We start from the raw sequence: 144,179 nt of genomic DNA, 5'->3' as shown, positions 1-144,179 counted from the left end.
GTTTTATAACACTAGTTTAGCCGTTTAAATCTTTCATTTTAACCCGGGTATTATACAATGTCAAACTTATCTTTCATTTGTTGTTAAAATAAGAAATAATAATTTGTAAAATATTTAATTCACTGGACTGTAAATAAAAATTATAATAATTAAATTATTTAATATATATAAACAATTATTTTTCCCTATTGTATTTCCAGGGGGGGGGGGGATCTATAATATATACAGTACTGTTCTAAAGTTTGGGGTAAAGTTTTAAAAGTAGTATCTTATGATTTTTCTAATTTGATTGAAAATACAGTAATACTGTGAAATATTATTACATTCTAAAATAACTGTTTTCTATTTTAATATATTTTAAAATGTAATTTATTCCTATGTTAGCAAAGCTGAATTTTTAGTCTTCAGTGTCACATGAACCTTCAGAAATTATTCTTCTGTTTAATTATTTTGTCCTTGCTGAAATCAAATTCGTATTGATCCAAAATATCTGAATGGTAAAATTAACAAAATGCAAATACACCATGATAAGATTTTGGTCATACAGCCCATCCCGAACTGGGTGTATTAGTTATAGACATGAGTATCCAAAAGGGGGCATAAGGTAGCTCTTTTAGCAGTAGCATTCCATAAGCAGAGGAAGATCAAGTGACTGACTGCAGCTGGGGTGGAATTGCAAAGCTGCTCACAGTGCACACACAGTCTGAAACCGTCTCTCTGTCCTATGCTTACAGAATGAGTATCTCAAGACCTGCGTGGCCTTCCGGATTCATTACAAGTGGGAGAGTGTACAGATGACTCTGATTTAAATAACATAACATATGACATAGAATAAGAACCCAGCATGGGGTCTTATTTTAGTTCTGTTGCTACTGACTTCATACTAATTAAAATTCAAATACATTCCTTCACAAGCAAAATATAAGATATTGATGCTTTTTAAAACATGCTTTCAACTCCTAAAATCAATCAACAAGTGCCTCTCCTAAGAAAAAGGTACCTGATCTATGGGCGGAACACAGATTTCACAATCACAGTCCTCTGGGTACTCTTCATCTTCAGATACATCACTGTCGTCATAAGAATCACTCTGTTCACTTGACCTTTTTTGGTCAGACTTAAAAAATGTGTCTTGTTCAGGTGCCTCACTTCTAGCAACTTGATGTATAAGTTCCTCTAATTTTTCATTTTGCTTGTTCTCCTCAGGCAGATCATCTGTTCCAGGAGGATGAAGGAGCCCAGAGGTGTCTTTTGTCTTGGTATGGGCCTCTTGCTGACCATCTGATAAACAAAAAGAGTCTGTCTCTGTTTTTGACTGTTCCTCAAAGGCACAAGAGAGCAGTTGATCCGCAGTTGGTGTCTCTTTACCTTTGTCACTTTCCTCAGAACATCTCACAAGATCTTCAAAATTAAACAGGGCTGTTTCTTCATCTTCAGTTGTTTCAATCTCTCCACAACAAGGTCCATGATCCCCCTCATTTTCAAAGTCAGTGTGCGTCTCTTCATTTTCATCAATTTCAACCACAGAACTGAGATCTTGTTTGATTTCCTTGTTCTCAGAGCTGTAGATCCCAGTTAAATTCTGACTGTCCTCATTTTCCAACAATTCTTCTTCAGGAGATTCTGAAGGATCAACTTCTTGAAATGTGTTCTTTACAGCACAGGACCCTGTGACATCTCCAGATATATTGTTGAAAGCATTTTCAACCACTTCTTCCAGTTCATAACCTTCAACGGCTGCAACACAGGACACTTGTACATGCATATCAACATGGGGTTCAGCGACCTCTCCATTTATGTCGCAAAGATCATTGCCCTTGCCCTCAGAATACAATGTGAGACTCTCGTCAATAAAATCAGGCCCATAAGCATCAGTTCCACAGACCTCATCTGGTTTGGCACATTCATGGATTTGAACTGGATCAACAGGGAGTCCAACAGCTAATGCTTCAGCATATGTTTTACTGCTTTCCTTTCCTGTCACTTGTCGCACAGAATCAATCTCACACGCTTCTTCACAAGCATCTACATTTTCCTGTGTATACATGTTAAAGTTCTTATTACCTTCTTCATGGTACTCATCTGGCTGTAGTATATGAATTGAGGACTCATCATCCTCTGCAAGAAGGTTTTCCTTATCACATGCTTGATCTGAGAAGATTTCAAATGATTCAGACTCATCAACAAAACTTTTGAATGATTCATCCGTTTCAGAGCTACTTTGACTTTTAGCATCCATGTAGTCGCAGTACTCCTCTTCGCTTGATTCATCTGAAGAACCTGATCCTGTGGTCACTGCATCGAGGGAGTTGTCCACATTTGAGTGTAGTTCAAAAGTTGTCTCCTCATCATCACCACCAAGTTGAAAAGGTTGAAGAGTTTCATCATTACAACATTTCCCTTTCTCCAGCTCTTCACACTTTCTACAGAGCTTCCTACAGTTATCTAAAGCTTGAACTTCAGGTTTAGGATCTACAACTTCAGGTTTTTCTACCTCTCCATTTGCCTCACTAATTTCAGCAGCAATACTTGAAGTCTCCTTATTATGCCTCAAAAGATCAGTAAGAAATTGAGAAAGCCAGCGAGCCTCAAAAGTTTCCATTGATCCAGAAAACATGGCATCGCACTCAGATGGTTTCCTACCCTCAGTTCTGCTGCTATGATTAGGCAAATTCTCTTTGGTTTTTGCTTCAGGTTTGTGAAAGACAGAGTCGTGTGTTCCTGACAACTTTGGGCAACTTTCTGCAAGTCTGCTTTGATATGGGCCCTCAGAATGATCAGTGGGCACAGAGGGAGTGCATTGTTCAAGGATGTCACATTTTTCAAAGTGCATTCCACAGCTTGTGCATTGTTCTAAAGCCTTAAAAGATACAGAGGATTCGCTGTGCTCAAAGAGTTGGTTACAGTCTTGATATCCTTCAGTCGAGGAGGTCAGGCTACAATTAAAAGTCTCCGACAAACAAGTGCAATCATCTAGACCGTTTAGCAGAAATCTGTCATCAGAGGTGTCCATTTGCCCAGTAAGCTGTGTGTGCTCAAGGGACAAACAGTGGTCAGATGGCTTACTTTCTTTAGAGTCTTGACACAGTTCAGGGGATTTAAAATGTGTGGCATGGTATTCATTAAGCTTGTTTTGATTGTTAGGCTCGGACTGTTTAGATGTCTCGCAGTCTTCAGAATCTAGTTCAACTACATCATTTTGATCAGATAAGTTATCTTCAGAACTGCTGTTTTCACACTTGCTGTACTGTTCCTGATATTCTGCGCCACATTCAGAAAGCATTTCATAATCTAAGAGATCAAATTGTGAGGATTCAACATCAACTTGTGTAAAAGAACCACAAAGATCTACCTCTAAAGATCTACTAGTTAACTGTTCTGCATCATCTTGCTGAAAAGACTCAGAATCATCTAGGCTCATCTCGGGTGAAATGATTTCTTCTGCATCATCTTGTTGAAAAGACTCACAAAGATCTGGGCTCATCTTAAATGAGTTTAACTGTTCTGCCTCATGTTGTTCAAAAGAGTCATAATCATCTTGTTGAGAAGACTCACAAAGATCTGGGCTCATCTCAAATGAGTTGAACTGTTCTGCCTCATGTTGTTCAAAAGACTCATAATCATCTTGTTGAGAAGACTCACAAAGATCTGGGCTCATCTCAAATGAGTTTAACTGTTCTGCCTCATGTTGTTCAAAAGACTCATAATCATCTTCTTGAGAAGACTCACAAAGATCTGGGCTCATCTCAAATGAGTTTAACTTTTCTGCATCATGTTGTTCAAAAGAGTCACAATCATCTAATTTCATCTCAGTTAAAATTATCTGTACTGCATCGTCTTGCTGAAAAGACTCACAATCTTCTAGGCTCATCTCAGACAAAGTTAACTGTTCTGCATCGTGTTCAGAAAACTCACTTTGATCACTTGGCACAAATGCAATACAAAGTTCATCATTTTGGCATATTTCAACCAAGTCAACTGAAGAACTGCTTGTTTCAAAACACTCACTGTGCTCAGAGCAGCTGTCCAACAAAGAGCTATATCCAGACGAACCAGACTGATCTGAAAATTCACCATTGATTTGACTATTTTCAATGCAAAGTCTATTTGCTTCATTCAGTTCGATGGCGTTTTGGCCAATAGATGTTTCTCGTTCTGTGCACAATTGTGCAGAATGTTCCAAAGACTGATTTTCCTTTTTAGGATCTCCTTGTCCAGAGACCTCCGAATGGCCAAAGCACAGTTCAGCAGGCATGTTTACTTCTGTGTGCTCACTTTTAAAAAAGGAAGATGATTCCAAGTATTTGGTAATGTTGCTTTCGACAAAAGACATCCGTTCTCCAAAACACTGGCAAAGCTCAGAAGAAGGGAAACACTTCAGACATTCTCCCATATGTTTGCTTTCTCCAGAAAGCCTGCAAGAACAGTCAGAGATCTTCGTTTGCAAAGGGGGCTTACAAGGCTGAAGGGATTCGTTGAGCCCACAGCCTGCCTGAGACACCAGCAGCAATGTGCACGTTGACATGACAGAGGGGTTGAGACTCCACTGAACCCTGCACTCAGCCCGCCTTCAGGACACCTACCGATTTATTTTGGTGCTTCAGAGACGTGACAAATAACCCCTGGTGTATCAAATCACTATAAAAAGCTGAAGTAAGGCATAAATCTGAACCTGACACCTACAGCGTCTTGACACCCGATCTGCTCGTAGTTGTTCGCGGCCATGTTTTTTTCTTCTTCCCTGACTAATTAGTTTAATGAAATCATGAGTGGAAAATGTTTTGACATCTCTTCATATCACCTTTCAATTAGTTGGGAATTTTAAGGACAGATAGCTTTTCTTTTTAGTAAATAAACTAACAGCATTCATTTAGGGGATTTAGGGTCTCTACATGAATGCAAATTAGATAAATTCTTATTATGGTACATTCAACTATGAGAGCCTCCTCGTAAACAGGAAAAGAATTGCGCAAAAGCTAACATGAGGTTTTGGTTTCCTCACTATCACAGCTGATCATGTGGCTCTCGCCTGTGTTAACCACGGGCTGGCCAGTATTCAGAAAACGCTAGAGAGTACAGGGTGGGGATGCAGAGGGACGTCAAAATAAGAAGTTGTAGAAGAAAATAACAAAACTGAAATAAACTCTTACTTTTGAGATGGTTCCATTCTCTTCCACCAGCAGCGGGGCGTTGTTATTGACGGGCACGTGATCCGTTTCGTCATGACAAAGGCAGCAGAAGAGACTGTGGAAAATGCCACGACTGCGGTGTTTCTTCGTTGAGGATGCAGCATGTGGAGGGGTACCTGGGAAACGAGAAGCACATCATATCATACCAACAGTTACCCTGCTGTTCACCATCATATATCTTTGCATACATGATACACTTCCGACAGCTTATGCTCGTTATAAGATGAATGTACTCAAATGCACATATAAATGACCAGTAATGACTGGTCTTAAATAACATATCTAAACAGCTGATTGCCAGCATCAGAATTTAACAACAAAACAAAAGGAAACCTTGAAACAAAAACTGTGAGGGCACAGAAACACTGAGTTCTTAACCTTGAAATTAAATTACCAATGATGCATCTTAGTAATTTGACAGAAAATAGACTCTACCCTGCATTAAGGCCAAATCCAAAGCATATGCCAAAAGTCACATGTTAAAATATTGATTAAGACAAGCAGGATACTTACATTGTAGTAAAATGTTTCACTGAAAGCCTTAGCATATTTGGTGTTTTAACTGTATAGAATGAAACGGCGTCTATGAATTTCTAAAAGGGTGGAGTGAAGGTTTTATTAATAGGAAACACATGGATGTCCCACCCATGAGTTCCCCGAAACTTACTCCATACCCTGAGCTTCAACATACGACATACAACAACAATGCTTTTTAGTCTGGCATGGTTTGAGGAAAAACTGGGGGGGAAAGGATGTCAAACTGCTTTTTGCATACTTGTTCAGCACCACTAATAAAAATATTACTATTAAAAAAAGACTATTAACTCTATAGTTAACTGTAAAACTGCTCTGGCACAAAATGTTTTGTAAAAAGTTAAGTAAAAAGATTTTTGGAATAGAAAAAAAAGAAGAGCATTTCAAAAAGAAAATCCTTTGCAAAGGAGATCATGATATTCAGGGTCCTCTGGCATCAAATAGTTTAAAATTCAGTGTTAAGAGTACTCAAAAAACGAAATTATTCTAAATCCCCATGTCTACTGTTTGCTAATAAGCAAGATATTTGTCACCAAATACAGCAGACAGAGACATAGTATCCATGAATAGTGACACATTACAGGGAATCCACGTGATTATGGATCTATGTTGGGCTCTGGGCAAGAGCACAGCCCTGGGCAACTTACAAGAGCGAACAACAGCGACGAAAGCTGGACTTTGCGAGACAAAATCTTTGACAAATTAGGCTGTGGCCAAGACGGCCGAGGCAGCTGTCAACAGGGAGGATAAGCATGCCGTTCAAAATTCAAACTTAAATCTCATGTATCAAACGAAGCCATTATAAACAAGTTAGTTGGATATTGTACTTTCATTCAGTTACTTTAATAGCATTATTGTAATGGTAAAGGAAAGTAATCAGAAACTGAAGGTTTTGTATTAAATTTAGATTAGCCTATTAGATTTATTTCCATTCTGATGTGTCCTTCAACATAAAAGTTGCCCTTCAAACCAAACTTAACCCAAAGAATATATATATATATATCCCATGAGCTGCCGACCCATCATCAGGACATAAAATACGTCTCTTGACCTTCAAACATAAAATGTACATTGACTTGTCAATTGTAGCTCACACGCTAACCGTGCATATGACCCTTTTGAAATATCCAGACAATCTGACAGGTCGTAATAGTGAAACATTGCTAAGTGAGCACACCTGCATCCCGGCACAGGACACGAGTGTGGCGGCGGGTCTACAAATGTGAGGAAAAGGGCCGGTGAAAGGGACTGTGAAGAAAACCACATCCATCTCTTCATGTTGACTCCTCTGATATTACACGGGCAGCTGTTGACAGTGGTTAGAGATGGCATTCTACATACATACAAAACTTTGTTGTGTTCCCGGAGCGGGACAGGAGGGAATGGCTCAGCCATATGTTTATCTCATGCCGTACATATGATACCTTGATGGACACCATGATGAAAGGCAGAAAAGCTGTAACCTATTAGCTTGGAGCAACAAACTTGAACTTGTAAACAGAAAAAGATCAAACAGAGACTAGCTAGCAGAGACAATTCTAAGGAAAACTTGACTCCTTGGCATTCTGTAATGAGCCAGAGGGCTGAATACATTTGAAATCTCAAGAGCTGATAATAGGGCTACAGCTTTTTTACTCTACCCATATCAGTTGCTACCCACATACTTAAGGGTGGATTATCTAGGTCTCTTTTAAAGAGGGTCTTCATGTTATTCCAATCCCGACGGACAGAGGCCACTCAGCGACTGACTTTACAACCGTGACATGTGATCCTACGTTACAATCTCCCAACTTGTTACACATCACCCCTTATAGGAGAAGGACAGCGGATTTGGGTGACATTGCACATATTTTACACAAGTATAATGAAGAGCTCTAGACTAACTTATGAAAGTGTAATATATTGGTGCCACCAATTACTACAAATTGTACAGGGAGGTAGTAGGGCTGCACGATTTCTGCTTCTCTCGAGTAATTCAAAATAAATCACAATATTTTCCCCGCTGATTATTTGTCCTGAAAAAGCCTTTATCTTGCATTGGTAACAAGCCAATTGTTTTACCCCTTTTTTGCTTAAAATGTACAGCATAAGTAACGTATATACATTCACTATATTTTTTTTCATAGGTTTAATATTACACATTGTTTGGAGGACAGCCTTGGGCAGAATGTGAAATAATTCGGGGGGGGGGGGGTGATAATCTGCAGATTAATCGATTGTCTTTTGTAACAAATCGTCACTTTTGATTTATTTAATGCATTCTTGCTGAATATATAAATATATACACAGTATCTAACGAAAGTGAGTACACCCCTCACATTTCAGCAAACATTTTAGTATATCTTCAAGGGACAATACTATAGAAATGAAACTTATATCCAAGTTATATATTTTAGAGAAGTCAATTGTATAGCAGTATATATTTACTGTCCTCTGAAAATAACTCAACATACAGCCATTATTGTCAAAATAGCTGGCAACAAAAGTGAGTACACCCTAAGTAATAATAGCCATGCGTCGTTTAACCATGCAAAGCCACATGTCCTATTCATAATTTTCATGTTTTTGTCTGCTTGACAGGACCATACAAATTTGTGTATCTTATATTAGAGCAGTTACAATGTGTGGTTTGAGTACAATTCTCTCATACTGACCACTGGATGTTCAACATGGCACCTCATGGCAAAAAACTCTCTAAGGATTTGAGAATTAGAATTGTTGCTCTCCACAAAGGTGGCCTAGGCTATAAGAAGATTGGTAACACCCTGAAACTGAGTTACAGTACAGTGGCCAGGGTCATACAGAGGTTTTCCAAGACGGGTTCCACTTGGAACAGGTCTCGCAAGGGTCAATCAAAGAAGTTGAGTCCTCATGCTGTGCATCAGGTGCAGAAGCTGGCTTCAAAAAACAGACGCATGAGTGCTGCCAGCATTGCTTTAGAGGTCGCAGAAGCGGAAGGTCAGCTTGTCAGTAGTACTCAGACGATACACCCCACACTGCAACAAGTCGCTTTGCATGGCCGGCCGGCGTCCCAGAAGGAAGCCTTTCTGAAGCTGGCTCACAAAAAAGCCCGCAAACAGTTTGAAGAAAGCAACCTGTCCAAGAGCATGAATTGCTGTAACCATGTCCTGTGGTCTGATGAGACTAAGATAAACTTGTGTGGCTCAGATGGTGTCCAGCATGTGTGGTGACGCCGTGGTAAGGAGTACCAAGAAAATTGTGTCTTGCCTACAGTCAAACATGGTGGTGATAGCATCATGGTCTGGGGCTGCATGAGTGCTGCTGGCACTGGGGAGCTGCGCTTCACTGAGGGAAACATGGATTCCAAAATGTACTCCAACATTCTGAAGCAGAACATGATGCCGTCCCTTCAGAAACTGGGCCGTACGGCATGAAAACGACCCCAAACACACCGCCAAGATGACAATTGCCTTGCAGAGGAAGCTGAAGGTGATGGAGTGGCCAAGTATGTCTCCAAACCTGAACCCTATTGAGCACCTGTGGGGCGTCCTCAAGCGGAAGGTGGAGAAGCGCCATGTGTCTAACATCCAGCAGCTCCGTGATGTCATTATGGAGGAGTGGAAGAGGATCCCAGCAACAACCTGTGCAGCTCTGGTGCAGACTGATCTCATGAAATGGCGTATGTATGACACGCCAATTCGTATTTCCATTTTTGGCGTGCTATCAACACGCATAATCGCTTTTCAGCGTGTTTATCAACGCCTTTGACTTCACGTTATATTACTGTATTGTGTATATATAAATATATGACCTACCCCAACCCCGTCCCTAAACCTACCCGTCACTGGGGTTAATACCATTTATGAGTCTTCTCCTACCATCCTAGGAAAAGAAATATCGCTCCACAGATGTAGATATAGATTTTGCTTCGTTTCGCTCTGACATTTAACAGCGTACACATACACGCGGAATCACTCGGACATTTAATGGCGTAGACATACACGCAAAAGATTTCGGCGTGGACATACACGCGGATAGCTCAAAATGCGTATAGATAACACGCCACTTGAATTGAAAGTGGCGTGTATGTTTACGCAAAGTCATGATGTCATGTTGTCTGGTGAATGCCATGCCTAGGAGGATCAAGGCAGTGCTAGATAATAATGGTGCTTACACAAAATATTGACACTTTTGACACAGTTTTGACATGTTCACTTAGGGTGTACGCACTTTTGTTGCCAGCTATTTTGACAATAATGGCTGTATGTTGAGTTATTTTCAGAGGACACTAACATATACGGCTATACACGCAGCAGATTGACTACTCTAAAATCTATCCAAGTTTCATTTCTATAGTATTGTCCCTTGAGAAGATATACTAAAATGTTTGCTGAAGTGTGAGGGGTGTACTCACTTTTGTGAGATACTGTATAGCAGAGTTTCCGCTAGAAAAAAATGGTGCCGGTCAAAGTGACCAGCAGAGGTTTCGTTTAACGGACATTTTGATGATATGCCGGTCAAATATCGCCTCTTAATTAGTCAAGTTGAGGAAAACTGGAGGCAGGCTATGTAACTTAAAAAATGACATAATCAGGCCTTATAGAATGCAACATGTTATTATTAGCCTAACTTTCAAATAGACGGAAAAAAACATGAACGTCCGATTGGCGTCAATCAACACCAATTGTTTTTTACTATGGTTTCACTTCACACACATTCACTTTTTGAAACATTGAGGCACGGATGTAGCCTACCTAATACAAATAAATAAAACATCTCCAGTTAACTAGCAGATCATTCATTTAGTTCGCTATTAAATAAGAGGTCTAGCGCTAAAATCAGTTGTTTTTGAAATCAAGCCTGGCGCTCGTGTCCGCTGCTATCAGTTGCATGGACGACGCGCTGCGCGAATTGCGCAATCTTCACTCGGACGCGCGTTTCAATCTATCGCCGTTGCGGAGACTCTACACAGGCGAAGCACTGCTATTGGGCGCAGAGATATCACGCAACACCTGAAATAAAGCTTGCCACAAAGAACCGGCGAAAGTAATGATTATGCATGAAACATTTGAATTGTTGATAAATTGATAAAGTTGACGATGCAGACTCGCCATCTTCGCAGTAGTGAACGCGCCTAGAGAGAGAAATGCACACTTCATATTGTCCACTATATTTGCTGCTTATTTATTAATCCAGGCAAATTTGTTGATGAAACATTGATTAAAATGAAGATACAATTTATACAAAACGAAATAAACTTTAAAGAAAGGCTTTCTACAAAACAAAACTAAATAAGTGGTCAAAATCTGACCCATTCCAAATGTTTTCCAATATATTGGTCATCTTATGATCCTATCTTACTCATCTCATGTGGTTCCCTTTTCATATAATCAACATAGATGAAATAAAAAAATAATAACATTATATTATTTATAAATATGAAACGTATATTTAAGTTTTTTAACTTATAATAAGCGTCACACCGCTCCGCTTTGCTCACATGCTCTGGTGTGTAGTCTAATGCATGTGTGCGTGCATGTGGTGGAGGGGTGCGATTTTCGAATAATAATCAACCCAGCGAACTTCGAATATTATTTTTGCTTGAAAATTTCGTTTTGTATAAATTGTATCTTAATTTTAATCAATGTTTCATCAACAAATTTGCCTGGATTAATAAATAAGAAGCAAATATAGGCCTAGTGGACAATATAATCAGGACACGGAGGCGCCGGCGCGTGCACACTTCTCTCTATAGGCGCGCGCGTTCACTACTGCGAAGATGGCGAGTCTGCATCGTCAACTTGATCAATTTATCAACTTTATCAATAATTCAAATGTTTCATGCATAATCATTACTTTCGCCGGTTATTTGTGGCAAGCTTTATTTCAGGTGTTGCGTGCTATCTCTGCGCCCAAGTAGCAGTGCTTCGCCTGTGCTTCCAAAAATGCATTTGCCCACCTATCTAAATGTAGGGGAGACTAACCCCAATTAAAAAAAAATAAAACCGTTGGAGTGTTCCTTTAAGGCTAGCCTGCCTGGGCCTGGCCATATCTGAAACGTCTCACTCAATCGTTCGTTGTTTAGGTCTATATTACAGCCGTTCTAGGCGTGCGCTTTATTTGAAATGCAGCATGCGATGTTGTTTAATAACTTTCAAACAGTAGAGCCTGTTCCTTTATAACATAGCCAAAGGTCGGTGTATTTTTGCTTTATAAATTTTAGGCTTATTCTCAAATTCATATTGTGTTAGGGGGGCGGGATTATTACGCAATTTTAATCGGACAATTTGACCGGAGAGATTTATTTTTGTCGGACATTTCATTTTTTCCCGGCCAATGTCCGGTAATTACCGGACAACGGAAACCCTGCTGTATATATATATATATATATATATATATAGATTCATGAATATATATCCTAATATGTACATATATGTATAATATGCATTCTTTAATATATCTGTTGCAATCACAAATTTTTTTTTTTTTTTACATAAACTAGTTAAATCTCAGTTTCAACAAATCCAAATGTTGCTAAAAGCGGTCAAACCCACCCACCGCCTAATGACACAAAGTGGCCAGTACCAGAAAGGAAACACAAGACAAACAGAGCAGATCGTAAAATGACAGTCTTGCCGCTTGGATTAAACTCAGAGCATGAGAATCCCTCTGGAGGCCCCAATGAACTCGCTCTCCCTCCCCGTCTTTCTCCCTCTCGCACAACCTCCCTGGAATGCAGCCATATGTCTGGCCCATAACTCTGCTGCACTGTGCCCCGGCCAAACCAAAATAGGAACAGGAAGTGTGAGGAAGTGAAGTAAGAGCCGCCACAAGGCAATGGAAGGCACACACTGAGTCTTCATTGTGTCCCGCCTCAGCCAGATCATGTTTCACGTGCAAACAAAACAGGTACAGAATGGCAAAGGCCTGGGAACACCACGCCGAGATAATCCACAATGCCGCGCAGACAGGGAGGGATTCCGATTACTGACCACATCCACTGACCCACTTCTCTTAGGCCAGAACACCTTCCAACACAGGAATTAACAAAAAAGGATATTTTGAAATATTAGGAATATTTGGCAAATGCATGCAGACTTGCCAACGCAGCCTTGGCCACTGTCAATCCCAAACATGGAGAAACGACTAGGGCACAGCTTTGAAGCTCTGCCTTTCTAAAAATACAGTATACTATAACAAAGTGGGGAACAGGTGTTCCGTCTCGATGCCGAAAATGTATCCAATAGTCCTGGACAATGTCTTGGCCCACTTTCCACAGGGACACACTAAGAGCTAAGCCTCGGTAAACAACATTATCCAGTAACATATCTTCTATGTCGGCGCATTCATCAGCATACCTAAATTAATCCAGGTACTAAAATGTTCCTTAGCTCAAAGACCAAGCCATTAAGAAGACGATTACTGAATTACGCAAGCAGTCTGGGTGTTTGTGTGGCCAGATACACGTTAAAGGGGTCATCGGATGCCCATTTTCCACAAGTTGGTATGATTCTTTAGGGTCTTCATGTAAAGTTTGTAACATACTTTGGTTAAAATTCCTCAATGGTTGTGTAAAACAACACCCTTTTTACCTCCTCAAAAACAGCTCTGTTCACAGCGACTCGTTTCGGTGCATGTCTCTTTAAATGATAATGAGCAACTGCTCACCCCACCCCTCTTTTCTATGGGGGGTGACACACAAGGGCAGTATACAAATGGCTGAGGAGGAAATATGCTAATACGGGACAGTCCGTCAGTGGTCGTGGGCGGAGCATGAGCAATATGACATCATATTGCTCAGAAAATCCAAACGGCTTGATTGTTGAGTGTTTAGGCTTTTTGAGGATTAAAAAAAAAAAGGAGTGAATGGATTTTTTTCATTGTATGGTGGTTGTGTCCACACACTGCAAAGACATATATATGCAAACACCATATAAAAGTGAATTTTGCATCCGATGATGACCCCTTTAAGAGTTTAGGCAATAACTCCAGTATCCAGGAAGAAAAAGTCACTCAAGCGCTGATTTAATCTCGTAAATTGTCGTGTATTGATGGTGTGCTAAGCTAACATGCTAGCTAGCCCTAGGTGCACCTGCCACCTAGCTGTTATTTTTATGAATTCTTCTAAATAGGACTGCTTACTGAAATGTTTCTTTTTTCAAGAAGGTCATTTGATACAGTTTCAGATGTGAAGTGAGAGCTTTGATAAAAGAAATTAGGGATTGAAACAGCCAGCGTGAATAGCCAGTCGTTAGTAATTATAATGCAGACAAAAGAAAAGCATATTTAGAGCCATAACAGGTCGAAGAGGTGTGAATGTGTGCAGGGGAGACTGAAACTGAATGGGGCTTGTTTGCACCACAAAACAATAGAGACAATAGACATCAATAGAATAGATGCTTAGAAGATGACAATAAACATCAGTTTGCATTTTAGAGTCTAATCAAAATAAAGTCATATGACATGATCTTGAAAAACATTTAACTAAATAAAGTTTTAGACTTGTCATCTTCAGATTTTAAATATAACATGGTCAGACATGTGGCTTTAGCTGCAGTGCATTTCTAGATTGATACAATGCCAACTTCAATTTTATTTTCATGAAGATGTTTCATAAAAATAAAATTTCTAAATAACTTTACAAAGCTTTGAAGCGATTTATAACAATTTTTTTCATAATGACAATAATTACTTCTACATTTACAATAAACTGCCCGGTGTCAGCTTTCAAATGATATCACACTTGTGCTTTTAGTACAAAGGGTTCATGAACTGTATCTGTTTTAGTTTGGGTATGCCATTTCTGGGGATTTTCAAAAGTGGGGTTGCAGCCTAACAGGTTAAAGGGATCCTACACGAGTACACGGGTTCAGACTACACGATATCAGCCTGATTTTGGCACAATCCGTCTGATGTAGGGTGTCGTGGTGATTCGTAAATGACAATGAATGACAAAGAATCAATCGTTTCATCTCATATAGCGTGTCATTGTGGACGCCAAACGAAGCCGCGTCTGCGATACTTCACAATGTCACGACTCACGACAGAAAGACTAGCATGTTTAATTTTTTCCGGTCCTCCAGGACGGGATCTGTCACATACAGTATGTGATTTTGACCAATAGGAGCCCAGAAGCTCTTCTGTACACAGCTTTCAAATATGGCGAAACAAAAGAGATATTGGTGGTATTGGTGCTGCTAGGTGTAATTAATGTAATGGAGGAAAGGTTCGTGGAGCTATGGCAACTATTCGTAAAGAATATTTTGTAGTAGGGATCCTGATCCTATTCCTAAATGCCGGGTTCAGACTTCAGACTACACGATATCAGCCTAATTTTGGCACAATCCGTTTGATGTAGGGTGTCGTGGTGATTCGTAAATGACAATGAGCTTCAAAATGACAAGCTTTCACTTCATCTCATATAGTGTAACACAGTGGACGACAACCGATGCCGCATCTACGGCGCTTCACGATGTCACTACAGAAAGACTAGCAGGTTTCATTTTTTCCGGTCCTCCATGACGGGTTCGCTCACATCTGTGATTTTGACCAATAGGAGCACAGAATCTCTTCCACAACAGGCTGTACTGGATTATATGGTTACCAGTAAAATGAAAAAATAAAGTTTAATATACATACAAAACAGGGCTCAACAGTAAGGATCATCCAGTTGACCCCGGGTCGGAGTGAGCCAGTTTTGAGCCAGATGCACAAGATTAGTGAATAGGGATGGGACGGTATGAAAATTTCATATCACGATTATAGTGTCGGAATGGTGGAACATTTTGCCTTCCGCCATTCCTTCTCGAGTCAAAACAAAACAAAACATTGCGCGCTGCGCCTGCGTCAGACTGTTGCCGGCTGGGCTGGATTCATAGTGAGTTATTAAAATCGCGATAATCAAACACGGTTTTAATGATAATTAAATGTTAAACGATAATACTAACCGTCAGTACATTTTATCGTGGTTTATCGTGAAACCGGTAATCGTCCCATCCCTATTAGTGAAAGTATGATGTATGTAATTTATGTTTTGGCATCTGGCTCAAAACTTGCTCACTCCGGCCCGAGTGAGCAATGTTTTATCTTTTTATGCCATAAAAATACAGACATTTGGACTTTGGTTACAGACTGGACATTGTTGGTGCAAAGTTGCAAACTGCACTGATTTAAACTGGTCAACAAATTAAGGTATCTAGTCAGCTAGCTTAGATGAGGTTTTGACCAAATTGCCAAATTAATTTATAATCCACACCAGCGTTTTGCCAGTTTGGATACTTTTCACAAAATTTACATGGTCCTGTAAATTTTTCCTGGTCCTACATGGTTTCATGAATATCTGACCATGCAATATATCAAAAGAAAGAAAATAGCCTCTGCTTTTAAACAACAACAACAAAACCTTTTTATTCTAGCTTTAAGCAGTCCTTTTTTTTAACAACACGTGAATGTGGATAAATGGATAAAAGCAGCATTTTGAACAAAAATCTGAGAAAATCGCTTTTTTGTCAAAGACTTCGACCCGATGGGATTCAGAACGATGACCAAAACTGGAGTAGATCGAGTCCATCAACACCCCCAAAGCTTCACAGTCGTTTCCTCTTCATGCATCGACATTTCATTCTGTAACTTTAGGCAGTTTTGATTTATATGCTGTTGAATGTTCGATGATCACGTTAGCTTACATGTGCATAAGCAATGCTTCTTTCGCTTCTTTGACATTTTTGGATGCAGAGATTCTGTTAGGCCCACCCTTTCACAAAATGCGTAATAGCACCCCCTACGGTTTAACAATGAAAACATGGATTCAATGGCGGGAAGAGTTAAAGCACTAGTAAGATGGGCTGAAAATTGTAAACCGATCAGTCATTTTTTGCACTATGCCATTATTTTGGAAAAAGCAAAAACAAAAAATTATTAAATCAAATGAAAATATTGGCAGGGCAAGTCAAAATTTGCAATAGTACGAACAAATCCTTACTGTTGAGCTTTACAAACTAAACTGCACTGTCAGCATTATAACTTACTATGAATAACCTCAATTTCCACCATGATCCTTCAACACCGACACACCCCAAACTCAAAAGTCAAAGAAAATCCAGAGTTTCCTACTGGTAATTATGTTTATGTAGCAGCATTCAGGAGTTCTTAACTTGTAAACAGAACACAAACATTACAACATGACCTGAAAGTAGTAATAGTGCCTGCTAAATGAGTACAGACATCAAGACAAGAAAATCCTGGGATTCCTCTTAAGCATCAGGGCATGTAGAAACAGGCCACACATGAAGAACTGAACACACACATGACGCGACGGCTATCATGTTTACAGACGTGACAGAGCACTAATTGAGTTACTCTGATGTGGTTCAACTTTAAGAAGAAACATGTAGTGCAAATCATATTTAGAAATGAATGTGTAAAAAGATCTCACAGATAGCCTTTGCCTCGAAGACCACAAAATACTAATTTGAATCTTATACAACTCAAGCTACTGCTCTGTCTTCCCACGATTCATGAGACAGCAGTTTTGATAGACAGGCCAAGAAAGGGACCCAATGTATGTATGAAGCAAGCACACTCAAAAAAGTTTAATCCATGACAAAATCCACACATCAACCATGCAATCTGATCACAAACTACAAGCACTGCTGGTAAAAAATAAAAATGTCATTCTATTTTGTGAAGGAATCAATTAAAAAAATATTTTAAACTGCTAAAATTATTATTAGATTCAAAATATATACAACTTATTTACATTTTAAATATTAAAATATATACAACTTGTTAAAATTACTAGTAAAACATTAAATAAAAAAATTATGCAGGTGAAGGTTTTGTATATAAATTCCAGCAGTTCAGCATTAAAAAAGAGAATGATTATCAATAAACAAATCAAACTCAGCGAATTAGGATGCAAGCAATTTCTGACATGGTTTTTTATGCAACCTCATTTTTCTATATGCATGTACTCGCATTTAAATTAACCTCTTCATCTTGACTACCTTCAACTATATTATCTCATAAGAGACAGATCAGCCATGTTTCCATCCACCTATTTTTATGGGATATTGCATTAAAAAAAAGCTGAATGGAAACACCAAGATGAGCATAAATTCTAAAAAAAGTAAACGTTGTGTTCAATTGAGTCGGATCATTTTTTACCGATTAGACTACATGCACATAAACTACGATGGAAACACATTTACCAAATAAATCCCCCAAAACAAAAAAGCTCACGTGACTTTGCCTCAACTGAGGATGTGATTGGATAACTGGACTAACCAGCGGGTCGGTTTCATTGCACAGGAAGTGACATTTCTTTCTCTTGGACACATGGGATAGAAACTACGGTATACTGGATATGCAAATGTTTTATGCGATTTTCCAATTTTGTGCACAAGTTAAAAATCGCAACTTTGGATGGAAACATATCTAGTGTCTGTGTCTTCACACTCATTGGGAATCTTCACATGAATCATTTGCATAAGGTAACATTTTTTGCAGCTTTTTTCCAAATTCCTTATATTGCCCAAAATTATTATTAAAACCTTCAGGGCAGTTTATTGCCGCAAGTCATTTTAAGTCAAATACTGCTAAAAACACTCCTCGGAAAAGAAACTGGTTTTGTGAAGGATGTTCAGAGTATAAAGACTCACTGTGAAACTTAATATCACACATGGCTGTACAGTCAGTAAACGCTCCTGATTCCTTTTCAACTACGTCATACATTGCCTAACAAAACAATCTTTTTACATTCATAGGGGCAAGCGGAGATGTAAATACCCAGTTTGGAAACATTCTCTAGGCACATCGCAAAGGCATGTGTTTTTTGTGTTTTTTTTTTTTTTTAAACCACAATACATCTTCCTATATATATATATATTAGTGCATGAATATGTGATTTAGTTTCGATTTGAGCTGAAATAATATATAAAAATTAAGTTGCATTTCTAGGTAAATGATCTGTGCGATGTACTACTGAACCTGCTACAGGGAGTATTTTTCTTCAAATCTCTAACAAAAACACAGGCCTGTAAACCATCTCCATCTCTGTGTGCGCAAGAGGGGAAAAAGGAGCGCTGGTGAAAAACACAGCGGTCGGAAAAACAAGCAGCGAGGCAGACTGCTATGGCTTTACCCGTAGCGGATCCTCGCCAGGCTCTCACTGTAGTCGGCATCATGCAGAAAACACGGTTGTGTCCATTAAGTTCATTAAACACTAAGCTTTTAATTGTGGGTCAGGAAATTAGCACAATTTAAGCAAATGCACTACTTAAAAAGCCATTGCTGTCTCAGAAAAACATCTAAGACGGAATGAAGTTTTTGGCAGAATATGGGAAGATGTGTGTGTGGAGTCACAATGAAACACGAGTTGCATGGTGATACTCCAGAGCAGTGTCTTTGAAAATTTGATGAGAAATATAGTAATAAATGCATGTGTACCACAGAGAAGCATGGAGGAAGAGGTGTCGATAGGGAGCCTTTTTAGCTGCTGGTACTGGTGAGCTACTTCACTGTGAAAAGTCATTTAATGCTTCGGAGTACTGGGGAATATTGCAGAATGGGTTTCTTCCCACAATTGAAATGGAACTATCAGATTGTATTTTTCAACAAGACAATGCTCCTGATCAAATAGCAAAGAAAATCAATAAGTGGCTTGAGAACAATTCCATCAGGCTCAGGTTTTGGCCTTCTTCAGTCTAAATTTAAAGCCAAGTGAATATTTGGTCTCACATTAAACTCAAATTAACTGGGAGGCAATTTTCACCTACTCATGATCTGTTTGAAACCACCAACACTGACTGTAAAAAGCTGTCTGCAAATTTACCCACACGGCTTAAACATTTTAAGAAAACAAAGGGAGAGCTATTCTGTGCCAAGTTACTTTATCTACAATATTTGTGCAATTCATGCTAATTTCCTGACCAGTGATTTGTGATTAAAATGGTTAAGACCATTAAAAGACCACTAAATATTTTGCCATTTTTGACTTGGCCTTTTGCCCAGGAGTGTATATCATTCGTCATATTCATCACTGACCAAACAAAAAAAGACAGATGAGACACACATTTTGTTTACACCACAGAGAGTCGAAATATTTTGTCTAAAATACAAAAAAAAAAAAAATCAGAAATGAGAAGCAAAACACCTCTGTTTCCCTTATGAAGTTGTAGCCATAATGTTTTCCTGAGAAGTCCAAAAATTGATTAAAGGGTCACTTTTCATCTAACCTTTGACCTGCAAACAGTGGCCTATCTTGTTTACTGTGACATTATGACTTACGACCTTTCAATAATTCTACCAGTCAAAAGTTTGGACACTTTGCTGATTATTTATTGACAGATCGATTGATTGCATGATCTTTAAAACAATCTAAAGTCTTTAATACTTGAACCATTAAATTACACCACTTCCAGTTTTATTTCATAATTTTGATGAGTTTATGATTATTCTAAAATGTAAAAAAACACCATCAATAAAGAATACGCAGGTTTGTCCAAACATGTACAATGGAAATACTAACAATGTGCATCTTTTGCACGTTCACGCATACTACACCAGTTTAGTACAATAAACAACGATTCTTGTACATTCATGCATTGACAGTCACCATTGCAAAAAGACAATCTAAACATCAGAGATGAGATATGGGAGTTAAGGAATCTTGTCTCATGATAACCTGTCACCTGAGGAGGGATTCAAAGTCGTTTATTATGGGATATATGCATACATAAACATATGACTCAGACAGGTTAGCTGATGTAGGCTACTACAACACACTACAGGTAAACAAGACCTACAGCCTTCCCTCAAACGTCAGTGAAGACTGTCATCATGGACACGCCCCCTCAACGCATTCATTTATATATATAAAAATAAAAGTTGTTTTGAAATAAATCTCGAGTTTATGGCACGCACATGAAGCTAACTGTATGTGATGGGTCTCCACTGTATTATTATTATAAATGGACTTCATGGATCCACATTCAAGACGCATCAACTTTGGAAAGTGGAAATAACACGTTTTTGTAGTGTTTTGGTGAGCGGAAATGTTTGATTTAACACTGGGTTTCCAATAAAGTCCAGTCAATGCTACACTTTGACAGAATGTAGCTGTGTATGAAGCGTCCGCCGCGCGCCAAACATTCATCAAAGGAGTTTGACATGTGCCGACACAAAACTTTCTCTCAACTCACCTCTGTCCCGTAAAGGAGCACTCGCTTCTTCATCCCTGCTCACTTGCGTGATGATCGAGGCGGACGGGTGGTCCATGAGATCCGTAGAACAAGTAAAATCGCAACTTAAAAAGGGTTTCCGTATTAAAATCTTTCCGCTGGCTACGATTGAATTGAAAAAAAAGAAAAGACTCCCTGCAAATGCACCCAAAACTCCAAAAGACTTTTACCACTTAAGAACATTCATAATGCGAAACCATATTAGGCTGAATGCAGTATCTATGTTTTATAAGTTATACGACATAAAGAAAATTAAATAAAAATAATAATAAAAAGTTAAGTTCCTGGATGATAACTTTTCACAACATGGAGTTCGGCTCTGCTCTCAATTTCAACATAAAAACATGGAACTCGGCGGTTTCAAGGCACCCTTCGCCTTAAAGGGGCAACGACACTCAGGCAAGACAGAACTATGCAAACCACTTCGAAGGTTCAAAGTTTATGGATTTGAAAAATATTACGAATCAGAAGAAAAGCGAGCGCATTTACCAGTATGCTACCTGTGAACATCTCTTTTTTTAGTACCAGTTCAAATACAACATATTTAATTCTCAATTGGAACTTAGGTGGCCCCACAAACCAAGACAGCTCAGCACAATTAAAGTTTAGCTATTTTTTTGTTGTTGTTCCACACAGCAATCCTATATATTACCGGTATGTAAAATGTAATGTGCATGTAAAAAGTTAATCAATAATTGTTATTTTAATGGTTTTATTATTTAAGTATCACACAGTATGTAAATAAATACATGAATATAATACCATACACGCAATATTATAGGCAAAATTTAAATCTTAATACTCCGTTTTTTAAGAAAAAAATGTTTGTATATTCAAGAGGAACATTTCACATTTGTAAGATTTTCTGAAAATTAATTTTAGATTTTTGGTGGGGTCCACTTAACTTACAGCATTTTTTTATAGAACAATTTCGTTCAAACCATAACATATTTATACAAAGTAAGTATTCTCGTGGGTTTCTTTTTCTTCTTCTTTCACTGGAACTGGATAATATTAATAAATCTGACTTTGGAACAAAGTGTCCTAATCGCTTTGGCTCGGGCTTGATTAATACGCGTTGCCCCTTTAAAATTTACAAAATCCAATACGCAAACAAAGTTTAAAAGATCTCTTGGCCTCGGCGTAACTGAATGCTCAGTTCGAAGTTAAAACAGCTTTTTCTATCTTCCGACAGGTAATATATATCATAAGTAGTCAGACCCGAATGATTTCAAACGAACGCGTGTGCATTTTACGCTTTTTAAGAAGCGAGACAACTTTCTTGTGAACTTTTTTGGCAGGAGCTGCGAGCGCGGGGGGCTTGAGACCGTCTTTAGAATGGAGGATAGGGAGAGTCCTGAAAGTTCGCGCACTCCGTCATGTTGATTACAGAGTTTACATCATTGGTATTCATCACACACTACACTTAACAGTCTACAGTCATTCAAAGAAAGCATCAGCAAGTCCCTCCGGATTATGAGTTTGAAGTTTTTTGTCACATCACAAGTTCTTTCAAAAAAAAAAATATCATACAGTTTTTGCTTAATTTTTAGCACTATTGCATGAACCAGATCAAGGATGTAACCATATATCACGGGGACAAAATATTTTTTGTGAATTGATAAATGATCGACCACGTCATGTTTTTTTTTGTTTTTTACTTTATAACATTTCTTCAAGGCATGGTGTGCAACAGGTTTTTCAGCAAAGTTTTGATCATGTTGATAATAGGCTACAAATTTGCATATCAAATACATGTAGGTTTTATATAGCCTAGTTAAAGAGGTCTTCAGCAAGCCATTTATTTTAGTATAGTGACATGCTGTAGAGGCATCAATCCATTGAAGACAAAGGACATTATTTGAAATAAATAAACCACACAAGAGAGAAGAGGACCTGTGTCTCTAACTGCTCAGAGGTCATCATACTTCCCTGAATCTGCTGGCTAAGTGTATTTGATGGTCAGGAAAGTAGCTGTATCTCGCTGAAAGAGAGGTTACAGGGAAAAATACAACCAATTAGGTCAATAAGAGACGTTAAAGTCAGCATGAAATGCAAGTTGCGTCTTTTCCTCCCAATTGTGACATATATCTGAGTGAAACAGCTTCTCAAAGAAGACAAAAATGTAGGGTGGGACTTGCTTTTGTTCATCGGGAACTGATTGGATGGTTGTGGTTTGCTATTGGTCGATGTCATGTGAGTGACAGGTTGTCCCGCCCTCGTGCCAGTAAACACATCATCAGAGAAGAGAAGAGATGATCTCGTTGCAAGAGGGAGGGAAGTCATTTTGATTAAAGGTTATGAGGGCATGTGAATAAAAAAAAAAGAAGATATGCACGGATAAATCATTTATAATAAATATGGTAAAAACAAGAATTTTCCATTTTGATTTCATGGTGACTTGAGTTTGCATATAGATGAACATATCTCTGACTAGGTCATCCAAGATGGCTTCACATGACCAGGGCCACAACATCAGGATCCTCAAAAACATATTTGTTCTTGGTCAGCTGTTTCCTATCCTTTGACATGAGCATGAAGGGGTCTGGAAAGACACTGCACTGAACTCCAGCAGAACCACATTTTTCAGTTCCTGAAGACACATTGGAGGGCCTTTTTTGTTGCAGCTCTTTCCTTGATTTAAACAGACAATGGTACACATTCATGCAGACGACAAATCAAAGGTCAGCTGTTACATGCAGCTGAGCCACACAGCATTAAATAGAGCTCTGTCTATATCCGATTGTGACTCACCAATGCTCTCGCTATGAAGCTTGGATGTGGATTGTTGCTTCTTAGCTTTGAGGGTCATTCATGTCTAAAGGGCATCCTGGAAGTGCTGCTGCTGCTGGACTGATGGATTTGACTGGGGAAATCTTGAAAATTAAACTGCAAACTGTTTCATCTATGTCAAAATGTTTATGACATACTGGAAAAGGATCTGATCGTGGGGTTTTGATAGTGTGTGAGATTGTAATGATGATTTACTAACACAACAAGTTAGCCATAGCAGTCAATTAGCTTTAAATGATTACAAAAGAAGATTTCTAAATTCGGTTTTAAACATATATTTCAGAGTTTTGGGTCAGTAGGACTTCTTTTTTTGGGAAAGAAATTAATAAATGCTATTCAGCTAGCATGCATTAAATTGATCCAAAGTGAGAGTAAATAAATTTATAATGTTACAAAAGATTTCTATTTAAAATAAATGCTGTTCTTTTTGATCTTTCTATCTTGAAAAAAATGTCACGTTCTCCACAAAAATATTAAGCAGCACAACTGTTATCAACATTAATAATAAGAACAAATGTTTCTTGAGTGTATTAGAATGATTTCTGAACTATCATGTGACACTGGTGGCTTGATGATAGCTCTGTCAAACAGGGTGTGCTCTTTGACACCAATCTTTCATTTGAAAGTCACGCTTCTAGTATCTGTAAAACCGCATTCTTCCATCTTAAAAATATATCTAAATTATGTCATATGCTCTCAATGACAAATGCGGAAACAATTAGTTCATGCGTTCATGACCTCAAGGCTAGATTATTGTAATGCTCTTATGGGTATTAAGAACCAGGAAGTATGATGACCATATTAGCCCGGTTCTATCAACACTGCATTGGCTCTCCCATCGTATACATTTTAAAATATTGCTGATTACTTACAAAGCACTAAATGGTTTAGCTCCCCAGTACTTGAGCGAGCTTTTAACGCATTATAGTCCATGTCTATTGCGATCTCAAAATTCCGGCCAGTTGATAATACCTAGAATATCAAAATCGACTGCTGGCGGTAGATCCTTTTCCTATTTAGCACCAAAACTCTGGAACGGTCTTCCTAACATTGTCCGGGAAGCAGACACTCTGTCAGTTCAAATCTAGACTAAAAACACATCTCTTTGACCAAGCATACACATAACATATTATAAACTTCTATAATTCAATGTTAGGCTGCATAGATTATGTCAGCCGGAACCGGGAACAATTCCCATAAATCCTGATGTACTCGTTACATCATAAGAAGAATGGCGTCTACGCTAATATTAGTCTCTCTGTTTATCCCGAGGTTTACCGCAGTCCCCCGGATCCAGGCCGTATCCAGATCTAATGAAGGACCAGCGCCTGGACACGACGACAACGCAGTCCTGAAGTGTCAACTAGTCTCTCCCTTGCGAAGGCCTCCTTCCCTTTACCTCTGTACAGATATAGAACGTTGTCAAAATAGTTCCGGTTCACATGGCTACTCGGAAGCAATAAATAATTCTGTATTATACATTTTTAAGGCCAGAAAAGTGGCCTCAATTTGTAAAGAAAGACTACGTGCCTGCGCACATATTCAAATGTGCATACCTTTGGACTGAACACGTAATACGCATGTGCACGCCGTCAGCGTTTTCACAGGTTTACATTTTTAAAGCTTGCGGAGATATATATATAATATATGTATTAAAAAAATAAAAAAATTGATATAAGGCTTGCACCTTGGAACCTATTTCATGTTAGCGACCCCTAAGTTAATAACTAATGATCTTTGCAACGGAAGTGAACAAACTTTAGCTGCACAATAACTTTATTCTAGAGCTGTTGTAAGGCCAAAGCAATCTCTGTTACTTTAATTTCCTATTATCACTGTAAAGCTGCTTTGTATTTTAGATCACATAAATTCAGTATTGGTTAGCATAAGAGACTTCTTGCTCAAATTCTTAGCTCAAACTTTTGAACGGTAAGTGTGTATTAAACTTATTGTTATTTAAAAAGCTTTATGTGTTGCTAATGGCATCAGTTTTAAAAGACAATAGTTTTTTACTTTATAACGTTTTTTAAGTTCTAAGAAAAAAGTATTTTCCTGATACATTTAGATGGAGGATAAAGCAAGGTTAAGTGTTAAAACAACAGGCAACAGAGCGAATAGCATTAAGTACAATGATAAATGATTAGGATATGACAGTTATAATCATAAATAGTCTACTGCTGAACAAAATCAACTAATACTCAACCTGAAGTTTCTTGACCTTTACTTCTACTCAGGAGCCAACAAATGTGCAGAATTGTGCCTGAGTTTTATAAATACAGTTCCATTGAGAGTACTTAAGTTTGAGACTACATTTGCCTGCCTGTGTATCTTTATCTTAGAGATGACATACTGATGTTGATAAAAGATCAACAAGTGTTCTAGAGTAAGCAGTTGTGCTGTATATAGTCAACCTGTAATGAACAAACCCCTAAGGCTAAGAGCATTACACTGTGAGCTGATAGTGTCAGATGTGAAACATCAATGGTCCAAAATAAAATAGCGCACATGTAAAAAGCCTGAGTCCTTACATTTGGATTGGCTTCACTTGAACACATGAATGTAGTGTGAGTTAATGGCCCGTTTATGTAGTCTAACTACATCTGGTTGAATTATTATTGTTCTAAAGTGTCTCATAATGACATTTAGACCATTTCCACTTTGTAATATGCACTTAGAGACACTGAAATGACTGGAATAATAATAATAAATTAATGTAGTCTGTTGAGTATTGCTGACAGCTGATTTTATTCATGAAAAGTCATGGTTTCGACATATACACACTTCATTCTACTGTAAAACATTCATATTATCTCCACATTGTCACTGTTTTAGTGCAACATAATTCATTCCAGAAAAGCTTGATTTAGTTTCACATTAAAGGGTTGCTCGGCATGACTGAAAGAGTAGTAAACACACACACACAAATGAAATAATATAAAACCTTATTCACAACAACACATTGAGTCTGAATTCTTTCTTCTTTATTGTGTTTCCATTTTTTCTCTGTTTTAGATTTAGTTTTCGCACCATAATATCTTTGAAACTAGAAGCTTGAACAATTTGAATAACCCAAGTTAAAATAAATAATAAACAAATTGGATAGAAGAAAAACCCCAATGTTAGCGTTTATGCAAAGTGATGGAAAACAGAAGAGGATTTGCACTGAATTAGTACTGCAATAAAAACTAAGCAAACAGCTATTTATTGTATAATCCAAGCCAATATGTATGTATGTGATAGAAGGTCAAAGGTGTTCACTTGCTGACAGATGAGGTCACGATAGGACTGTGCTAAAAACAATGAGAACATTCCCATAGCTTTTGACCAATGGATTTCCATGTCTTTTCCTGTTGTCTGTGATCACTGGATAAGGAGTTCTAAAATTACTTTATGGAAATTTTACCACAAAGAGCATTTTCTAGCCAATGAAATATTTCCAAGTTGAGCATAACAGGTCAAATTCATATTCAGTTTTTTTTTTCATGAATGTGGGACCCTGATGCTATTTTCATTTCTTTCACTTTGTTTCGCAAGTTGTAGGTTTGTTTGCTGTAAATGTGAATATGATTTTTTTTTTGTGGATGTGTGAATCACTCATTTGTCCATTAGATAAATTAACAACTAAACAAAACAAACAAATAAAAAAAAAATCAAGCACTGATTCTGTGACTATGTTCACCAAACAGGATGCAAACTGTTCAAAAATAAATCCAAATAATACAAACTATGTAAATCAAATCAAGATAAACACCCGTTCATAGTCTTCAAATAAAATAAAATAATTTTTAGACATATATCTCCATGTGTAAATTTGAAGAATACATGTTCTGCTTTTGATCGTTCATTAAAAGTCATTAAAAAAATGTTTTGTGGACAATACATTTAATATATTTGATATCTTAATATAGTTTAGATATTTTGTATGATTTGGATCAAAACAAGATATTTTTCAAATGACCAAAGATAGTGATAATCATTCAACCATAAAGTTACTCTCATTCATGGGTATAAGCGAATCTTTCAGCAAAAACTTTCAAAATAATATACTATAGATTCTCATAAACATTCAAAAGAGCAGCTAATGTATGTTTAATAACATATTCTAGTCCCCTCAGGAAAAAAAATGGCACTTCTCTGAGACATCTCCATTCCACCCATGCATAACAAGATCACTAGTTTCCAGGCACATCTTGAATCAGCCGATCTCTACATAAACAACTTTGGCCGTTATACCATCCTTTGCATTCACAAGGACTGAGTTTTCTCTGGAAACCGATGGTGCTGCCGATACGCTATGAAGAGGAATTTGTACCGATGCATGCTGTATGCTACTGTATGCACTGAAATCTGCGATATATAATACATTCCTGGTGTTGAACGCAAAGACTTCAACATATCAAAAGTTTAATCCGTTAAGTGTCAGTGAAAACCAAACCGTGTGTGCTTTACTGAACTGGGAATTCTTGCAAAAATGTCACTCCCTAAAGCTGTGAGGCCTTTCAATATTACAATAAAGTCAATCCACTTTAGATTAGATCAAAACACATTAGTAAAAGATAAAAAGCATCTTGTTTGAGACCATGTTTTCAGTCAATAGTTTTCATATATACTGATATTCACTACAGTATAACAACTGGCAGTAATAAAAGTATTACTTATGCCATAAAAACTAGTTCAAAAAAAGACATACACCATTTTCCACAAATCTCAAGGCCCTGGTTCACAATTGGAAGACACCACGAAAAATACACATTAACATGACATTTTTTTTGCGTCGAGTGATCTTCTTGATTGAGTTTCGTGTATGAAATAGTCACTCTTCTCAACCAGGATGGGTCCTAGTTCCTGACTACTTGCCAGAGATGCAATGCTGAGAACTGCTAAAATAGGTTTGTCAAAAAGTCATAGCAAAGAAGTGTAAGACGGGAGGAGCTTAAAGTAAGGACGACGTCCTGAACAATAAACACAACTGCACTGTGCATGCTGGCCACAGCTAACGGAGGGTAATGCACTGAAATCCATTACGCTTTTGGACGTCAGATTTGTGTGTGTGTGTGTGTGTGTGTGTGTTTCAGGTGGTGTAAACTCTGTAGCGAGGCCAGAAGATTCTGTGCTTTATCTGCGTACACACACCGCACATTTAGCGGCCCCCTAAGGGCCCACCAAGGGCTGGGATGTCCTGAGGCTGTGTCTCTCTCTGTCCTTATCCTGGAGAACCCCGGAGCCGTCTTGTCATCCCTCTGGAGGACGTCCGGTGGTGGAGCTCACTGAGAGATGGGTGCTGCAGGGGTGGATGGGGATTGTGGAGTGCTCTGGTAGGAACGCAGAAGGACTTTGTGCTTTGTTACCACCTCTGCCCTGACCTGCTGCTGCTGCTCCAGGAACTCCTTGAGGCGTGTGGTGGTAAATGTGAGAGTCTGTCTCCGCAGTCTCATTAGATAAGCGTCCTGCAGCCAGGAGTTGTTAAAGCAGTCCTTAATGGTAGGACGGGCCCTGAAACACAGACAAAAACAGGAATCAGTCAACATCAAAGACACATAGCCTGGCCTATCCTGAAAGCTAGAGCTGTGTCCCAAATGACGCAATATACACCATGCACTTATACACTATGTACTCAACCGTGTAGTGTATGAACTTTATACATTTATTTTGTCTTTCAACATCGGAGTCTGATAGCCCATCCAAAGCTGCGACAGTTGAGTGCATGAAGTGTCCAACGTTCCACACTTTGTTTTTTCGGTTAAATAAGTGCATCATTAAAGTGCACTTTTTCTTTTTAGAATTTTCTGTGTGAACGCACTACTCGCACTATTTATACTACAAAATGGCGTAGAATAGTGCATAAGTACGCGATTTGGGACGCACCTAGGTGATGTGCCACAAACATCACACCAAAACGAATTGCAAAAAATTATAATTTCAAAAATAATACATTTCAAAACATAATTATAATGCAAAAATATCATTAAAAGAAATATTCTTAAAATAATTGAGAAATTACCATAATTCTCAATGGTGATTCTAATTAGATCCTCATTGCTGTTGTAAAATTATTTCTCACATTATTCAATCAAAAATACAGACATTTAAAAAATAAAAGCAGTTTTAAAAAAGCAGCAACACTACTATGATGTATAAATACTTTAAATTTTAAATAATATCTATTTTTGTGCATTATAAATTTGATTGTTTTGGTATTTTACAACAGCAATGAGTACCTATTTGAGTACCTATTTTCTAAATAATTGATATATATATATATATACAGTATATATATATATCAATTATTATATATGTATATTATTATATAATATAATAAAATAAATTATTATATTATAATATATAATATATTTTATACATATATACTGTACGTAACATACAGTATATACATATATTATATGTATATATATATATATATATATATATATATATATTGATATATATATATTATACATACACACACACACACACATATATATATATACTATATGCTATATATATAAATATAAAATATACAGTGATAGTTTTTTATTAAAATCTTAACATAAAATATATTATGTATATTAAATTATATATGAATATTCAAATATTAATAGTATAATAATTTAAAATGTATAAGTCTCAATGATTTTCAATGGTGATTCTAATTAGATCCTCACTGTTAAAATGTATTTGACATTTTTACAGTAATTAGAATTGCGAAGAAAAATGTGTTTAATTGTCATGAGTTTAATGCCTAAAGAGGCCTCATTTCACTAAGCAAAATAAAACGTTTTCCTTTTGATTTTGGGTGAAATTTGACACGGACATGGTCTTGACAGGTTTCTTGATATTCACACATACAGCCCAGATGCTTTTTTAAAGGCACTGTTTTACTCACCAAGGGTAGCTGCACAGGATCTTTTTGAGGAACAGAGAGGCACTTTGGGACACATTTTGGTAGAGCTTACTGAGGTCAAACTTGGCTGCCTGGATTCTGGCCTCTGTCTCAGCAGGGTCATTCTCTGTAAACGGCAGTCTCCCACTGAGCCTGAATGGTGTACAGCATGACAAAAGCTTCGAGTTACACACTAGAATAGCATTTATGTCAAACATAATCACAGACACTGACAGCTCACAAGCTCCAGAGAGCTTCTGGAATGTGAAATTGCAACGATTCAAATGCTCCCGCTGACATAAGATTGCTAACTAAATTGGAGGTAACACAGAAAGCACCACACAGCAAACCTGGACATTTAAAGTCAACATAAAATCAAAATAGACTTTGTTTACTTTCCAAGACAGAGTTGCAGTGGACAGCACTCACATGATATAAGTCAATATGCCAATGCTCCAGATGTCAGCTGGTGGACCCACCACATCTCCTTTCAACATCTCAGGGGCTTTCAGTAACCAGCAGAGATTAAAAACACATTAGAAAATGTACAGAAATGCACAATTACTTAAACGAGAAGGAATGGGATACCATGGGAATATCTAACATACGATATTTTAAAAGGATTACGAATATGATGCAAATAAATAATGTTTGTCGACTGTTGAAAGTGTTCTGAGTGGTTGCTAGAGGAGGAGTAGTTAACTAGTGACTCTGATTTTTTTTATATTAGCAAGAGAATATTGAAATATATCAAACAGAAATGTTGTCTTACACATATAGTCTAGTGTTCCAATGGGTGGGCTGAACTGCTTCAGGAACAGCGGATTGAAGGTCTGCGCACTACCAAAATCAATAATCTTAACCACATTCATGTAAGTGACAATGATATTCTCTGGTTTGATATCCAGATGCAGGATTCTCCGGCTGTGCAGGTAGTCCAGACCCTGAAGTATCTGTACGATATACGCCACCACATCATCCTCTGAGTATCGGAACCTAGGAAGGGAGATAAACAAAGTGTTTCACAATTTCAAGTACTTTTTATAACTCTGACGACAACCCCCATACAACTACCCCGTACGCCATCAAATCAAGTGTTTGTGTAGTAGCATGAGGTCCGACATGAGAGCCTAAAGAAGCACGCAGCAGTCTCTGACCTGTCAATCAGACTGTAGAGCAGCTCTTTCCCTGAGCAGCACTCAGAGATGAGCACCAGGTAGCGTGGGGTGACGTAGGCCTCATGCAGAGCCATGACCTTCTCGTGGTGGAGGGACTTCAGTATGTCATACTCCTGTAACACGGCCTGCTTGCTCTCAGGCTCATACGGCACAATCTTGGCCATGTACAGGTTTCCGGTGGCGTTTTCCCGACACTCTCTGATCACGCCAAAACGACCTCTGTGGTGAAGAAAATGCATGATGATCAATGGCTGTCATGTGTCTTATAATAATAAACGTATTTTTGCAAAAAAAAAAAAAAAAAATGTTGCTTGAAAAAGGTGTTTATATTTTTTGTAAAATAAATGCTATTTGGTTTGATAATCTGTAATATAGTGCAAAACATATATACATCTTGTCCAAGTGTCCAAATATTTGTTGGGGTCACTGTACAAAAGAACTATGAATTAGTCACAAAAATACAGACAGACCGTCAGAAAGGATATATATTCTATTTAATAATAATGAATTATATATATATATATATAAAATATAAAATAATATATTTATAATATAAAATAATATATGTATATAATATATATGCATATATAATAGAATACATATTAATTATTATAAGAAATATTTTATATATATAAAATGAAATGAACACTGAACTCCAAAATTTGAAACAACAATTACATCAAAAGCTGATTTGCATGATGATCTTGAATGTTAGCTATGAAGTAGTTAACTATTAGGTGTAGGTATAGGCTAATTATCATTTGGTCATGTCTTATCTCACTTAGGGAAGCCTAGGATTATAAAAAATAAAAATAAAAAAAAATTAATTAATTAAAAATTAAAAAATAAATAAATAAATAAATAAAATAAGCATTTCTGAAAACACTGAACAGAAATAGAACTCTAAACGACTCCAAAATGTGGAAACAGCAGTTAAAGCTGAGGCTAAGGCTGACTTATGATGACAGACAGAAGCCAATTATTTATAATGTATTCTAGTACAGCATTTATCATGCTATTCTATCATATGGATTACTCACAGCTACTTTTGTATTTGATGTTGCAAAAAAAAGCTATTGTGAGACACTTTATTTATTTATAAGGTAATATAAAAGTGATCAGTCATTGCACTTTACCTTGCTTTCTCATCCATGAATGTGTACGGCTTCTGGGGGACACCCTGCCTTAGGGTCAAGTCTCCAGGTTTTCCTATAGGGGTCCTGCGCCCAGTAGGAGTGATGCGTCCGGATGGAGTGGCTCGTCCACTTGGGGTCATACGATTGGGTGTGCCAGTACCCTCCCCTACGGGACTCAGACTTGTAACTAACACCACGGGTGGTGACAGGGCGGGAGAAGGCGTGTTTGGGATGACTGGGGTCACATGTGCTGTGGTGGCGGCCGGGGCATACATGGGCAATGAGGAGATAGGCTTGCCGATAGCAGGCGGAGGGGACAGTAGTGGAGGTGGGGACATTGGAGGAGTTTGAGATGGAGGAGACACCACATTGACAGGAGTCTGAGGTTTGGGCAGAACGACAGGCGGTGAGGGTTTGGCAGGAGGAGGCTGAGCTGGGGAGGGTTTGGACACAGTGATGTTCAGAGTGGTCTTCGCTTTGGCAGGAGTAGGAGTACCAAGGGGTGGAGCTCGGACATCAGGCGCAGTACGATGACTCGGGGGAAGGGCAGCGGGGGAAGGTGTAGTAGCTGACGCAGGAGGAGACACAGGCTGTACCGGCTGGGCTGTAGAGGGCGCTGAAGTAGTCAGTTTTGCTGCAGCAGGCTTCATTGCAGGTAAAGACATGGTAGATGTTACTACAGCTGGTGCAGGAGCCGGAGCTGACGAAAGCGTTTTGACAATAACTGTTCCACTGGACTTTTGAGGTGCTGTTGAAAAGACTTTGAATTTGAATAACGAAGAAGCATAGATGCATATGTCCCATTCAAAATGATATTATATTACACTACTGTACTGATCAAAAGTTTGAAGTGAGTTCGATTTTTGAGTACAAAGTCTCTTTATGCTCACTTATGTGACACTTGGTGATCAAAAACAGTAATATAGTGAAAATATTGTCACAATTTAAAAGAACTGTTTTATATTTGAATATATTTTACAATATAGCTGAATTTTCAGCATCAATACTCTTCTAGTTTTCAGTCACAAATTTTGAAACCAGTTGCTCCTTAATGTTTTTGTGGAAACCATGATATTTGTTTCAGGATTGTTTGATGAATATAGCAATGTAAAAGTCTTTACTGTCAATTTAAAATCAATTGAATGCATCCTAGCTGAGAAAGTATTCATTTCTTTTAAATAATAAAACACAGTAGTGTATATAATGTTATATTATCATTTAAATAGGAGGAGAAAACATTTTGTAGTCGACATCAAAGCCATCAATCTAATTAAACTACAATATTTTGGTTCAAATTCATTGTCATGTGGTAGAAGCTAGACAAATTTGGTAGTTTTTGTGACATCTCTATCTTTTCTCTCTCTTAAAATGGTAAAAGAAAATACAACCCAAAATACATTGAATATGGGTTCACTTGCAATGAATATGAACATTGTGTTTTTTGGTGAATTATTAGCTCCTGACAGCATTAAACAGTTGGAAATCACTGATCTAGACAAAACTTTTGTGCACCTGTTGAGTCCAGGACCACTTTTTCAGACAAGTTGCTGTAAGGGCCCTGGCCAGCCTTGTTCACACAGGCAACTCTGAACCTGTATGTGGCACCAGTTGGAAGGTCCATGACGTTGTAGTAACAGTCAGCCACACCTGTGGCTACTATCAGCCAGTTAGTCTCACCTGTAGGAAAATAAATATTGTAAAGAAGAATTGGTTGCAATACCCATCCTTTCCAAAAGAGGGCAGTAGAAGCAAAGATAACTGTCTTTCCTCTACATTCACCACCATTTTTTATTTAAAATTTACATATGAAATAAACTAATAGTAAAAAAATTTGAATAATTTGGGAAATCAAGATGGAGGGTGGATTTTAAGAGTGGAGCAAAACAGTTAGCATTATGAACCATTAAAATTTTGCATTTAAAATAATAAGGAATGCAGCTGACAATATTTATAAAGAGTTTACTGTACTTTACAAATCCCACTCTAAATCATCAATCAAAGCAAGATGAATAAAGAAAGATGTCCACTAACCCTCTTTCTTCCTCTCCAGAGAGTAGGTGCATGGTGCCGTGGTGTCTGAGGGTCTCCACACAACCAGGGCGGTGTTTTTATATTTCTGAGGAACCTCAGGGGTCCCAGGTCTATTAGGCAGACCTACAGAATAATATTCAGTTTTTACTACTAGAAATTCTTATTTGGTTGACCTGTCTTGACAAATATTTACTACCATCCAAAATGTTGTTGTCAGTAAGTCGTTTTTGTAATCCTTAAATTCAGTAAGAACATATTAAATTGATCAAAAGTGACAGTAAATATATTTACAATGTTACAAAACATGTATATATATTTTTAAATGCTGTTCTTTTGATATTAATCAAATAACCCTGATTTTTTTTTTTTTTACCATGGTTTCCACAATTAAGAAGAACAACTGTTTTTTCAACATTGATAATAATAATAAATGTTTCTTCAGTTTAGCATATTAGAATGATTTCTTAAGTATCATGTGACACTGAAGACTGGAGTAATGATGCTGGAAATCCAGCTTTGCATCATAGTAATAAATTACATTTTAAAATATTAAAAAAGAAAAGTTATTTTATATATTAATATTATTTCACTATAATAAATCTTTCACTGCTTTGACCAAATAAATGCAGCCTTGGTGAACTTCTTTCAACAATATTTTAAAAATCTTACAGACCCCAAACTTTTGAACGGTAAGTGTGTATTACTGACTACGTGAAGTTTTATACACTGGACTCATAAACAATCATATAACTATATAAATTCCCAACATTTGAACAATTTCCACTATTTTCCTTGATCGTGGGAACCCTGCGGAAAATGGGATATTATCATAATAGCCACATTTCATGCACTAAACACAAAAAAACTGTGTCCGGTGAAGCAACTACATGATATTTGCCCCTCTGCTAGCAAGTCACCTCTCCATATTAATCAGCTCTGAAGCACAAAAAGGAGTGAATAATTTATGACCTGCTGTTAGGAGAAAATGTCTTTGCAAAATAAGCAGTGCTTTAGTCTGCTCGTGATTTTAGAAAGCCAATGGCATTTCTGTTCTCAAGGCTAAAAGAACTCCTTCCTGAGTCTAGCTGTGAGCTATGCACTAACTATTAAAAAATAAATGAATCTGTTCTTTCACTGTGTCCCACTTTCATCTCTGTTCTAGCCTTTACTTTTCTGAGAAATTCTGGAACGTTGCGCTGTGGTACTTCTCTTCTTATTCCTTAAGGGTTTTTCACACTGACAGAGTTATTGTGTCCCTAACTTTGCATTTTTCCTTCTCTGTTGTATTTTCTCAATCTATTCTCCCTCCTTAATCAGCTGGACTTTCACTTTCGCACTTGCTGCTTTGTCTATTTCTTGTCTTAAACTTACGAGCAAGGGACACAACGCATGAGCTGGTGACAGAGGCCAGTGCGTTTGAAGCCACACATTCATAAAGGCCTGCATCTTTCTTGGTGGTCTTCATTATCATCAGCAGCTGTCTCCCATCAGGGCAGGATATCATGTTCATCCTTGGGTCAATCTCAAGTGGTTTCTTATCTGAGAATACACAAAGTTGAAAAGCAAAAAAGTTTAGTTGGGAACTTTAACTTTTTCCAAAATCATAATCTTAAAGCTACAAGCTGGTGTTCTTTAATGCTTATGTTGACATTTTAGACTTTGACTTTGGTGGTGTTACTTTGAGATGGAAAGACATCCTTCTATATTCAGCCAAAAACTAAACAGGTTTGGTTATGTCAGCACAAGGACTATTAAGGCATCTAGGATCCGTGGTTTTGCACAGCACAGATCCTGATTAAATGCGTACTGTATATTTCTTAGTATACTGTTCTTAATTGTTTTATAGTTATTGTTTCATATATATATATAAAACAATTAAGAATAGTATACCAAGAAATATACTGTATGCATTTAATCATCTTTTAGTATGAAATGAAAGACTGAAAGACAATATGCTAACATAGTGAACAAAATCTTTAAAGAAGTGAGATACACTTACAATATTGTACTCAGTTTAGGTCAGATTCTATTTACTATTTATCTATCTTTAGTCCCATCAAAGCTAATATTATAATTTGAATCAGACCTTTCATCCATGAGATGTGTGGGTGAGGGCTGCCAGCAGGGAGGCAGCTGAGAGTGACAGGATCTCCCTCCAAGAGAACGTGGTCCCTCAATTTGATATGGAACACAGGAGGGAAATCTAATTGTTGGGAGAATAAGTGAAAAAGTAAGTAAGACAGGCACTATAATTTATCTTCCACAGCTGTGCCAAAGCAAGTCCATATGCATAATTGATTCATTGATGATATATGTAAATGTTTATGACAAAGCAGGAAGTTATCAAACAGATGTCACTTTTTGCGCAGACGTTACAGTGAAATACGCAAATAAAACAAACAATACCAGATGTTAGACGTGTGTACTGGCGAGAGCGGAGAGAGCCATTTTCCCTAGCAATGGAAGCTGGTATGTCTGGTTGTGAAACTGTCTTGTCTTTTTTTCCCCTTGTCAAGCCCCAGCGGTCCCACCGTGATCTACGCTCAATATCTGCACCTGGGAAAGAAAAATGACGGTCTTTAAAGTTAGGAGAATTGACAACAACATGATAGAGTTAATGTAATAAGAACATTAACCCGGAAAAACTGGCATACTTTTAACAGCTGATTCTGATTGGATGCTTGACATGGAATCGAGAGATTCTGATGAGGTCCCTTTCCCTGACTGGGCAGCCAGTTGGTTCTGTGGGACACCCATCCTCTTCAGACTGCCCCCCTCGGAGGTGGAACGGCGCATTTTGGTGAATATAGGTGTCCTCTTGAGCTCCATCTTGCCTTCATTGTCGTCTTTCCTGTCCTCAGAGTGGCTCCTAATCCTTGTGGATAAGCTTGCCATGGTACTGCCAATCTTCTTGCGTATCGCAAGGATAGGTGACTCCGAAGGTGCTTTGGACTCAGGCTCTGGGGGAGGCTCTGGACCTCCATCCAACCTCACCATTTCAATCTCCTTCTTTTCTTGGGATCCCCTCCGTCCCAGTGCCCAGGACAGACGTCGCCTGGGTGCTGAAGCCTCCTCCTCCTTGAGCTTCTCCTCCTGCCTCTCCACTGATGGGGTTCTTTTCAAGCGCATGGAGAGTCTCCTCATGAATCCAGGGTCCTTCTCTGCCTCACGGAGATCCTGAACTGATTTAGACTTCTCCTCTAACCTCCTTGGCACAAACTCTAAAGGAGCACCAATTGGCCCTGGTCGATACATATCTTCTGCAGTTTCAGGAGCAACAGTGGTGGGCTTTTCTTCAGTCTTCTGAAAAGAGAAACGTTTGAGACTACGAGTGAGAGAGGACTCGCGCTTTTTGAAGCGAGCTTCAAAGACCTCCTCAGATGCAAGGTCCTGGATGTTGCTTCCAGGAGACGGCTCGCGCTTAGGGGAAGCACGAGTGGGAGTCTTAGGAGGACTTGGCTCTTTGGGAGGGTGTTCTGTTGAGGCAACCCGAGAAAAGACTGCCGCATGTTCAGTGGTTTGGTGAAGATCTGATTTGGATGAAGAAGCTGATAAAAGTGTTGGTTCAGAGATGTGTCTGGAAATGGGTGCATAGACTGGAACTGATGATGGGGTGGACATTGGTGAAGGTGTGGGGACAGGATCAGGTTGGCTAGAGGCCTGGACCGATGGTACCATGATGGTCTGCATGATACTGGCATATGCAGACATCCTACCATCTGGGAGCACTGTACGTGCGGGGGGAGATGGGGTCACATAAGTTGAGACGACACTGTGGGGGCTGGGAGCTGGGGCAGCTGTTGGGGTCACCATGATTGAGCTGGTGGAAATGATCTCTGGAGATTTTGTTGATGCCTTTACATCATCCTCAACTTCTTTAACCTCAATCTCTGGAGCAGGAGGCTCCATTTCTTTCTCTGGCTCTTTATCCTCTCTTTCTTTATCTTCCTCTTCTTCGATTGTTTCCTCTGCTACGGGGGTCTTCTGCTTAATTTCAGCAACTTTTTCAGACTCTTCACTGGGTTCCTCTAACTTGCTCTGGCCCTTCTCTTGTGCATCAGTCTCCCAAGATGTCTGATCAACACTTCTGACTTCATCTGCATTAGTCTTTGACACAACAATGACTTCTTCGGATTTACTGTCCTTGTAGACTACTGGCTCTTTTTCCTCAATTTTCTCCATCTCATGTCTCTCTGGTTCTGGCGTATGAATTTTTGGGGTGACGGGGCGAGAATCCTTGACTGGCTCTGTGAGAGCAGACATAGATATAGCTTGCTGCAGCCGCCTCTCCTCTATTTGTGCCAGTGGGATCTCTAGAGGTGCTCCAATCCGTCTGTGCAATGGCATGGGCTCTGAATCACCCTGGCTGAAGGAAGCACTTTTGCGGAGTATCTTGGTCTTTGGGGTGTCATCTCTAGGTGACTCACTGGATGCTGCTCTAACAAGTGGAGGGTTACCTAGGCGAGACCCCCTCACAAAACGCTTCTCATCCCCCATACCTAATGTCTCCAGCAATGGGCCTCTTAATCCGCTCATCTTGTTGTCAACAGAGCCACCCCTGAGAAGTCTCTGCCTCATCAGTTCTAATTTCAGGGCATAGTCTTCCTGGCTCAGCTTTGCAGCTCCTGGGCTTGGGCTCCTCCTTGGAATCTCCATAGATACTGACTTTTGTAGAATTCTACTTCCATCGGCTGGGCTTTCTTCAGTGCCCTCCTCTGGTTTAATGTGGAGCTGTAGGGCACTGTCAGCTGAGCTCCCTCTGCGCAACTCTCCTCTGCGACGTGCTCCCTCTGGCTCATCTGACTCCATGCTTGAACCTCTGCGCATCGGTCTCTTGGCCTGTTCTGCCCTTTTTGCCAGTTCTGCTGGTTCTTCATCAGATGATCCTTTTTCATCTTCTTGCGTTGACCTCTTTCTGGCTCTACCCCTAGCGACTGCATCTCCACCCTCTCTCTCTGACGTCTCCACTTCCATCGGCTCTGACTTCAGATGGATTGAAGCAGGCCTCTCAGCATTTCCGTTTGGTTTACCTGTCATTTCATCATCCCCTACAATTTCAGTCAGTGACATTCTAGATCCTGAGAATTCCATGTTGAGGGGCATTGGGATAAAAGGCAGCTCATCAATTTCTTCATCCGAATCTGAAGATGATGAAGGTGGTGGTGAGCTTTGTTTCAGATGTCGTGGAACAGCAATGGAAATATGGCTGGAGGAGTCATCCAGTAACTCGGGTATAGACCTCATCACCATCTTAGATTTATAGCTGATAAGAGATCGCTAAAAAGAGTTGTGAACATTGTTACAACGACATATGGAAAGAATCTATAATGTTCTAAGTGCTGAAAAGTCACTAATGTTATCTTACCTGCCATTTTCTTCTAGACAAAAACTTTTTAAGGTGCTCTGTGCTGATGCTCTTACCCTTATTCAGGGTCTAAAAGAAAGAAATATGTATTTAAAAATGACAAAGTAAACAACTGTTTCCATAAGAGTTATAGAGAGGAAATCTTTGGTCCTAAAATGTTCACAACTTAAATTAACTTCAAGTGGCATATATGTTGTACTAATTTAAATAACGCATTTGGATAGCTATGGGTTTCTGTTGTTACCTTGAACCAGGGGTGCCGAAGACATTCATTAGCATCGGGTCTCCTGCAGATAAAACAACATTAAACAAATTGGCAGTTAACACAAAGTGCTCTTAGCAGTGGAAACAATTTTCTTGACAATACATTTTCAACAGGAGCATGGTGCAGCAGATAAGCCCTGTAGATTCCACTTACAATCTATCAGCCACCAGCAGTTTGATGACGAATCCCTTGGCTTCATGGCAGAGGTCGGTAAACATGCTTTCTTCAAAAGCCACGTTATAGTTTCTGATGTTGAGAACAGAGCTGCGGTCATTTTCTCCAGCAAAAGGAGAAACTCCAGTGAGACTGCAAAACAAACTTCTTTGATGAAGTCTAGCTGAAGACACTGGTATTAGTGATGAATATTCTAGGTAAATATATAATATAATCATTTAAAATGATATAAATCATTTTATTATAGAGATATTTGACATAACCCTACCACAAGTATGTTAGAACTCCAATAGGCCTGTAAGAAAAAAAAAAAAAAAAAAAGTCAAATTGTGAGAAAGACACTTATGTATTCATGACACTTTAGAGGCTGCATACAGATTTGTTCAAGAGCTGTTTTGTGAAAGAGGGACCAGGTGCGTTACCAGATGTCCGTTGCCTTGGAGACGGGTGTCTGGTTAACAATCTCTGGGGCGACAAATTCTGGAGTGCCATATTTGCAGTACTGTGCCTCATCAGGCGTGAACTTTACAGCATTTCCAAAATCACATATGCGGATCTGATCACTAGTAGGGTCTGCCATAAGGATGTTATCAGGCTGAGCGGAAACATAGAGGATTCTAGTCAACACATTGGTTCCTTACTGTGATTATTGCTTACTTATAGAAGGAAATGGTGATGACAGCAAATTACATAATGCTTACCTTGATGTCTAGATGAACTATGTCAAGCTGATGAAGATAGCCAAGACCCTCCAACAGCTGCCTCACGCTGGATCGGATCTGCAGTAAACAATTCAGAGAATTTCTATAGGGTCAGATCAATGTGACGAGTGTGCCTAAACTGTCTGAGTAAATCTAAAGCTTCTTTCATCTGTGAAATAAAGTAATATATTCCTTATCATCAAGATAACTAGAGGATGCAAAGATAAATTACCCAGGACAAACCAAATGTGACAAACTGTAACAGAATAGTCTGTTCACACATTTGTAACTTTTATGGTCACTTTGAAAGATCAAATTGGTTCACTCACCTCTGACTCCATTACTGTTGATTTCTTTGTAAGCCTTTCGAGAAGCTCCTCATGGCATCTTTACACATTGTCAAAGACAACAGAGTGATGGGGAAAAGCTTGTAGACAAATCATCATCCTTACACCATTGGTGATTGATGGGTGTACAACAAGTGTGATTGTGCAAGACTGGATGTGAGAAAGTACATAAAGTGTGGTCCAGAAATTCACTAGTGAAAACGCTTCTATTTTACATACCATTTAATACATTTAATCATAAATTATATTAAATTCATAATAATTTAAGTTCAGTGTTAAACTGAAAAATTGACAATTCTTTTGTGACCAAGAAATAGTGCAGAATCTTAAATATTTCTTTAAATATATGTTTACATGCTTTTGCAACACATTCTCACTACCAACTCGTCACATATTGACACTTGGTCAGGACCCCTTGGCGTCATATGTATATATAAAATTAACTTAAAGTTAAACATGCTTTTATTGCCAGTGATCCCCAAAGCTCTCAGAGATGATAACAAGGATACAGCTCTGTAATGATGATAACAGCATTCTTCTTCTCGAAGGCATCGTGAAAGTAGAGGATCCTCTCATGGTCTAGATGAGACAGGATGTTCAGCTCTCTCAGAGTGGAGTCCTTCCGTTTAGCACGAGCGGAAATAAACTTGGCTGCATATTCAATCTTTCCTGCCTTCTGTATCACCCGCTTCACATATGAGAACGCCCCTCTAAGGAAAGAACATTTCTCCTCAAATCGTAGAAAATAAGAACATTTAAGAATAAGAATAATAAGGTTTATTCATTGTTTTAACAGGTGGTAACAGCAAACTAACTGATAATCAGCTGAGCAACAGCTTGATTCAGCCAGTGAAAAGATAGTGACAAAGCAAATATCTTTACCTCTATTTTTGTCTTTCTGCTGATGAATTATATTTGTTTATATTTACCAAATGTAATAATTTGTAAAAGATTTGGGCACAAATTGTACAAAAACTTTGTACAATTGTACAAAAAAAAAAGAAGTACGCTGTTTTTTTCGTTGAAAGAAATGAAAACTTTAATTCAGCAAAGACGCATTAAATTAATCAACAATGACAGAAATGTATTTATGTCATTAGTACTGCCATGTACTGTATTTCTTACGGTTTCCACAAAAATATTAAGCAGTAGTTCTTAATTTCGATGATAACAAAAATGTTTCAAATCAGCATATTAGAATAATTTCTGAAGGATCATGTGACACTCAAGAGTGAAGACTGGTGTTATAACGATGAAAATTCAGCTTTGCCATCACATGAACAAAATACAGAAAAGAGTTATTTTGAAATTGTAATTGTTTTAGTGTATTATGGATCAAATGAATGCAGTCTTGGTTAAAAAAGACTTCTTTCAAAAACATAAAAAAATTGATGAACATTTTAATGACCCCAAACTTTTGAAAGGTAGTGTATGTACAAACAAATATTGTGTGAAATACTCAAGTTTTGTTAGATTAAACATTTTCCGCAATACTTTTCAGTGAATGCTTAAAATCTATATTTATTATGAACATTTATGTACACCATCTGAGGTCAATGTTGCCAAAAGGTCTACAAAGAGCACTCCTACGATGCCTTAACATCCTTTTAGAGCAGAAAGCTCATAGGTTTTGGAAGAGAGTGTGTAGCGCGGTAGCATGTGTCTGTTTGCAGCGGGTGCAGGTCTTAATAGAACGGTGGCAGTCGGCCATGAAGATTATAATTAAAGCACAGAGAAAGCAACAGCATGCAGAGCAGAGATACTGCGCCACAAAGGCTGCACTCCTCTCCGCCCAGTCGAGCGCTCAGTGTACCATTGTGTCAAACAAATAACCCTCTCTTTAAAATGTGGCTTTGACCATATTATACTGAACCATTTCAAAGACGCAAATCTTACCTAGATTTTTGCATGATATATTGATTAATTAATAGCATATAATAAACATTTTGAAAAACTCATTTAAATATTCAAATATGTTGTGGAAGAAGAGTAAATCCCTGAATAGATCTAACAAAAAGTGGCATTAGAAGCTAATTTATTTATGTCCACTTTATTGAACGCATCGCTTTAAACTGACAGCCCTAATATTTATATTAAGGTATTCTGGGTAGTTACTCAATACATACTCTCAGCCTCAGACGTCATGCCCACGGACCGTTGGCTGACCGTCTGATGCATATGGCACACAAAATTGGAAACACTTCAGGAGTTTCGAAGTTGTCATCTGATTGGTTGAATTCTACAGGTTTTCCGGGAGACGTGTGTGTTGCGTTTTTTAATGGTACGAAAACAAAGATGCAATGACGACAAACCCCCTCATGGAAAAACATACACGCGTAACATATATCGCGTTTACAACTGTGACAATGAGCGCTTCTCAGGATCAACTAAATGCTGGATTTTCAAAAGAATGTGGAATATGTAAAGTTCACGGCATAGACCCTTTAAAATACGTTTACTTCAGTTTTACACACTGGTCTGTTATTGTAGGGACATCAACGTTACATTTTGACGCGGAACAAAACAAACTGTGATTGGTTGCTTTACATGTCAGTCAGACGGCCTCTGGGCGGTCCTTGGCCAATGAAAGCTGCTAAGCGAGACTACTCAATACAGAACCTGTACAAACCTTATTAAGAAGTGCAAGGATCCCATATTTTAACAACATGAGAAATTTCAAGGGTCTTTTGGCCTCTTCTGATGTGGCTGAATCATCCTTTGATTGTGGAGCATGAAATTGCATACTTCCAGACCAAAAGTGTATTTTTAATAATGTGCCAACCAACCCTTTATCCGGCTGAATCTTTATTAAACCTTAGACGTCTGTGATGAGTCAGAAGACCTGAGATATGTCATCAGCGAGAGCTGATGGAGTCGGCTCTTTGAATTTCTAGGCCGACAGAGGAAATCATTAGAGATAAATGGTGTGTGTCCAAGTGAGGCTCTGGGCGGATGACTCACCTCCCAATTTCCTTGTGCACGTCATAGTAATCAGTGAGTCCCCGCATCTTCCTTAGGATGGACGCCTCATCCTCCATCGGGTCATCTTTCTCCACCTTGACTACACACACAGAAAGTCAAGAGTAAAAACAAATCACAAAGACAATTTCTGAAAGCCAATAAAATGAATTGCCAAGCACAGGCTGCACATGCTCAAATGTTGCTTATTCTCACATTTTATTTTTATATTTTAATATTTCAACACATTCACTAACATAAATATATATATTTATTATATCATATTTCATATATATTCTTGAAAATATGCATACAGTATGTTAATTGTCTGAAAACTTAGTGGTATCTCTTGTTGTGCTTTGTTAACATTATTTTCTATTTATTGTGAAAAAATGTTAAACAATTTTATTTAATATTAACTGAAAATGGTTATTTAATATTGGGTAAATAACAAAACCTATTTGAAATTAATGAATTAATACAAATAAATTCAAGATACATCTGAATATTTCCAGATAATATTTTTAATGTACTATATTTGAATGCTTAGAAATAGAAATACAACTTCCTTCATTAATGGCAAAGTGCTCACCGGTGTGGACGGTCAGCTCAGCCTTGCAGGACACAGAACCGGCCAGATTCTTAGCAGTGCAGGTGTACACCCCTGAGTCATCTGCTTGAGTGTTAAGCACCACTAGAGAACATTCATTGTCATCGTACACAAATGTGAAATGGCTGCTTTCGGACAGCAGGGTGTCTCCCTGAAAATCAGAGGAAAACAAGTGGAAAAGATTGACTAAGCAGCCATCCCACTGTTGCGATTTGAATTTGAAATGCATTTGTGTGGGTTTGAGGTGAACAGGGTAGTGAGGAATTACAGAAGGCAAAGCCCTGAGGCAGGATATGGAATATCCAAAAGTATTATTCAAAGCATAAATTAGCATGATTTACAGGACATGATGCTGCTCCCAGGAAGGTGATATGGCTAAAGGAAATATCAGACAGGCAGCATTAGTGAGAGATCAGCAGGTGGGAAACAGGCTGACGTGGTTTGACTTCAAGATCAGGATGAAAGTCAGAACTCTCAGCTAAACCGACTGCAACTGATACGAGAACAAACGTCTACCACAGCATGAGAATCATGGAACGGCAAGAACTTTTGGTTTCAAAACACTCAACACAAGAATGTCTCAGCTACGTGATAAACAATAGAAATGTTCTCTTGTTGGCAGTATCGGTGAACAGAGAACGTGTTTTTCCATTCCACTGCCCTACTTTTCCATTGCTTTTCTATGTTTCTCGACGGACGTTTGACAGTTGTACTCGCGTCTCGCGCTGAAAACGCCATTCTCGACACCTTGCGTTTTCCACTGCCTACGCCACGTGTTTTTAGATGTAAAGACAGTGTGTGTGAATGGTCAGAAAATGGGAGAAAAACGGAGGCCCGTTTACATACTGTAGAGCGTGTTTACATAGAAAACAATGGAAAAGCAGCGCAGTGGAATCAAAAATGCATTTTGTGGAAATGGCCCATACTGTTTATCATGTTTTTTTGTTGCCGGAGTATCTGAGGCATAAAACTGTAAAGGCACAGCCCTTATCTGGAAAGGGGGAGGGGAACAGCATCTCATTTGCATTTAAAGATACACACACGAAAATATTGTGTTTTTGCTTCTACCCAAAAAGGGGAGCTGAAACTTCACAGACACATTCTGGGGGAACCTACGACTTATATTACATCTTGTAAAAACAGACATAATAAGTCCCCTTTAAATGGGCTGTTTTTTTTCTGCTATTTACATGCCTAGTTCGCAAACCGAGAGTTTGCTGAATATAGATTTTCACTGCCCCAAATCTTGATTTATTGAAAGAAAATTTTTTTTAATAGAATATAAATCATAAAAAAACTATGTTCTAATTAAATAGTGCATGCACTACAACAAAAGCACACACCTTGTACCAAAGGATGTCTGGGACAGGCTTTCCTTCAACCACCACCGCAAAACGAGGAGTCTCGCCTACATTCACATCCAGGTCTTCCATGATGGACTCAAAAGTTGGTGCCACTAGAGGCAGAGAAATCAATGAGACTGAATATGTGCAATAACACAGATACTCATACAGTTTGTATTCTGAAAAAGGCAACGTACCTGCCATTTCCAGGGTTAGGATGCAGGAGTCGCTGCCATACTTGTTGCTGGCGACGCAAGTGATCTGACCAGCATCACTGCTCTTTACCTTGTACAGCTTCAGTGTATGCTGGTCATCATCAGGCATGCTCAACTCAAACAGACCCGGTCTGTTAGACAATGTCACTCCCCCTCTGAAAATATAATGCCACAATAACTACTTGTTTTGTTCAGGTCAACAACATTTACATGTCCTTGCAAATGCAAAAGAATGGTATCAATATTTTAGGTTATATGGCTATTAAATAGATGCAAGAAATAAAAGATCAATCAGAATTCAGTATGCAAATAGGTGTAAGATTGAAGACTAATCAGAATTGAATATGCAAATGTAGAACGCTCCATCAATGTCATTAACGTTTACTCACACAGCTCTTACTAGCTGGCCTCAGTTACACAAACATTCAGTTCTTAAAATGTATAATGTTAAAATGATGAAATACTAAGTGTTAGAGATTTTGAACAAACCCTAATTAAAATATTGAAGGAATACTAATACAGTGCTGTCTTAATTATAGCATCAAAGAATGATTAGCATAGGAAAAACTTGAACTGCATGTCTGTATATAACAATTATTTAATATCTTTGTGTACTGTAACTGTATAGATACAGAGGATTTGCAGCAATGCAAACAAGTCATATGTATTACTCTTGTGGTACTTTTATGCCTATTTTAAAGCTTGCAAGTTTAAATTCCTAGTTTTGATGCATGTAAAAGAGTAACTCGAGCATTCTGCTAAATATCTCCTTTTGTATTACAAGGAAGAAACGACATAAGGAAGAGCAAATGAGTAAATAATGACAATTTTCTTTTTTGAGTGATTCATCCCTTTCGATTTTGTATTTATCAACAGTTTCTTAAAGGTGGGGTATGTGATTTTCTTTTTTGACCATTTTTTCAAAATCACTTGAAATCCTATTCCTAACCCACTTACTGCCACTGAGTTAGAAGCACTGAAATGAAAATTAAGCAATTTAATCATCTGTGGAACGGGCAGGACTCGAAAAACTCCAGCCAATCATTTCCAAGACCACCTAGAATCATTGGACAGTAAGTGCGTCAATCAAACGGTCGTACCATACCCCCCTCCCCATCGCGCGCGTGTGTCCCCTTCGTGCGCATACTCAAAGCTTGTGACCCAGTCAAAGTAAGTGCAAGTCGCCCCGGTACAGAGAGAGAGAGAGTAAGTGCAAGTTGCTTTCGCTCGTACATGATTGCGCGTCCATGTTCTTCGAATGGGTGGAGTCAGGGCCAGCGTTGGAGGAAAGAAGGTAGGACCTTTTGAGTTGTGTATTTTCAAAATCTGCCGGCCGTTTTTAGCCTGGGAAAACCCAGACAACTTCCGGCAAATTTAGATTTGCTCTGAAAGTTAATCTGGCAAAGAGCTCATTCAAGCTCATTTCCAATCCGCCAAAATCGAGGCACCAATCAGAAATATTGGGGCGGGCTTTACACGATGACGACAGCGCTGGGATTTTGAAGCAGATTTTGTAGCCTACATTACAAAGATGGATGCCACCGTCGAAAACATCATTCATTCGAATCAGCTATCGCGTCTGTTTTAAGCGATTTGAACTTTTTCTTTTGTTAAAAACCGAGCAAAGAACAACACTCGGAGATGTTTCTGCCGCTCTGCATACGTCATCTCCTTCATCACTCTGATTGGTTTTAGGTCTATCCGTGACGTCCATTGGTGACGCCCCTCTGGAAATGATTTGTCTATGACGCTTTACCAGACCATAACTCAGTTACAACTGAGAATGGTCTGGTTTTAACCAGACTAGGCCGTTTTGCAAATCCCATACCCTACCTTTAAGTTATTAATAAGTATTAGGCAGAACAAAAAAAGAATAAGTTCCATAATTGATTCAGTGCAATCAAATTTAATAAGTAGCTATCCTGTGTATCATGATTTGAAAGAGTGGAAAGGCAAGACTTTCTTAATCTATTTTAAAGCTTGCAAGTACATATTCCCATTAACTTTTGTTGTATGAAAAAGAGCAGCTCAGACATTCTGCTAAACATCCCCTTTTATGTTTGATGGAAGAAACAACATGATGGTGAGTAAATGATGACAGAAATTAATTTTTTCAATGATTTATCCCTTTAGAATGTAGTATTTTTCAACAGTTTCATAACTTATGGATAATAATCAGGCATAGCAAAAAAGCATCAGTTGCAAAATGATTCAGTGCTAATCAAAATGAAAAATACCTCTTCCATGTGACCGATGCATTGACATGGTTGAGAGTGACTGTGATGCTTAAGGGCTGCTTTTCCACCATATACACAATGTCCGGCTTGTCAATGATTACAGGAGCCTCCTGGATGTACGGACCTGCAGACAGAGAGATAAAAGCCAGGCTCCTGCAGTAACTCATACATCTCATTGACCCGTCTGACTGCGGCTGTCCTTGTTTGCTGAGGCATACCTCTATCTAGCAGCTGCACTGGCTCGGTAGCAGGCGACGGCTTGCTAAAGGCCTTGCTGGTGATTGATAGCACCCTGAAGGTGTAGCGGACACTTTTAGACAGATTGGTGATAGTATAGGTAGTCTGTTTCAGGCAAGAGGCGATGATGGTCCACTGGATCGACCCCAGGGCCTGCTGCTGAACAGCATACATCAGGGAGCTAGGATCTGGAAATATAAATCAATCCTTTTGTGTTAAGTTTTAAATCTACAACCAAAAAAGGAAATCTGATTATTTATGGATCTAACTTTCCGATCCATTTTTCAATTACACTGCAAGGAGAGGAAACCGTTTTTGACAGTATGGAACAAGGACACTAAAATTTTAGGGCTTGGACAGTCAATGCAGCATTAAATCTGCGATTGTTTCCAACAACACCACCAAGTCATAGCACGTCTGTTGGAAAGCAATAAATAAAATGTTACTGTATAACAGAGCTACAAAACTATATTCAACAGGTGCCCATACTTGGAAATGTGTAAAGGAAACAAGAGCAGGTTAGGTCAACCATTCGTGCTGCTATCCAACCAGCATCACTACACTGTTCTTCTATCAATATTTATGCTACATTTAGTTTAATGAGAAGTTGCCAATAGACAGTGAGCACAAATGAGATCTCTCTAATGGAAGAGTTGGTGCTTTTGAATCATTTTTGAAAGTTTGTTTCTATTCATTGTAATGGCATCGAAAACAGATACCATTAAATGTTGTACATGTATATCATATAAAACTTCTCCATTGGTGTGAAAACGTCTTATAGGTTTGAAACGACAAATTACAACAGAAATTTCGGTAACGCTTTAGATTACAGCCCGGAAAGTACTGTGTAATTAGGAGGAATTTACAGTGTAACTTTCTGTAATTATAGTGTACACATATAAAGTACTTACATGTAAGTATAAGGGAACAATATGTAAAGTTTGGGGAATAAAGGGGTAACAACCAGGAGAATTAAAAAAATATTTATACTGTAAGTATTATATAACTAAGGGGTACTTATTCTACTATTACGATACAACAATCTTTACATTTGGGAGCAATTTAGTGAGAAGTTGAACATACTTTGCAAAGTACCTTTTTGTAATAATTGTGTACCAATACATACTGTATAGGCTTTTAAAAAAATGACAGGGTACATATCTATGCATTTATAAAAAAAAAGAATTTTTTTGATAGCAAAAGTGCTGATGTTTAAGTTTGGGCAATTACTGCAATTTTTTAAATATACTGGGAAATACACTCACCGGCCACTTTATTAGGTACACCTGTCCAACTGCTCGTTAACACTTAATTTCTAAGCAGCCAATCACATGGCGGCAACTCAGTGCATTTAGGCATGTAGACATGGTCAAGACAATCTCCTGCAGTTCAAACCGAGCATCAGTATGGGGAAGAAAGTTGATTTGAGTGACTTTGAACGTGGCATGATTGTTGGTGCCAGAAGGGCTGGTCTGAGTATTTCAGAAACTGCTAATCTACTGGGATTTTCACGCACAACCATCTCTAGGGTTTACAGAGAATGGTCCGAAAAAGAAAAAACATCCAGTGAGCGGCAGTTCTGTGGGCGGAAATGCCTTGTTGATGCCAGAGGTCAGAGGAGAATGGCCAGACTGGTTCGAGCTGATAGAAGGGCAACAGTGACTGAAATAACCACTCGTTACAACCGAGGTATGCAGCAAAGCATTTGTGAAGCCACAACACGCACAACCTTGAGGCGGATGGGCTACAACAGCAGAAGACTCCACCGGGTACCACTCATCTCCACTACAAATAGGAAAAAGAGGCTACAATTTGCAAGAGCTCACCAAAATTGAACAGTTGAAGACTGGAAAAATGTTGCCTGGTCTGATGAGTCTCGATTTCTGTTGAGACATTCAGATGTTAGAGTCAGAATTTGGCGTAAACAGAATGAGAACATGGAACCATCATGCCTTGTTACCACTGTGCAGGCTGGTGGTGGTGGTGTAATGGTGTGGGGGATGTTTTCCTGGCACACTTTAGGCCCCTTAGTGCCAATTGGGCATCGTTTAAATGCCACGGCCTACCTGAGCATTGTTTCTGACCATGTCCATCCCTTTATGGCCACCATGTACCCATCCTCTGATGGCTACTTCCACCATGTCACAAAGCTCTAATCATTTCAAATTGGTTTCTTGAACATGACAATGAGTTCACTGTACAAAAATGGCCTCCACAGTCACCAGATCTCAACCCAATAGAGCATCTTTGGGATGTGGTGGAACGGGAGATTCGCATCATGGATGTGCAGCCGACAAATCTGCGGCAACTGTGTGATGCCATCATGTCAATATGGACCAAACTCCCTGAGGAATGCTTCCAGCACCTTGTTGAATCTATGCCACGAAGAATTGAGGCAGTTCTGAAGGCAAAAGGGGGTCCAACCCGTTACTAGCATGGGGTACCTAATAAAGTGGCCGGTGAGTGTATATCTGGTTTCATGTGGTTACAGGGTAAGTGGTGCTTGTTTAATAAATAAAGGTTTCCTAGTCAGTGATATTTGTGTGTATGCATTTTTATTGTACTTACCCTGTAACTACATGAAACAAGAGGGTAAAAAGCACCACATGAAACAAGAGTATCTTGAGTAGAGTATCTTTATAAATGCATAGATATGTACCCTGTAATTTTTAAAAAGCCTATACAGTATGTACTGGTTCACCATTATTTCAAAAAGGTATGTTCTTGCTAAATTGCTCCCAAATGTAAGATTGTTATATCATAATAGTAGAATAAGTACCCCTTAGTTCAATAATACTTACAGTATAAATAATTTTTTAATTATCCTGGTTGTTACCCCTTTATTCCCCAAACTTAAAATATTGTTCCCTTATACTTATATTGTAAGTACGTTATAGGTACACTATAATTACCGAAGGTTACGCTGTAAAATCGCTTTAATTACGCAGTACTTTCCGGGCTGTAATCTAAAGCGTTACCGAAATTTCCTTTATGGGCAAACTAATCCTTTAATATCTCTATTTCTCTAAGACCACAAGAAGATTAGGCAGAGAGCAAATAGAGACTTTTGTTTAAAAGTGAAGTGCAATATTTCTGCAGCACTAATGGCACAAAAAATAAAAGAATTGTAAATTTGAATAATAATTCTTCCGTCTTCCATTGGTCACAAAACAGGTAGCACAAATTACAAACTAACACTTTTGGTTGAACCTAATTAGGCTGCCCAAACAAACAGATTGCAATTATGTTGCCACTAGTGGTGCAGAAATCACACATATTTTTTTTTTAAGCCTTGCTTCACCGATTTTGCTCTTAAACCCCCCCAGTAATCTCGATTTTGTCTTTAGAGTTTCAGAAGTGATCTCAAACTCAGATTTGCCAAGATACCAAAGTCTGCAATAAAAAGACAGAGACTATAATGACAACTCATGAGCATTTCTCATCAAATGATTTCATAAACAAATGATCCCAAATCATAGTATAGCTCTGTACTCTTCCTGTATATCAAAAAGTCTCTATTTTTTTCCCCTTAAGTATTTTAGGAAACATCTGAGACACAGTGGATATTTAGATGAATCTTAACTGAGAACTCCATTATCCTACAGCTATGAAAGAGCAACCACTGACCAATTAAAATAGTCCTTTGGAGAACTTCAAACCTTTAAATGAGACAAGTTACAGTACAAGAACAGTTTCTAAATTAAATAAATAAATACATAAATAACATGCATAATTATACCAATGGACGAATCCAGTCTTCTGGGTTTCTTCCAGCTTAGCGTGATAGTCTTGCCAGTGATGGACTCAATGACTGGGGCCCCATCTGGTGGGTCAGGAAGGATGTCTAAAACAGCAAAAGTGTCAAGTTAGAATATTTATTTGGTGCCAGAGGAGTCTCTCACCACTTCTTACACATGCATGCATATGCTTCAGACTTAAAATAAATTGTAGTATTATTTCAAACAGTCTGAGATGTGGGTCGTAGTGTTATTTTGAACAGTCTGGGATATGGAAAAGATCTTAAATAAGCTGTGGTTATCTGATGCCAATCTGGCTGCTAACTTGGGAGTGCCTAACTAATGTTCAAGTTGTCATGCACATCTAGCAGAAGCCATGAAGATATTAAACTCACCTGTCACATAAAGATGAGCATAGCATGTTGCCTTGCCCACCTTATTGGATATGACACACTTGTAAACTCCTCCGTGTGCATGACAAACAGAGCGGACCACCAGGCTGTGAACATCTCTGACTGCAGAAAAGACAACAAAAAGAACAACGTTATATTCCTGTTATTCCCACCACTCACACAATCATTTCCATTGGGACTGCTTTCTGGAAAGGCTCAGTAGATTGTAAGATAATTGAATTATGGTATCAACTAACTTACACTGTGTCATTTTTCTGTCCTCAGTGCTATCAATTCTCTTGCCATTGTGAAACCAGATTATGGTCGGGTACGGCAAGCCAGCCACTTTGCACCTGAGCACAGCCTCTCTGCCCTCGACTACATCCAGATCATAGAGCGGCTTGACAAAATCAGGCATGGTGAAACGTTCCACCTCATTCTCAGGCACTTCGGGCTCCTCGGGAATGGAGGGCATTTTTTCCAGCTTTGCTCTGGTAAAGATAAACCAAAATGTATCATAAAAAGATATTATATTGTAATGCAAAACATTTTTGACATTTTTTTTGATTTAAGGAACACTTCACCCAAATATGAAAATTGTCAACTTGAACCTGTCAAAAATCCTTGTAAAAAGCAATATATTGGTTTCAGAAGACTCGGAATATGGTGCACAAGTCCTATGGATGACATTATGGTGCTTTTATGGTGTATTTTGTCCTATTTGGAGCTCGACAGCCACTATGAACTGTCCTTATATGGAACGTTACATGGACAAAATAACAGCTTACAGGTTTGGAACTAAATGCGAGTAAATAATAAGAGAATTTGGGTGAAATAACCTTTTAAAGTGGTTCTGAGTAAAATGTAAGTAAAAGGTCATACATTTGAGAGGATATTGCCGGTCTGGGCTCCTGCACATACAGCTCCGCTGCGCATTCTGCCTCCCCATATGAGTTATGCGCTACTACTGTATAGAGGCCCTCATCTTCGTTACTAACATGAGAGATGATTAACGAGTGCCGTCCTCCTTCTTTCAAGATCCGAATGTCATCGCTTTCCTCCAGAGAATGATCTGTTGAAGACATGACACACAAATGACCCAACCATCTTGTTGTTATTTTACAGGGACTGACACTGGGAGGCACTCATAGGAAATAGACTCATACCAAAGTGGCTCCAGGTGACCTGAGGAGGTGGCGTCCCGCTGACCTTACAGTCAAATCGAGCATTACGACCCTCGATAACTTCCAGTACATCCAGCTGTCGGGTGAAGAGGGGCTCTATGGATGCTATAACCTTTAGCTTGGCACTAGAGGTCAGCTCCTCTATAAATTACATGATATATGAAATAAAACAGACAGGTTAATAAGGGTCAAGCCACTCTGGCTCTTTTTTGTGTACAGCATAAATTACTTGCGCCTCAGAATGCACAGATGAAATGCTGGCATGTTATCTTGTGTTTGGAGGCGGATGCCTGGTGTTTGGGAAGGCAACCATGCAAGACAGTTCCGGGAGGTCATTATACCAAATCATAGTGATGACAGACATTGGCTCAGGCATTTCAGAATGACCAAACCAACATTTGAGATGCACATCCTCTTTTGAGGCAAAGTCATTGAGGGATTTATTCGGTAAGTGTCTTTCCATTGTAGTTTATGCACGTTTTCTTATTGGATCATTTTTTGTATCTGCGTCAAGTTCTTTATGCGCATTTTTAGAAATGTATGCGCATCTTGGCATTTCCATCCAGTGCTTTTTATGCCATATCCCAAAATTTCACAAAAATATGCCGATGGAAACATAGCTAATGATGTGTTGATATCAAAGTGTATATAAAACCTATACCAAGCTGCTCACCTTTTGCTGTGCTCAGTTTGCAGGTGTACGTTCCACTGTCATCTTCATGTACAGAGTTAAGCAGCAGCCTGCACCTTTTCCCGTCAAAGTGCATCTTACAGTTCAACAGAGCTGGCTGGATAAGTTTCCCATCTGACAGCCAATCAACATCTGTGTCCTGCGGGCCGATCACATGACACTCGAACAGGGCAGTCTCTCCTGCCTTCACCATTACATCCCTCACTGGCCGAATGATGGCCAAGCCTGGCTCTACTGGACGAGCTGGAGTAAAAACGATAAAGATCAACCAAAGAGAAGTGTGGAAAAAAATCCTTTTGAGGAAATCCGGAGAAGCTTAAAGTGCACAGAGTCTTTGAATGTGTTTAATCTGCAGATGCTGCAGACGTAGCCGCTTAATAGCTTGTGTTGTACAGCAGAGCAGAAATATTAGATGAATACGCTAATACATTGTCTGTCAGCATAATCCGTTCACGGCTCAGTACGGATCAGCTCAAAATTATACCCAGAACTCAACATTGCCAGATATAAGACTCTGTATTTTGGCTTTTTCAGACTTCTTAAAATGATCAGTATACCAAGGCTAATGTATATTATAACAAGGTTGCATTTATCTGATCAAAAATACAATAAAAATAGTAATATTGTGTAATGTTATGACAATTTAAAATAACCTATTTTAATGTATTATTTCTGTTTTTAGTGTTGGCAAAGCTAAATTTTCAGCAGCCATTACTCCAGTCGTCAGTGTCACATGATCCTTTAGAAATCATTCTAATATGCAGATTTTGTTTAGATGAAAGTTTGAATATCTTTTTTTAAATTATTGACCCCAAACTTTTGAATGCTAGTTCACTAAATTAACTGCAAATCTTGTTAATCATGCAAGGTTGCAAAAAATGCATTAAACAGCAAGACTGTTAAATTGTTTTATTTAGTGCATATAAATCATTGTACAAGAATAAAATTGTACAACAACTGAAAAAAAAAATATTCGTATTAAACCAAGGCATGCAACAATCTCTTCTGTAATCATGAATGCACTTCTCATGTAAAAACTATTCACACCATGCAAAATGACCCAGAAAAGATTCATGTGTAATATGGCCAGACAATTTCTGGCTGACACAAACCTCACATTATGCATTCAAACACATTCACTGACTAACCATCAAACACTGAAATCATCTTGCTGCATTAATCATTTGGAAAATCCTATTTATTAAATATTAAAAAGGTGATAATTTGCATTGGGGAAGCTACTTTGCAAAGCTACAAACTGCTCATAATGTAAAGTACCTCAACTACAGTGATTTTCAGGGTAATGAATTATGAATGGCTTATCTATGCATATTAAGCTGGGAAAGAAGAAAGCATTTCAAGAAAAATTGCACACATCATCTTTAAGCAAGCAGAGATATCAACACTTGGTCTCTATGGTTTATCATGCTTATGATTCCCAAATGAACACAAACCATGCATGACTACTGCAGCTGAAGCCCTTACCTTTCACCTCCAGTTTGCCCTCACACTGCTTAGTTCCATACTCGTTGATGATCTTGCAGGTGTAAACTCCAGTGTCTGACTTCTGTGCTGATTTAATTATCATCTCAAAGTTGCCCTCCTCTGTCTCATGGACGATATGCCGTGGACCCGTTTTAATGGTCACTCTGTCTCTCAGCCTGATACGAGGGAAAATAAAAGTTGTCATGTCACAGTCCATAAAGAAATGAATTGTTTAAATCTATATTATGAATTGTTTAGGTAATACTTTATTTCGATAGTCCACTTTAGACTTTCTACTAACTGTACGTAATTTTGTAACTACATGTCAACTAGCAGACATTAGAACATTAGTAGTCTGTCTGTTTAATATCTGCTAACTCTTTTAGATGGTTCCCCAAAAGACATTCCACTGACTATGAGTAACTTTGCAAGTACATGTCCACTTATTCTATTAACCCTATAACAGTCAATGAGAGTTAGCTGACATGTAGTTGCAAAGTCACTTATAGTTATTAGAATGTCTAAAGTGGACTATCGAAATAAAGTGTAACCATTGTTCAGTCTAGACAAATAAAGGTAAAGTTTTGAAGTGTGGAACGCACCAATAAAGCATGGGTTTTGGCTGTCCACTCACTCGAACAGACATGGTCACCTCTTGACCCTCTATAACTGTTTGCTCTCCAATAACAACCTGTTACGTTGGTAAACACACAGAGGCTCATTTTTACTTTGTAAAGATTAACTAACTAAAAATGTCAAACGGCAATGAGCAGTTAATAGCAAATTTTACGTGCGTAAAAATATCCAGAAAAAGAATCAGCATCTCCAGATTTTCCAAAATAGAATAGCAGAAGAATTGTCACGTTTTAGTTTATTCGGAATATGTCCACATGATAACGTGCACATGAATATTCCAATCGCTATTGAGCATCTAAACGCCTTTTCCAGAATAAAGGCTTAAAAACTACATGGGTTTTACATGAAGTGCGTACAAGCGGTGCATGTAAAAGTCAATTCTGACATAATATTTTAAAATCTCTGTCTCATTCTCTGATACCTGAAAGGCTGGAGGCTCCTTGAATCGAGTGTCCACGATCTTTCTAGGTTCAGGTCCCCTGTAGGAGGAGAAATCCATCCCCTCCTCAAGAGGACTGAGATACTCCTCATCAGATGTGATGGGACTGCTGACGTCCATGGGCACACCAAGGTTCCCACGCTGGTCCTGACTGGGCTCTGTGAGAAACACCAATGAGATTGGAATGGATTTTACAAGCAGTACTTTCAGATTTGCATTTGCACATGTCCACACTTGAGAAGATTTTCAATGAATATTAATTTATCTAAATAACACTATACAAAAAAATCTGCAGAACAATATGTTCTTGGGGGTTTTTTTGTTCAGAAAACAACATCACAGATGTGAAATTCACAGAGAATTACTTTTTGCCTTTGGCTCTGACAGAGAGAAATGGATTAGAAAGGTGAAGGGTAAAAGACATGGGCCGAATAAAAACCAGCATCCCTGAAGAGAAAGGATACTGTAATTCCAAATCCAATTTCATAAAAGTCCAATGACAATGGGAATGCCAGTTTAAGAGACAGATTGCTTTCAAAAACCATCACAAAAACAGAGGACGAAGAATATATACTCAGAAGAGTGTCCAACAACAAATTGAAATTTGTTAAACTATAGGACATTTTTTAAAGGATTTTCTGTGCAGATGATCAGAAGAGATGAATTTGAAGCGGTAACTAACACTTTACAATAATAGTACATGCATAATCATGTACTAATACCTGAATTAATAATTACTTTACTATGAACTAATGATGAGTTAAGACAAGTACTAATGAGGAACTAACCTTAACTACGACATGAGTCATATGAATTCCTGCATGAATATACCATCTTAACTACACATTAGTACATGGTTGTTAATTAACATTTCGGGGTAAACAAAATCAAACATGTTCTAGATCAGAAGAAAGATGTACTAAAAGGGCACAATGTAAAATTGTTCATAAATTTGACACCAGCAACTGTCACAAACATCAGTGAATGACATTAGATGTCTTGCAATGTTTACATTTAACCTTACTCATTGAACACACAATAATGCATTCATCATTAAAAACAATTTAATCTCATTCTGTTTTAAGTGATTCCACTGCTGCCATCAAGAGTGAAATACTAACATATTCATTAACAGATGCAATTTTCAAAATTAAAATCAGTGTTAGCACAGATGATGCTTATTTATGTGGTTATTTCATGGGTTGGTTTCCTGTCTTTATATCATAATGCAGTTGGATGTTAGTCAGTTAGGGTTCTTGCTCTTCTTTTGGGCCACAAAATGTGTCCATTTTCTATAGAGCAAGTTTGATTTAGTTTACCCCGAAATGTTAATTAATAAATACATTAATTAACAAGCATGTACTAACGTGTAGTTAAGATGGTATATTCATGCAGGAATTCATATGACTCATGTCAGGTTAGTTCCTCATTAGTACATGTCTTAACTCATCATTAGTTCATAGTAAAGTAATTATTAATTCAGGTATTAGTACATGATTATTCATGTACTATCATTGTAAAGTGTTACCTTTGAAGCTGTATGCATTACACTCTACAATTTACAAAAGAAAAAAATACAAATCAAACCTGTAAGACTGGCTTCTGGACAACAACAAATTTGAGTGATTGCTATGACCTTGCATTAATTTCTTTCAAATTTTAATTAAAAAATCATTTTAAATGGTTTGATTGTCAAATTTACACTTATGTTTAACTTTAATTAATCTAGACATATCACATTAAAACAAAACACCTTATGAAAACAAAATATGCTTGTGTACACCTACAAGTTGACAAAATGTTGACAAATATTTCAGTAGATCATCTCTTTCAGAATTCACATTCTTTCTTTTACAGCAAAACTGACAAAAATTATTGATGACTCTTGTTTTAATACCACCTGCCAAGTACGATGTAGGTTCATTATGAAGTAAACGGGCTATTTTACCCTGTACCCCTTCTGTAAGTCCCATTTCAACTTCCTGTTTCAACAAACAGGAAAGAAAAAGTGCTTGCCAAGCCATTTCATAGTGTCTTTAAGTTGTATCCATTCAATCTAAAACTAAACTGCTGATTTTGATTTACAAATGGACATACAGAAATAAGCTACAGTACGGAGAGTCATTCCTTAAGCAAGATACACGTGTAAACACTTGAAACCGTTTGCCGTGAGAGGCCTGAAGCAAAGCTGTGCAGCGAGACTCGGCCATGCATGTACCAGAAGAAAAAATAGACACCGTGGCTCTTCTTACAACAGCTTAGAACATACATATACATTACCATGAACTCGGGTATGATTCTAATTTCAAAGCGGTAACATTTTTAAGAACTCCAACGGCTTAAAGACAGTGATTCATTTCACTTTACTCCAAAGAAAAAAAAGAATAAAACTTTTAAACAAACAGGGTATCCAAAAGTAGCTTAAAAAATAGGAAAGGATGGTCAAACTCTGTAATATTGTCCTATTCTCTGGAAATCCACCATACAAATTCTGGTAGCACTTTATCTTACAGTCCTGTTTCCCATGTACATACTATAATAAGTACTTATTATAGATATTACAATAACTGGGTAAGAGAACTAGGTACTAACCCTGAACCTACCCCTAAACCTAACCTTAACCCATGTAGTTACCTTATATTAACTCTTTAGGCGCCAAGGTTTTTTTTGAAGAAATGCTGGATTTTGACATCAACATTTCAAAAGCTTGTGGCTTGAAAGGGTTTAAAGATAGAGATCTACTGTAAATTAGAAAAATGTTGGGGATGACTGAAAGTTTATGTGGGGTGTAAATATACTCATCTAATTTGCATATTATGACGCCATAAGGGGGCGGCCCACTTGAATTTCATAATATTCAGGAAATAGTAGATATTGAACTGATGTTTGAACTTATTTGCATGTTTTATTTTTTTTTATCCTCATTCCAAATGATGAGAAAAGAGGAAACCAACAATAACAGGAGAAAGTACTAAAGTATTACTATACTATATAGTAGTAAAATGCATATGAACAGTAGCCTACTTTTTGATCAGTTCATCAGTAATATTCAGGAAATAGTAGATATTGAATTGATGTTGGAATTTATTTACATGCTTTTTTTATTTTCTTTTTTATCCTCATTCCAAATGTTTGGAAAAGAGGAAACCAACAATAAAATAGGAGAAAGTACTAAATTATTACTATATTACAATACATTAGTAGTAAAACACATGTGAACAGTAGCCTAATTTTTGATCAGTTCATCAGTAATATTCAGGAAAAGATCACGTCCACCCCTGCCACCCCTATCCCCGTTGGGCAAATGGTCAAAATGATCTGTTTGTGCTTCGTGAACACTCGCCTTGCACGGCAAAGATGTTCCGCGAGAAGCGCGCGCGGCACCATTGCGCTTCAAAGATCTACCGGGAGAAGCACGCGGCACCATTGCGCGTCAAAGATGTACAGAGAGAAGCGCGCACGGCACCATTGCGCGTCAAAGATGTACCAGGAGAAGCGCGCGCGGCAAAGTTGTACCGGGAGAGGCGCGGGCGGCACCATTGCACGGCAAAGATGTACCGGGAGAAGCGCGATCATTAGACGGCCGATCGTCATTTACAAAAGGCAAATATTCCCCTTCAGAGTCAGAATCGGCGAATAACATTTGCAACACATCCTCACGGTACAAGTTTTTATTAGCCATTTGACGATTTTCTCTCACAAATATCACAATTTACTCAGACGCTCTGAACTGAACTGCTTCCGCATCAATGACACGATCGCTCACTTGCTCTGCTGTTTTCTCCAACACTTTGAATAGGAACATGACGTCATTTTGATCTTGAATCGAAGTATTACATGTCTGCCATCTAGTGGTAGGGAATACAAATTAGATATTACACCATATTAGGATCTACAGCCTGTTTTATTAAGTATGACGTCTTGTCGCAATTTTGCGACTTTGGCGCTTAAAGGGTTAACCAGTACTTTCCTAGGTAAGTACAAATAAGTGCACGTACTGTAAAATAAAGTGCGACCCAAATTCTTGAACACAAACCTACCTGGCCCTGGTCCTTCAGCCAGACCTCAGCCATGTACTAAGCCGACACCGAGGGCACCAGCACATGTTCAGTCCTGACAGTATTTGTGTTAATATGTCAGCACCTTAGATTTGCACCATAGTGAATGCCCTCAGATTTCAACTGGTAATCTGGTGTAGACACTATGTCTTTCGTACCCTCCCATGCTCTTTCTCTCTGGCTCTCTCGCTTTCAATAAGACACTACCTCTCACATTCACATCAGAGCAAACAGATGCAGATGTCCTCCCTTTTTTCCATTCAAGTCAAAGGAACTGCCATAAAATACTTCTCATAGCAACCATCCTATTTATATGCCTCTTACAAACTCTCTCACTTCTGCTGTAGCTCAGCAAACCTATGGTTTCATGAACTATAAAGAAAATGACTTTTATGCAGGTCTTTCATCTGTTGATAAAAGCCTTCTTTATTTCTCAGGAACAACTGTCTAGCTGTCGTGTTATTGTGGAAAATAAAGGCTTACTTGGCTAATGGCAGGTTTAACAACAAGCTGTCAATGAAGTAATACAAGGATCCACTATATATGAGATTATTAAGTGATCGTTTCATGGAGGAAGGAGTGCTAAAAATACCCCTGGTATTCACCGCCCTAATAAGGTAAAGCTTCTCTTTCTAACCGTTAGATCAAACAAGGGTGCTCTGGAAGAATATTAGAATATGTACTCAGACATCTCCATCAGACAAATGTTTTTGTTTTGTTTTTAAAAAAAGAACTGTATCTTCGGCTTCACCATGCAATTTAAAAAACACAACAACAACAACATAAAAACAGTAAAAAAAAAAAATCATAAAAACAAATGTAAACATTAAGCTTACTGTACACTTCAACATACACAAACATAAATTAATTCTTAAATGTAGATATAAAATAAAACACTAAAGAAATAATAATAATGATAATAATAATAACAATAATAATGCAATTCCATACTTTCTTTTTAACACCAGCAAATGAAAGCTACTTGCCAATTTTTGTTAAACAAAGCAACTGAAGAAAGTGAGTAGTGACTAACTATGACTAACATTTCCAATTTGTCCAGTCTCATCAACGTATGTGCTTCCATCTTTTTTTTACCACTCATTATGAGGCCAGCACGCAGTTAAACAATTCATATGTCAATTTAACCTCTGGGTTGCCATGGTAACTATCCAGCCAGAACCATAGTGGGAGAACAAGGGAGATCTCAAGGAGAGAAGGAGGAAGCAAAGAAGCACAAAGAAAATAATAGGGGAGGCAAAACAGAAGCACTGTGCAACCAAACAGAGTGATCAAAACAGAGCTGTCGGTGAGGAAAATGTTTTATGGTTAATTTAATGATTATTTTGCTTTAAGGGTGATTTAAACACCAACACAAAGATGCAAACCCTGCAGGGCTGCATGTTGACGGAGTGACTCACCGCCTTTGATCCTACATGGATATCTGAAGGTACTGAAATTCACTCCTCTAAAATCCCATACGTTACCCTTTAAACTCCCACATCCTCAACTCAGGTTGGAAACACAATATGCTCATCCTTGCTGCTCAAAAGTATATGCTCAAAAAATTTACTTGGAACCTTTCTCTGCATGGTTTAAAACCAAATATCTAGCTTAAGGCAAGTAATATGTTTAAAATGACCTGATGCTTCTGATTTGATACTAGACATACAAATTAGGAAACCTAATAGCTGTCTTCTAAAAAGATGAAGGGGCGTTCGTGCACATAGCGATATGCTGTGACGAAGAAACCTGAATTCCTTAATTTTCATTGAGATTTGCAGCGACGTGAGTGACGGCAACCATTGGCGTTTGCCACAATCCTTAGCAAAGTTCAGCTCTTTGCTAATAAAAACGAATGCGATGAACAATAGGAGTGATCTGTCACCTGATACAGCGGTTGAGTAGGAATGCCAACTAGCAACCAACAGCAGAGCAACATTCCGCCAGTGTGAAGGAACAGCTTCACCGTATACCCCTCACCTGATTTGATGAAAAGAGTAGCGCTGCTGGACACCTCGCCCACCTCGTTGGTAGCGGTAACTGTATATGTTCCTGCATCACTTGGCTTTGTCCATTTGATGAGCAACGAGTGCCTTTCTCCCTCTACCTTTACAACATGGGTTGGGCTGTTCTTGATCTCAATGTTGTCTCTCTTCCATCTCACTGTATATAAGATAAACGTCTTTGTTATCTCCAGTAAAAATAGTAAAACAGCTATACAAGATGCTAAAGTTTCTGTTTGAAGTTATTAGAGCAGCAATAAAGTACTTACCTTCGGGGAGAGGAGTGCCACTGATGATGCATTTTAAAAGGACCTCTGTTCCAGTGGAAGCCACAGTGTCCTGAAGTGGAAACTCAAACACAGGAGCCTCTAAAGGATCCTCTCCTGCAGACACATACGAGTCGTCCGAAGATTCTGTAATAGCAAAAGAGATATGTCAGAACCAATAGATGTGATATTCCTCAAGTGTAATATCCAACTTGGATATTACAAAGTCAAAGATTTGCATCCCACTGGATATGCCTTAACTTACCTAATTCAGGGGACATTGGTCTTTGTCTGCGTCCTCTTCCTCTGCTTCTTTGGGGTCTTTCCTCTTTACCAGTGCCACTTTTCACAGCCTTTTCATTCTTTTCTGGAGGTGTATCCGTCTCCATTGGCTCCTCTTCGATAATAATTTTTGGTATGGTGAGCTTTGGTGCCAATGGAAGAGGAGTCACATCCAGCTCCATCTTTTCCTCAGATGAGGAAACTCTTGGAGGTTTGGGGGGAGCTTGAACAGGGCATTCTTGAATGGCTACAGTTTCTCCTTGCACCAGAGGACTTTCAGGCCTTCTTTCCAGTTTTCTCAGTGTGACTTCTATTGGTGTCTTCCTATGCATGGACTCATTGTCTGGTTGAGGAACTTCCTGAACACGAACAACACGTTTTACCAGTGGACTTGCAGGTCTTGGTTCCAATTTGCGTAATGTCATCTCCAAGACATTTCTGGATGGAGATTCAGCTCTTCCTCGAGAGCGCTCTTCAGCCATGGCAGTTATCTCTACAGTTGGAGACCTTCGAGGACTATCTCTACTTGGGCTTGGGCCACGAAGTCTTGGAGATCTTTGTCCGGGTAAATCCGAAAGTGACATGGCCTCTGGAGGGGATGGTTCATGCCCAAATGTGCTTACCATCTTGGTAGATGGGACAAGCAGATCACTTTCAACTTTTTCCAGTGGTTGTTGGGCCAGTGGATCTTTTCGTCTGCGAGACGGTGATTTCGGAGGTGATCTTTCTTTGGCTTGCTCTCTCTCTCTCATCTCTTGCTCTCGCTGAGCACGCTCTCTATCCTGCAGTTTTTGAAGAACCTGAGGTGGGATGGGCTCTACCTTCTCTATAGGCTGCCTGCTCCTGTGAAAAGTAGAGAGCTGGTCTGTTGAGAAGGATTTCTTCATATGTGGTTTACCGACAAGTTTTTTGATGCGCTGGAGCTCCTCTGTGAACTTGTTCTCAATGTCCTGCACCTTCTGGGAGTAACGGGGTCTGTCCTCCAGGGAAGTAGCCCGCTGTTTGAACATAGTCCTTCTCTGGGCTGCATCTGCCTTCAGAGCCTCCCGTAGGTCTTCTTTGGAGCTCTCCCTCGAGATCCCCAACCGGCTCCCTCCTTCATCAGAGTCAATAGACGAGGCTCTATTAAATCCAGCCCAAGAACGTCCGGATATAGACCCCTCTGGGTTATCAATACTTCTTCTGCGCTCTTCAAAGACTCGCACCTTCTCAAAGATCTTGGAGCTAGCTCTCGTCAGTTTTGGTGAGGGCCGAGGTGTAAGTTCCTTGCGGGAATACTCGCTGACGGGGGTTTGTGGTCGAGAGTCTTGAGCACTACTCTGAGACATGCCTGAGGATTTGGGTTGCTTAATCTTCTCCTCAAACTCTCCTGGTACTGTGTCTTGGTATTCAGTTGGTATGACAACTTTCTTGCGTGGGGCTAGGGGTGTGGCAGGGGCCGAACCAGAACGGCTGAGCAAAGGAGAGGCAGTAGAGCGGCCAATTTTGGGGGAAGGGGGTGGTAGGACTTGAGGGGGAGATTCCCTCGAAACTTCTTCAGATGGGCTCCTAAAAGAAGGTGTTTGAGGGAAATGTTCTGTTAGAGTATGGGGTTATGCAAGGGGTGAGCCCAACTGTTTGGATGAGGACTTTGGAAGAGGGGCCAGAGAGGCTAATTTCTCTGATGTGGGATCTTAAATGGGACTGTCTGCATGTGTTTGTGCGCAAGTTAATTCAAGTCTACTTCTGCGAATGTCTTAATTTGAGAAATAATTTTTTTAATAAGAGTGATGCGAACCTTCATAATTTTCAAATTTCAGGAGAGATAAATAAAATCAAAAATGATTATGAGCTTCTGCTAACTGATAAACTGAAATATAAAAATAATGTGAGGAGATTCATGAAGGAGAGCATGAATAAAACATATTCCATTAATCTCGGAGTGACAGTCAAGACCAGATTTAAATGTAAAATTATACTCTACCTATAAGACTAAGAAATCTGAATTCTACCTTAAAACAAATTGTAAATTTATTTGTCTTATAGTTTACTACACAACTGAATGCGCAAAAAGAATGTAATATTAGCACATGGCAGATTAATTTATGCCTACTAGCCTATACCTTCCAAAATCACTGGGCTAGACCACCACACATCACTGGATATCTACAGGAATAAGTCAAGATTCACTTGCCAGTGCTAGGAAGGAAGAGGAAAACAAGAATTAGAGCGGGCACATAACTATTACATGTTGAATCATCAAGAATACTGTTAAAAGGGGTCTAATTCAAAATGGCTGTGCACTAGAAAATATCTGAAGAGCAGTAAAACAAAAATCTTTCTTTCTTTTTCTTGTTTACACAGCACAGACCAAACTGCAATAATACAGTACTGTGAATCCAATCAGTGTAGCTTCCTTCCCATCCGGCAGTTTGACAAACTTATTCTTGTATTGTATATCCAGTGCACTATGTGTAAACATCTCCCATGCAGCATCAAAATCATGCGAAAACAAAGCACAAATTTGGTTAAAACAGAGGGATGATCCTTAGAAAATGTGTGATGTTAGTAAAGTATGACAAAACCAGCAACTGGCAGTAGCAGTTCTAGATGGTTCACTATAATATTCAAGATAAATAATTTACAAATTTATCTACACATGAATATACAGTCTGTTGTATTTTTTTACTTTACTTGAATAATACTCAACACATCACAGTGTTTTAGACTGCACTTTATTTGAGATCATTACCATTAAAACAATGATGTTTAAAGTTTGCAAAAAATGACCATTTCTTTTTGTACAGAGCATCTCAATCTGAGAGTTCTTACAAGATCTATGCCCTCCTATCTTTGCGAGTCACTCAAGGCATCATGTGCATGCATACAAGAACTCATGCTATGCAGTTCACCGAAAACAGCATGCACAAAAAACCAGGGGGAAACCGAAGGGGTCGATGATACCTAACACAAAAGTGATGCAAGCATGTTTAATGCAAACTTTGTTCAGCTTCAATTTTGCATCGATTGCTGTGCGAGTAGAAAACTAAAAGAATTTGCATATGGATAATGGGGGTCAAAGGAAAGTATGAACTAAATGAAAATAAATCTAGATGAGGAATGAAAAGGCAATAACAGTGTGTGAGGGAGGTGCTGTATTATGCTTAACTAAATTCAAACCTTTTTTGTCTCAACCTATCAATATTTTGAGCTACACATTATTAGTTTATTTTTAGTAGACAGAAATTCAAAGTTCTTTAAGAGAGTAATGCTAGGTATAACTTTGTCAGCTTAAACCTTAATTTTACCATTACTTTTATTATGATGCAAAGTAAAATGGTAATGTTTTAGTGACATTAAAACAGAATGAGTGTACAGGCAATGGAAGATGCATCACCTTAAGCTTACTCAGCAATTACTATTTTGGAGTTTAAATGCTTTGTCTTCAGATTTAACGGTTTGGCCTACAGCAGCACTTCTACAGAAAGTCTATTCTTAGACTCCTTGAGCAGCTCCCAAAAAATCTTGACCTGCACAAAAGGTCATTGTGCTCTCAGCATCTCAGTTTGTACATGATGTGACACAGATCTGACAGAGTATAAGTTGGCTGCTTTAAATGCCAGGTCATTACCTGACAGTGCCCTGCGCCTGCCCTCTCTTAGACAGAGCCATGCCTTTCTTTAAGGTTAGGCACAAAAAGGAACAGCCCGTCATTACCAATATATCTCTGTTTAACACATTCATGATACAAATGAGCAGCAAATCAAAAGCAGAACTAAACAACAGGGTGGAAAACAGAAACTAAAGTATAACAGCGGGTTTGAAAATATGCAAAGCTTGGTGTTGTTCAATGCTAAACAGAGTGGAATGAAATTTGAAAATTTGGTTTATAATTGACTAAGAAAACTAACATTTGAAGGAGAGTTTGAGTTATGTTTGGTGTTAAGAGTGTTACAGTCAACCCTGGCTCAAACATGGGTGAAGAAGAGTGCTTCGTAGGGATGAATGACACGGAAGATACAATAAGTCACCCTCTTTTCTTTTTTTAACAATATCTACACTTACACTTCATAGTCAGCACCTAAAACAAAACTCGTCAAACATCAGATACTGGCTTTTGTCCAATAACTAACAACACAAAACACGGTTTAAATTTAATTGTAAGAATGAAATAAGTGACACAAGCAATTCAAATCCAAGACATACAACCAACTACATAGGAAAACACCCGTCACGGCTCACACATCTTCAACTTTTACAACTAGAAGTTAATCTTGAATGACTTATCGTTTTTTTCTCCCCAGAATGTTGAATATTCCTTGCATTAAGCCACCAAAATCAAAATATGAATACAGATTATGACTCCAGATTGGCTCATCTGGAGTAACAAATCATCTGTGCTGTTTGTCACCAATATGCAGTGGAAAAACGGCAAAACAAATTCAGCAACAGTTTTGTAATAAAAATAATCAGGAGTATTTTCAACCCTTTTCAAACCACCACAGCAAAAAAAAAAAAAAACTTGATCATGAAATCAAATCTCTGAGATTAACATAATTTAAAAGTTATATCTACTGTATGACAATATGAAATTAATATGAGCATCCACTGAAGTTGTTTAGTGTCATTTTAATTAAGCTCTCCAAAAATGAAATACACGTATAAAAAAAAAACTTTTGCTGTGCTGCACTTGCAAATGAATGAGTCACATATAACTGTAAGGCTTTTGGCAGCTCACACAGCCCGTACACTCTGTGGGCTGAGCTGAACCTCATCCAAACACAGAGAGCCCACTCACTGGATCTTCTGTCATTCCTGTGGTGATGTAAGCTGCCTCATGGGGCCACCAAAATGCACGGCTCAGATACCAAGAGAGACAGAGGAGGAATTACAGCCTGGGTCTTGTTCTCAGTCCCCTCCCATCTTTAGCACTTACAGGGGACACCATGTTAGAGCAAGGGTCTCTTGTGACTCTGTGATGGGGTTTGTGGTTGTTTATCTATTGATGAGGGATCTTTTTATATCTGTGTTTTGGTCTGCTTATTGTGGGCTGTGGCTAATTGCTATTTATTTTAGCTTGGGAAGGTTTACTTACAGGGGTACAGAAAAAGTCCTTCCTCTATAAAGACTGAACGTGCTACCATAGTAATCGCTAGCTAAAGACACACTTTCCTCAGACCCCCAACCCGGTCGGGATAGATTGGCGCGTGACGCTCGAATCAGAGGCTCGACCCCTAGGTGCCTGATCTGGGTGCCCGTCGGCTCCCGGCTGTTGGCTTGCCTGGCTGATTGCGGCCCCGGAGCTCTTGATCCCAGGGCTAGAGCTTCTTTCTCCAACACTGTGGTCTCACCAGCGGCCCAGCGATCGCTCGCATCCGGGGCGACATCCATCATTCTCTCACCTGCGGGAGAGCCGAAATGGGAACAAACAGAGTAAATTCAATTTAATGCAGGATGCTCGACGTACTAGCGTTCACAAGTCATGGGCGTATTCATCCACATAACCAAAAAATGCAAACAACAGAAATTATTTGCTTCCAGTTACACTTTTTTTCCCTTTTGCTAACATTTTCTTTAAACTACATAAAATGCACCAAAAAGCAAATATTTATTAAACTGGTCATATCATGAGAAAAACTAAATGTTCCATGATCTTTAGATATTATATAGTTTATTATTGTACTAAAAAACAAAACTAAAAAACACTACAACTTTAAAAACCAAAATGTGCTTTGCAAACTAAAAAGACTATTTATCGAAACAAAGCTGGAAAAATTATCATTTTAAAATTCTGCAATTTCTGATGTCAAAAACCAAAACTGTTTAAATCTATATTAGACTCGACACACAGCAAACTCATGTGCGAATGATTTTTCACATTTTTTACATGCAAAGTGGGCATTTACATAAAAGTCTTAAAAGAACAGTAGCAAAAAAAACAAAAACTAATTATAATTATAAGAGAGAGTGGAGAATGGTTGTGAAAAGGAAAACTATGACCATTTTGGTGACTATAACTGGACCTCAGATATAGGACCTCAGACCTACAACCTCAGAACGAGAGACAGAACGAGAGATTGATACAACGATAGAATGATAGATAGAACAATAGATAGATAGAACGAGAGATTTATAGAACGATAGAATGATAGATAAAACCCTAGATAGACTGAAAGATAGAACGCTAAATAGATTGATAGAATGCTAGATATATAGAATGCTAGAAAGAACGAGAAAACGACAGATAGAACGATGGATAATGTAAGTGAGTTACATGAGCATGCATTCAGAGGTGTGATGAATAAAGCCCAGGTGATGCTTTTCAGCTGCAAGCTGTGTTGAAGCAAAGTCCCAGCTGATGCCTTCAGAGCCCATGTAATTCACAGTGACTGAATGGATTAGACTGCAGTCAGGAAGCATCCATCAAAATCAATGACAATGGGCCTCCGCCCACCTCCCTACGCCTACCATAACAGATCAAATCAATCACTTACACCACTACGGAAATCATACGCTCCACCAAATCCTGACACATTTATTCCTCCAGTATCTCTTTGTTGGTAAAAATTGTTGACTTTCATTTTGTAGAAAGTCTTTGGATCTTACAACTGTATGTCATGCGTTGTGAAGACAAGAGCATCATTCATATCAGCGCTAATGACAAACCAAGAATTTACAGTGCAATTCAAGCTCCATTGCTTGTGGTGCACTTTTCTAAAAATCTATCTTTGTTGAAAGCTGCGTTGTACACAAGATAAATGAATTTCAATGTTAGACGCTGAGATCAAAACGGATATTTATATACAGGGCATACTGTTCTCAAACCTTTCATTTCTAAACTGAAATCGAATAAATATCACTCTATTCTTCTCTTCTAATTTCTCTCTGTCACGATGATGAAAGAAATGGAAATATTGTTCACCCAGCCTGTAAGTGTCTCAAATACACTCCCAACCACTTTCCCCACGGGATAACGGGAAGGCTTTTGTCATAATACATACTGACAACTGAGAGTTCAATTGCCTATACTCCGCAAAGGGACTAAATAGAATCAAGAGAACAGGCCTCAGAATATTATCTTTGTAAACACATCCATGCTTCTCCTCTGTTTTAAGACAATTTATATTCATGAATATCATCAAAAGTTTTTCTTAGACACAAAAATAGAAAAAAGGTGTAATGAGGCAAAATATACAAGCTCACATGCAAAAATCAACCACGTTTGACCTCCAACCAAGAATATTTTTGTGTAATACATTACATCAGATGACATGCATACATTATATTGTGATCTCATTAGTATTCATAGGTTTTCATACTTAAAGTGTGCACACATACTTTTTCGTACATTTGGATAGCCACTATAAGGGCCAGATTTACTAACAGCTTCCACCAGCAAAGTATCTTTTGATGTTAAAAAACTACTGTCAAGATTTACTAAACACACGCAGTGAAAAATTAGCGCTGAAAAGGCGTGGACAGTTGTTTTTGCGGCTGACCTTATTGCAAATGCATTTGCAGGAGTTTCCCTTTCAGATGCAAAATTTATGGGAGGAGAGTATTTAAATGAATCACGCAAGGTGATTTACTAAGGTTTGTGCTAGTCATTTTACTGGTATTTGCACCATTATGTAATGCCCAAAAAAAGCATGTCTTAAACCAGATGCTAATTTGCACTGCTCTAGGTACATTGCGTTGGTCATTATGGAAATGATCCGGGTGCATCTGTGTTCTTTCATTTGCACGTCGCCAGTAGATCACGCGCAGAATTTTCCACTCCTATCCTCTGTGCTTTTAAGGCGGGCATACACTGTGCGATTTCAGCAAGGTTCTGACTCAATCTGCATGCGATGTAAAGCCAAGCTTCACAATTCATGTGCTCACACTATACGGTCCGATCGTCGAGCTGCGACTTGACTGCTCACACTATACTTGTGAAATATGTGCGATAAACCCATGCAGGGTTGCGCAGATAGCTAGATGATACCCAGAGATATCGTCCAAAGCATTAGCTATCAATATCAAGAGTATTTAGCATTTCCAATTTATGTATTAAATTATTATTGGGGGGCCGAGAGCCGTGAGAGAACGGCGGGAGGCCGGTTGCGTGACTGATAAGGAGCGTCACCTCGGCTGAACCGGTCTCATATATGTCACAGAGGAGTTTCGGAAGCATAAAAGGAGGAGCGACGACAGTGAAGGACCAGGCCTGGAAAATTTTACATTATGTTTTGTTTATGTGTGTGCGCGGCAGTCATTTGTGGCTTGCTGTTGATGTGTGAGCTTCTGTTTGCTGTTACCTCTTTATTTATACTCCTCTGGTCTTAGATGTGTGATAAGAAATGCCTAGAGATTTACCATAATGTGTGATTTATATCTGAGTGATCTGCAAAAAACATCTTAAATAAGCATAATGTGTGATTTAAGTCACCTTAATGTCAACTAAGGATATTGCAGTAACATTTTACATCAAATATCACAGATAAACAAGAATTTATGTAACATGAAGCATGAATATTTCACGTCTCATGTCTTTCCAAACCCGAATGCTGTATGCAATTCCATTCATTGGCAGTTGATTGTGACCAAGCATGTTATGATTCAAAATAAACAAAATTAAATAAATAAAGCCACAAAAGAACTGTATATAAAAAAAGCCTTTTGACTCTAGATTCCAAGTCTTCTGAAGCCATACGAAAGTTTTGTGTGAGGATCAGACTGAAATCTAGCTCATTATTCACTGAAAAGGTCATGTTCACAGATGAGAAACAATGTTTTGTGTGGTCAACTTGCCATTTTTAAATCAAAACTATCGTATGGCTATAGAGGGCCCGGAATCTATCGCACAAGTTGTATAGACTACTTACTTTTGTTATGCTTTCATGCTGTTGCTGTTTTTTAATGGGGTTTTTTGAAGCTTGACAGCTGCTATGAACTGCCATTGTATGGAAAAGATTGTCCTTTTTGTGTGCCACAAAAAAATAACAGAATAAAGGTTTGAAACAACTCCCTTGTCCTCCCTCCAGGATGTCATCATCCCTAGGGTGAGGACAAGGGCAAAAAAACTAAAATCACAAAACCCACACACTCATGACACAAAGTCTTTTTACTTCGGTACAGACCTCTGGGCACCTGAACATCCAGGAAGAAGAAATTCGCATCTCCATCAATAACAGTTAATGGCCACTACTGTGTGCTCTATTACTTTTTGCTGTTCAATATTATATCAGGCATTATGCAATAAAAATTTACATTAGGTAATATTTATATAGTTACACTGTTGAAACACGATGCACACATCTATTAATATTTCTGTTTACTCAATCTAAATGCTTATTCTCTTGCACTGTATCTTGTATTTAATATATGTAAGTGCTCAGAGTTCCTGTAAACCATTTCATTTTCATTTTATTGGGAAAACTATTCCTTTAATGGCTAAGGGGTTTGTACAGTACAGCACTACCATTCAAAAGTTTCAGGGCGGTAAGATTTTTTTATGTTTTTGAAAGAAGTCTCTTATGCTCACCAAGGCTGCATTTATTTTTATCAAAAAACACTAAATTAATATATTAGTAAAGGTAACAGTAATACTGTGAAATTTAATTACAATTTAAAATAACTTTTAATATTAATATATTTTAAAATTTAATTTATTCCAATCATGGCAAAACAGAATTTTCAGTTATAATCAGTGTCACGTGATCATTCAGAAATCCTTTTAATATGATGATTTGGTATGGCCAGCCATTTTAACATTTAATCCTTAAAACGAACGATACTAGAACTTATTCATTAAACACTAGTCCGTATTCCAATTGTGTCTAGTATTTAATTATACTTAAGAAAAATGTGAACTAGTACTACTTACTATCATACTACTCTCTAATGAATAAGTACTAGTATCTTTTAAAAGGGTACTAGTACCTAAAGTTTAAACTTACTGACCCCAAACTTTCAAATGGTTGTGTATCTGTTATAAAGTAAATATTAATAAGCTCTGCTGTAATATACATCTAAAAGGGTTAAAAGGATACATCTAAATGTTTGAAATTCTTTCTTCTGCTGAACACAAAAGAAGATATTTTGTAGAGGAACAGCTGATGGGCCCCATTGACTTTCATGGTATGGAAAAAAAACCTAGGCCCATCAACATTCTTCAAAATATCTTCTTTTGTGTTCAACAAGTAAATGAAAACAGAATTTTCCTTTTTGGGTGAACTATCCTTTTAAGACAGAACTGTATTTGAAAGGTTAACTGTTGACATAGTAGTTCATTTGAAAGTGTAATTTACCTGCATGCACTCGTTGGCCCTCATCCTGAAAACCTCTGGCTCCTTCTTTAGCTTCCAGGGGTATTTGTGGCTCAGCGGCTTCGTCTTCTGTAGTCTCAGAGTCTACCACAAAGAAACAAAGCATTAAGTCAAAAAACACCACCTGTAATGATAACGGACATCAAACCAAGCAAATAAAATCATATTATGACCTTTTGAGTAAACTATTTTACTTTCTTTGAGGAAAAGTGTATCACTTGAGTAAAAAAAAAAAGCAATCGCCACATAGTGATAAGTGATATTAATAAATAGAAATGTGTTTGAATTAGAAGCATCGTGGGGAACAAGGGGATGAACCACTTCATTGAGCCCAAAGATGAAAACAAACATTACCATAACTTTGCTTCCGACAGGAGCGGAAAACTTCGCTTCCATAGTGGCAGAGGAAAGAAGCAGACAAGACATCACCATTACTATAGAGACGAATCCCATCCCAGTAGACAGATAAGACATGCAGCAACAAACTACTGAATGGACACATTTGCACCGTTTACTGGTCCTGGTTGACTAGTACTTGCTGCTCAACATCACTGCCATCTGCTTTTGCTTTGTTTTCTGCGTATAAAACACTTGAGCTTGTAAGGATGGTCAAACAGGCCAATCAAAATACAAATTACTTACTTAAAGTCTGCACATTAAATTAAATAATTAAATGTTCAATTATGTTGGATTATTTGCAGATCAAACCCTGTGGGCTCAATCCTGCCAGTACAAATTTGTGAAAGGAGCAGCAAATTCCTGAAGTTGCAAATCAAATATTTGATTTCAGACAAGATAAAGGGTTTTGAGCCTTTAAATGCATATTTTTCAATAATGAATGCATTACATTGTTAAGCCAGTTCATTTTGAATTATCATCCATTTTAAATGAGATCAAAGCTAATTTAGTTGCACAGATGGTACTGTGGTGCTATGTATTTCTAAACATTAAGGATTATCAGAAACATTTGAATCCATGAGGTTCATGTAAAAGAAAAAGGAAATACGAAAATGTTTTAATAGAGCCTGATCTTAAATGGAGAATGCAATCAAGAGTGTAATCCACATTAATTCTGCCTGTCTAATTAATTTTTAAAGCATAGTTTCAATTTAAAGATGTTTTATAGGGAGCCATGTCTAAAATCTCATCACATCGGTGCAAAAGTGTCAGCAGTTCGTATAAATTGCTTCAATGATAAGCACTGCTAAGCTTTTTGCATTATTAATGCTGAGATTATAGTGTCTTTGTACATAAGGTGAACAGATTTATTGTCAGGCTCCTCTTTATCAGAGCGAGCAGACACAATTCCAGAAAAACTGTCTAGCATGACTTCTCAAATCCAAGCACACAAACACGACACTGAATGATAACTGGGGTTCGCAAACATATTACTCCTATTTTAATGTCTCTTGGTTGCCTCTTAAACTGGTTGCCTAATGTCTCTTAAAATATTGTTGTTTGTTTTCAAATACTTAAATGGTCTTGCACCCTCTTACCTATCTGAACTTTTAACTTTAAACGTGCCCGGTATATGTCTACGGTCCACAAGCGGTCCTTTTGACAGGGCATTTTACTAAATTTCAATTAAGGTTTTATTACATTATGTGTTAATGGTTTATTTTGCTTCTTCTTTCATGTTTCCTGGACTTTTACCTTGTAAAGCACAGTGGCCAACTTCTGTTGTGTTTATTTGTGCTATATAAATGAAATGAAATGAATGGCATCTTCACTAATAATCAAAAACACAATGATTTATTACAAATCACAACAGGAACACAAATTTTAACAACATTGACGATTCCTAAAGATGTATAGTCAGTACTTAAAACTGAGGATGCATTACGTATAGGCTATCGGCAGCATTGGGGAGATGTTTTCAGAGTGTGCAGGCTGATATAAAGCAGACTAAATTATTTTATAATTATCATGAATATGAATGATATCCCCATTAGCAGTAATTTATAACAAACACTTATCTGATAGGTAATGGGAGCAGTGCAGCAGCAGAGGTACTTTATTCTCAATTTAGGGCACACAATTTAGATCATATTTGTCTGAACTGAGCACTTCCTCTGATGTAGGCCCTCAAGGTGTCTCTGAAGAGGGCCTTGATCCAGAGATTGATTACAATTACATATTCAAAAGGATGACTTTTTGGGCTTACCTCAGAGTATCAAGTGATAGGAATCCTAAATCTTAATGATTTATCATCAATCTCAGAAGCCACAGAGACTTAGACTTTGTTATTTGTATGGTACTTCTAAGTTAGAAACACATTTTGCAAGTACTCAATGCAGACGCAAATTCTTAAAATACAATTCATAGAAGGCCAAATTAAATCTGTTGGATGAAAATGGACTAAACCGCTCAATTGATATGGATTAATTTAACGATCTCTTCATGGATTTTTTTGAAGCGTCAAAGTGGTAGTTGCATAGACTGTCAATGGAGGGACAGAAATCTCTCAGATTTTATGAAAAATATTTTCATTTGCGCTTGAACGAAAGTCTTACGGGTTTGGAACGACATGAAGGGGAGTATTTAATGACAGAATTTTCATGTTTGGGTGAATTAACCCTTTAACTAAAACTTCAACGAAAATTAGAAATGTTGGCTTGGCAAATAACTCAAAGTACTAAAACTTTTAAAACTTTTTTTTTTACTTTTGAATTTTTTTGAATTGCAATTCAGTAAAGTCCTCTTCATATCATTCCAATCAAATTTCCAATTTAACTTTTTGTGTGGCACCACCAGTTCAACTTGAATTCACGCTCATGACTTCAATTCTTCAGTTTGAATTTCTCCCATGTCTGCTAGCAGAGGCATATTGCAAGATTATCTGCACTCTCTTTAAAATTGTAGAGGGGGGGGGGGGGGGGGGGGGGGGGGGGGGGGTTCAATGCATCCTCGTTTTTAAACAAAGACCCCACATTAGATGACTGACAGACTCTGAAGAGTTATCATAAAATCTCTCTTGTAATAACCTGTTATCTATAAAGCCAAACACACCATGAGTGAACCTCCCAAATGTTCGGTTAGAGTGTCCGGTTTTCTGGAAAGAGAAAGAGAGAAGAGCTATTTTAGTGGTTGCACAGAATGCTTCAAATATGATTATCACTTCAAATGAGCAAAACAAGCAAGCATTTCAAACAGCACACCAGCAGATATCCCCAAAGCTGACTAACAAGAGCTCTTTTGAAACGAGATGCCTGTGCCACTTGTCGGTCTTCAAAAAAAACATGTCCGTCTTTGCTCTGTTAACCTAGATTTTAAATCATATGTAGGGCATTTGGTGACTGAGAGGCTAAAAAAATGAGCTAGTTTCTTTTGCCAATCCCTGCGTTGGTGTGGCCGAATGTCACCTTGCATTAAACACATCTGCTAAGTGACAAGTATGAAAGCATCCAGCACAGCTTAAATGGGCCATACGAAATGGTTGATCCTTGTTCTGTTACAAACTGTTATTCCCAGCTTTCAAGCAACATACTGGAAGGCATGTCATTTCTTTGTCCATTTTTAAACAAATTCATCTTGTTTAGTGAGAAATGTGATTCTTAGCTTCCCAGTATCGCTTCCTATCCAACTATGTTCACAATGGATGAATGTAAACCGAAGCAACACAGAGGACGCATCGGGCAGCGGCTGTCTGTCACTCCCAATCCATTAGTTACAGGGAGAATTGAAATCCTAATGGCTGATGCACCAGTAATTTAAAACCCTTCTTCTGTGAATCTGTTTCCTAACCGCATTAGCTAAGGACGGTGGCCATCCGTTTCAGAGACTGGTGCCTGGAGCTTTGCGGGGTTGGTGAAGGGGAAAGGCAAATAAAAGTGGATGAACTTTTAGAGGAATTACAAGCAGGTCGTTTTAATTCATATGCCTATGCTCAGCGCTTTCTGCTTGTTGTAAAGAAAACATTTACAAGGCATTAAAACATCTGAATAATTCATAGGCGAAGAAGGATTCGTGTGCATGTGATGCTGGTTAGTTTGTCATTAGCCTCCATGTTTGGCATCTTAATGGACGAAAAGGCTGGTTCCACTCCACCGCTCAAGTGCCATGCATTATGCAAAAGATTTGAATTGTTCTATTGCCTTGATTAGTCAAAACACAACAGCCTCAGAAATGCATTTGATGATCAATTCACACATAGAGACGACTATTGACAAAGCCTCCGCACACTTGCTACGAGTATCGTTAGAATTTATTTACATGCATTTCTCGGCTGAAACTCTTAGGGAAAATGCACATTTTCCATTGCATGTAACATTAGAAAATATTTATTCTGTTTATCCCATTTTAATGTCCACTAGACAATTACACATCCAGTCAGTTAGAAAAGTCATTTTTTTGAGGTGCCGTCGCTGTAGAACAAACAATGAAAATAACACACAAAGATTCAGGGATTTATTCTAAATCGCTAACCCCAAGTATGATCAATGATAATATGGATGCTTGCCTTTGCGAGCGCCACTAATTACATCAAAATCAATGAATCCACATAACAATCAATTCCCTAATCTATACATTAAATGGCAAATGTACAGAGAGGAGACTCTAAGGTTGACATAATGTTTGAGCTTTGGTTCTCTGTCCCATGATGTTCTGAAAACTGCTATAAGAACAGAGGGCCCTTCAAGCTTCAATTACATTTTCGAAACTGACACTTATCCAAAATGACCTGCCAAATGCACACTCACTCCTTTGATTGTGAGCAGGCCACTGAGGGAGGATCTTCAGCCAGCCATCTGTGCTGTGAAGAGCTGAGGCAGAAGTAAACACGGACTCAAGCAGTCAACGGTTGACTTTCAGTGACCATGTTGTATGACAACATCAAGAACGGCTACAAAAAAGACAAGGCTCCGCAGCCTATTATTTTTTATGATTATGTAATCCAATTAAAATGAAATGGAATATCCATAACCATAACAGGATGATAAAAATACAAATTAATAACAAAATGAACATTGCTTATTAGCTTGATAAATCATTTTCTTCTTCAGCAAGATATTTTTAGAGCTAAATTTGTATATTTTCTGAAGAAACTGAGATACAAGCAAACTTTTGGTTGTTTTCAATGCGATTACTAAGATCTTCGGAAATATTTTAGTGCATTAAGTGGTTGCCAGGGTCTTTTGGATGGTTGCAAGGATGTTCTAAATATTCCATAACGATGTTGCCTTCGACGATATCTTCTTTTGGACAAAGTCGCATATATTTTTCATAGTGACGGCAATTCCAGAATGCATTACGACAAGATCAATGAAAATATTATTCCGAGATGGCGGACATAGAGGTAAGTCATAAGACTTATTTTTCTTTCAGAACAGAACAATATTGACAAAAACAGTTAAATCTATCCTAGAGTTCATTACAATAATCTCAATGAAAAATCCAAGATGGTGGATAATGCGGGAGAATTGTCAATTATCACTTTAATACTTAAATTACTACTGAACAATATTGATAATAAAATGGTTAAATCCACCAAAAATAAACAAGTTTACCTAATATACTTGTCTGCTCAGAAAAGTATTATATTAGCAACAAGCTAAAACTAAATCCTATTGAAACTTTAAGTAGACAGCTCTCTAGGTTTCAAAACAGAGCTATAAAATGTTTAAAAATATCATACAGTCATTAGTTGGCACCAAAACACCATGAGCTGCATCAACAGGGCTGCTTTTGTTATCTGTTTCTAGCCACTCTATTTGTCCAGACAAAAACCTCTAAGCCCAGTTGGTCAGCACCTTGGAGAGCTCAAATTATTTTTCTTGTCAGCTCACACCACAGGCATTCACACTGGATGAATCAAACCTCTCTGGGCAACCGCTGTTTGGATAATTTTTTACCTTCTTGGTCATCAGGTAATTTGTATGTTGCCAGGTTAGGCACATTGAGGTGTGATGAATGCTGCCAGGCACTATTTAATCTGGGTTGCGGTATCTGCTTTCTGCTCTAACTCCACTCTTTCAGCCCTGAGGCAGTAGGCTATTTCAATCTCACCCGGTCTGACTTTTCATTACTCTTGCCAATGCAGCAAGTGAATCACTTCACACCTTAAGAAACACAGCTCTCTCAGCTACCCGTTGGGTTCCTTAATGCTTGTGAGTCAGTAGGGCAGGTTTAGAAAGAACGGTGGGAGCTCACGTGATTCAAGACCCCGTTTACACTGCCAACTTGTTGTATATGGCAACTGTATTGATATTACTCAAACGTTCTGGTTAAAAATTTGTTCTAAACTTCAAAAACCATGTCACTAAAAATGTCAGCCATGTTAATCAGAGGTTTTACATTCATGTCATGGCCATGGTCAATTTCTACAAGGAACAAGGTCAGAAAAACAACAACTTTTAGCTTGACACTGGAGCAGTACCCTCAATGGTGCACATTTGTGCCTTATTCAATGTATTCACTTAAGTACTGATTATTAATTAACTACCTGTACTTAGTATAGGGTTAGCGTTAGGTTATGTTTACACTTTCAAGTGGAATGTAAAACTAAAAATTCAAGATATAAAGATTGTTTAACAAAATAACCATCAGCAACTGGTCGTCTTTCTGTTCATATACTACATTTTGATTGATCTTGTCTTCCCTGCATATACATTTAATCATTTATAGCCACCATAAATGTCTGAAATCAAATGCAACTGCCTTGCTGCCTCTCTATCCAGTCAGTCAATTTACAGACAGCATTTTTGTATGAATTAAGAAAACTGAGGCAAAACACCATGTCTAATGGTCTAGAACAAATTCAAATGGGCTTTAGAGAAAACCAAGCCAATATTTAAGCAACTAAAATGCTTATTTCTTGGTAGAAATATAATCGTTAAATTGGCATTGTTCGCACCATTAGACACCATTTTTATTCTTCCCACCAAGCGCCAAACCACTTGCACATGATTGTGAGATATCGGTAGTGAAGTATACATCTATGATTAAAAAAATATATATATATATATGTCAAATAGATTATGCAAATACTGAATTCAAATATCTCCGTACACCGCCTGCAAAAGCAGACCTTTTCAAGTTTTGGAAACAGACTGTATGTTGAATCTGTAATGTGCAGCACACAGGAATCAAGATGTCTGCTGAGTGTCATAATGATGGCAAAGTGTTAGTCTTATTTAAAAAAACAAACAAAAAAAAACTAACACCTAAGCTTCTTTTGCTGCCTCGCAAGCATTGGTATATGATTCAGGAAATGTGAATCTAGTTATCTTTAGTTCTTTAAGCATCAATGGGATTTGCTATCTCCCTAAAACACATCACATGAAGGAATGAAATAATTACATATTATTCACATGACATGATAGAAACTGAAACTACCATTTAGCCTACATCTGAAACTATGACTCAGACACCTGTTCGGTATCTGTCTGGTCTCTAAGCTACATCTCTGCCCCATCCACCCGCTTGTCTCCGTCTGCCGACTAAGATCCAATTATCTTTTTCTTTTACCCATCCCCCTCTCCTCTCCTTCACACCCACTTTTCCTTTCATCTTCACAAGGATTCCTATCAGCCTGAGAGGAAGCTGTAAGAGGTCGTCCTGCTCTCACCTCCTCTCACCAGTAAAATGTCACAATGACATATTGTCTAAAGGAGGATCCTCTTATGCAATTACAGCCAATGGCAAAGTGATGGTGTGCAGATTGCTCATTTTCACTTTATGGCCATCCAGGGAGAGGGGAGAAGGTTCGCATTTTGACCTGACACTGACAGTCTATATACAAAGCAAACACCACAAATAACTGATCATTTCTAAGCCAAAAACACCTAAACATTAGTAAATTTAGCTATATATATGGGGATAGTTCACCCAAAAACGAAAACTGTCATTATGTACCCACCCTAATGTTGTTCAAAACTGTATGCATTTCATTTTGTACAGAATACAAAGAACACTGGACCCCAATGACTGTCATTGTATGGACTCATATGGACTTTTGTGTTCCACAGAAGGATGCATTATTGAAATAACATGAGGATTAACCTGACGGACAATTGCGGTACAGAATATCATAGAGATTTGAGGTGGTGAGTTCTTTTGACCTGGACCAGTAAGTAGCCCCTATAGCAACCACCTAGCAACACACTAAAAGCACCTTAGCAACCGCACAGCAATGCCTCGGGAGTACAATTTCAACAGACATCTAGTTCTGGAGCGCAATAATAATCTACTACTGTAATTCTGTTTAGCTGCAGTATTTACTGAATGTAGTAAATAAAAAAGTAGATATGTAATCATTTTAGTTTTGATGTAACAATCTCCCTGTTAATGCAGAGAAGTGTGAGGTAGTCAAATTTACGATCCCACAGATCCCTAGAAATGTGCATCAGGGGAAAATCAGTTGCTGCTACAAGCATTTCTGTTTTATTGCTCTTGGACAAGAAAACAACCTACATGCTGACTTGCCATATTTCTTCTGTACTGGTGCAAAATTTAACAATATGACTGATGACATATTCAATGCTGGTTCCAATATAAACATTTTCTATTATAAACAATATCTTGGATTTCTGACCCACTGAGAACCCCTTAAAAAAATGACAGCAAAGTACCCAAGAGGCTGTCATCTTTGTCTGGTTCCTAGCGTAACCCAGAATGCATCAGAATATGATAGAGTTTAATGAGTCGTGGACGTTCACCTATTCAGCTGTAATCATCCTCACGCAATTAGCCAGATGGGTGCCGTTTGTTTACAAGAAAAGGGTGGGGCGCAGGAGTCGAATAAGCGCTAACATCCCTAAAGGAGGGAATTGGGTCAAGTCTCCCTCAGACGGAGCTCATTGAATGACAAAACCCCACACATATGGGTCAAACTCAAACTCCCAGTCAGTTATGAGTCAACATGCAAGGCAAGACAAATAAGGCATGCAACAACTCACCTGAAAGCGTTTCTTGGACCAGATTTTCTTCATGGCTTGGAGTAATCCTGGTCTTTTGTTGCGTGTAAGCGAGGTGGGAGTGACGTTCTCTGGGAGCTGGGGATTCACGGTCAGACCCGGTGGTCCCCTGATCGTATTGGTAGCATGATCTGAATCCAGCTTGGACTGCTGAAAAAGCCACTCAAGAAAGGAAACGTACCTAACTGACTGGTAATTCACCTGCTGTAATTTCTCTGAGAACAAAAGTTCTTTCTCAAAAACTTGATTTTTCCGAGCATGCTCCCTAAAAACTCAATTTTGTATTATAAAGTTGTTCCGCTCCAGGTATTGCGCTGTCGTTCTTTCAGTTTAGGCAGCAGCTCGAACTAATACCAGAATAAAATAAAATAAAACATTTGAGAAAAATGAACCTCAGTAGACAGCACCCCCTCAGTGCTTCAGGATTCCCAGTGGCAAATAATCAGAGCTTGCTCTAAACCATCGTGTTGACCAATAAGAGCGCAGAATAATAAACCCAGCCAGCAGCAGCGAGCAAAATATTGTGTGTGTGGAGAGGTAAGCAGAGAGCGAGCGAGCAAGAGAGAGAAAACACTAGCCTGCACCGTTTTGGGGGAAGGGAGGGGAGAAGACAAAAAGAGAGAGAGAGGAAAGAAAAAAAGGGACAGAATGAGTAAGAGAGAAAGAATGAGTCAGTCCTATCGAGTCTTGCACTGAGGGATGCCAGTTGGCAAATCCTTTTTCATGTCCCGTTTTGCTTTTTCTCCCCTTTTCTCCCCCTCACTTTTCTCGTTCTGTTGTGCACCGAGGCTGAACGCATGTCTCCTGCCCAGCAGCAGAAGCAGTCGGGAGTCTCCTCACCCACTGCCTTCGTTTCATATTCAGGATCAATGCCCGTGACGTCAGAGCAGCCTCCAGTCGATGGTGCCTTTTTGCAACCCACCATTGGCACATTTTAAAAATAAATGTTAACATTTTTGTTTCCTCGCCTTTTTTACCCCCAAGGTACAGGTGGGTGGCATGAACAAACTCTTATAAAATTACTAGGGATGCACCGAAATGAAAATTCTGGACCAATTTTGTTTGGAAACGCCAAACAATGCAAAATCTGCTTCTTCTTGAGACTAAAGCTGCGGTCACATTTCTGCAAATTTTTACAGGCAATATCCAGTCATTTTAATAGGAATCCACACATAGGGCTGGGTATCGATTTCGATACCTTTTTAGGCACCGACCGAATTGCCTCGATATCATCGAGCATCAAAAAATGTCTTATCGTTCTGTACCAAATTTCTTTATTTTGAATCTCGTCAACATCAGTGAGCCAATAAACATGCAGCATGATTGGCTGTGGCGAGGCATCAAGGAAAAACACTAGTTTACGCCGGTTACGCCCAGAGACGTGGGTCACACGTGAGGCTGGAGTGTGTAAGCGTCCCAACCCCTATAGATGTAAAAGATGTGGAAAAGATCAAAAGTGTGGCTACATTTCACCCGGCTCGAAGAGTGCGCGATGCAATATTTGCGACAAGATAACTGCTGCCAAGACCAGCAACACGACAAATCTGATGAAGCACTTGACAGTGCACGGAATAAACTTAAGAGCAGAAAGTTGCTCCATCTTCGACTGAAAGAAGAACTGGAGCCCGTCACAAATGAACCGAAACTAAGGCTACTTGCTAACTACTTGCTAAGGCTACTGAAACAAACTGAAATAGGCTACTTGCCTCACAGACATGAGAAATAGGTGTACATAGAAAGCTTGAAATGTCTACTTTTAAACTAACCAATTTGAATCGAAAACAGATACTCTCTGATAATGTAATCCAAATGAAAGGTGCATTTCTCTCTATACACGCACGTTCACTATAATGCGAAGATGACGAGTCAGCAACGTCAACTTCATCTTTGCAACAAACACTGACTCAGAAAACACTAGTTTATTAAAAAAACAATTAAAAAGTCTCCTTGCTATTTTTTCCCAGACACATTTTCAGGTAATGTGTAATGTAATCTTAAAATGGATTTAAATAAAATTGGTATCGGAAAAAGTATCATTCAGGAACCGGTATCGAAGTCAAGGTATCATATCGGTATCGAAAATTTTTGAACGATACCCAGCCCTATCCACAAAATGTGGAATTTTGCACAAAAGATATCTCCACACAGATTTCGCAATGGGTTCAAGCTGGTTGACCACACATTGACCATTAGAAACCTGCTTGGTTTGAAAGTGACTTCCATGTGAGCTGTTTCATACAATGCTGCTACAAGACAACAGACCTTTTTGTCAATGAAATTTCAGTTTTGCTGCTAACTTACCCTGTCATGAACAATATGTCATAACACCCAATGAATTAAGCCCACCTAAAGCCCCAAAGCAATAACTCCTTAAAGTCTTCTGTTTGTATCTTTTTTATACACTTAGATTTTACACTGGCATAGATACTGGCATGCTAGCCTATTTGCACATCTCTATGCAAACTTACCCTTCACTCTTTACTAAATAAATTAAATAAATATAGATCAGCACCTTACACAGCAACTCAGTCATGATCTTGACTTGGTTGGGACATGTCATAACTCTGTATTTGACATTATTCCACATTTCGTCATTCCTCTGACCTGAAATATCGTAAAGCAGACCTTCCAACTGATAGCTGCAGGAATATATCTACCACGGTATAAATGATATATCAGTATGCATACTGTTGCGTAGTGTATCGTCATGCAGCAGAGCCCTAGCTCAAGATGTCTAATCATTCCTCTCTCATTTCCCTCTGCAATAGTAGTTCAAATTATGTATTTAAGTTTATTAAAAGGTTTATTAGAATTTGCATCCCTTGGACAGAAATCAAATATCTTTAATGAGAAGACTGAGGCAATCATGTGCAGCTTTAGATTTGCATAATGAAATTATGAATTATAGAGTCTCGCACCTGCGATGTTAGCAAAGGGGGTCAGGGAGGCACATTGATTTTGAGCTCTTTAATTTCATGAAAGCACACGATCCATAACTGTACTACCAATACAGCAGCAAAGTGTATGTCGTACAACAAAAACACGCTCAAAAAGACACTGAGAAACAGATTGTGGTCTATGTGGCCATTGAAATGGATTGCCATTTTTCATAGCCAAAGTGCTCTCAAGCCGAAGCCTGCTGAGGCAGAACATCAAGGGGGTTTTGAGAGAGCCAGACACCCGACAAATTCCTTTATTCGTTCTCATTAGCTGTCACTGCTTGTGTTTATAATGACCCAGGTGGATGGTTGCCTTCCTTCATTCCTGTTGTGTTGTCCACACCTGGGTCCTTTTATTCTAATGCATTGTTATGTTGAGCCAACATGCATATAATTACAAACAGACGACTGAGAAGAGAATATGGTGCACAAAAACACATTGGGCCCTATTTTAACGATCTGAACGCAAGTATCAAACGCGAAACGCAAGTAACTTTGGGGGCGGATCTCGGGCGCCCGACGCAAATCTAAAATGGGTTGGTCTGAAGTAGCTACATTCCTCATAGGTGTGGTTTGGGCGTAACATTAAATAAACCAATCAGAGCGTCATCTCACATTCCCTTTAAAAGCAGGCGCGCTTGTTCTATGGCGGATTGCTATTATTATGGCGGATTTGCCAGGCGCACGCCAGGAGTGGCTCACAGCCGAGGAGACAGACGTTCTCATCAGGGCCGTAAAAGACAGAGAAGTGACATTGTATGGGGATGGGAGAAACCCACCCAAATTAGCTCTGGATAAACAGGCGTATAATAATTTGGGTAAATGTCTAAGCTAGATTTATGCCTATTTTTTCACATCTTCATGGACACCACAATGATTTCCCTCGTGTGGTAATATTTTTCCTTGTAATTATGTATGATTTGCAAAAATGGGAACTGCGTCTGTGTAGATGAGAGAAGCAAAGTGTATGCGTGTTGTGCACACTCTACATTATGGCCAAGCATGCGCCCTTAAAATAGCATCTGAATAACGCGCCACTGACTTTAGACTATAGGTTTTTCCTGATCAGTGGTGGAATTGTTTTCTGGAAACTGCAAAATAGCACCAGGGAACGTTTGCGCCAGAACACGCCTCCTCTTTTCGCTGAACCGCTCCCGGGAGCGCAAGTTCATTCCCTAATTTACCGATGTGCGTCTGTGGAGGGAAAAGTCTGCTGTGCGTCGGGTGCAAAATAGGAATGATAAATCCGTCGGTGTACAAAGTCAATTGCGATGGGTGCAAGATAGGGCCCATTAACTACATATGAAAGGATAATGCACATAAAACTGGAATAAAACTGATAATGCACATTTCACTGAAAAACAACTTGATTTGTTAACAACCACCTTAATGTTTATTAGTTTAGTTGATCAATCATGAAACATATAATTCTTTAAGTCAAAATCAGCCCTATTTATATTCACAAGACACATTCCTTATCAAACTGCCTCAAACAACATTCATTTTCATCTGATATCACAAATCCCTCTTATTATTCTTCCCATTTTAAACCCCCTCTTTCCATGATATTAATCAAATCCTGATGTATAAATGTCCGTTTCATGCAGAAATACATCAGATAACAAAAGTGTATAATTGGTAAGAATTGGGGATGCAATAGATTACTTTATTTATCTGTATTAGCCAATATTGTATATAAAATTGTGCATGTAACATTTAGATTAACTACACCATCATAATTTAGCGCACAGTCAATCTTTAATAAAACTAATTAAGGTTTAGATTGTTAACATTATAATAAACAAAGCTTTTACAGGATACAATATTTAAAAGTTTTGGGCCAGCATGATTTAAAAAAAAAAAGAAATTAATACTTTTATTTAGCGAGGATGATTTAAATTGATTAAAAGTAACAGTTAAGACATACAATGTTTATTTCAAATAAATGCTGTTCTTTTACTTTCTAACTTTCTAATCCCACAAAAATATTGACCAGCACAACGGTTTTCAACATTGATAATAATAAGAAATATTTCTTTCAGGAACAAATTACATTTTAAAATATAAAACAGTTTGTTTATTGTAATAATAATAATAATAATAACATTACTGTTTTTACTGTATTTTCTTATCAAATAAATGCAGCCTTGGTAAGCATAAGAGATGCATTTCAACAACATTTGCAGCCCCCCCCCCCCAAAAAAAAAAAATCAATACCACGTCTTTATCTATACTTTTAAACGGTAGTGTATACTAATACATTTGTAACATTTCAAGTTGTGTACATGGACGTTAATGGAACATTGATGGATAAGAATTAACAATGAACAATAGTATTTTTATAAATCAACATTAGCCTAGATTAATTAATACTGTAAAATAACGTTGCTCACAGTTGGTTCATGATACCTGATGCATTTACTAATGTTAACAAATTGAATAATATCAAAATAGTGATCAGTTTATCAGTATCAGCCAGAATAAAAAAAAAAATGGTGCATGGAATGTTTTTATTTATGTTGACTTTCAAGCTGTTTTTCTCAGATGTGAGGTGCTTGTTCTGCTTCAATGATGTGAACAGCAGTGTTACAAACTAGACTGCCAATTGACCTAGTCTCATTCTAAACATTTTCTGTGTCTCTTTCTTCTGTCTCTCTCTTTATCCATCTCTTCAGCCCTCGCTCTCTTTCTGACAGACAGTGGTCAATATCTGAGGGACCAGTACAGCTCTCTCTTTTCCTTGTTTCATGGATCTCATCGATCGGTCTTAAGAACAATTATAAGGCTCAGCTCTGTTCCACCTGGTGTCACATAGCTGACACACACATTTGTGTTGTTTTCACCTGTAAAACTCCCACATACCTCACTGACGCTAGCAAAGACATGAATCATGTTGCTGAATGCAAATTGTTCTGATTTAGGCCACTAGTGGAGGGGTCACTATGATGACTAAGATCCAAAAATGGTTTAGATTACACACATTTACTAGACTAAAAATAATAAGCTTTGTCAACCTAACTTAGTCAATTATATATAAACGCAAGACGTTTTTTTTTTACACTAAACACCACCCCATACACTACCATTCAAAAGTTTGAGGTTTTAAAGGAATTAAAGGGATAGTTCACACCCCCAAAAATGCCATCATTAATTACTCACCCTCGTGTCATTCCAAACCTGTACGACTTTCGTTCATCTTTGGAACACAAATGTAGAGCTTTCTGTCTCTCCATTGGCAGCTACGCAACTACCACTATGATGCTTCAAAAAGTTCATAAAGAGATCGTAAAACTAATCCATATGAATTGAGCGGTTTAATAAAATAAACTGAATAAACACTTTGACGTTGAATCAAAGGGAGGCAGAACTGTAGTGTGATTGCATCTCGTTCCAGTTTGTTTTCCAGGATGACTAATTTTAGCACTTTCAAAGAACAGCCACTTTGAGTATCAGACAGGCTGTCTTGCAAACTCTTCACTCATAGCTGCAATCGCCCAGCGGGCAGTGAAATAATGGCTTCCTATCTTAATGTGAATGGCGCACTATACCGAGTCAGAGTTATGTAAAAGTGATTAAAGCAAGCAGCGATCGTCCTCCAGGAGTCAGTCCCTCCAGTAAGGGACCAAGTTCCCACTGAACATCCACGGTTAGATCAGCAGGGTCTCCTATTCCCCTATCCCCGGGGGAACCATCTAATGAAATGTGGAGCAATTCCAGAAGCCCTACAAGCACAGTGTAATAACCCAAACGACTCTATTTAACAAGAACAAGTCACATAAATCACAGGGCCTGGGCACTTCTGCAGAGCATTTACGTGTGTGCTTGTGATGGGAGTCACACAAAGAAAGATCAGGCTAAAATGAAAAGTTATTTACTCATTTGTTTTATGAAACAAAATTAATTGTTCCGAAGCATCTGAGTGGGCATGTGCTCCGTCAGTTTGAATGGGCATGAATTGATTAAACAGAAGTGCAGACATTCTGCCTTCTTTTGTGTTTCAGAGAAGAAAGAAAATAATGCTGTGGTTGGAACGACATGAGGGTGTGTAAATGATGACAATTTTCATTTAAACTTGTCATGGCCCAGACATGTCTAATGAAGGATGGAGCAAGACACATCATGTCTTCAACTGTGCTGCGCTGTGCATACGGCAGAGCAGCATAACTTATTAATTCAATACACACTCAATCTGCAGTTAAAAAGCCTTCTGCCTCTCTGAACACAAATTTATTTGCAACATGCCAGGCTGCAAGAAGAGACTGTATGTAACTGGGGTGAGATTACACTGAAAAGAGGAAACCAGGAAAATGCAGAGATATCTCACACACAAAAAGTACTGTGGCAGTACCATAATATTGGATATATATTGCACTCGGATATGTACCATGACACTGGGTTATGACTATGAGTAGGTAAGGATTTTTTGGTTTTTGAAAGAAGTCCCTTATTCTCACAAAGGCTGCATTATTTGATCAAGAAATACAGTAAAACAGTAATGTGAAATATTACTACAATTTAAAAAGACTGTTTTCTATTTTATTATATTTTAAAAATGCAATTTATTCCTTTGATGGTAAAACTGAATTTTCAGCATCATTACTAGTGTCACATGATCCTCAGAAATCATCTAATATGCTGATTTGTTGCTCAAAAAACATTTCTTATTATTATCAATATTGAAAACAGTTGTACTACTTAATATTTTCAAGCTTGGCATTACCATAATGCTATGCCGAAACTGACATTTTTAAGGTAAAAAAAAATGTTTGTTTTTTTTAAAAGCTGTAAGCAATTTCATCCATTTGACTTAAAAAAAAAAAAAAAAAAACGTGATAACTAACTCCACCTATAAAATAATGTTTCTTTTTTTACAGACGGCTTGAATTCCTCTCACTTTTCAACCTCTCAGCTGGACATTATCAGTGTGGTTGTAATACAATGCTACTGTTTAGTAAATGATGTGCTTTTTCAAGTCTGTGAGATTTTTTGGGGGGAGAGGAAAATATCACGTGAGGGTGTTGATGTTTACACTGACAAATCTCTCAAACGAACAACGTAATAGAGCACCATGAAGATAAAGAGCCTGCAGAATGGCAGCAAACCACAGCAGATGGCTCACTCTCAGCCTGCATGTGCCTCGCAGACACTGCAAAAAAAAAAAAAAAAAATGATCGAAGCAAATCTGGCTTAATCATCCTTTACAGTAACTGAAGCTGGGAGGTTATTGTGCTGAGTGCTAAGGAAATGGTGTGGTGATTGTAGATGGTCTTCCTTTACAACAAGCAACCCGGAGTCCACAGTCATCTTGGAGGATGATGATGATCGGGAAGTACCCACAAACAGTGTATTTGACACAGCTGCAGATGGTGGACAAGAAGATTTACTGGCCAAGAAACTGTATGGAATGAAAGATTTCCATACAATGAAATTCAAATGGCGTCCAAAGATTTGATGACGTTTTTGGATGAAGTATCCCTTTAACACTTTTTATAAACATAAGTACATCTTTGTAACAACAAAATATAGTTGTTTTTTCTGCCCCTGACACAAAAATGTTCCAAAACATTGTGATTTTGTTTCTCCAATTTCCGTTTTGGTGATTTAGTACAAGTAATATGCATATATCGCCACATGGGTTCTAGAGGGGAAAAAAACAACTTCCTAGGCATTCTAGATTATAAAATGTCCACTGAAGTGAAAGGTGTTAGAAGACAACTATTGCAACAGATGTTTTCATCAGTACACGATTTGATTTGAATCGCTCATGTCGCGTATCTGCAAGAGACAGATGTTCTTCCAATTTGAGTTAAAACATCAAATGCTGCAGTTCCTAATAAAGTTACCAGCAACCGGCGAATACCTCTGTTCTATTTACTGACCATATCTAATTTTTACTCACATTTGGTGTTTGGCGAGGGTTAATTTTGGACTCTGGACACGAGTACAGACTGATATGTGATATTCATGTACTTGTGCCCTAGGAAAACAGCAAGGCCATCCAAACTAACCAAGAAATCAAAAAGAAATCAACTGTGTGTAAAAAACAACTGCAACTAACCAGACAATACAATTTATACAATATAAAAGTGCAACCAACCATTTAGCTTAATCATGCACAGATAGCAAAATAAAATGAAAAGAGATTAACTTATAAAAAGGAGAAAAAAATCCCCACATATTTTGTTGAATTCAGAGGACACGTGTCTAATCAAACTCTATAGCATTTTGACGGACATGGAAAATCTGTGAGACATGCACTCATTCTCAAAACACCAACTAAATGCTTTGTGCTGATCATACCGTTTTATACAGTAGATTTCCTGCAATTTTTAATACTATAATTATTGATATGATAATTGATAACATTCTAAATTTCAATGTTTAATTTTATGATCTACATTTTTCTTTACTTTTGTACAAAAATGTTCCAGCTTCAGTGTTCTCTTGCATGAATTATATTTCCCACATTTGATGTGAAACGCACTTGTCAAGCAGCCATGATGTGAGACTGACACCTCCAGCTGACGCCCTCGAAAACACTTAGCCTCCATTTTCTGCCTTCCTCTCCTCTCTTCTGTCTGACTCGAAGCCCACTTCACTTGCTCCTTTGCTGCTCATGACTCTTATTTCTCTCTTTTTTTCTGTTTCCTTATCCCCACAAATCCCATCTCTCTTTCTCTGCAGTTACAAAGAGCAGTATATACTAGTGCAAATCCATTATCTAGTTGCTGTGGGTGGAGTTTGCAAGATCAATAAGCAATTCTATCACACTAGCCAACATGTATACTTCAGAAAAAGCATAAATGTTGATGCCGACTGCCTGGCCTGGCCTTCCAACTTCCATTGTAAATGCCTTACTGTAACTTCAAATTTAGCATTTTTTCTATTTTCTAGCCTGTAAGGCTTATCTCTGTGATTATTGAACCTGGAACATTCATTTAAAGCTCCTTTGCAGTAGCTGATCCATCCTGCGCATCGATCATCCAATAAGAGCAGTCCTGATGCTGACGTGAACACATAATGGAAAAGTGCTAATAAAATTTACAGACAAATTTTAGCCTGTGTTTCATCTCTCTGTCTGCCTGAGCACACAGACATTATTCTCCTTCTGTCCATTAAAGGAGACATTTGTTTTGGCTCAAGTCACATTAGCCCTTTACCAGAAACAATCCAGTCTACCTGACCTTGTTGCCACTTATTGATATAGGATACAGTAGAAAAAGAACAGAGTATGATGATGGAAACAGAATCAGGAAATGATGCAAGCCAGAGTCTGGTAGGCCACAGCAATATACTGTATATATATTATACATATGCATACACACACACACATATATATATACATATACATATATGCGTAAATACTGTATAAGATCTTAAAGGAAAATCAGTTCAGAAAATCAGCTGCTGAAATTTGAAGTGTAACACTGCTAATCTTGTTGTTTGTATTTTTTTTTCCTCATTTGAAATTCGCTTAGGACCTAAGCTTTTTCTAAATGATTAAATGTAAATTGAGATCAATCCTCAAAGACTATTGAATATTATATGTAAAGTTGGTTAACTGCTTATATTTTCATCACAACAGCAAACTAGCTGGCTGACTGACATACCATTCTCAGATCCAATCAGCATTAAGAAGAACGAGCTAAAAAAATCATACCAACTAAATCACCTGTCTAACACTTGAGGGACAGTTGCCAAAACTGGAAAGTGTATTTTTATGCATTACATCTGCTGTTCAATTCAAATGACGTGGAATGATGGGGTTTTGTTGTACTACAAGCCGAGAAACACAATGTTCCTTTTTCCCCAAAATTCCTAAGTCCAAGGTTTGTAACATTTTCTATTCAGAGTAAAGCTTTTAGCAATGCTAGCCGATTTGGAATGAGGTAGGCCTAAATACAAAACACCCTACAGAATATATGACACACTAAGCCAGCAACAAAAAGCCATTGAGCAACAATGCAGTCAACACTGCAGATGCACTCAATACACTGAGCTCAGATTCAGGCACTTAAGAGCATTATAGGAAGTGTCTGTGGCTGCTGATAATGGCCTTTTGCTCTCTTAGGAGTCCTTTTAGCTTTACAGAGTGCTTTAACAAACAGAAAAGGAGAATAGCAATTCTCAACGGTGTTTATCAGGTGACAAATGCTATAAAATCGCATCAGAAACACAGAGATCCCTGGTCGGATGTCACCAAGCAACCAACAGATATTGTAGGTTCATAAAGACTATGAAAACTATGGTAAAATATCATGTAAGAGGCAATTGTAACATGGAAATTTTCTTTAATCACAAAAAAGCTGTAATGATGATGACACCGATTAAGCATATGCTTATAAGAAGTTCGCTCTTTGTCTGTTTGTATCATTTTGTAAAAAAGAAAAAAATTATTTGGGATTTTTTGGAGGTGATGAATAAAATAAGTATAAAATAAAAATAGGTAAAAAGTTTAACCCTGAAGCAACAAATTACTTTATAAGCACACATTTTTTTTTCAGAGATTATATTTCATGACCTAAGTGTTTTCTTCTTGCCCCAATGGCAGATTTTAAGCATAAACCTCAATAAATAGAATTGTGCTTAAACAAGGAAATGCAACTTGTCAGTGGGGTAAGAAAAATTGATTTAGCATATATTATGAAAACAAGACAATAGCTTCAAGTGAATACACAGTATCTTGCTTTAAGTATGTGAGGAACCAAAGGTTAAAGTGCACTTGTAAACACTAGCTATAAAATGAAAACTGTATTTAAAGACTAAATCATGTTGAAAATGTAATTAACATTATTCATGAGACTACTCTTCTCTGCTTTGACAATACATATTGTGAAAAGCACTCCAACTTATTTTAATTAAAATTAAAGTGTTCTTGAGTCATCAGCTGATCAATATTGCTTTAGCTAAATGGATTTACCACATTAAAAACAATTGTAATAACCACTCAGTCTTGTGCTTTAACATGACAGTTAAACGAATTACCAAATAAAATCGAAATGTTCTGTATTAAGCACAATCAAGTAATAAAGCAACAGTTTTCTGTTGTTATTTAAGAAACAGTTAATAAAAATTTTATTTGTCATGTATTAAAATTAATATTTTGATAGCCTTCCTCAATGTAAATATTTTACCTGTACTTTTACTCCTGGCACATATGACAGTAAGCCTCACAGTCTGTCTTTAGTCTGAGTTATGAAGGAAAATATAAAATAAATAAATATAAATGAAAGAAAATATTAAAGAATCATCCCCTGTCTCCCCTGCCAAGAACAAAAGTGTGTGCTTCCTAAGGTATTGAGTCACCTCTGGAGCAGAGCATATTGTGGGATCTGTCTCAGACTGGCAGGGTTATTATGACTAGCGGTTGGGTGGGTGTTTGCAGGCTTTAATCTCTACTGATTTAAATTAGGAATTACCTCAAGCACATGACTTCACTGGAAGTCTGCACGTGTGACTCGCTCCGTGTCAGTCTCACTCATATGTGCACACATCTACACAGTACACACACACACACAGCATGGGTGTTTATCCACACTCTGAAGGACAGCAACAACTGCAGCTCACTTAGGGGAAGTCCCTGTCTTTCTGTGGCCATCAGACCACAGGCACACTCAAACTGAGAGAATGACAGCCAGTCTGTAGGATTGACGTTACCGCAGTGATGATAAATCAAACCATCATACCAGATATCTGAAATGGACTGATACCTGCCCGATATGTTCATATCACGGCACTTCTCCAGCATTCGTACACAGTGGCGGTCTTAACATAGAGGCATAGGTAGGCGGCTGCCTGGGGGCCCCTACCAGCGGTCGTAGTAGGGGGGCCCCCAACCAACCTCAAAAGAATATATATATAAAAGAAAAGAAAAAGCCCCTTATCATAATGAACGCTTCAAACGCATAGTAAATGTTATTAATATTCTTAAGAAATACGTTGAAATGTTGAAGTAGTAGTTAAAATGTCCAGTTCATGGTTATCTGTCCCTACACATAACACCCCCTACTTTCACAATAAAATGAACTAGTCCGAACGGCGCGCGGCGCGAAACCGCGAAAGATAAACATGACAGGAGGACTGGGAAGTACACAACGAAGCAAGACGAGTCTTAACGCGAAAATGAAACGAAGTTACCCAAGCGGCTCAAATAAAATAAAAAAAAGACAAAAGACGCCGATATGTATTTGGCAACACTGCCAAAAATGACTAACTTTTTTACGCCTACTGTTGGGGACACATGCCGCTACAGCAGCAGCTGTGAAGTGACGCTAGTTGAGGATAACGTGTAACGTATACTGTTATACTGAAAGGGCAAAAGTAAATATGACATTTATTATGGGTTTATCTGATGATTGTTTTAAGTTCACGTAAATTAAAAGTTGTTAAATATTTTTTGAAGCCTAATAAATGTAAATTTTTTGGCTTTCAATTACACTGTAATGTTGGATGGCTGGCTATAATTAATGTTTAAAATTAGGGGATAAAATCAGTTTTATCCAGACATCATTAGTTGTATTAGTATCAGTGATACTGACCTTCATTCATAAAAAGATGCCATTAAACAAGTATTTAAAATATACTGTCTTTATGTTGTCTCTACATTCATTTGTAGATTAACTGTGAAATTATTACATTATAAAATATATAAACTAATACAAACCTATAAAAACGTTTATTTGTAGAATGTTTGAAATGTTAATCTCATGTGCAATGCCTATTGCAACCTCACTCACTCATACAAAGTCAATTATTCATCTTGGCAATATTTGCTAAGTATATGGCTGTTTGTGGGGGTTTACCCTAACTACTTGTCTTGGTTATATTGATATTGATATTGATTTGATCTTAAAAAAAGAATAAACAGTGCTGGGTTTCCTGGCATTTTGGCAAAGACAGGTGTTATCTGAAACCTTATTCTCTGTTGGGAAGGGTTTTTTTTCTCCTCTCCAACCTTTACTTCCCCGTAGATTAGCTTTTCCTACCATTCAGTCAGTAATTTTTTTTTCCGTTCTCATAAAGATGGGATGCGGGGGCCCCCATATGCACCTTCGCTTTGGGCCCCCAATTTGCTAAATCCGCCACTGTTCGTACATGCCTTAAACAGTGCACATCCTCAAGCTTCATCAATCTGTGCTGCAGGCTAAAGTTGTCATGAATAAAAGACGAAGTGGATGGACCCTGTGTCTCACTATCCACTAAATCAACATGTAGTTCACAGTCACAGCAGAGGAAGATACAGTAAATAAGACTGTAGCGTTTCAGATGAGACTCCCCAGATCTGCCATTAAAAGGCTCATAAATGCATACTTTAGTTATAAGATACTTGACTTAAATTAATTTGCAAAGTGGAATAAAAATCACAATCGACTATTTTAATAAAACCGTAACAGCATAGTAAAATTATTAAAAGACATTCAATAAATAACTACATTATTAATAATCAACTTTTGCATTATGCTGCAATCACATCACGTTGGTGATTGTACATCATGTCATGTCATCATTGCATGTTTCCATTACAATCACTGATCTATATAATGACAGTGGTTACAATACTACTAAAACTAAATAACTGTTTTCATATACACGCGTGTGTGTGTGTGTGTGTGTGTTTCCTGTGATGGCAAAGCTGAATTTTATCTAATTATCTTCAGTGTCACATGATCCTTCAGAAAAGTAATTAAAAAATAACCAGCATTTATTTGAAATAGAAACCTTTTGTAACATTATAAGTGTCTCTACTGTCACTTTTGTTCAATAGAAAACATCCTTGCTGAATAATATTCATTTCTTTAAAGGACCACTGAAGTGCCTTGGAACGCGCCGCTTTGTATGATGCGTTGACGTAATTTCCACTGAAACAGGAAGCTAAGGCGGTGAGGTAAACTAAATAAGCCAATAGCGTTTAGTTTACCTCACAGACTGCAAGTCGCACTTGACAGCACAATGGAAGCGAATCCGAGCACTGATGAAACGTTGGATTCAACAGTAGAGGTGTGAATAAATTCAAGCCATTTCAATTTTAACCAATGTACAGTTGGAAAACGGAATAAAACTCGAGCGTTTGAGCAACCGAACACACATCTCCAACCCATATTCCGTGTCAACCACGGTCTCTTTGGCCAGGTGGTATTTATAGCATAGGATGCGGGACGCTTAAGATTCTAGAGAGCATTTGATTGGGCAGAAGATGTGAAAAGAAGCTGAAGTCCGCGGTGATGTCATAAAAATCTGTGATCCATTTTAGCGGAAGTGAGAGACTGTATGTTCTGAATGTTTATATCTCCTAAATGTGAATTTTATCATTGTTTTGGAACACACCAGCTTATAAGTATCTTTCTGACCCCAAACTTTTGAACATCATTTAATTACAGCCAGCATTAACTGACGATCTTACTTTTTCTATACATTCTGCAAGAGTAAAGATTGTTTGGAGGTGTTCTGTCAAAAACAATAAAACCACACATACTGTATATCCTCATTACACATTAAAACACCACACACACTTTGCTTTGAATTCAGGTCATCCAACCAGAATTTAAAGTTGATACAATTTGTTTTATAATATTACAAATTCACCAATCACCACTATCTGTGGACTTTTTAGAGGACCTGAATTTATGCAGCTAAGAAACTGTTTATTCAATTAGCACAAGCTTCATGGATCCTCAGTTAATCAAGGGGTCTCACATCATGGGGAAGCACTCTGTTTGAAACCATTAATTAGCAGTGTTTAATTGGAAAAAGAGGAAGTCCCATTAGTGGAATATGACTGGTGGGAATACAAATGGAATGGAAAACCAACAATCTTTAGTCTAAAATGTTCTTCAGAAAACGGAAAGTTCCGACTCTGAATTCTAACAGGATAACATTTCAAGTTAAGGCAGAAAAGTGCACTCCTGTGACGGCACATTGCTGCGTTGTTTGGGAATCGTAAGCAGCCAACAGCTGGGTTAATGAACTTTATTTCTTGATGTCTTATACAATTGTGCTGTTGTTGCCACTTTAAATAAAAGCATTTGATGCAATGCATGTTTAAGCAATGCATGCTTCAGTTGGTATAGCTATAGAAGTGGCAAACTAAGGAAAAATGCAAACCTTTGGTAAAAGCAAGTAATTGCAAGTCTCCATCATTAAACATTAATATTCCTGCACTATTATTCAATTCAACACATACAGCTTCAGACCTTTGTGAATTTTTGAATAGCAGCAGCATTGGACTACAGGCAACCACAGGGGGGGGAAAAATGGGTGTGTTTGTCAGGCACTCAGACAACCTCTCCTATTACCTCCTATTACCTCGACGGTCCCATTGCAATAAGTGGCTTGATGGCAGAAGTTTGATCTGAACTGAAGAAACAGCCTGGGCTTACTCAGGAATTCCATGCTCCATATAGAGATTTCTGAGCAACAGGTGAAGCCTCATATAGCATTGACATATGCTTTAAATGATGCATGTTGGATGCATGCTGCAGTCTCTTTTAGGGCTGACAACATGGCTGAAAAACTAAAATCGATTTTTTTACTTAAATATTCTAATTATATTCTAATTAAAAAGGCATAATTTCAGTTAGGGGGAAAAAAGCTTTTGTCTCCTCAGACCACAAGACTCAAGATTTGTTTTTTTAAAGTTGAACTACTTTTAACTTTACATGGCTTTCTAAACATGTGCGGCTCTCTGTTGCGAGACTAGAGTGCAACGTTCAAATATGTCCATGTAGTGCATGTGAATAGTACATAGAAGTACATAGAAAACAATGGAAAAGCAGTGCAGAAAATGCGTCCTGTGTGATCTTGATCTTGTGACCACAACCAAGATCTTCTCTACATTGAGCTTCTCTATTTCTGTAACGTTTTGAATGAACAACGCATTAGCGCCGCATCTAGTGGGTTCAAATGTATAGGCTAAGAAAAACATTCAAATGCAATGACTTACATTATTGCATCTCATGCCTGACGCACACCTAACAATTATTATTTAATTTTTTTAAATTCGACAAATATTCTAAATTTTTATTTTAATTTGACAGCCCTAGTCTCCTTACTTCGTCTGGCGTATCATTTCATCTCAAAGACTTGGTAGTGTACGCATTTGTGATGTTTGAGATAGTCGTGATGCTGAGTAAAATGTAAAGATGCTGAGAATGCCTCAAAGCTTCTCACTGGCTTAACAATATCCCATGATATTTTTCCTTTTTGCCATTTACAGAGACAGGTGTGATATCTCTATCCTGCATACTATTTTAAAATATATATATATTTTACAGCATCAATAAGAACATTTCCAGACTCTTTGAATCCTCTAGTCATGTTCAGCACATTGCATCAACATCCATCACTTTTGATTTAAAAGATTCTCAACCCAGAGAACAATAGCACAGTATGAAACTGTATTATTAATTTTGAATTGTTCCAGAAAGGGACAGAGAGAGAGAGAAAAAAGATGACTCAATCCAATCCAAACCAAACGTGTGGTCACCATTACAAATCCTCAATCTTTCTTGCATCATAAAAAACCTTAGATAACATGCCAGTGTGAAAAGGTCTAGACTGAAATACCACAGGTCTTAAAAATAAAGAGATGAAGATGAAGAGGTCTCAAGCAAATGTGGGGTGTTTATTTCTCTGCTGGCACCCAAAGCCCTTGCTTGCTCTTTAAAACACTGGTTGGTGAGTCAGATGCTTTCATTCTGGAGCCATCTTATACGCCCTAACACCCTAGAAGGACTACTCCCTCAAAGCAGTACCAAAAGGTTAGGTAAGGCATTTGTGTCATGCTGAAAGTTTTCAAATTTAGTTACAAATCAATATACATAACAGCATGAGCATGTTGTGTTTTATCACATCATTAACAAAGCCCTGAGGTCATACCATCAACTCTCTGCTACAAGCCAGGATGGAATGAGATTACACAGACCATCATTATGGCTTTAATTAGATCAAGGACAAAAGCTCAGAGTTACAGTGGCATTATTTTGATGTTTCAGTGCAAGAGGTCAATGAAACTCTGCCTACTTACATAAATGCCACAACAAAGCAATTGTATGCACACTTCACTACTGTAGATTGTGGCTTATTTCATAAAGCTTGTTGGAACAAGTATACACCAATGACAAAATTGGATTTAGCAAACACAGTAATATAATATAACAATATATAAGAATGTAATAGTATTAAAGTGATAGTTCAACCAAAAGTGATATTTTATAAATTAATTTATATGTTATAAAACTATTGATTAAACAAGTAGGGCCTGCACAAAATTGACAGCACTGAACTTAATTAAAATATATTATAATACAGATAGCTCACCCAAAAGCAAACATCTGTAAATATTTAATCATCTTTATGTTGTTCCACCTCTGTATGCTGATAAAAATGATTAAAAAAAAGTAAATAATGCCAGATTTAAATTTTTGGATGAACTATTCCTTTAAGAGTCTGTATACAACTTTAATTGGAGTTTACGGCAACAAAAAGCTTCAGCGGTGGCACATAAAAGTGCAACACCAGTGGTTTGTTAAAACCACCCACTTGCTAAAGGCCAGTGAGAAGCTAAGCACAAAGTAAACAAGATGCTTTTAAGAAAATTAAAATCAGTGGATCATCGTTAAGTGTTGTGTAAAAGCCATTTAAAAGAAAGGAAAACTGTCACAAAGAGCAGAGGAAATGGGCTTTCTAGCAATGCAGAATGTCGCCAATAGCAGATTGGAAAAGTAATAACGTTTCAGTGCAGCCTGAAGGATGTTTCATCTCATCAGAATCACTACACATAAAAACAGAATAAATGCATATTAACTCAGTTTATTCTAATGCACTGATTTAGTCTTTTGCATTCGGTATTGATTCATTTCCACCTACGAGTAATGGAACAACACAACCTCTCAGCTGGACAAAGAAAAGCTGGTGATAGGCAGAAAATTAATGACTGAAGGAGGCACAGCTGTGTGCTTTGTTAGAGAATGTGACAAAATGTACCTCAGTGTTTGTGAGGACGTATGTTTTTGAGTGTGCATAATGCCTTTTTAGATAAAATCAACTAGCGGGGTCTATTATTACTCCCCCCGCATCATTCTCATTGCAAATGGTTAAACTGCATTTCACCTACCACAAAAGAACAAAACAAAATTCAAACGCTCTAGACATTTTCCATGAGTCATATGGTCATGACAGACTGATTAATAACTATTTCACTCTGCAAGGGTCTATTAGCAAAACAAAAATACAAGAAATCCTCTCAAATCCGAGCAATTGATCATGTATTATAATTAATTTCCATTTGGTCACAAGTAAATTAAGTTTGAAACCTTTAGTTACACACTCCACAGATTGTTTGTGAGGACAGTCTGACCTCTGAGGCCAATGGAAAGTTGTGCATTAAGCCAAGCCAACAGAGTGCTATCCCCTTTCAGAACAATTATTGCTAAGTGTGTGGGTTGAAGCCAAAGCCCACATCTTACTGCTCAACTGTTCCCCCTAAATACAAACCCAAACGCTGAGATTTTTCTTTCGTTTGCATTGAGAAATCCACTATTTTAACAACAATCCATGTCATATACTAACATTTATTACCATAAAAGAATTTCTACTGTAATTTTTAAGCTAATGACCATGAAAGAAAGGTATTTTTCAAATAAAAACTAACAGTAAAGACTTGCTAAAATGATAAAGCAGCAGATTTTGATGTTTCGTCCTATATTCAGATGTAGCTACTTTACTCGCTGTACTTCATTTCTCATCATTACTAGTTCTTCCACCCAGCAGTTTAAAACACACATATTAGAAACATCGCTGTGTAATGCACAGAGCAATTACAGGTGAAATGTTCCCTGAAGAGACAGCAGGCACTTTACGAAAGAACTATTCGCTGAGAATGAATATAAGCACTCTTGGTTTGAGTGTCGGCTGAAGCAGACCAGAAATATACATTGCAGTTGCATGTTTACAGATTTAAAGTCTAAGGGTGGGCTGCACAAATAAGGATTAAATCCTTAAAAAGGTTTGTTTATCGATGATTTATTTGAATTAAATCAATGTTGTGCCACTTAATTGAACATGGCTAAACAAATCAGTGATTAAAACTTGTCATTAAACCTTCACCTGCAATTAAATTTGATTGTCTGCCATGATAGATTTGCCAAAAATGGCAGTAATGTTACACGTTCACTTCCTTTTTCAATGACTTTAAAAACAGCCTCTGCAATAAGGGATTGTCCATTCCACAAACGGTTCTTTATAATGGAAAAAAAGGTTCTTTACATTTTAAGAATTGTTCACAAAAAGGATCTTTGAGGAACTGGCGAATTAAATTAAAACCACAATCAAAATGGTTTTAATGCAAACCAGCAACATAAATCTTAGTCCTATTAGTGCAGCCCACCTAAAACACTCGTTTGCTATATAGCTACTGTAAACATGATGGTGTCCAGCCAATGTCAAGCTGGTCTCTTGTCTCAAAATCTGAATCAGTAATGATTCTCAAACAACAGACTATTTCAAAGCCGCAGCTATATTTACCATTCTTGTAATGACCGGGCAAAAATCATTTTTTTTCCCGTTTATTCAGACTGACTCTAATTGAATAAGGTCTAGGCAAAACTCTGAAGGCCTATATATAGCTGTGATGTCTTCCTGTGTAACCGGAGAATGGGTGGCCTATTAACATCACAAAAATCTGAAGCCTGGCACATTCCACTGTCAGAAATAGCCAGAGGGGTAGAGATGGTCCTTCTGGCCAAGACGACAGACATTGAAAGACAGGAAAGTGGAATAGGGTGTAAGAAAGGCAGAAATAAAAACGAGAGAGAAAAAGGAGAGATACATAGAATGGGAATGGTCAAAAATCACAAAGAATTAAAGTAAAACAATACAGACTTCAGAAAAATCTAAAAGAAATTAAATGGGAGGATAACAGTGAGTAGTTGGTGGCGAAAAAATACATTGTAAAGGAAAAGCAAAAGAGAAAGACATATGGCATTTAGCTGAGTGACAAGACAGGTGTAAACTCCACAAATTGTCTAGAGGATTGACACATGTATCATGACTACAGACGTCACAGACACATACTCAATATCAGTGGTTCTCAACAAGTTTTGCTTCAGGACCCAGATTTGACATCATGTTTATTCGACATAACATTTTGTATGCTACAAATGTGTAAACAAAAATGCACTAAAAATAAAAATGAAATACACTGTCCGGGCCAAAAACCCAAATCGCTGTTTGGATTTAAATAGGAAAATGACTGTCTAGATCATTATTGCAGGGATTAATATGTTTCTATATGTTTGGCAACAGTTTTTCTAACCCTAATTAATAGAGTGTGGCACATCATGCCCATATTCCAGAACGGCAATGTCAAGATTGATCAGGCTCAAATTGTGAAAGAATGGTTGGGAAGCAGCATGAAGAATCATTTTCACACATGAATTGGCACCTCTGAGTCCAGACCTTAAATTGAAAGTCTTTGGGATGTGCTGGAGGAGACTTTACAGAGTGCTGGACTCTAGCATTGTCAATACAAGATCTTGACAAAAATGTATGTACCTGTTGATGGAAAAACATCACAATATTTATTTCCATTAGGAGGTGCATACATTTTTGGTCATGATCTTGTATTGACAATCCAAGAGTCAAGCACTCTGTAAAGTCTTCTACTCCAGCACATCCCAAAGACTTTCAATAAATGTAAGGTCTGGACTCAGAGGTGCCATTGTCACCCTGGAATATGATGCGTCTTCCTACATGGTTGTTTAATGAAATGAAAAGCTACACACTCCATCATTAATGATACATTAATGATCTAATCTCTTAAGAATTTGCCCATTTAAATCCAAACAGCGACCTTTTTTGGCCGGGCAGTGTACTGTATTACTAAGAACTGCTTTGTCAATCATACAAATTAGCATGACATAGCCATATTAGGAAACAATTGAGATTTTATTATAAATGCATAAATGAAAATTATTAAAAGAAATGTATTTTGCTATGCACGATTGTATGATTATCTTTTTGCGACTATTAGAACGGACCTATTAAGAACAACCACTGCCTTAAGTTATATTTCAAAATGTACACACCCAGATTCTTAGCCATGCCAGGAAAAACCTAGATTTTATGGTAACACCATATTCTGAACATTATCTAACACGCATAGCAAACAGATTATTTGTTACTTTGAACATTGCAAAAATTCAAAGTTCTATTTGCCTTAGACCCCTTGGAGTACCTTCAGGGACCTCCAGGGGTCCAGAGATCCTTGGCTGAAAAGCCTGGCACTACACAAACCAAACTGGGTCCATGCAGTTAGACATAACACACCCTTGAAAAAATCTCCGATGCCCAAAAGAAGATCATATAATGCTCAAGGTGCCAATCATTAACATGGAATGAAATAAATTTACATCAATTTTGCATTTTAAGAGCATATTGCAAATACAGTAAGGGTAAAAGTTTGACCTGGCTAAATAAAACACCTAAACTCTATTTCTGTTGATGGAGTGCAAATGAGAAACCCAAATCAAATGAGTCACCTGTGCTGACAGTTTGGTGATCAATGTTAGTGGCATCGGTGAAACCATAACACTGTCAGAATTATGTGCTGTGACGTGGCCAGTTCTGCACTGCGAAGGATAACAAAGAGACAAAGCCAAATATAAACACCTAAAGGCCAATCACCTCTCATCGCCTCACTGATCAAAAACCAACAAATGACTTCTGAACAGCTAAAATATACTACATTTTCCTTTATGAGGACAAAATAAAATTAACAGATTATTTTAGAGTATGTATTATTTGTATATATATATATACATAGTATTTATTTGTGTGGGGGGGCAAAAAAGACAAAAACAGTCTTTTTTTGAGAAAACTGTCAATAAATTTCACAATCCCTCCTTGAGATGAGGGTGTTAAGGTCAATGTTTTAATTTTGTCTGTGTATATTCATCGAAAAGCATAGAGCTAACTTTTTAGCTATATCGCCCAGCCCTATATGTTTTAAATGTTCCCACACATTCCTTGTAAAGTAAGGTGACCGGGAGGGGACATGTTCGGTTCACTTATTTTTGTCGTGGCCACAACATATAAACTCGTGGGAACGTGATATTAAGTCGTGGGAACGTCATAATATCTCGTGGGAACGTCATATTAAGTCGTGGGAACGTGATTATGAGTCGTGGCCACGAGATCATTTTGTTGAGGTAACGACATACAGTAATTATGTCATGGCCACGCGATGCAAAGTCGTAGCATCGAGATCATATGTTGAGGGAACGCATTTGCTGGGAACGCAGCAAAACTGCGACAAAAAAGCCCATTCAATTTAAGAATGCGCTTCAGGTGTCTTTCACTTATAACGTACCAACGCATTCTCATCCTTTGGCGTCATATAGGTGACGCCATATGACATTTCGTCGAAATCTTACGCACATGGCATCCTTTAGCGTCAATATAACACGCACTGTTATGGGTAGGTTTAGGTCTGGGGTAGGGTACGGTTATGACGCCTTGGGATCTGCGTCTCATATTCACGCTAAACGATGCCATGTGCGTAAGATTTCGATGAAATGTCATATGGCGTCACCTATATGACGCCAAAGGATGAGAATGCGTTGGTACGTTATAAGTGAAAGACACCTGAAGGATTTAGACATATTGATGCTAAAAGGACGCCATGTGCGTAAGATTTCGACGAAATGTCACAAGCGTCACATGTATGACGCCAAAGGATGAGAACGGGCTGAACGTACCCATGTATTAATGCCAAAGACCGCACTATATATTTATATGACATTCCTAATTTAAAGTAAAATGTTATTTCTTCTGTCATCTCCATCTCTGCTGTAGCCCAGTCTATATGCTATGGTACGGTTACAGTATTGGCCGCTGTGGCTTCCTCAACATAACTCGTGGCCACGACAAATATTTGTCGTTCTCTCAAAATATGAAGTCGTGGCCACGAGAAAAATATATCGTTCCCTCAACATATGATCTCGAGGCTACGACTTTGCATCGCGTGGCCTCAACAAAATTATCTCGTGGCCACGACTTATCACGTTCTCACGACTTAATATGACGTTCCCACGAGATATTATCACGTTCCCACAACTTAATATCACGTTCCCACGAGTTTATATGTTGTGGCCACGACAAAAATAAGTGAACCGAACATGTCCCCTCCCGGTCACCGTAGTAAAGACATGGACTATTAGACCCATTTTAGACTGTGAAAGCAAACAACCTCTGCTACATTTCGGCCCCAAAGGTAACTGCAAAAGAACACATGAAACCTCATCTTTCCCATTTAAGTAAGAAGGCGAAGTGCTTACTTCAAAGCTTCAGAGGAGAAGACAGAACACCCTAACATTGGGGGTGGAAATTTCGCAGCTCTACATTAAGACGGGTGAGCAGTTCGTCTCAGGCCATCAGCTGCCCCCATCATTCCACTCTCGGCCACCAAACAGATCCTTGAGGTTACTGCCACCATTGAACCCCAACCACACAAAGTGACTGAAGAAGGAGGGGTGAATACTTCACTGTATTTTTCATAATTGGATTATCCACCATTTTGTGAGACACATCTGAGGGGTGTTACTCATTTAGCAAATTATCACGCAACACATTTTGGTGAGTGAGAACGTTTGCCTTCCACCTTTTTTCTCTGAAGCCTAAACTTGATAATGAGCTACACAAGCTTGATAATAGGGCACAAAGTCCTTATGTTGGGGTTCTTATGTTCCATTCAATTCTACAAGGCTGTAGGTAGACTAAATAAGCCACTGACCTTTCAAAATGAAACATTAAATGTTAATATACTTAGCAACATTCGTAGTTACCTTCGCCCAAATCCAAAACGGCTAGGACAGCACTGCTTCTGGCTTCTCCAAGATGGTTGGTGGCGATGCAGGTATAGAGGCCGGCATCACTGGGTTTGCAGTCTCTGATCCACAGGCCTCCATATTCCTGGTTGTCCATGTTGAGCAGGTCATCATTGTGGTACCAGTAGAGGGTAGGCTGTGGGTCTCCAGCCACTGCCACTTTCAGACGGATATCACAGCCGGTACCTACCGCAGCATTCCTCATCTTCCGGATGAACACTGGAGGAGTTGGGGTTGGGTAGACGGAAGCAGCGGTATCTGGTACGACCTGATCAGAACTAACTTTTGCCCGTTTCGATGGTATCCTGGGGCTGGGAGGCGCCATTCCTCTTGCTTCTTCATCAGCACCCTTCTTCAGGGTCATCTGGACCTCAGCCTTCCTCATGATGCAGTTGAGAGCTTCTTTACAGACTGCTGCACGTTATTGGACTGATTAAAGCTTCAAATTACATTAAAACGTATCTCTAATGCACAATAAATTGTCCATAAATAAAATAGCTTTTCATAATTTGGTGTTTTGATATGGTAAACATATTCCAAACATTCAAGCAGACATCATCAAATGCAAGACTCCACTCCAGGTCTAAGTTATCGACGCCAGATAATGCAATACTTACATATCCAATGACTTCATAAAAAGGTGGAAATCTCTACCTGCATTAACAGAAGACCTTCTGAAAGGCCTTCAGGAACGTGGAAATTTCCCACAGGTTTTCTGCATTATAAATGTTTTGGAATATGTTTCTCACATCCTTGAGACATCCAATTAGAGAAACAGAAAACAAAAAGCTTAATCTTTGTCCAATTAGGCGAATGGAGTTTGTGCATGTACTCCTGGCTGGTTGGTATTTTTAGAGCGAGTCCCAGAGGATCATATTGCATTAGCAGCTACCCCTGTTGCCTTTTGAAAGATTTGGCCTCAGCTTTTCACCCTCAGACTCAGGTCCCACAGTTCCTCGGCATCTAAGGAAAAAAATCACCACTGGATCCTTTAGGCGATTACTCAATTGCAGGATTTCCAACTCTGTAGTGGTTTCCAACTCAGTGCCTGCAGTGCCCAGACTTTCGTCCCCTTGCCCTCCAAGTTAAGCTGTCTCACTCATGATAGCCCCCTCCCTCCACTCGAATATCCCCCCGGGGAGGTGACAGACAAGTCCCACTAAGTCATCAAGGAACAGCTGTACCCTGATAGGTCAAGTTTTTTGGACAGCCCGGATGCTTTGGCCCAGCCCCTCATCTTCTTCTTTGGCACTAACAGCCAATCACAAGCTCCAGAAGTTGTGACATAGGAGCCTGATGAGGGAGGGGTTCAGAAAAAATCTCTGATTCATGTGTCAAAGATAGCTGCTGAGTAAGAATCAACACCGTCACCAGCACCAGACTTGGCAGTGGGATTTTTTTTATTATTCCCTCAGAAAATGACATGATTCAACACTCAAGCCTTGTAAGAATTCACATTATTTATCAAACAACCATTAGAACAAAACCTATTGATATTTGATTATCTCATCAGCGATGGTAATAGTTGGCTAAATTAATGAATTCCCACATGAGTGTAATGAACGTAGTGATACTTTGCACAGTCCAAAGAACTTGAGAACCAAACAAAAGCCCCTAGAAACAACAGCTGCAATACAACATAGACTGCCATCTGCTGGACATGTTGTATACAAGGAATAATAACGCTATTTCATGGTTCGAAACTACACTGTGAAGACAACAACATACAATATTCATTAACTGTAGTAGTCGACTATGTCGAAGTCCAAAGCTGGTAACAACATCTAGAGAGCTAGATAGCATAATGCTGATATTTTAACACCAGTTAAAGCAGTTCACACCAGTTGTGTGGACATCTCATTTGCTATTATAAAATAGATAGAATAATCTATATGTATCTTATTTGTATATATATATATATATATATATATATATATATATATATATATAATATATATAATATATATATATATATACAAATAAGATACATATAGATTATTCTATCTATTTTATATATATATATATATATATATATATATATATATATATAAAGTGAATTTTGGTTAAATGTTTGAAAATATTGTGTTCAATAATTAAAAAACATTCTGTTAATTAATTAATTGGCTGATATGTCAGTCTATCACTAATTATTTAAGTGTGAACAGTCAACAAAAAGTTCCTAATTCAACAAAATGAAATTGTGTCCAATTTTACAATATGATAAATAATTAGGGACATTTATACAGACTATTGTATAAATAGTGACTATACAGATTTTTGTTTAAAAAAAGTAAATTACTTCCCTAGCTTCATGAATGTTTGAGTGTTCACAATCCGCCAACCCTCTTCTTGTACATTTAACAGATGACGAATGTAAATTGTCCCTACTTTATAATGAGATCATAAACAAGTAAAGGGATTTCAGAGGGCTGAATTTCATGCTAAACATGTGCTCCCCCTTCTCCTTGGAACCCCCTTTGAAAGGAAAATCCTTTCTGCAGTTTGTCCTGCAGGACCCAGTTGTCATAGAAACAGCATCGCTCTCTAGACTGTTGAATTGAGAGCAAATGTGTGGATGGTGCACAGGTCTCTGAGTGAGTGAGTGGGAGGGAACAGGGGAGGCAGATACAACACTTTACTATTCTAACACAATAGGGGAGATAGCAGATGTTCCACTATGACACTGTTTTAGGGGCTAGGATGATTGGAAAAGGCATGGATGATTGGCAGGCATGGAGACACTGGCTACGAGAATGATTGAGGTTAACGGAAAACAATGAATATAAGAGTTCCACTTACGTGCGGTCGAGTCTCACTTAAAGCTGGAAGCAGAGCGCGGTGATGCTGTGATGAGTGGAGAGCCTGGTGTGTGTGTAAAACATCGACCCCTGCTGGTTGAAACGGTACCCTGATCATTTGGGTGTTTCCTCGGTGATGTCACTAAGGATAGAAGCTGCCCACTTGTGATGACATTTCAAATTTGATACCGTCACATGCCTACACACACACACACATATATTATTTATTTATTTATTTTTAACTCAAATGTTCCCTAAATTGTTTAATGTAATGATACTGATAGCAGCAATAGGGACAGTGATTCTTTCAAATATAAATACTAAATGCACTTAAATATGATCGGCACAGTGTATGCTATATAAATATTTTAGTTATGCTCAACTCTACAATACTTCATTATCTAGAATCTCCATAAAATGATTGCAATCTCTATAAAATATTTTTTTTAAAGCTAATCCCTCATTTAAACATTTTCAAATAGTCAAGTCAAGTCAAGTCAAGTCACCTTTATTTATATAGCGCTTTTTACAATACAGATTGTATCAAAGCAGCTTCACAGTGATAACATGAAAATAATACAACAAAGTTTGTTTCTAAAAGAAAATTGCGTCAACGTCCACCTTAAGTAAGGCAGATCAATAATATTATTGAATATTAAATGTCCCCAACTAAGCAAGCCAATAGCCAAGGCAACAGTGGCAAGGAACCAAAACTCCATCAGGTGACAGAATGGAGAAAAAAACCTTGGGAGAACCCAGACTCAGTCGGAGGGCCAGTTCTCCTCTGGCCAACGAAGGAACAGTGTATGATTCGGGCAACATTACAAGTCAGATTGGATCGGAACATTTAGAGTATTTATCCATTTCCATCTTTTTGGAAGTCGAAGTAATCACGCCGGTATGGAGACGAGTTGTTGAGGATCAGTGCCGATGGTTGTCGTGTCGATGAGGCCTTCACAGGGCTGATGGGGCTGGCACTTCAGGATGCGTTGGGATGGGTACAGGCGCAGGTCCACTATAGAGGGTCCATATCGCCGGCGTTGAGTCAGTCTCCTCTGGCATCCCAGAGTCACCCCCTCCGTCCCCCACTCAACTCAGCCCAGCTTACTGACCTTTCCCTCCTGCTGCTGAGACCTAACCACAATCTCACAATCTCTCCGCAGCCAACCATACGCACCAACCCGTTTGACTAAGGCTGTCGAGCCCCACTGGTGCGTTAATGCAGTTTCAGTGGCAACGGTTCCGTATGGCATACCACTTACCGCAAAACACAATATTTGCCCAACCACCCATCATTCACGCAATATACACAGGAACGTAATGACTGTAAATACTATGCAACCTATTCAAATAACCTACAGACTCTTCAAGTTTTATACTATTAAATGCATTTGATCTGATTCAACAGTGGTATAAAAGGTAAGCATTATGTGAATGCTTGGCTAAAGAGATGCGTCTTTAATCTAGTTTTAAACTGGGACAGCGAGTCAGAGCCTCGAACAATATCAGGAAGGCTATTCCAGAGTTTAGGAGCTAAATGTGAGAACGCCCTCCCTCCTTTATAGTGGACTTAGATATCCTAGGAATGACCAGAAGCCTCGAATTTAGTGATCTTAAAGAACGCGATGGATTATAGGGCGATAGAAGGTCCATTAAATACACAGGAGCTAAACCATTTAGGGCTTTATAGGTCAGTAATAGTACTTTGTATTGATACGGAACTTGATAGGTAACCAGTGTAAAGATGATAAAATTGGTGTTATATGATCATATTTTCTTGACCTAGTAAGAACTCTAGCAGCTGCATTTTGCACTAACTGTAGCTTGTTTATTGAGGATGCAGGACAACCGGCTAATAAAGCATTACAGTAATCTAGTCTCGAGGTCATGAATGCATGAACTAACTTTTCTGCATCAGAGACAGATAGCATGTTACGTAGCTTTGCAATGTTTCTAAGGTGGAAAAAGGCTGTTCTTGTAACGTATGAAATATGATTTTCGAAAGACAAGTTGCGGTCTAGTATAACTCCCAGGTCTTTTACTGTAGTGGATAAAGTAACAGGACATCCTTCTAAATTAAAGTTGTATTGTAAGCGGTTTTGTGGGTAGTTTTTTGGACCAATAACTAATACTTATTACTCCGTTTTATCTGAATTTAGTAGCAGGAAATTACGCGTCATCCAGCATTTTATATCTTTGAGACACTCTGTCAATTTAGATAAGTTAGTGTTTTCATCTGGTCGTGATGAAATATATAATTGAGTGTCATCAGCATAACAGTGGAAATTAATTCAATGTTTTCTTATAATATTACCAAGTGGCAGCATATATTGAGAATAGCAGAGGGCCTAACACCGATCCTTGCGGCACTCCATAGTCTACTAAAAATAAATACATTTTTATGGGGAGTCCAAAAGTCTTGGACCATTCTTTCAAATTTAAAGCACGATAGTTCATTTAAAAAAATGTTGTTTGAAAAGATCCATGTACAGAAACATTCACATAATCTAAGGTGTAATGCAATTATCTGAGAGTAGTTTTATTAGGTATTTTTTTACTTAAAATTGATAAATATTAAATGTTATTGTTTCTGAAGTTAATCGACTGTTAGCAAGTCCAAGCTTTTCTCTAAAAATAATGTGATTTTCATGATGCAAAATTGAGTCAAATTCCAGTTAAAGAAAAAATCTAAATCAGATAAAAGTGTTATCTATCTAAAAAAGTTAATAAATCAAACTGGAGAAGGAATAATAATAGTCTTGATGCATTTAATTCATACACTCATTTGTAACATAAAATCAGCATTCATTATCAAAGCTAACTATTTATTTCGTTTTATGACAAGGTAATTAATCTGTGAGCATATCTTGTGACTGCTTTTTGGTCGCATTAGCCTTCTTGAAAGTCTGATATGTAAGTCACTGCATTACTCATATTGGATGGTGGTGGAGTTACCTTGAAAGTGTTTTCAAAGCAATATAGCACTTCATTCATGTTGAGCATATGATGAAAGTAAAATGCCCTTATAATAAGTGAGACATCTCATCTTACATACAGACGCAAACACACTGCAGAAACCAAAGCATACTGTATGTACCAGTGTGTGTAGCTGTGTAAAGATTACTATGAGATGCAAAACCGGCTTATAAAAAGTCATTCACAGATTATTCAGTAAGCATTTAAAATACCACATGGATACAGCCAAACAGTTAGCCTAACAGCTAAAGTGATATACAGGTCCTTCTCAAAAAAATTAGCATATTGTGATAAACTTCATTATTTTCCATAATGTAATGATAAAAATTAAACTTTCATATATTTTAGATTCATTGCACACCAACTGAAATATTTCAGGTCTTTTATTGTTTTAATACGGATGATTTTGGCATACAGCTCATGAAAACCCCAAATTCCTGTCTCAAAAAATTAGCATATCATGAAAAGGGTCTCTAAACGAGCTATTAACCTAATCATCTGAATCAACTAATTAACTCTAAACACCTGCAAAAGATTCCTGAGGCTTTTAAAAACTCCCAGCCTGTTTCATTACTCAAAACCGCAATCATGGGTAAGACTGCCGACCTGACTGCTGTCCAGAAGGCCATCAATGACACCCTCAAGCAAGAGGGTAAGACAGAAAGAAATTTCTGAACAAATAGGCTGTTCCCAGAGTGCTGTATCAAGGCACCTCAGTGGGAAGTCTGTGGGAAGGAAAAATTGTGGCAAAAAACGCTGCACAACGAGAAGAGGTGACCGGACCCTGAGGAAGATTGTGGAGAAGGACCGATTCCAGACCTTGGGGGACCTGCGGAAGCAGTGGACTGAGTCTGGAGTAGAAACATCCAGAGCCACCGTGCACAGGCGTGTGCAGGAAATGGGCTACAGGTGCCGCATTCCCCAGGTCAAGCCACTTTTGAACCAGAAACAGCGGCAGAAGCGCCTGACCTGGGCTACAGAAGCAGCACTGGACTGTTGCTCAGTTTTGCATGTCATTCGGAAATCAAGGTGCCAGAGTCTGGAGGAAGACTGGGGAGAAGGAAATGCCAAAATGCCTGAAGTCCAGTGTCAAGTACCCACAGTCAGTGATGGTCTGGGGGGCCATGTCAGCTGCTGGTGTTGGTGCACTGTGTTTAATCAAGGGCAGGGTCAATGCAGCTAGCTATCAGGAGATTTTGGAGCACTTCATGCTTCCATCTGCTGAAAAGCTTTATGGAGATGAAGATTTCATTTTTCAGCACGACCTGGCACCTGCTCACAGTGCCAAAACCACTGGTAAATGGTTTACTGACCATGGTATTACTGTGCTCAATTGGCCTGCCAGCTCTCCTGACCTGAACCCCATAGAGAATCTGTGGGATATTGTGAAGAGAAAGTTGAGAGACGCAAGACCCAACACTCTGGATGAGCTTAAGGCCGCTACCGAAGCATCCTGGGCCTCCATAACACCTCAGCAGTGCCACAGGCTGATTGCCTCCATGCCACGCCGCATTGAAGCAGTCATTTCTGCAAAAGGATTCCCGACCAAGTACTGACTATTGAGTGCATAACTGAACATAATTATTTAAAGGTTGACTTTTTTTTTTGTAATAAAAACACTTATTTTATTGGTCGGATGAAATATGCTAATTTTTTTAGACAGGAATTTTGGGTTTTCATGAGCTGTATGCCAAAATCATCCGTATTAAAACAATAAAAGACCTGAAATATTTCAGTTGGTGTGCAATGAATCTAAAATATATGAAAGTTTAATTTTTATCATTACATTATGGAAAATAATGAACTTTATCACAATATGCGAATTTTTTGAGAAGGACCTGTAGTCCTGAATAACGTCTATTGTACAATGTCACATGGTTAAAAATGCTAGTACACGGGTAATTACATATCACACAATACAAAAAGCTATTCAATATTATATATTTCAGTTGAAAGCCCGTATCTTTTATTCTGCTTGTATGACAGGCTGCTATATTTTCTTGCAACGTATTGACATCTGCTAATTTACACTTAAAAATATCAGACCATTTTAAATGTGTCCTACATTTAACCAAAAACACGTTTTTTTTGTTTTGTTTTTTTAGTAATATTCTGTTAAACCTGTCATTTTGGCATTATTTGTGAGTAGCAGTGACGCGCGAATCAAACATTATCCTCGTTGCAAGTGAACCACATTTAATTAATGCAGGATAGGAAATATTTTCTTCTACCTTGTGAAGTTTTGTTGAATGTTTTCGAAGATGTTTCTAAATTGGTATCATCCTAATTTAAGTGACAGGTGACAGCAGGGGAATTCGCGCCAAATTAAGTTTGTTTGATTGGAGGAACGGACTTTGACGTCATTTCATACGTTCATTCAAGCTGAATCGATTCTTCCTACTCGGTCTTCTCTTTGCTCCACATGCGTTGGAAAGTCTGATTCATCTCAGTGAATCGGTTCCTTCTACTCGGTCCTCTCTCTTAAATCGCTTGAAAGTCTGATTCATTAATGTGAATTAATTCTTTACTGTAAATGAACAGATTTACCTAAAAAATATTTGAGATCTAGAACGGCTTGTTTAGCTCTTCTTTTGTAACGGAATATTAAGTCACATTCTGCTGTTAATCACTATTTTTTACTTGGTTGTGGATTCAGTTGTAAATTGTAAGCGAGAATCTGATTCACCCGGGTTGAGATCCAAGTGAGATCTCAACTCACATTGTTTTGTGCCAGACAAATACGGCTTGGTTAGAATGATAGCCTATATACTTTATATTGAAGTAACTACTGATTGGTTCTTGTTAGTTGCGTTTTTCTAAAAGTTTCACGATTTTAACTTTATTGTGCGCCTGCCGCCTGTAGATGTCGCTGTTACATCCTATTCTGCATAGGCTACTCAGAAAAAAAGTTAATGTTAAGAAATGTTATGTCAGATTAAAATGCATTGTTAATCCAGCAGTAATTTAACCCAAGAAGATAACTAGCCTATATTAAACGACAATAGAGTCTATTTTGATTAATTAAAAAACCCAAACATCATCAACATATGCTTGATCTTAGGCATAACAACTTATCATTGGCAGAGACTTCAAACTTCAAATCTAAAACACAATATCAGCAATTAAAAATGAAATAGGGTGTCACTGTTGCTAATGACATCAGTGGAAATGAAGGCAGTCCCACGAGCACGCGCACATCGCAGGCAGGTGAGAGATTGACGTCAGGTCGGAGGAAAACCGGCTGTGTAGAATAAAACTGCTCCTCTGCTCTACGGGATACATCGCCGTTTAAAGATTGTTCATAGAAAGTCAGGAAAAATCCAGGATGGTGATAAAATGATGATTGGACGGGGAGAGCAGTCTGATGAAGAGATCGTCCTCCTTCAACCCCAGACGGTGAAATAACAGAAACTTCCTCACAACAACTGGGTAAGTAAGCTTGTATTTAGCCACACCGTCACCTGTTTTACATGTGAAACATTGTATCAGTTGTGTTTGTAAATACATTTACGCATTGTGTATATATATATATAAGCATGGTATACATTGTTAATATAAGGCGGTGTGTTACTGTTATCGTTTCAGACAGGGACTACACCCTTTGAAGTTAATTGTGATGATACTGTATATGATATTTATGTTTTAGGATTGTGACTGCGCCTAATTTCACAACAAAAGGATCTCCAACTCATACCTAAGAATGTAGTTTCACTAACAATACATGATATTCAACATTATATTCACTTGATAGTAGTGTTTAATGATCCTAATGTTCTTTATTATTGATAATCAAGGGCAATTACTGAATTTATTCTGTTTAAGGGTCAATCTACATGACAAAAAAACTCATTAAGGTGTGTTGCATTCTTATTCAACTTAATCATGTGAGGGAAAAAATAGTAGCCTACTAATTAGTATTCCTTCCTTGCTTCATTTGACATCAAGTGCCAGTATCAAAATGGTTTAATGCACAAAAGTAAGCAATATTGTACTTAATATTAGCCTAAACAAACATTGAAATGTATTAATGTTACTATAATAAACCATATAAACAACATGCAAATTATTAGCATGTGCATATAGAAAAATGTCTATACAATGTAAAATACAAGATATATTTGTTATCATATGCACAGTAAAACACCACGGTTTTGACCACACAATGAAATTCTTATTTTGCAAGTCTCCCTTACACAAAAATATACAATATAAATACAAACAGTGAAAAAAAAGTGCAAATGTGCATTATGACAATGCTGAATGGCTGATGACATATCTGTCTCCAGCCATTGTGATCGTAAACTCTGCTTTGAAAGGCAGCAGACAAGGAAAAAATAATCATGCTTTTAAAGGCCCTCCAAAAATTGATCCCTGGCAAAAACATCTACTATAATACTGGGAAATATTTACAAATAATATTTTGTTAGCAAAAAATGTATATATCAGATTCAGAATGCACTTCAACTTTTCAGTGTAGGTCAATGGAGAAAGATGCTACCAGCAAAATGACCTATGCTAATCAGCCCAACCTTGACCAAATGGTTGCGACCCACCATTTGAGAATCACTAGTTAAAGCTACAACATGAAGACGACCGGACATTATCCACAATGTCCTTAACAGAGGTTTATGTTTATCACACAGAAATGGCGAGTGATCGGGTGGCCATCCTTACAGATGATGAGGAGGACCAGAAGAGGAAATATGTCCTGTCCGAACCCTTTAACACTCTGTCCCTGGGGCAGGTGGCAAACACTACACCATGCAGTCAAACAGCACCGCCTGCCCCCTCAGAAACACTTCAGACTTCACAGAGTATGGACTGCACTGAAAGGTGCTGTGTGCGAATAGACAATCATCTCTTGATCTCCAAGGTCTTCTACTTCTTCTTTTACTCCGCATATGGCTCTTTACACCCCCTCCTTGCAGTATACTACAAGCAACTGGGAATGACACCCAGCCAAAGTGGCCTGCTGGTTGGGATCCGTTATTTCATAGAGTTCTGCAGTGCACCATTCTGGGGCGTAATGGCGGACCGCTTCAAGAAAGGGAAGCCGGTGTTGCTGTTTTCTGTACTCTGCTGGGTGGTCTTTAACTGCGGTATTGGCTTTGTTAAGCCAGCAGCTATGAGCTGTGTCAGTAAGGACCCTACTGTTGCACCGCCAACCAACTTTACGAACTATACACAAGCTGGTAACCGTACTAGACAGCGAAGATACTTGACCGAGGATACGTACTCCGCTCCTTCACTTTCTCAGCCAATATTAGCAGCATACGGATCTCACTCTAGATACATTCGAAGTGCAGATGTAAATACTACAAGCGCTCCCTCTGAAAACCCCACTGCGAATGCTGGCAGCATTCGTATGTTATCTAACTCGACCACGGCGCTGCCCCGTACCTCAACAGTCACTTCAAAATCTACCTCGACAATTGAAACGCAAGCTACCACTGCCAAACTCAAAGAGTATTTAATAGTTTTCAATAAGGAACAAGTCGATACTATATTTCTCCTGATCCTCTTGGTCATTATTATTGGTGAGTTCTTCAGCGCCCCAGCTGTGACCATTGTGGACACTATCACTCTTCAGTACTTGGGCCAACATAGAGACCGTTATGGACTTCAGAGGATGTGGGGATCTCTGGGATGGGGTATCGCTATGCTGTCAGTGGGCATTTGGATCGACCACACACACATCACAATCTTCATCCAGGGCTCGGGTTGTGTTCTACCCGACTATAAAAATTACCAAATTGCGTTCATAGTTTTTGGGGTGCTGATGAGCTCAGCGCTGATTGTGGCCACGCAGTTCCACTTTGACAACAGTGTTTATAGATCAGGTGAGGAAGAGGACAAGAAGGAGGATGTGGAAATTCCTCAAGTCGTTCAGGAGGTCTCGTCTCCAGAGTCCAGTTCAGATGACTCGCCAGTGTGCCCTGAAAGCAACCCACAACCCTTTCCCTTCAAAGATCTCTTCCGGATCATTTGTGCCGTCCGCTACAGTACGGTTCTCTTTGTGGCCTGGTTCATGGGCTTTTGTTATGGTTTCGTGTTCACCTTCCTCTACTGGCATCTGGAAGACCTTAAGGGCACCACCACACTCTTCGGCATCTGCTCGGTGCTCAGCCACATATCTGAGCTGGCCGCCTATTTCATCAGCCACAAACTCATTGAGCTCATTGGACACATCAGGTGAGAACATACTTGTGTAAAATATATGGAATTAATTTTGAGCTTAATAACGGCATTTGTATTGTAAGTTAATCTACTGCTCAGAAGACCTATTTGATTTGTTTAAAAGCAGGTGTGCGGGTGCTAGCCAAAGTAGAATTACCACTTACCACTTGTACATCCATTCCGTCTAATCCCAATGCTAGAGGTCAGCCAAGGTTTCTCCTGTTATTTCGGGCATTCACTGGCAGTAATTTGTTGAAACCGTGAGTCATTCAGTTTCAGTGAGAGTAGACATTTGAGAAATTTAGTAAACAATTGAGCACACTTTGACTTTTATGCAAATGAGTAGCGGCCACTAATGGAAGTGCAGACAACATTCTGCTACTTGGTAGGGTTGGATACTAAGGTAATAAGACAGTCGGTTTACCCAGAAAGCATTTTTGTGTTCCACTATGCTGTTAAAGGAGAACTCCGGCGCAAAATGAACCTTTGGTCTAATAAAACATTGGTACCTAGTCAACCGTTCTCTGAGATTTGTTTTCATGATAATCGAATGTAAAGAGTTTTATCTCTAAAAACTGTTTAGCATATAACGCTAGTAATGGGGGCATCTATTAAGTAAAAATAAATCGCTAGTTTATACCACTAACAAGACTCAAAATAGCCCCACACTAACACAGTAACATAATGAGGGTCCCTACATGCAAAACTAAGCATTGAGAACTTTGTAAGTGTACATACCGTTTAATAAGAAGATAAAGATAAAGACAGTCCACTTCGTGTATACAGACAGGAGCCATCTTTGGAAAACAGTCTCGACTAGTCAAACCACGAACGCCATTCATACAGTTCAGAAGTTCACTGAACTTCATACAGTTCAGCTCACTTAGCACGTCGTTCGTGGTTTGATTAGTCGAGACTGTTTTCCAAAGATGGCTCCTGTCTGTATACACGAAGTGGACTGTCTTTATCTTTATCTTCTTATTAAACGGTCTGTACACTTACAAAGTTCTCAATGCTTCGTTTTGCATGAAGGGACCCTCATTATGTTACTGTGTTAGTGTGGGGCTATTTTGAGTCTTGTTAGTGGTAAAAACTAGCGATTTATTTTTACTTAATAGATGCCCCCATAACTAGCGTTATACGCTAAACAGTTTTTAGAGATAAAACTCTTTACATTCGATCATTATGAAAACAAATCTCAGAGAACGGTTGACTAGGTATATGTTTTATTAGACCAAAGGTTCATTTTGCGCCGGAGTTCTCCTTTAATGTTTTTTCTGTGTGAACGTGCACTAGACAGACGTCTTTTATCATTTTGCATGTCGTTTATCGATTCAAAGTGCAAGTTTTTGAAAACGTTTCCATTATCGCTTCTACAGAAGCGCGAATTTGTGAAAACGGTGACGTAATGCGCATGCTTATTACATGATCAGTCTATAGGCATGTAGTTTTTCTTTACTAAGTGACATCACCAGCTACTGGCCTGGCATGCATAATACATAGTTCTTAGTCGTTTTCACGGATCCGTGTGAATGGGAATAAATAATCTTTACAATGTTGTCGTCTGTACGTGAAAAACTCAAAGGAAAAACTATCCATTTTTGTACATCATTGTCGTGTAAACATTTTTAAGTTTCAGTTTTTCATCTAATATTTATCTCATTTTATTTCAACTAAAAAATTTTAATTAATAATAGTTAATAGTTTTAGTTCAAACGAACAACACTGTTCAGAACCAAACTCATGCGGTTGTGGCAGCTACAACAATTTCTGTTACTGACTCAACGTGGACAGATATAGTTAGAAAGGCTTTAAATGGGTTTGTGTTTTACTAAACAAAATTGTTGAATTGTCTTTCTTTAAACAATCTGTTTTGCATTTGATATGCCATAGACAGTCTTCTGATGTTCACAAAAGTTAAAGACCCATAAGTGCTTTGTATGGGCAGAGACAAGAAGTTGTTTTAGCAGGGTAGGTTTAGTTTATGTATTTTGGATCTGTGCCAAAGTACTGCCTTTATGCAATGGTTACTGGTAGCTCAATATTTTATGAGAACACAACCATGCACATCTGATGAACACAAACAAAAGTGATGTAAATGCACTTCTTTCTTCTGCCTTTACCTTGTTTTTAACACATATAGACTGGTATATTTGTGCCATAGAGGTGTATATTAGACACACAGGAGAAGTCCAAAGGTTGTTTAAATGTGTCTCAGTAATTATTGTTGACTTTGGCTAAGCTCTAAAATGGGCACTGCCTAGCTTGGGCACACATTATACATCCACGATGCAGACATTTTCCAGGATGTTTACCATTTATTTTTGGGCACTGGTAAACAGACACATGGAAAGGCCTGCTCACATCCTCTATCTGCGTTGTGGTATTTCTCATGTGTGTGGCATTTCCCAGAGCACCGGTTCTTCAGAGTGAACTAGATGAATCACCTTAAGAGATAGCTTAAGTTGTACTGGTGGCTCAGTCTTTGCATTATTAATGATGTTAACTGGTAGCATTTGGCAGCATCTCTGCCAGACGTTTTGCGATACAGAAATTATCAGACAGTTTCAGTGACCACTTCCCAGTTTATGGAGATGTTGTATTGGTCAACAGATGTTTTGTGGAAAGCTAATTATTTAGTGTCAACTCAACAAGGTTAATGTCTCTCTGGCCTTTTTTGATATGATGGTGTGCGTGATTTCTTTTTTTTTTCCCAAACCAGTTCAGTGGAAATCCCACCCTGCAGCTAATTCTGGGGGGGGGGGGGGGGGGGGGGGGGGGGGGGGGGGGGGGGGGGATCACACGATGGAGAACATTGTTAGCATACATTTTGTGTCTGAAGCACAATAGTGTCACAGTAGCAAGCTAGATGTGTAACAGAACTGTAGCTACAAAATATAAAATGATATCTGGCTTACAACATTGACTATTTCAGCTTGATTGTAAAATGTCATGAAATCTAATGTACCTGGTGGTGAAACTTGCAGTACTGCTTCTGCTATGACTTTATATATCACAATGTCACTTTATTTATTTCTTACTATTTGGAATTGAACTCTACAATGTGTCTTAATATTTTACAATGTGATTGATTTCATATCTCACAATGTGACTTTAGGCTATATCTCACAATTGTGACTTTCGCCTGGGTTCACAGACAAGGCTTAAGATTTGTCCCAGACTAAAATGCATGTTTGAGCTGTTTTAAGTGAAATCAACTTGCTTTTTTTCTGAAAATATGTAAGTGCTATTGTTTTGTCTCAAGATGCACACCAGTAAAAAAAAAAATTCTAAGGCACTTTTATAAAAGCTTGGCCACTTAAATTCACTAATTGAACTAAGGCCTAATCCTGACTTAATCTAAACCCTGTCTGTGAAACCAGGCCAATATCTCTTACATAACTTTTTATACAATATTTGTATTTATTTTAAATAATCATAGAAAACAATTTGCTAGTAATAAATAAATTAGTAATAAATTCCTGTGTTTAAAAAAAATCTATATATAAAAAAAATGTTTAATCCAGAAAAGCTAATCTTCATATGGAGGCAAATATGTTTTGTTCATCCATGTGATTGTGATATCTTCAGTTTAGTCTCTGTAGCCTTTGTTAAGTGGCCTATTTTCAGTCATGCCTGCGGAGAGGCGTGTAACTTTATCCTGCCATTAGCCCCATCACACATTGTCTAGGCTTTCCAGCATTGATCCATTGAGCTTGCTTCTTTTGTGGATCTATTCTAAAGCTTTCTAAAGGCATACGGGGTGTGGCAGAGCCAACACAGTGTACAGACGTTCTGTGTAGTTAGTAGAGTCAACATTTGCATGAATATCTCCCAGAGCTGCTTTTGCATGTAGTTGCATGGAGTAAAAATAGTTTAAAATCTCCTGTTTAAAGGTTTTTGTGTATTTTTGTTAAAATGCACATAACTATAAGTAAGCCATTTGTAGGTTGATTCAAAATGTGTAAACACTGTGGCGCAGATCATTGCTGTGTTTGAGTTTCCTGATCAGCCCGACAACAGCAATACTGACTCAACCAATGGTGTGAGTTTGAGGCTGGGCTATGTATTTGTTAAACCAATGACCAGCTGGGAGAGTGTTTGAGAAACTTGTTTGGAAACAATCATTATTTTAAGTCACGATGAAACAGAAGTAGCGACAGATCATTTCTTCCAAATTGTGACGTACAGTACATCCGAGTTAAACAGATTATTGGAAAAGAAAGATTTAGCCCGGGGGGGAGGGGGGGGGATGCGAGCTTGCAGGCAATCGTAAAAAGGGTGGGGTTTAGGGATAGTTCACCCATTTCTGCTGAACACAAAAGAAGATATTTTGAACAATGTCAGTAACCCAACCCATTGACTTCCATAGTATTTTTTTTCCCCATACTATGGAAGTCAATGGGGTCCATCAACTGTTTGGTGACCCATATTCTTCAAAATATCCTCTTTTGTGTTCAGCAGAAGAAAGAAATTGATTAAAGTTTGGAACAACTTGAGGGTGAGTAAATGATGACAGAATTTTCATTTTTGTGTGAACTGTTCCTTTAACCTGTCTAAATTTTAGGAGAAGCCCAACATACAGTATGTCACCTGTCGTTTCACTGGAAGATCAACTTGTGACATTTTGATTAAAAAGTACTAAAGAATCCCATATGAATGAATCATTCACAGTAAGATCAATAACATGCGTTTAGAAATTAGATGGTGTATTTTCATTTTATGCTGACTATAATTGACACTTGGTGATTCTAGTAGAGCTGAAATGAGATGCTTCATTTTATTTTTATTTTTTTAAAGTACCAGTCTCGTTAGAGTTGTTTTCCAGGAAACATTATTCAAATTAAACTGGTATTGTAACTGGTTAATTACATTAACGTTGTTTTTTCCTGTGCGAGATTCAGTGTTCATACATTAGCACTGGTGAATTCTCGTGTGGTCAGTCACACTCCCAGACAGCCCGTCCTTAGGACAGAGTGAGTCATTCATTCTGGTGTCAGATTAGAGACTGACATCACCACCAGCAAATGCAACACCCAGCCTTAACTACAATAGGCTTTATAAAGCAAAGGGTTTAGCCACACCCAGAGTGACATTTTCATTGTACACAAAAGCATTGTTTTATAAGTTCGAAGGAAATACGACATGCTTGTATTACATAATTGTGTTTCTTTCTCTTGTTTGCATTCTCTTTTTAGAGTCCTCTATATCGGACTGGCCTGCAACACCGCACGCTATCTGTATATCTCCTACCTGGAGAATGCATGGATAGTTTTACCCATGGAGGTGCTTCAAGGTGAGAAATAAGGTGTTTTTTATGTGTCGCCCGAGTGGCTGCAGTGGCATTATCAAACAGGAAGTGGGGTTTAGATTGGAGGGCTGTGCTCTTGAGTGACCATATCTGACTTCGAGTTCATCTAAGGACATGATTCAGCTGTTTCTGCTGTATTTCCGACACATTATTTCACATCAGAAACCCTGTTGCAATCACACAGTTACAGTTTAGAAATAAAGACATTGCTGTTTGTTTCAAAGCTGAAAGAAATGTGCTTCTTGGTACTTGGTAAAAAATGTTGTTTAACGTCAGAATACTAAACTCTTCCTTTTTTGTGGTCAGGACCTTTCTGAAGCAGGTTCTGAAAGCCTGTTTAGCTGCTTTAGCCACTATTATCATGCAAACATGTTGACTATTGACATACTGTGCAGGACCGCCCTCTTCCCACCTCACACGATGAAAGAATTTTCATTTTTGGGTGAGCTATCCCTTTACTCGCCCTCATCATGTTTTTTTTTTTCTTCTTCTGTTGAACACAAAAGAAGATATTTTGAAGAATGTTGGTAACCAGACTATGAAAGTCAATGGGGCCCATCAACTTGGTTACCGACATTCTTTAAAATATCTTCTTTTGTGTTCAACAGAAGAAAGAAACTCATACAGGTTTGGAACAACTTGAGGGTGTGTAAATGATGACAGACTTTTCATTTTTGGGTGAACCATCCCTTTAATTGTGGCTGCGCAACATGACAATATTGACCGGCTTGCTAGCAGTTGGCAAGACTGCTTATTTACACATGTAAGTTATGAAGGAACAGAGGAGGAATATGAAAATACAGTGTGAGATCAATCCAAGATGAAAAAAACTTAATGAAGGATGTTGATGGGTACAACAAGAATCAAAGTTCTGTTGTTTACAGTTGCAAGCAATTTGCCACCATTGATATGATGATTTTAATTATATGCTATATGTACTTTATTTTACAGCATCCTCAACTGTGGCAGAATTTCGAGTCATAATTGTTTTTATAAAATTAGCTTTACTGTTTTCAGTCTTTAGTTTTTTTTTGTTCGTATTTGTTTTGCCTTTATCAAGTAGAGTAATCAAATAATCACACGTGATGAAGTAAGGTTAATCCATACCAAAATAGGCATTATCATATGATTATTTAATTTATAAACCATTTTTGTTTAATTTACAGTGAAAATAACAAAATGTTATAGTTGGTTCCTGGTTAACTTTTATTGATAACTTGAAGCAGATTAAAATCATATTATTTAAAACTAGTATAGAGCTGCTTTTCATTGTTATTTTATTCAAATTTGTTTTGTTTAGCGAGTGCAAATATTGTCTTATTGTTGTGGTCATATTATGTATTACAATGAACTCATGAATAGTGTGTTTATCTATTCAAGCGGATGCACAAGTGTTTATTTATGGTAATCTGTCGTGCAGGTTTGACACATGCATCAGTGTGGGCGGCATGCATCTCGTATTTGAGCGCTGCTGTCCCGCCAGCCCTGCGCACCTCGGCTCAGGGGATCCTGCAGGGTCTGCACCTGGGACTGGGGAGAGGCTGTGGAGCCATGCTAGGAGGAGTTTTTGTCAACTTTTTTGGTATGACATCAACAAACAAACACCGTGTGGCGTCACAGATATACCATACATGTGCCTCATGCATGCTTTTATGCTATTATATTTGTAGACACAGTTATAAAGAATCAGACTCTTGCAGTCAGGGTTGCAGGACTGCCCAACAAAACTATCCCAATTGCCCTCGGGGGCCAAATTTTCAGCTGAATTTGTATGTCGGGTGGGTGTGATTTGGTGGTGTTGGAGCGCCAAAATTGTACATTCCTTGGTGGAAATCAACCCATGGCACCAACTTAACTTAAACGTAGCCCAATTCTGCTGGAAAACCACGGACTTGGCAATACTGCCTGTAGTAAAGGTGAATTTTTGCACTACAGGCAAAAACAGTGTTTTTTCAAGCACTGGTCAATTTTAGGCTATTTGGCTTTTCATAACGTGTTGTTTCAGACTAGTGGAAAGAAGACATCCAAAATACACTTTTAGGAATTTATTTTGTTGCACTTTATCTATTTGCATCTGTAGATTTCAATTACAATACATATCTTTAAAGGCTGTTTTCTCAAATATTTTTTTCACCTGCACTGAGCCAAAAATCTCCAGTTTAGCAGCACTTGTGTACAACAAACTTTAGTTTTATTCCTATCTATATTCTGAAAGTTTTAACAGAGGGGTTTGTTCATATATCATTTGCCTGATTTTATACAGCTGTTTATTCCTAAAAACATGGTACTTTTTTTTTTTTAAGTATACTTAATAAACATATATATTTTAGACATTTGTACCCCACTGAATATAAATAAAATCTATCAAAAAGAAGAAGAAAATGTTTAGATTGTGATTTCCGGTGTGAATAACTTCAATATCTGACAGAATCAGGCTTGTTTCCTCTCAAGCTTCCTTTTTCATCTTGCAAATTTCCTGTTTAGGTGCTGCAGAAACCTTCAGAGGCCTTGGAATGGCCTCTCTGGTCACATTACTCATCTTCTCTCTGATACAGTGGCTGTTAGGTCAGAATGAGGATAAAAGTATGTTTCTTCCTGCTGTTTTACAATAAAAAGGTTGTTTTGCTGCTGTAAAACCTGCAACAGCTCATTGATAACATCTTTGTGCTCTTTACAGAGGACTCGATGTTGGCTGAGAACATCCCAGTTCCCTCCAGCCCAGTGCCTATCGCCACTATTGACTTGGTGCAGAACCATTCTGCCTCTCAGCCAAATCCCGATTCAAAGACTCCTCTTAGGAAAACCAGGCATCAGGAAGAGCTAGAAGATACCAACAAGCCGGCCTGGGTGGTGTCCGCCTCCCCCTGGGTCGCCATCGCTTTCGCCCTCTGTCAGATCAGAGATATGGCGGCTTTGACAAAGAATAACAACCTCGGTGAAAGTCAAGCCCCGCAGGTAGGATGGCACCCTCTGTGATTTGGGATGTGGACATGAGGAGGTGAAAGTTTCATTCTCGCTGTTTAATAACATTTCTTTCATGATCTTTTCCTGCTAATTTTCTTATTTATATCTGTATTAATTTGTCATCTTGGATTTTTGGTATGTAATTATTGTGAAAACCAATGTGGAGAAATGTAGACATTTCATACTGATGGCAAATTACATTTGATACCTTTTACTTAATTATTTACTCTTTTTCTTTGCATTTATGCTGTCATTTTCTCAGGTGAAAGGTGAGGAAAAAAAACTTTGTCTTTGCACTTTGACTTTTTTACACACACAAAAAAACTGCATGCAGTCCTGTCAGTCTGCTACTGAATTTCCTCTTTCATTCTTTATGTATTGGATCATTTATGTGAGTCTTACTAACACCATTGTGCTAGTAGCTTCTTAAAATAAATGTTTTTCTGTTGTCAGTTTTGTTTTTCCATTCTTAAAATATGCTTCTTTGATTCAAATGCTTTTTGTCCAAATTTCTCCTCTCTGCATGAGAATATTACGTCAAGGCTTTATTGTAATGCCTTATTTATGTATTTTTGAGCAAATATTCAAAGTCTGGAAATGCTGTTTATTTGTTACGTGGACCTCTGTATGTTCTTGTCGCATTTGGCACAATGTAGATAAAAAAAAAGTGACTTATTTGTCATGTGGCTGTCGAAACAAGAGCTAATCTGGAAAGTACACAATGTTTATAAGCAGTGACTAATACCTATTTGAAGTCAAACAAATGCTTGGTTGGTGAATCTCACGAAAGATGTCAATAACATGTCTAGATCATATTTCAACCCAAAATAATAACAGGTTGGTTTTTTTAAAATACATCTTTACATGATTTTTTAACTTTAAAACTAGATTCTCAAAATATATATAACTTAAAATGTGAAGTATTTATGCATCACAGTAATAACTGTACTGTCTTTATTTTTTATTAAATAAAAACAGGTATTACAGTATTTTTTATCACTGATTCATTAATTTAATTAATCTTAACCCTATATATAGAATAGTTTGAGTATTATTAAAAATGAAAATGTGAATTATGAAAATAATACCACAATGTAATACATCCTAGGATACTAAAATATGTTACTATAGCAATGTAAAATACTAAAAGCAATGTTTTTTTTTATTAACCCTAATTGTACCTCACCTCAGTCTATTATTTTGAAATGTTTAACCTTTCCATGCTGTTATTCATCTTATGATGTCCTCCTCTTGTAGGAGACAAGTGAGCAGACCTCAGCAACGCCACCTGCTGATGAGTCCACACCATCGCAACCCAATACATCAAGTCCAGCAGAATATCCCTCCCAAGGACCTGCTCCCAGTGCATTTGTTCCTCAAAACACACATCCTGTCCCTCCTGTGGAAGAACCACGTCCATCCACAGGGAGAAAAGAACCAGTAGAAAACTCAACTCCTTTGCCAGGACACTCCAAACAGCTGCCCCCAAAAGCACAACCAAAATCAACAATGAACTGAAATTCTTTGGGATATATCCTTATGATTTAAAGACATACAGCGGTATGGGGTGTAAAAGGTGACAGTTGTCTTTGGACCAAAAGTTTTATGTTGACCGACGGGTATTCTAGATTGTCAAGGGGTTTGTTTGCCAAGGCAATAGAATCGATATGCTTTGCACTGCCAAAATTGATGTCTTGCCTTAACCGCAAAGGGCCTTAACCACAAAGGGGCTTTGTACAGAGTGCTTGAAGGTCAATGCCTATGATGAGATCTGCACATTACTGAGTGTTTAATGGTTATAATCCAACAACTGAGGTGCTTCAGCATAATATTCATGGCACTTGATGTTGCAATAGTGAAGCATAGTTGCTTTGCACTCTGTATAAATTATTATTTTGCTTTTCGTGCTTCCATATAACTTGTGACCAAATTTAAAAATAAAAAAACATCTACTCTGTATAAAATGTTAAAGCCACTCTTTTCTGTTAAACATATACAGTAATCTTTAAAACCAAGTGCATAGTTATATGTACCATCTGAAGGTATTGATTTGCCACAGTGTCTGAAACCATCTGCCTCGCAGATTTGTGTACAAGTAACCTCTACTATGAAAATACATGAAATGTTTACATATGAACACACAATACAATATTCGGGTCTAGAATTTAGCCATATGTCTTTTTTAATTAAATACAATGGTAACAATTTAAAGTGAAATATTTATAAAAACATACATTCTCTCTTCAGATAAAAGTTCCATAAAAAGGAAAGAATATGAAATGGCAGGACGTACATATTTACACCTGTATGGATGCAGACCATCCACTTTGAGTTGATTCATTTTAAAAGGATGGCTCACCCAAAAATGAAAATTCTACAAAGCCCCTAAATGTGATAGAACATATATATTCTATGTTTTTGCAACCAGGGGAACATTGCATTCGTTTGTAATACTAATTCATTACCCGAGCAAAAAATCTAACCTTTTGCAAGGGAACTTGGGAGAATGCAAAATGAATGTGAGGAAAAAATACCAAAAAAGGACCATAAAATTATTCCACATAATAAACTATTCTTCTGAAGGCATAATTTCGTATTTAAACCCTGCTGGTCTAGCACGTTTATGTAGAAAACCAGCGAGAAAAAAAACGTGTTCTGTATGAATGACGTGAGACGCATGGCAGTGGAACAAAAAATGAGCCAAAAAAAAAGTGTTTTTATCACATCACTTTTAGAACACCATGTCAAGACTATTAAAAGACCCGAGGGCAACCTTAGGTAAAACACATCTGTCTACGCCATGTTTACACACACAAAAAAAACGGAAAATCGTCGAAAAACGTCCTGAGTGAATGGCTCCATAATGGCCACACAGAACGCGTTAACGCTTTTACAAATGTGATTAGTGGAAAGAAAAAAACGCAAGGTCCCGAGACACGTTCTTAAAAGCTATTTTAACTTGAGAGCAACGTTTTAAGAACGCCGTGTCATACGCAACACAGCAAAAAACGCGACTCAAGCTCAATGGTCAAGCACGTCAGTCTAGCTTTCTGTTTCGATAGAAATAGTGTGAAAATGCTGACCAGCCTGACCGTCCCCTGGAATCGTTTTATGTGAGGAAAAGATATAAATGTAAGTTGTTATTCAATTATAATCCGTTCTGCTATAGTATGACTACGATAGTCTATCATATTGATGTCAGAAGACTTAGAATACACAAGAAATGTAGATGCTTTGGTGTTGGTTTAGGAGCTTTTGTAAAGCATGTATCCCTATTTAACTAAATGATCAAAAGCAACTTGTAGGTGACCTGTTTCTTTAACTAACACTAGAGGGCACTATATCCTTAAAATGACACATGCTGCTGTTATACTGTATGTGTGGAGTCATTCTCTTGAGCAGTCGACTGCAATGATATCCTGATGATTTTCACCATCTATTAACATACAGTATGTACAATACAGTGTTATTCCCAGCTCTGCATCACTTGGGTATGAGAATACACACTGCTTAAAAAATATAGTAACAGCCCACGCTGCCTAAAAGAGATCATTTAAACAAACAAATGAGAGAGAGCGACTATTTTAAAATCCTCATGGACCTACTAATGTTCCTTACAGTCATTCCTTCCTAACAATATTGTGCAATTCAAAAAGTCTTTTTAAAATGAACATAAAAATCACTCTTCCTACAGATTGCGGCACAATTTCAAAAGAAATCCTGGTCTTCTGGATCCATTGGTTCTGGCTGAGGGGTGTAGGTGGCAGGGGGATATGGGCAGACGGCTGGGGCGTATACAGCAGGACTGGGGAGATTATTTAGGGTTGTAGGACCGTTTCTCACCGGCTCGTCCTCGCTACTGTCCTCTGCCTCTCCTCTCTGCGACTGGGTGTCGCTGGAGCTGCTGTTAAAGAGCACGTTCTCGTAGTACGCCCCACCAAGCCCGTACTGATTCTCGTGACTCTGAAGCTCCTCTTGAATGATGTGGCTCCCATTGCGCAGAAACTCTGCAAACCTGAAAGAGACGACAACAACTGGTTAGCACTAAAGGGCCATATAGCATTTCATAGCATTTTTCTCCTATCCATGCAAAATTGCACCACATTTAAAACAATTACACAATTTTTCACTAAACATGAATTAAACTGAGTAAGGAACTTTGTAGTGTGAATGTCAAAAATCCTGTTCACCATTACGGTATATGTCCCTTTCAAACATGCTTATTTTGATGATTACAGATGTTTAATTACTTTTGCGGTGATCTGAGCCTCAACACAGTGTCCCATGCAGGAAAGCCAGGCTTGTTACAGTGCTCCCGTAGTTCATCCAGGGAGGCTCTGGTGTGGGTCTCTCCCTGCTCTCTGTACTCCTCCTCGGTCAGTAGCCTGATAGTGGACCGTTTCTTCCTCCGGAACAAGCTTATGAATGAGCAGAAGAGCCTGAAGGCAGAAGTTCAAAAATACAAATATTTAGGATTTCATATTTCACCTGTTTAAAACTTAATTTCATCATATGATTAGCTTTCACCTTCTATCCTAGACTTAAAAGTCAACATGACCTCCAAATTACCATACATTATTTTGCACACAAATAAAAAAATAAAAGATTTTAAATACATATGAATGAAATATACAAAGGTAGTAAATAATATACCCAGTATTAAAGAGTCAACAACTGATAAACAAAAAAAACGATGTGAGTATCTGTAAATAAATAGTGGCTTTGCATTTAAAACTTTCCTATTTGGCTGGGGACTATAGTCGCTCTTTAGATTAAGGTCCAATTCTCACTATTACCGAACTATTAACTACGACTTTTGCCTCAATAAACTCCTAATTACTGTTCATTAATAGTTAGTAAGGTAATCGTTAAGTTTTGGTATTTGGTATGGGATTAAGGTATGTAGAATATGGTCGAATAAGGAATTAATATGTGCTTTATAAGTACTAATAAACAGCCAATATCCTAGTAATATGCATGCTAATAAGCAACTAGTTATGGTAATAGTGAGAATTGGACCCTAAACTAAAGTGTTGTCGGAATTAAAAAAAAAAAAATTCACACTGAATATCCTGTTTCACTTAGAAATTTTGAGTACAGTTTGTGGTGCTTTCCTTACCTGCAAATCCACACCAGAAGGCTCCAGACCAAGGGCAGAATCTTCAAGCACAACAGGACAGCAATCAGTACGTAGTAGGCAGGGGGGAATGTGATCCCATAGTATAGCAACACCATGCCTACTACTTGCATACACCAGGTCATAAAGTTGAGGGTGTGTTTGTTGGTGATGGGGCCATGCTTATAGCATACAGCAAAGCTAAATAAGCCTGATATGAGCACATATACTGCAGACAAAGAGAAAAAAAGAAAATAATAATAAAATCATTTTTAAATGTCTAGCTTGGCATTAATTGACCTTCTTGCGTATGTGCATACACATGCTACATAAAGGAGTAGGGTGTTTTACGCATGTAAGGTAACATTAAAAAAAGCATGCCCAATCTGAATCGGACCGAAGCAGCCTGCCTGAGCTTGCCTCATTCATAAACAGCCCATTAACCAACAGTAATACTACGTACAAAGCACACTTAGTTACAACAGTCACAATACATCTATACACGTTGAAACAACTCAACGTGACATCTTTTGACGTTCATTCATTTTTGGGTAAACTATTCCTTTAAGGCAAGCCTTCACTTGCATCAATAACAGTGGATGTCGTGGTGTATCTGCCGAGCCTACACTCACTGAATGCAAACATTACGGGCTAATGCTGCAACAAATTGCTGAATAGTCCAGCATACAAACAAAAGAACAATGGTGAAATATAATGTAACAATACTGTAACAATTCTATTAATTTACTAAGTTACTATTTACTCAGCCGAAAGTGATTTCTAACCTACACTACCACCGGGGTCAGTATATTTTGTAATGTTTTTTGAAAGAAGCCTTGTATGCCCACCAAATTTATTTGATAAAAAAAAAATAAAGTAATTTTTTTGGGTGAAAACTGTGATATATAATTTCAGTATACTATGATAAATAGAGTTTAAAAGAATAGCATTTGTTTGAAATAGATTTTTTTTAAACATTATACATTTCTTTACTGTCACTTTTGATGCATACCTGCTGAATAAAAGTATTAATTTCTTTTAAAAAAAAATATCTTACTGATCCCAAACTGGGGTATGGTAGTGTAGTAACTTTTGTGATGTAGTAGACTTTTTTTATTATTAAAAACAAAAGGTTCTTGAAAAATATCCTGTCCATATTTTCTAGATAATGATAGTGGATGTGGACTGGATCTGTTAAGCTCCAAAAAGAACCAAAAAAAAGCACGATAAAAAAATAGTCCTTATGATTTTTTCATTCCAAGTCTTCTCAAACTATACGAAAGCTTTATGTGAAGTTCAAGACATTATATACCAACAATCCCTTCAACTAAAGCTCTAAAATCACAAATTAATCAGTTAAACCCCAAAATAACAGGGTTTGGGGAAAATGTTGACAAATTGTGTCAATGTGCCATTTTTGTAGTCATTGATCAATAAATAACAAATTTAGTTCCTCACAAAGTGTTTGCATGGTTTCAAGTCATTTTGACAATTTGTAAGATTTTTCTGGAGCTTGACAAACCCAGTACCCATTCACTTTAATTTTATGGAATTATAAAAAAGAAGAAAAAAGAAAGACGATGAGAAAGTCATGGCTTTGGAACAACATGATTGTGAGTAAAATGACAAAATGCTCATTTTTGCAGTAGCACCTCATTGCAGTACACGAGATCCAGGGGGCGGAGTTGGATCCAGATCTAAGGGGTGGAGATGGGTAGGATTAGGGGTGGGGTTAGGGATCAGGGGGTGGAGATGGGTAGGTTTAGGTCTATGTAAGGTAGGAGGTCCAGATCCAACTCCTCCCCCTGGATTTCGTGTTCTGCAGTGAGGACCATCTCCATTTTTGAGTGAACTATTCTTTTCATGTTACAGTAGCCTATATCTGTGAAAACATAGAATAAGAAAAAAATCAGAGAGAAAATAAAAGGGCCAGAAAACAGACACACACTGGGGCTGTAATCCTCCCAGAGCCTTTTTGTTTTAGGCATAGAAATCAATGTTCCAGCAGCACGGCAGCTTCTTTCCCTTAATCTTAATATGCCTGTAGTTCTCGCATTCAAAAACACTGATGCATTTACATACTGCGAGTGCTTGAAGAGGGAAATTGATTTGGCAGAGAATAGAATCTATTGAGCAGTCAAGAGGCAGTCATTTCAGCATTCAAAATACTTGGCCCTCACATTATAACACTAACGGAGCCAAGATATCCGATACAAAAGGTATCAATCTGCTCTAGACTGTTACTATATGATTCAGGCATGTGCGCTTCAGCTGATGAAATATGCAGCGAGAGTGTGTAGAAGGATAATCTGTCTAAATGACATGTACAGTAATTATTCTATTGTATAAAGAACACGGCAAGAAAATTAAGAGACAACACGAGGCATTCGACTGACACGCAAAACTGCACAAAAGGTACATTTGAAAGACCATTTATTAACATTAGCGAAGGCTTACTGTCTGATCTAATTGGTTGATGAGATGATTGCAAAGGAAAACAGGGAGAGATGGGTTGTAACAGAGAAAGGTTGCCTAGTTACCCAGTAATTCTAGCCCGTGCTCAGTCACAATGTCATCCCATTCACTTAACACCCTCTGGATCCCGATGTAGGACAGACTGGAGCCAGCACCCAACAATACCAGGAACAGCCCTCGCTGGTGGGGGGGGGGGGGGGGGGGGAAGCAGAGCATTATTGAATGTGCTTAACCTTCTGACCTACCCCAAACCTGCAAGCTGTCAATCAATCTGTAATTGATTGCACAACCCTGATTCATACATAAAACCTTATGTACATGCCTGCGGCTGTATGTGTTGAGGAGTGAGTCTCCACCACCCTTTATCTTTAATCTCATCAGCAGAGACGATACCAGCATTGACAGGCTTAAACTCATACTACTCATCCAACATGTTTGATTGGTGAGGAAACATGTGATAGAGTGTATTATAATGATCATGATAAAGGTTGTGACAGAAGCATTGCACACCTTTGGTATGAAGTTTCGGAGGAGAAGAGTCAGGAGGACAAATATGGCGATGACTCCCAATGAAACTCCGGCTGTGTAGAAAAACAGTGAGCTCCTGGAAACCATGAAGATTGGGACAGATTAATACATTTCAACCACAAATGAAAATTCTGTCATTATTTACTCTCCCTTATGTCGATAAGGTCCTTATATGCTTTTTTCTCTCTCCATGGAATACAAAAGGAGAGTTCTTTAAGAATCTTCTCTAGATTTTGCGCAACAATTCACAGTGGCCACGGCTGTCAAGCTCCAAAAAGGCACCATAGAAGTAGTCCATATGACTTGTGTACAGGGCAGGTTTGTGTGTCAACTTGCTGTCAGATAGATGGGAGAGCGGCTGGTATCGTGTATCTAATCTGCGGAAAATGAGTACTGGAAGCGTTTCAGATTTTTCAGTATCGATACTGTGGCGAGCAGGACGAGGCCGAGGGCCGTGAGAGAGCGGCGCGAGGCCGGTGGCGTGATCACTGATGAGCGACACCTGCACGACGCACCGGTCTCGTATCTCTCACGGAGGAGCGGAAGCATAAAAGGAGGAGAGACGACAGTGGAGATCGAGAGAGGACAGGCCTGGATTTAAGTTGTGTTGTTTATGTTTTATTATGTGACAGCATTCAGCATCAGTCTTTTACTTTCGTTTTGTATTTGTTTTGTTATAAAAAAAATTTAATGTTCGCCGGTTCCCACCTCCTTCTTCCCATAACATCTGAACTGCGTTACAGATATGTATCGAAAAATCACTATTTTTGACAACACTACATTGCACTTAGTTTATTATTTCCGATGATTTTTAAAAGACTACAATTGAAAATTGTACATATTACATTTTTTTACTGAATTGAATATCCCTTATCCACAGAGCACAAATGGGTATTAACTGATACCCATGCAGAACCCTTTGCATTCTATATAAACTATTTTCTTTCTTTACCAAAGCTACTGTATGGCTTCAGAAGACTAGAACACACAAGCTGCACTGACCACTTTTATCATCATGCTTTTACTGTTTTTTGAAGCATGATAGATGTGGCCACTAGTATGAACTACCATTACATGGAAAAGATCTGCATAAAGATTTTTCAAAAAATGTCTTTTTTTGGTTCCACATTTTAAATAAATAACAACACAAAGGTAAATAATGATATCATTTTTCGTTAAACTTTATCTTATTCATGGTTAAGTTACAAAGACAAGCGTGGTGTAATTTTTTTTTCAAGGTTTGCCAAAAAAAAAACCCCTTGATCAGAATTAAATCTGACATTCTACTGGAGAATTTCTTTAGATGAGAACATCTAAACCAGACCTAAATTGCCACTTACCTGCATATGTTTCCCGCTCTACAAAACAGTGCCAACCCACACACAAAAAGCAGAAGGCACATTCCATTTAACCCTGTAATATAAAATAAACAATCATGATCCAGTGCCCAAGTACTCAGTATGAGAATAAGGTGTGTGATGCTCACTTTTTTTGGAGACGTGCAGTGTGTACACATTATTGCTTCTAGCCGATTTGGTCATGAAGCAGACATCTTCATCAACCAGAGGAATGTCCAAAGACTTCTCTCTTTGGATAGTGGATGGCCAATAGTGTTCAACAAAGCACTTAGTAACAGTGAGAGCATCACCCGGATGGTGGCAATTTTGTGTCTCCATCGGGAACACAACAAAGACGTCCTCATCACTTGTCACATTTACCTTTGAACAGCATGTGTCTTGTCAGTATTCAATTTAAAGTGGGAGTTAACCCAAAAAATAAGCACAGCCACAGTAGGATGTAATAAATTACCTTGAAGGTGGAACAGATGTCCTTCCATTTGATTACTGTACCAGAGCTGTAACAGAAGCATCGACTCCCAGAATACTCGTGGACACTGTCTCCTTTCACATAGGTGCAATCTGTCAGAATCAGGAAAGGATCAGAATTACTCCTCTGCTTTAATTTAACAATCCCCGCCAACTATTTTCTTCTTCTCTATGTCTAAAACAGTACAGAACCGTCCCAGAAAAGAACACAGACTACAAGCTTCTGCCCACAGACTAAATTCATCCTAATCACTGCACTAATGCAACTGCAGAATCCTCACTTTCCAAAAACCTGACATGTTCATGTGTGGTTGCTTCTATCCAGTAGTAATTACTTTCTTATCATTTATAAATGGACATCATCAAAATAAAGCACTTACCAAAATGGATGAAATATATTGTTTACTCGCACATCATGTGACCATTAACCAACATCAGAGAACCATGAACATACAAATGTTTTGTTAAATTATTGAAAAATTCATTTTAAAATACATTTTCTTAGTTCAAAGGGGTTCAAATCCCTGACCTAGGAAAAATTACCATATTTTATTTTGCAATGTTAAAAAAAAGACTGTATTTGTATTTGGCTTACAATGAATGCACGTTTGTTACTGTTATTTTACTTTATATTTATAGTTTTTCGAATATTCAGTTCTTGAGCTATAAGATCATGTGTTGCTACTGTCTGACAGTCAACTGTAAAAGTCACATCAAAACTTATATTTGGGAAATCTGCAAAAACACTATTTTATAGAATCTGGTGATGAAAATATTACAATTAGATTAACAAATCATATTTAAACTGTTTTTTTCTTGGTATTTACAAGCAATATTGTGTATTTAATAATGTGGATTTCATGAATATCTGTAACTAGCACATGACACTGAGTGAGAACAACAGAATTGTTCCAAATAAACCCTAATATAAAAAATATCAATTGAAATTATTGTGCTAAGAAGACATTTAATTCATAAATTTTCCCCACATTGTTTTCCCCGTGGAGACAAACTGGGCACAGTGAGGAAAAAAATAGACACTATAGGACACTATTGGGACTACAGGGCCTAAAAATATAGCCTCACAAGCTTGGTGCATTGACAAAAATATGGATCTAATATGAAGAACCTGAAACAGAGAGTGAATGAATGGTTCCTGATCATAAACCAGTGAAAAATGAGTATCAGAGAGATTGCAGACCTTCTTAAAGTCAGTATGAAATGGAAGCTGCGACAGTCTTTTCTTCACTATTGTGATGTATCCAAGTGAAATGGCTTCTCAAACAAGAAAAAATGTAGGACGGGACTTGATTTGGTGTGGGTAGGGTTAGGGTGTGGTTGGATATTCTAGCTCAACACATTAGGCCCAAATTACATTCGCTCCTCCTCCCTGGACGTCTAGGGAGGGGGAGCTAGACGTAAGCTTCACCCATTTGCTCTGCAGTGAGCAGCTTCTCGGTTTTTGCCTTGTCCAAATACCCACACTTGCGGTCTTTGCACTTGATCACTTGTCTACTTGCATGACATATTTTCTCTATTAGGCCCAAGTGTTCAAGTAGGCGTAAAGACTGCAAGTGTGTGTAAAACTTTTGATTGCTCGATAGGACACACTTATAGTCTTGCAAAAAATGCAAGTGTTTACAGAGCTTTTATTTATTATATTTTCAATACTTTGCATTTTAAAATAAACTTCTAGATGTCTGTTCAGTAGTCGCTATGTAACTAACAGAAGACACAAATTTAAAATTGTGGTGCTTCTAATTAAGATAAAAACAGTTGCAAATGTTGTATAAAATAGGCCTACATACCATACTTATCTTTGCACCAATAAAATGTGCAACACTTTATGTTTTTACAACCAAATTATATGTATGTAATTAATTTAAATTACAGTGGAATGTTTTCCTCGACATCTCGCGATTTCGGGGCACATGAGTTCCAGAACTTAATACATGATGGGATACGCTTAGGCTAGCCTTGAATAGCCTTGGTTTAGTGTGCATTAAAGCAACACCAAGTAACTTTTCCTCTGCGGTCGCCCTACAGGTTGGAAGCGGAATTGTCCATTACCGCTGTCGTAAATAATTTAGCCTACCGCAGCCTACTGTCGCACGCACGCTCGTTGTTTATCCAGCACCGGCTTTGGAATGAACGATGTCCACAGACAAGGTAGAGTATGTTGCATGATTTCATGAAAGAATGATGTATTGCGACATCAGAAACGAAGAAAAACTAAATAATGACTATTGTAGCGCTTGACGTAAAGCAAGTCAAATTTGTAGTTTTCTTATGTCTCATTAGAACTACAGAAGCGCGACCCGATCTGGCAATCTTACATAGCGTGGTTATAGCAGATATAGGACTGCAAAGCGAATCCAGAAGTGCCTTTCACCCTGTTACGACTTAATGAACCACTGAAACGATTTTGGAAACATTATTTTAAGGTAAAAAATCTTACTTAGTGTTCCTTTAAGGGCACTGCACTTTGGCATTTTTAAGACATGGCATGCGCACTTACTTCCTGTTGCACACGCTCTCAAGTGGCCAAGACCACAAGAGTGTGTATTTGGACAAGGCATCAGTCCATCTAGAATTGATTAGACGATTGTGGTTTGCTATTGCTGCGATTTCGTGTGAGTGACAGGTTGTCCCGCCCTCGCGCTAGTAAACACGTCATCAGAGGGGATATGTGGTTGGAAGAGGGAGGGGAAGTTATTTTGATTAAAGATAGGGTTGCCAACCGTTCCGTATAATACGGAATCGTTCCGTATTTGACACATAAAAGGCTTGTTCCGTATTGAACTGATACGGAACGCACTTTGTTCCGTATTTTTGAGAATCAATTCAGTGCAAATCCATGACAGACGCATAGCTTCTAATATATATGTCAGACAGACTATGATGAATGAACGAAGACCCGCTGCTATAATGGCAAATTCGGGGACTTGGCGCCACCTTGACGGGCTCTGGCGCCCGCGCCATTGGATGTGCAGTTGCCGCAGCGCAGCCTGAGCGAGCAAGACGCTCAATGCGCAAGCTGTGCAGCTGCAAATGCATTTTACAGGCTTTAGTAAATCGAGTAAAATGTGTTTCCGAAGCTTAGAAGTATAAGGTTCTATCTCCACTTTTGGTCGAAATTGAGTTTTTGACATAATCTTATCCATTAGGTGTTTATTAATGACTGTGTGGTGTTATTTTTGTAAAAAAAATATTTTGTTAGTAGTTATTAATAAAACAAAAAGGTTCCATCTCACAAAACAGCAGGGATGTAAAAACTTTGATGCTCAATATCTCAGAACTACCCTAAACGGAGATAGAACCTTATAATTCTAAGCTCACGATTTGTAGGCTATGATAAGAAAAACTACTAATTTTTTTTTTTTTTTTTTTTATTTGCACCGGAAAGAACATTCTAGAAGTCTAATTCTATTGAATAAGTTCGCACAAGGCTACAGAAAACTGTTGTGTTTATTTTTCTTCAAATGCAGTCTAAGCCGATGAGTTTCGAATGTTATATGTTGTATTTCTTTAAGTTAAAAATAAAACGTATTATAATCTAAACAAATACATGGTTCATTTTTGGCAAAATGATCATGATAGCCTTTATATATCTGTGTGGTTAAGTCTTTTATATTGATTAAGCCTACTTTGCTATTCTATAAATATATAGGCCTAATAAGTTGCATTATAATAAAATAACCCCCCCCCCCCCCCACCCCCCCGTTCCTTATTTCCATTTCAGAAAGTTGGCAACCCTAATTAAAGATAACAAGGGAACATACATTTAAAAAAGATTTGTATGGTTAAATCATTTAACAAATACTGTAATATTCCATAAAAACAAGAATTGTCTATTTAGATTTCATGGTGACTTTACAGGCGAGATAAGAAAAGGTTAGAAGGACCAAGGTAAGATTACAGACGCATGCAGACAAACCAGTTAATAAACAAACAATTTGATTATTGTTTAATGGATGCTGAAAAATCTTACATAGTAAACTTTAAGCAACAGAGCTCACCATTTTGACACACATCATTTGTGTCCAGCTCACGATATAAAGAGTGGTTTAACTGTAGTCTGGGGTTTTATCACATTCAAAATCCAATAGTTACAATCACAATGTAATAGTTTTGTAATGTTAGTGATGTTCGTTTATGCCGCTGTTTGTTTAGCACAAGTTATTTACCTGCGTATGAATATCCTCTGTTTCCCACTGCACTTTGCCAGTAAGCACACAATAGAGTTAAAACGGGTATAAAAGCAGCTAACTTCCCCATGTTTTGTGGAGTATTGTGTTAAATGGATGGATTTGACAGACACAGCAGGTTAATGATTTAATCCGCTAAGCTAACATGAGCTAAGCTAATGTTTTCGGTTTCAAATTCGGTGGGATTCGTGTAACCCAGACCAGACTAACCGTTTCAGAGTGGATGATAGGTCCCGATATTTTATTTACTCATTCATCAAGTATAGAGGCTTTAATTTTCTATTTATAAAACATATAAGTCGTTGAATACACAAAAGAGCACATGTCATGTTCTTAATGGATTCTATTCTAAAGTCCGTTTGGGAGTTTAGTGTTCGATTACTCAGGCCTTACTCCGAAGTCAAAGGTTTGAAAGTAAACACCAGTGACACTTATGTACTATTTTATTGTATTAAAATATTGTATTGATATTTTGAATATATATATTATATATATTTGAATATATATGATGTTTATATATATAAACTTTATTTCAATTAACAAATATGTTTTTAATAAAAAATGAAAAACGTATGCATTATGCAACAACAATTGTTTTAGTATGTTGCATTGCTGTCACATGACCTCCTCACATTGCATGTTGAATTCAGCAAGTTCGGTAATCATTTAAGAAATAAACACATTTTAAATGTAACCGATTTATATTTAACTTGTTTAAAAATGCTAATATACACTTATTCATCACACTGGAACTGGAAGAAGGTTACACGTTGCATTGTAGGATACAGTAGGCTACTGACTGCAATTTGTTCTGTTATCATGGAAATTAATAGAACCTTAAAAAGTAATTCAAATTTATATAGTGAATATAGCCTACATGTTTCTCAGGTCTAATGTATGTTAGGGGCTTTTTGAAATGATCTTTAAAATCTTTCTAAAAAAAAAAACAATTTAAAGTTATCACAACTAGAAAAATTGGTGGAAATTTAATTACCGTCACAATCTAGCTAAATAGAGAACGTGAAAATCCATTGTCTATCAGCAATGTAAAGCATGCAGTCTTAAAATGTCTAGTCCTGCAAATGCAGTTTTGTGGCAAACGCAAAGATAAGCGGTGGGAAGAAAAACGTTAAACCAAAATCTAGAGGAGACCAGATGAAAATGTCATCTCTGTGCAGTCTTCGCCCTTTGAAATGGAAGGGGGATTTTTGTG

General features: G+C 38.1%; 5 protein-coding genes across 12 annotated transcripts in view; 1 reads left to right on the top strand and 4 right to left on the bottom strand.

Moving 5' to 3' along the window:
- Nucleotides 1-21,266, bottom strand: part of ctdsp1 (CTD (carboxy-terminal domain, RNA polymerase II, polypeptide A) small phosphatase 1) — a 30,483-nt gene extending 9,217 nt beyond the window's left edge. The window contains exons 1-2 of one of the 2 annotated variants that reach the window (XM_056237724.1): nucleotides 20,885-21,266; nucleotides 5,151-5,305 (exon numbers count right to left, since the gene is read on the bottom strand). In XM_056237724.1, coding sequence (XP_056093699.1) covers nucleotides 5,151-5,305; nucleotides 20,885-20,960 — 231 coding nt within the window. In that variant the 5' untranslated portion in view covers nucleotides 20,961-21,266. Of the gene's footprint in view, nucleotides 1-1,000; nucleotides 3,351-5,150; nucleotides 5,306-20,884 lie in introns of those variants that run through there. The other variant, XM_056237723.1, reaches the window with a different exon arrangement.
- Nucleotides 21,267-23,376: 2,110 nt separating this feature from the next.
- LOC130072595 (SPEG neighbor protein-like) lies at nucleotides 23,377-23,895 on the bottom strand (the record flags this gene model as incomplete). The annotated part of the gene is given in 2 exon segments (XM_056237774.1): nucleotides 23,377-23,593; nucleotides 23,690-23,895. Coding segments are annotated over 2 exon segments (423 nt in total), but the record flags the coding sequence as incomplete, so codon positions are not given.
- Nucleotides 23,896-27,632: 3,737 nt separating this feature from the next.
- On the bottom strand, nucleotides 27,633-111,402 carry spegb (striated muscle enriched protein kinase b). Of its 6 annotated transcripts, none has more exons than XM_056237776.1 (43): nucleotides 83,750-84,600; nucleotides 77,837-77,904; nucleotides 75,207-75,241; nucleotides 74,835-74,936; nucleotides 69,824-69,944; nucleotides 64,547-66,111; nucleotides 64,285-64,428; nucleotides 63,993-64,175; nucleotides 57,937-58,112; nucleotides 57,482-57,570; nucleotides 56,880-57,055; nucleotides 55,377-55,637; nucleotides 54,686-54,844; nucleotides 54,402-54,591; nucleotides 53,781-54,010; nucleotides 53,523-53,642; nucleotides 53,130-53,234; nucleotides 49,372-49,578; nucleotides 49,154-49,277; nucleotides 46,899-47,071; nucleotides 46,702-46,814; nucleotides 45,341-45,509; nucleotides 44,752-44,851; nucleotides 42,300-42,500; nucleotides 41,773-41,830; nucleotides 41,444-41,521; nucleotides 41,165-41,337; nucleotides 41,011-41,037; nucleotides 40,722-40,874; nucleotides 40,548-40,590; nucleotides 40,304-40,372; nucleotides 37,593-40,215; nucleotides 37,345-37,488; nucleotides 37,025-37,141; nucleotides 36,310-36,477; nucleotides 34,939-35,061; nucleotides 34,420-34,584; nucleotides 32,908-33,655; nucleotides 31,751-31,990; nucleotides 31,366-31,589; nucleotides 31,023-31,098; nucleotides 30,597-30,746; nucleotides 27,633-29,209 (listed from the first exon to the last, which is right to left on the bottom strand). In XM_056237776.1, the coding sequence occupies exons 1-43, from the start codon at nucleotides 83,780-83,782 to the stop codon at nucleotides 28,981-28,983; spliced, it is 10,452 nt and encodes a 3,483-aa protein (XP_056093751.1). In that variant the 5' UTR covers nucleotides 83,783-84,600; the 3' UTR covers nucleotides 27,633-28,980. The 6 variants fall into 6 exon arrangements, with proteins under 6 accessions (XP_056093751.1, XP_056093752.1, XP_056093754.1 ...); XM_056237777.1 differs by having other exon boundaries at nucleotides 75,207-75,236; nucleotides 77,862-77,904; nucleotides 83,750-84,599; XM_056237779.1 differs by having other exon boundaries at nucleotides 77,862-77,904; nucleotides 83,750-83,797.
- Nucleotides 111,403-117,531: 6,129 nt separating this feature from the next.
- mfsd6b (major facilitator superfamily domain containing 6b) lies at nucleotides 117,532-130,476 on the top strand. Its single transcript, XM_056237733.1, has 7 exons — nucleotides 117,532-117,790; nucleotides 119,005-120,553; nucleotides 125,737-125,834; nucleotides 127,270-127,431; nucleotides 128,334-128,432; nucleotides 128,527-128,804; nucleotides 130,071-130,476. Exons 2-7 carry the CDS (start codon nucleotides 119,007-119,009, stop codon nucleotides 130,329-130,331), a joined length of 2,445 nt encoding a protein of 814 aa, XP_056093708.1. The 5' UTR covers nucleotides 117,532-117,790; nucleotides 119,005-119,006; the 3' UTR covers nucleotides 130,332-130,476.
- Nucleotides 130,477-132,230: 1,754 nt separating this feature from the next.
- On the bottom strand, nucleotides 132,231-143,165 carry nemp2 (nuclear envelope integral membrane protein 2). 2 transcript variants are annotated; one of them, XM_056237765.1, is made up of 9 exons: nucleotides 142,946-143,165; nucleotides 138,742-138,851; nucleotides 138,419-138,650; nucleotides 138,273-138,345; nucleotides 136,915-137,008; nucleotides 136,470-136,584; nucleotides 133,933-134,158; nucleotides 133,064-133,252; nucleotides 132,231-132,828 (listed from the first exon to the last, which is right to left on the bottom strand). In XM_056237765.1, exons 1-9 carry the CDS (start codon nucleotides 143,034-143,036, stop codon nucleotides 132,522-132,524), a joined length of 1,437 nt encoding a protein of 478 aa, XP_056093740.1. In that variant the 5' UTR covers nucleotides 143,037-143,165; the 3' UTR covers nucleotides 132,231-132,521. The 2 variants fall into 2 exon arrangements, with proteins under 2 accessions (XP_056093740.1, XP_056093741.1); XM_056237766.1 differs by lacking the exon at nucleotides 142,946-143,165 and adding an exon at nucleotides 141,277-141,352.
- Nucleotides 143,166-144,179: the final 1,014 nt, after the last annotated feature.

This window comes from Rhinichthys klamathensis, unplaced genomic scaffold (genome assembly GCF_029890125.1).
Source record: "Rhinichthys klamathensis goyatoka isolate OS25496 unplaced genomic scaffold, OSU_Roscu_1.1 h1tg000497l_1, whole genome shotgun sequence".
In the NCBI taxonomy this organism is placed as follows: Eukaryota; Metazoa; Chordata; class Actinopteri; order Cypriniformes; family Leuciscidae; genus Rhinichthys; species Rhinichthys klamathensis.
The sequence above is the reverse complement of the archived record's forward strand: the minus strand, read 5'-3'. Positions and strand labels throughout refer to the sequence as shown.

Excerpts from the sequence above, each read along its gene's own strand:
- mfsd6b (XM_056237733.1), top strand. The coding sequence starts at position 119,007 with ATGGCGAGTGATCGGGTGGCCATCCTTACAGATGATGAGGAGGACCAG. Across the intron at positions 125,835-127,269 it reads ACCCATGGAGGTGCTTCAAG|GTTTGACACATGCATCAGTG; the intron begins GTGAGAAATAAG and ends TCTGTCGTGCAG. Across the intron at positions 128,805-130,070 it reads GTGAAAGTCAAGCCCCGCAG|GAGACAAGTGAGCAGACCTC; the intron begins GTAGGATGGCAC and ends CTCCTCTTGTAG.
- nemp2 (XM_056237765.1), bottom strand. The coding sequence starts at position 143,036 with ATGGGGAAGTTAGCTGCTTTTATACCCGTTTTAACTCTATTGTGTGCT. Across the intron at positions 137,009-138,272 it reads AGAGCGGGAAACATATGCAG|GAGCTCACTGTTTTTCTACA; the intron begins GTAAGTGGCAAT and ends CATGGTTTCCAG. Across the intron at positions 133,253-133,932 it reads CTTCTGGTGTGGATTTGCAG|GCTCTTCTGCTCATTCATAA; the intron begins GTAAGGAAAGCA and ends TTCTGCCTTCAG.
- spegb (XM_056237775.1), bottom strand. The coding sequence starts at position 108,972 with ATGAGGAAGGCTGAGGTCCAGATGACCCTGAAGAAGGGTGCTGATGAA. Across the intron at positions 57,571-57,936 it reads AGGAGCCTCCAGCCTTTCAG|GTTGTTATTGGAGAGCAAAC; the intron begins GTATCAGAGAAT and ends CCAACGTAACAG. Across the intron at positions 49,579-53,129 it reads AAGACTGGATTCGTCCATTG|ATCCTAGCTCCCTGATGTAT; the intron begins GTATAATTATGC and ends TTATATTTCCAG.